Source organism: Gastrolobium bilobum, unplaced genomic scaffold (genome assembly GCF_033153095.1).
Source record: "Gastrolobium bilobum isolate Gb01-03AN ecotype WA unplaced genomic scaffold, APGP_CSIRO_Gbil_v1 utg4031, whole genome shotgun sequence".
NCBI classification, from domain to species: Eukaryota; Viridiplantae; Streptophyta; class Magnoliopsida; order Fabales; family Fabaceae; genus Gastrolobium; species Gastrolobium bilobum.
This window is the reverse complement of record NW_026895841.1, coordinates 28207-172385: the sequence shown is the minus strand read 5'-3', so window position 1 is coordinate 172385 and position 144179 is coordinate 28207. Positions and strand designations below refer to the sequence as shown.

At 33.0% G+C, this 144179-nt stretch overlaps 14 protein-coding genes across 21 annotated transcripts in view; 7 read left to right on the top strand and 7 right to left on the bottom strand.

Moving 5' to 3' along the window:
- Positions 1-3651, top strand: part of LOC133296341 (methyl-CpG-binding domain-containing protein 11-like) — a 3757-nt gene extending 106 nt beyond the window's left edge. The window contains exons 1-2 of one of the 2 annotated variants that reach the window (XM_061495304.1): positions 1-106; positions 2447-3651. The exon at positions 1-106 is cut by the window's left edge and continues 106 nt beyond it. In XM_061495304.1, coding sequence (XP_061351288.1) covers positions 32-106; positions 2447-3385 — 1014 coding nt within the window. In that variant the 5' untranslated portion in view covers positions 1-31 and the 3' untranslated portion in view covers positions 3386-3651. Of the gene's footprint in view, positions 107-2433 lie in introns of both variants that reach the window. The other variant, XM_061495305.1, reaches the window with a different exon arrangement.
- A 7891-nt stretch (positions 3652-11542) lies between these two features.
- LOC133296348 (protein LURP-one-related 5-like) lies at positions 11543-13111 on the bottom strand. The gene is made up of 2 exons (XM_061495314.1): positions 12709-13111; positions 11543-12172 (listed from the first exon to the last, which is right to left on the bottom strand). Exons 1-2 carry the CDS (start codon positions 12976-12978, stop codon positions 11762-11764), a joined length of 681 nt encoding a protein of 226 aa, XP_061351298.1. The 5' UTR covers positions 12979-13111; the 3' UTR covers positions 11543-11761.
- A 6707-nt stretch (positions 13112-19818) lies between these two features.
- Positions 19819-21130, bottom strand: LOC133296351 (pseudo histidine-containing phosphotransfer protein 6-like). Its single transcript, XM_061495318.1, has 5 exons — positions 21044-21130; positions 20798-20928; positions 20459-20602; positions 19968-20040; positions 19819-19875 (listed from the first exon to the last, which is right to left on the bottom strand). Exons 1-5 carry the CDS (start codon positions 21110-21112, stop codon positions 19819-19821), a joined length of 474 nt encoding a protein of 157 aa, XP_061351302.1. The 5' UTR covers positions 21113-21130.
- Positions 21131-43916: 22786 nt separating this feature from the next.
- Positions 43917-47634, top strand: LOC133296347 (protein POST-ILLUMINATION CHLOROPHYLL FLUORESCENCE INCREASE, chloroplastic). Its single transcript, XM_061495313.1, has 8 exons — positions 43917-44162; positions 45287-45407; positions 45670-45754; positions 45844-45922; positions 46202-46315; positions 46504-46616; positions 47198-47308; positions 47403-47634. Exons 1-8 carry the CDS (start codon positions 44066-44068, stop codon positions 47526-47528), a joined length of 846 nt encoding a protein of 281 aa, XP_061351297.1. The 5' UTR covers positions 43917-44065; the 3' UTR covers positions 47529-47634.
- Positions 47635-47782: 148 nt separating this feature from the next.
- Positions 47783-49842, bottom strand: LOC133296350 (SNF1-related protein kinase regulatory subunit gamma-like PV42a). The gene is made up of 3 exons (XM_061495317.1): positions 49397-49842; positions 48436-48790; positions 47783-48133 (listed from the first exon to the last, which is right to left on the bottom strand). The coding sequence occupies exons 1-3, from the start codon at positions 49840-49842 to the stop codon at positions 47783-47785; spliced, it is 1152 nt and encodes a 383-aa protein (XP_061351301.1).
- Positions 49843-54078: 4236 nt separating this feature from the next.
- On the top strand, positions 54079-56794 carry LOC133296338 (protein TOO MANY MOUTHS). Its single transcript, XM_061495301.1, has 3 exons — positions 54079-54098; positions 55107-55160; positions 55348-56794. The coding sequence occupies exons 1-3, from the start codon at positions 54079-54081 to the stop codon at positions 56792-56794; spliced, it is 1521 nt and encodes a 506-aa protein (XP_061351285.1).
- A 5366-nt stretch (positions 56795-62160) lies between these two features.
- On the top strand, positions 62161-65291 carry LOC133296346 (PTI1-like tyrosine-protein kinase At3g15890). The gene is made up of 4 exons (XM_061495312.1): positions 62161-62581; positions 63049-63196; positions 64087-64349; positions 64426-65291. Exons 1-4 carry the CDS (start codon positions 62538-62540, stop codon positions 65069-65071), a joined length of 1101 nt encoding a protein of 366 aa, XP_061351296.1. The 5' UTR covers positions 62161-62537; the 3' UTR covers positions 65072-65291.
- Positions 65292-66647: 1356 nt separating this feature from the next.
- Positions 66648-79120, bottom strand: LOC133296349 (pre-mRNA-processing-splicing factor 8A). Of its 2 annotated transcripts, none has more exons than XM_061495315.1 (26): positions 78699-79120; positions 77998-78121; positions 77777-77869; positions 77232-77622; positions 76480-76966; positions 75559-76349; positions 75359-75444; positions 74865-75047; positions 74438-74752; positions 74049-74353; positions 73519-73973; positions 73288-73414; positions 72657-72898; positions 72458-72581; positions 72182-72371; positions 71951-72058; positions 71561-71814; positions 70183-70799; positions 69997-70103; positions 69492-69746; positions 68938-69411; positions 68655-68816; positions 68313-68510; positions 67951-68229; positions 67461-67703; positions 66648-67034 (listed from the first exon to the last, which is right to left on the bottom strand). In XM_061495315.1, the coding sequence occupies exons 1-26, from the start codon at positions 78968-78970 to the stop codon at positions 66840-66842; spliced, it is 7077 nt and encodes a 2358-aa protein (XP_061351299.1). In that variant the 5' UTR covers positions 78971-79120; the 3' UTR covers positions 66648-66839. The 2 variants fall into 2 exon arrangements, with proteins under 2 accessions (XP_061351299.1, XP_061351300.1); XM_061495316.1 differs by having other exon boundaries at positions 78756-79120.
- Positions 79121-88254: 9134 nt separating this feature from the next.
- LOC133296345 (uncharacterized) lies at positions 88255-90733 on the top strand. Of its 2 annotated transcripts, none has more exons than XM_061495311.1 (5): positions 88255-88631; positions 88707-88839; positions 88981-89222; positions 89548-89721; positions 90363-90733. In XM_061495311.1, the coding sequence occupies exons 1-5, from the start codon at positions 88470-88472 to the stop codon at positions 90447-90449; spliced, it is 798 nt and encodes a 265-aa protein (XP_061351295.1). In that variant the 5' UTR covers positions 88255-88469; the 3' UTR covers positions 90450-90733. The 2 variants fall into 2 exon arrangements, with proteins under 2 accessions (XP_061351295.1, XP_061351294.1); XM_061495310.1 differs by having other exon boundaries at positions 88257-88631; positions 88972-89222; positions 90363-90732.
- A 2971-nt stretch (positions 90734-93704) lies between these two features.
- On the bottom strand, positions 93705-99673 carry LOC133296336 (zinc finger BED domain-containing protein DAYSLEEPER-like). Its single transcript, XM_061495300.1, has 2 exons — positions 99593-99673; positions 93705-95648 (listed from the first exon to the last, which is right to left on the bottom strand). Exons 1-2 carry the CDS (start codon positions 99671-99673, stop codon positions 93705-93707), a joined length of 2025 nt encoding a protein of 674 aa, XP_061351284.1.
- A 15119-nt stretch (positions 99674-114792) lies between these two features.
- LOC133296344 (PX domain-containing protein EREX) lies at positions 114793-120142 on the top strand. Its single transcript, XM_061495309.1, has 10 exons — positions 114793-115085; positions 115171-115281; positions 115424-115522; positions 115621-115707; positions 116174-116282; positions 116431-117128; positions 118556-118720; positions 118804-119046; positions 119305-119520; positions 119859-120142. Exons 1-10 carry the CDS (start codon positions 114870-114872, stop codon positions 120114-120116), a joined length of 2202 nt encoding a protein of 733 aa, XP_061351293.1. The 5' UTR covers positions 114793-114869; the 3' UTR covers positions 120117-120142.
- Positions 120143-121293: 1151 nt separating this feature from the next.
- LOC133296342 (signal recognition particle subunit SRP54 2-like) lies at positions 121294-125786 on the bottom strand. Of its 2 annotated transcripts, XM_061495307.1 has the most exons (10): positions 125441-125786; positions 125244-125343; positions 124735-124888; positions 123474-123624; positions 123243-123391; positions 122577-122677; positions 122293-122450; positions 122002-122116; positions 121795-121888; positions 121655-121661 (listed from the first exon to the last, which is right to left on the bottom strand). In XM_061495307.1, the coding sequence occupies exons 1-10, from the start codon at positions 125669-125671 to the stop codon at positions 121655-121657; spliced, it is 1260 nt and encodes a 419-aa protein (XP_061351291.1). In that variant the 5' UTR covers positions 125672-125786. The 2 variants fall into 2 exon arrangements, with proteins under 2 accessions (XP_061351290.1, XP_061351291.1); XM_061495306.1 differs by having other exon boundaries at positions 121294-121888.
- A 91-nt stretch (positions 125787-125877) lies between these two features.
- Positions 125878-126709, top strand: LOC133296343 (uncharacterized). Its single transcript, XM_061495308.1, has 2 exons — positions 125878-126231; positions 126355-126709. Exons 1-2 carry the CDS (start codon positions 125959-125961, stop codon positions 126538-126540), a joined length of 459 nt encoding a protein of 152 aa, XP_061351292.1. The 5' UTR covers positions 125878-125958; the 3' UTR covers positions 126541-126709.
- Positions 126710-127378: 669 nt separating this feature from the next.
- Positions 127379-134967, bottom strand: LOC133296332 (uncharacterized). 4 transcript variants are annotated; one of them, XM_061495294.1, is made up of 11 exons: positions 134539-134967; positions 134252-134320; positions 133357-133449; positions 133008-133129; positions 132031-132226; positions 130937-131112; positions 129953-130085; positions 129043-129203; positions 128826-128917; positions 128484-128607; positions 127379-127808 (listed from the first exon to the last, which is right to left on the bottom strand). In XM_061495294.1, exons 1-11 carry the CDS (start codon positions 134824-134826, stop codon positions 127763-127765), a joined length of 1500 nt encoding a protein of 499 aa, XP_061351278.1. In that variant the 5' UTR covers positions 134827-134967; the 3' UTR covers positions 127379-127762. The 4 variants fall into 4 exon arrangements, with proteins under 4 accessions (XP_061351278.1, XP_061351280.1, XP_061351279.1 ...); XM_061495296.1 differs by having other exon boundaries at positions 128484-128604; XM_061495295.1 differs by having other exon boundaries at positions 129953-130082.
- Positions 134968-144179: the final 9212 nt, after the last annotated feature.

Here is a 144179-nt window from a genome sequence, read left to right as displayed (position 1 = left end):
CAATCCCCAACGGTTTTGTGTTGAGAGACAAATGGAGAAGCAAAGTGCTTCCGAAGACGAGGTTTTATCGGTCGAGCTTCCAGCGCCTCCTGCTTGGAACAAACTGGTCTCTTTCTTTCTTCAATCTCATTTTCTATTATAAATTATTGTTATATGTTGTTGTCTTTGCTCTAGTTCGTGTTTGTATCAAGTTTATGAGTGTTTATCTACTTCTTAAATTTAACTCCTTTTTTTTTTTTCATAAATACTATAATTATGTCTGTGTAGCTTCATTTCTAACTTACTAACACAAATTGGACATATAGTTCCCTAATATTATTTTTAATGTAGAGTTAGGGTCTGTGCAAGTGTCTGGCGATTTTGGTAGTAACTTTGTTTCTAGGGTTTTTTTTTTTCTTGGAAAATCTTTCCTTGCAAATTCCAATTTTTTTTTCCCACTTCAGTAACATTTTTTTTTTTTTTTTGGATGGTGATAGTGTAATGATATCACAATAATTAAGCTCACTTCCCGGGAAAATTGTCTACTTTATTTTTGATACCTACAAGAAGATTTATTCTTGATTGGTGCTTGTGAAAAAGAGATAAAATGCAGAGAATTTTGTTCTGAAGTTTGTAATTTTAAGTATGTAGTGGTTGGAGTAATCCTGCAGATTTGTTAATGAATTCTTTGTTTTATTGAGGATGGACCATACTAGAAGGAAATTTTGTTTTCATTTGCAGTTGTTAGTTTAAAGAATATGTATGATGTGAAAGACAAAATTGATAATATTTTAGACTAAATTCTGTTTAGTTAGTTATCAGTATGCTTATTCCAAAAGAAGATAATACTGACTTCTTTTTTTTCCTGCAATTTTTTTTTTCGGAAACAGAATTGGGTAGCATGGAAAAAATGCAATGAACTTTTGTGCTTTCATATTCTTCTAACTTGTAAGATTTTGTTTTATTTAGCATTCAAAATGAACCGAAGCAATGGTAAAACTGTTCCTTCATGACTGAAAGGTCATGGGTTCGAATCCAGGAAATAGCCTCTTTGCAATTATGCAAGGATAAGGCTGCGTACAAAGATTTCTTCCACCCCACACTCGCTAGCCGGGTTTAATGGGGAGTAGTTTTTTTTTTTTTTTAGTATTCAAAATGTTGCATTTTAATTCTGGTTATAATATAGATGTTGAAAGCAAGATGAGTGTCATTTTATCTATTATGTCCTAACTTGTTATATTCCCTCTCTTCATGTTGGAAGGGAACTTACTATGGCCTGATTGTTAACTGAGACTGTATCCAGTGAAATTTGAAATAACTGCGGCAAATGATTAGGATTTGAGTAATTTGAGCTATTGATGTGAATTAGGACGTGATGTTATGCCCCAGCTTTGGCATACTTATAGAATGTTGCAGGAGATATATATATTTTTTTTTCTTTTTCTTTTTTCTTTCTGATACATCCCTATCCCTTAAAGTGTATTCTAGAAGGAGGTTTAAGGGCAAAGTTAGCATTCAGAATGAAATAAGCAACAAACTCACAAAGGCTGACTTAGCAGCAAAACAGTTAGGGGGGAATGAGTTGCACAATTCTGTTAGGAATGAGTCACTATCGGCATGATTACAGGGGCACGTTGCATAAATAGAGAGAAAAGAGGTTCAGAAGAGGAGGTTGGAATTTGGGCATTTTGGGCTTATCAATTGGGAGAGAACAGCACCTTTCGAAAGTGCCGATATTATTTTCTTCTTTTGAAGTTGATTCCATTTTCTGTACCTAGAGCTTTTCCTGTTCATATTCTTCAGTGTCTTTTCTTTTACATGAATTCAATATTGTACTTGTCTTTCTTTTTCATATATAATACAGAAAATCCAGAAGTTTTCTGGGCCAATTCCTCTTGTGTGTCATTTCATTAAGTACCTACTGATCCAGTTCCCTGCAAAATGGATGACATAAACTTTGTGGCATTCAATTTGCTGAGGAAAGAAACCATGTTTAACAAGAGTGTTTGTGATAGATATGAACAAGAGGAGTGGCATGGAATAATTTGAATAATTTGTCTTGAGAAACAAGTTTAATTCAGGATAAGATGATATGTGAATCAATACAATATTTTTCACTAAAAATGTTAACTGGTACATTCCAGAGTATAGGACTTTGAAAACTAATCTTTAGTGATTTATTGATGATCAGGTCCTTCGGATTTTGTGTTTAATTATCCATTCACCATTCTACAATAATTTATTTTATGTACTCTGCATTTTCTTTCTCTCTCTCATCCACATATATGTAATATGTGTATGCTTTCCATCTTTCCTGGAAGGATTGGAGAGAGATTGTGTGTATGTGAGTTTTGGATACATGCTTATGTTGTTATTATTCTCTAAACCAATCAGTAACAAACCTTATTGGATTGCTTATATGTTGTATGGATCTGTTTTATGATGTATTTTTAGTTCAATGCTGCAGTTCTTCCCTAAGAAAGTGGGAACACCAAGAAAAAGTGAGATTGTATTCATTGCTCCAACTGGGGAGGAGATCAGTAGCAGAAAACAATTGGAGCAGTACCTAAAGGCACATCCTGGCAATCCTGCGATATCCGAATTTGACTGGGGAACTGGTGAGACCCCTAGACGGTCAGCAAGGATCAGTGAGAAGGTCAAATCAACCCCACCAGCAGATAGTGATTCTCCAAAGAAACGAGCTCGAAAATCATCAGGATCAAAGAAGGATAACAAAGAAACTGAGTGTGATTCAGAGGAAGGCAATGCAAAGTCTGCTACTGAAGAACCCAAGGCTGCAGAGGCACCTGAAGAGGAAGATGTTGAAGCTAATAAAGGAAATGATAACTCTGGAGAAAAGCAACTTGAGAATGGTGATAAAACTCAACAAATTGAACAAACCAAGAAGCCAGATGTAGATATGGAAGAAACTGATCTGAATGGCACTAGTAACAAAATAGAGAGTGATTCAGAGGAAATTAATAATATTCATTTGGGAGGGGAACATGTGATTGCTGAAAAGCCTGAAGGTGAGGAAGCTGAAAAGCAAGAAGTCGCATCAGTCGCGGAATCAGCAGAGAAAGTTACTGGAGAAGATTCCTATGCTGCGGTCACCGAAAAATCACAAGGGGGCGAACCAACTGAATCCGAGGAACAAAATGGTGCAATTGACAAGAAGCAGGATAAATCAGATGCTGTGATTCTAGATGCTAATGAAGGAGCCGAGAAAGAGAATCCTAATGCTTTGCCACATTCATCTGTTGAAGGGACAAATGCTAAGCAAGATACACTTGTAACTGATGGCGAAAACACCATTCAATCTGAGGAGCAAGTGAAGATGAAGGATGGGGAGATAATTGACAATGGAAAAGTAAAACCCTTCAACATTCATCATACCCTCGTGTGAGCTTGTGAAATGTATTGTACTATATTGCCTGGTGCCTGTGACTTTTTTTTAGTAATTTTGTAACCTCATGGATGACTGTAGTGTTTGTTGTTGTATTCTAAGATTCGGTTGTACTTACTACCTAGGAAATTAAACGAATCTCCCTTGTAGATTAGGACTTCTGATTTTCCATAGTGAAGTTATGTCGATTATAGACTTTTGTCTTTTGGCACACATTTGTGTTAGTAGTCATTTAAATTTCACATTCCCCGGATTTCTTACGCTTCTATGAATGCTCTTTCGTAGGTTACAGAAAGTTAAAGGTAAATGTAGGTCACAATTTATCATTTCCTTTCCTTGTTTGGACAAAAGCTGCTGTGTTCTTTAATTTTCCTATATTCATCAATCGTTTATCTAGCCACGTGTATTTGACCAACTTTTGGATTTCTGAAATTTAGCATCAATTTTTCTTTTTCTTTTTCTTTAACATCATCATGCGTTTTCAACTCTACTAATGGCGTTATTGTGAACTTCCTTATTGTCCTCACTATACTACAATTGCATTGCTTTTCCCAGAATTTTTCGCAATTGGAATGACGGGTATATATGATTGTTGGAATGTTTCTTTTATAATAGAATTGGAGGCTTAATACGTATAATTTTTTTATTCTATTGAAGTTTGCTGCTCTTCTTCTTTTAGCATTGTAATTCATCATAAGATAAGGTACATGTGAACTCTCTGATTCTTTGGATCTAGTTACAGTTTTCAGTACTCACAACCATTTCAAGTTGTGGAATTTCCAAAACTTAGATATGATATCTCAATTGTTCCAAAAAAGAAAAAGAAAAAAGAGATATGATATCTCAATGTATTGATGATTAACCTTTCTATTATTTATTAACACTCAACAATGTACCATAGGCTTGATTAGGCATTCAATATTGTCTATTGCTGTTGTCCTGTTATTTTTTCAGCATTTCAGCAGTGTCAAGCATGTTTTGTGCAACTAGAGAATATATGGAATAGAGAAACATCTATTACTCAAGATTTGTAGGCTCTTTGTTCAATGGGTTCTTTTTGAATTATTAATGTAACAATTTGGTATTTGATTCTCAATATTTATCAACGGGGATGTTTAGTGTTCTGGGGGGTACTGAGTGCCGCGACCCCTCCCCTGTGGCACTCACAGGTTTTTCTTTTCTTTTCTTCAGGTGAGTGTCGTGACCCCCCTTCCGGCATAATTTTTGACTCGTTACCGTAAAACTTTGGAATGTCATAATTTTTGACTCGGGTATCCAAATCATATTTTTTTTTTATTTCACAAAACTTTTCGACATTTACGCAATGACATCTTATTTGTCATATTTTATCTCTCGCAAACACAGTTCGAATTTGTAACAATGGTAACTAACACAACCATAGCTTCAGAGGCATCAAGCATGACCAACATGTTATCGTCTATCTCTGCTTTGTTTATTCTTTCCCTATTGCTAGGATTCTCCATTTCTGCTCCAACTTTTTCTTAGCTTTCTTTTCTTCACAAAAACAAATTTTGAAATTAACTATTGTCTCGCACAGGTGCTGCTACAACTCTAACATATAGAAATTCAATTAATTAAAATCTCAATAAAATTAATTTGAAAATCGAGGAAGCTAAACAAATCAAGGATTTCTACCTCTACCAGCCAAAATTTGGATTTAAATGCTCATGATTGTGGAACTATTGTTGCAAATTTGAACTATGTTTATGGAAGATAAAATATGCCAAATAAGGTGTCATTGTGTAGATCTCTAAAAGATATGTGAAATAAAAAAATTATCTGATTTGGATACCTGAATCAAAAGTTACAGCCTTTCGATGTTTTATGCTTACGGACTAACGGGGTTGTGCCATTTGGCACAATTGTGTGAATGTCAGAGGGGGGTCCTGCCACTCACCTGGAAAAATAAATAAATGTGTTAGTGCTGTGGAGGAGGGTTCACGACACTCAGTAGGGGTGTTCCCTAGAGCCATTGTCTACGCTTCAGCCACCAGAAACTGCTCAAGAAGGACTAGTTCTAGGTGGCCCAAACCCTAAACCAGCTATTCTAGTTCAGTCGCCACCACCAGTTCTAGGTGGCCTAAACCGTAAACCAGTTGTACCAGTTCAGCCACCACGACCTCTATGACCTCCACAAGAGACTCGGTAATCTGAAAAGCATTACATTTGTGCTGGTTTCGAATAACAAGTTATTGCAACATTTCAGGCGGCCCCCACCACGTGATAATTGTGTATTGCTACATTTTTTGTTGGTGTTCTGTAAAAGCTTTGTTTTGAATATATCATGTTGATATGACCTCCATAGCAGTTGATATTTTGTGGCTTATATACTTTGATAGAACCACAAAGTATGTATGAATGTGTGTTTGCTCCATTTTGTGATGATATGTCCCTTTAGTATGAAAATTATTTTACTACCTTGTGTTTCGATGTCTGCTGTTATATATGAATTCCAGTTGCGCTAAACAGATTTTGATTGACTTAGTACTGATTATGGTATGTGAATCATTCCATTATAAGGACCTAAGTTGAAACCAAGCTAGAAAAGACAATGTTTAAAGTCTTATCGAATGACTTGGGAGTGTTTGGTAGGAGAGTTTTTTTTAGGGTGCCAAGGAAAGTCGAGATGAGCTTCCTAGTTAACCATGTTTGGTAAGAGGTTTTAAAAAATTTGTCCATCATTCGGATTTGCATAGCAATCTCAGTTTGTGTGTAAAATTGAAAAAGTAGGGAAAAAAAGCAATGGACACAAATATTCCTTCTCAAAAAACATGCCCAAAAGAGCTAGAGAAAAAGTTCTCTTTGTATTTAGTCAAATGTTAGTTTGATAATTTCATCACATTTTTCCATCAATATTTTACCTTCAACCAAACATAGACTCTGAAAATTTAATCCAATTTTTCCTGTAATATTTCGGCTTATCAAACAACTTTTTTTGAACTTTCTTACCGAATTCACTTTGCCACCATATTTCTAGTAATTGTATTTTCCTGGTAAAAAAAAATTTCTCCTCTACGAAATACCCCCTTGGTTCTAACTAAATAGAATTAACTCATTTGAAAATTTAAGCATGTTAACGAGAGTTCATACCTGAGGGGGGTGTTTGGAATAGAATTTTAAAAGACTATATAGAATTGTAGTGAATTTAAAAACTTTTTTTAAATTTTTTTACAATCATGATTTTATAACATTGAATTTTAAAGGATTTTAATAGAATTTATAAGATTTGAAAGGACAATATGAATTTATAAGATTTTAAAAAAATCATATGAATTTTTAACAAACATTAAAAGGTGATTCTTAAGAGGAATAATCAAATAAAAAATTTATATGCGCAAAATTCATTAAAACTTTGTGAAACATTTGCACGCTATTAGTGAGATGGAGCATGTTATTCACATTAAAAAAATTATTTCATTTTCATCAATATTTTTTAAAAATATTTATTAAAATTATTATATGAAATTATTTATAGTAAATAAAATTATTATTATCCCAATTTAAAAGATCATAAAGTGAAAAGCTGGTATATGTACTGTGCAATGAGCATTATTTTTCTGTTCATTGTCTTGTCAAATAGTAACTTGCATTCATTATGGTATTAGAATGCTTAACATTGTTGAGTAGATTCTCTTTTAACTCAGTAACGAAATCAAGTTTGTAATAGCAACAACGGTTTTTTGTCTCTCATTATGTGCCTAATATGGTGCATAAAAAGTCTATATATTGTTTATTAAACATGTTTATCATCAACGTATTACCAGTGCTACGATCATATAAAAAAATGTAAGACATCATTAGAAACGACAAGCACAACCATCTCATGAAGAAGAATAGCATAAGGAGGAATGTCAAAACCAAAGAAAATATATGAAAGTCAAAAAAGAACATACATTGGCTTTGAGAAAAGGCCAGGGTAGATTGTGAGACATCGTAATAAAGAAATCCCAAGGATTAAGGTGAGATTATGAATGAGACATATTATTTATATTTTTAACTAAAAAGTCTCACAAAATTCACACTAATAGAAAATTCATTACAATTGTCAGATTTTTGAATACCACAAGATTGTTTTTCTTTTGTTTAAAATTCTGATTTAATACTGTTAGATAAGTGGCTTCAATACTTAAGATGAAACTGAGTTTTGTAAAATCTTTTCGCACATTGTCTCCTTTGATATTTTAAAGAATATTTCCTCAATTAAATGATTTAACAAGCAAAAATCTAAGTGTAGGAACTAGTTTGTGATCAATAAAATAAGCTAGTGAATAAATAAACACAATCTAAAAATACAATTTCAAGACTAAAGTAAAGAGTTCAAGATTAGAGAAATTGCAAACTAGATGTATCATGGTTCGGTCACCACCACAATGACCTACGTCCAGACTAAAGTCTTTCGATCAATCTTTTTCACTAACTATCACGCTTGAGGATGCTTAACAAACCACTACAATCTTCCAAGATGTCGGGCTCTTGGATGCCTTTACACTTCCCTCCAAATTTCTTTAGGAATTTGGTAACCTCTCAGTTACAAGGGTTCACTCCCCTCTTAATTTCAGAATTCAAATGATGTGTTTAGAAAATGGATAAGTACTCTTAAAGTAAGAATAATACAAGTTGAAGAACTAATGGGTGTATAGGTTGAATCAAGGATGAGCTCAAGTATGAGAGTGATCAATGTATGTAACCAATGAGCTAAAATAAGATAGAAGAAGTAATAATGATTTAACACTAGATATAATTTTGTCCAACTACCATATGAAGAGTAACAAATACTTATGTAGGCCCCTCAAATAAAAGCTAGTCATTTATAGCATTGTGGTCCGTACATATCCGAATATTTCTCGGGCCCATATCCTGATATTGAAAAAAGAATATTAGGATATTTCAAAAAAGCATCCCTTTTTCACGAAATCTTGAATTCTCTTCATACAAAATGACTTTTAAAGCTTTGAACACATGTAATTGAGTATGGATAGTGTTTCTAAGTGTTCAAGTCATGTGAATATCATTCAAAACTCATTTTGACATATTAAACCATTCAAATTATCCTTTTTCAATACTTAGTGTTCAAGATGCATTCTTTCAAGTGCAAATAGGTTTTCAAGAGTGTAAACATGTGTGATTAGGTTGTGTAAAGCTGCTTGTGTGCTTAAATTAAGTTAAGACCTTTCTTTATGTAACTTTGACATCTAATACCAAGGTTTTAAAGCACTTTATGATTATGCAATGATGTGAATGACTTGAGCTCATGCAATGCTATTTACTATACATCTTTACATATTTGTTCTAAGTCCTAAATATATATTCTAATGTGATCTTGAACTTAGCTTCATGCTTTGAGACTTGATACTTTGACTTTGACATTTGATTGCTTGTCTTTGCATAGACTTGAATTCTTTTTTAATGTTGCTTCTTTAAAGCTCTTGAATCTCTTTTTTTAAGCTTGTTTGTTATCATCCAAACTATATTGATGTGGCATCATCACCTTGATTCTACAAATACCATCGGATTTAGAGAGACTCTAAAACAATATTTTAAAATTCTAAACTAATATCACGTGATTTTTTTTTATAATCCTTTAAAATCCTAATTAAATACCAATAGAGTTTTTTTGTCCAAAAACAATCCATTAAAATCTCAATCATATACACCTCCTGAATGTTCAGACTTCAGTCCTTAAGGTTCTAACTTGACTTTGATGTTTCAGTAAATTGGATAACAAGTGCATATTTGATTGCAAAATAAATGAAAATGCAGGTTGTATGTTTACTTTAATGATTTCAGTATACTATCAATTGATATTGGTTACAATTATAGTCCTAAGTCCAGTAGGATAAAAGTAGATTGATCATAACTCGAGTTGTTCGAGTACTAGTTTGACATATGTTGTTAGGTAGAATTGTTTCATTAAGGTCATTAAACTTAACTCACTGATCTATATAGTTGAATATAAAGAAAAAGGCTGCATTGTATTCACCTTAAACTAGTCGAATAAGTCAGTGTGTTACAAGTTGTCTTGATAAATTATATTGTTGGTTTAATAACTTTCCGCAAATTACTATTCTAGGTGAATAGTTTTGTAATCAGTAAGTGAAGCACTTTATCTGAATTATACTTTTCTTTATATAAGGAACTGATTAAATCAATTTAGCTGCAAATTATAAGTCAATTATATTAATTCTCTTATTCATAGTTAGATTGGTTTTGACTCTTTACTGTCATTAGTTACATTGTCATAACTTGAAATTGATTTTCTTAATGTATAATTTTGAAACAAACTATTGAAAGTTAACCTGCCTAAGCAATATGTATAAGTTACTCGAGTATTTTTGTTTAAATAACTATTGATTGTGCTGGAATCAAAATTTCTAACCTTTTTAATAATTGCAGTAAATTTACACTAGCTGAGTGCCTTACAGAGTAGTTTTATATATATACTGGTTGGTTACATCTAGTGATCCACCTTCCTTGTTTTGTTTATCTTTTTATTTTTATTGTAATGAAAATGATTTTAAAATTTCATTTTAAAATAATACATGTAACCCAAGTGTGGTGGCTCAGTTGGTAGCATAGGGACTGAGTGGTGGGAGACGACCTCGGTTCGAATTTCACCAACACCATCTGGGGAGGGGCATAAGTACCGTAATTCTTGGACTCGCACCCGAACTCTGGATTAGTCCCATAAGCGATTCAAAGAGTCAAACCCGCAAGGATACCGAGAATTCTGGAACACATGTTTATATCGATATTTATGAATAACTTACGAATAAAGGATCACTATAAAAATTCAAATCCTTTCTTGATATTTTTCAATTTTATCAATTAAGTCCATTAATCATTTCATTGTCTGAAATTTTTTATTCAAAAGTTCAATTGATAGGGTTGGCTTCGTGTCTCGTCTCATGTTGGTGCTGCTACGGGACGTCGGGGTATCAAAACAAAAGGTATCCACTAATTACTTAATTAATATGGAGAAATAATAGTAATGATTACTCTAAAATATTAAACCAAAATCAGATATTTATTAAAGGTTGCTAAATTAAATATTGCATCTTGATTTTCTTTCTTTTAAGCAGCACGTGGCATATTCTTCACCATCAATATCTTTCAAAAGCTGAGGCATACCTCGAATATTGTCAACAAACTGTTTTTGTAGCTAATTACACTTCCATGAATTAGGTTACACCCATAGCACCCCCAACTCGGTTGTTCAGAATCTTCCATTGGGTATACAAGCATCCCAAATTAGTAGTATAGGCAATTAATACGTGGAAATTGTAATATTGTCGCTCCATTTAAGGGCTGATGTTACGGTGGCTTTCATTTTATCGATACTGATCCGACGGTAGTCATTTTTTCTCAGTATTCAATGTCCAAAGATACCTTAATTCAGTTTATAGTAGTCATTTTCATGACCTCAACTCTCAACGAAAATATCAATTGTTATGGACATTGAGATCACCACTCCAAAAACTAACTCAAAGAATGAGAATACCCAAGACCTTATAAATCTCACATTAATTTTCTATGCAATCAATCAATGTGAAAGTCGTAACACCCCGTCATGTAGCAAAAAGGATTGTTCTGTCCTTGAGACAAAGATGTCTAGCCCAGTCAGGCTAGTACGTTAATATTGGATCTGATGCCCTCTCCAAGGTATCTATGAGGGAGATATCCTTGAGTCAAGGAGATCACTGTGCGCAGAATACTATAGTGGCGTTAGCCAATGGGGTGTGTGTGCACAGCATAACAAAGAGAGAGAATGTGTGTACGTTTAGGGTTTGCCCTGGTATTTATAGAGGTTACTGTAGATAATTTAGATAGTTATGCTGACACATCAAGTGGATAGCTGTGCTGACACACTAAAATTAGTAGGATCTAACTAGCACCAATCCATATCTTGGATTGTCCCTTGTTGGGCTTACTACTTAATGGGCTCATCATATAGGTCCATAACAGATTTGTTTAAATAACTTTTGCTATGATAGTTATAAATCACAGTTCATAAACACTTCAAGAGACAAATTGTGCTCGTATCATGCATATCAATACTTCATATATTAGGCTATTAGACGCCAATTTTTGAGAGATCAATAATGATACCCTCATTTAATTTAAGTCACTCAGCTATTCATAAAAAAGGCCAATTGATTGAAATAGGAAACCTCAACTTATATTATTTTATGAATAAATATAAAAATTTACACGATCACATGGGAAACTGAAAACATTATTCTTTCAAATGCGTGACCCAGAAAAGAAGGGGCAGAGGTTCCCTAACGAGGGACACTCCAAACTCCCCAAGATTAGTAAAGCCTCCGGTACATGATACACAAACGTGAATGTGCGGGTTTAATCCTCTGTAGCAGGGTGCACTGCAGGCTCAGTGGTTGCATCATTATCAACGTAATCATCGCCGTTAATCTGATCGAGAACAAGCACAAATCCCATGGCAAAAGCAGCATCAAAACCGGGCTTAACGCAAAGAGAGAACACTTCCTTCCCAAGCATAACACTGGTGGTGGGATCCACTTTGCGATGAATCTCAGCCACTGATTCCTTCATCGCGTTAAAAATCGTACAACAACGCTGCGAGAAGCACCCTTCGATATGGTACTCCTCACCTGGGTTATCGTACACCTCCACCGTCACGCTCGCACGTGACCGTCCGATGATCGATGCTCTCTTCACGCTGAAGATCGGTTTATCACCGTCCGTTCTCTCCCCTTTAAAGCCTTCCCACCGTTGATGCAGACTCGGCCTCTGCTGAGTCCACTCAAATCAATTAATCACCCATTATAAGATAATGCGCATCAACTATATGAAACAACATAGACTAAATAAATATCCTTAGCACATTCAACAATATCCAACAATATCCGCTTTAGTCCTTAATAAATAAAAAAATTATTTGTAGTTAGTAAAAAATTCAAATTGAATAATTAGTGCTTTTAAAGATTGAATCTTTTTTAAATTTGCGAGAGACTATAATTTCAATTAAATTGATCCATTTTAAATTTTTTATCACGCACAAATAACATTTTTATTTGCTAGGGACTAAAGTGCGAAAACGTGAAAGGAAAAAAAAAAAAAAAAGTATTTACTCAACAATATAAGATTATCTCCTTTTATGCACATCCACATAACACCAATCATCAATCACGAACCTTAATTACAATTAACATGATTTAATCCGATTAGCTAACGAGACTCACTGAGTTGAATCGGATAATTAAGAAAGATAGTATGTAGTATGTACAAGGTACAAGGTATATTGTACTAGGTACTAGGTGGCGTACCTTTCGGCGAACGGTGAGAAGACAACGTCCGATTGGATCCATGAGAACGAGTTCGTCTCTGTCGCGAGTGTCGGATCCATAAGAGTCAACTCGGAAGACGAGTTCACCCTTGCAATCGTACACGGTGAAGCCATCGCCGGCGAAGAAGAGAGAGGTTTTGAGCACAGTGAGATGGGTCTCTTCTTTGAAGACATATCCATCTTGCAAGACCAAATTACCCTCTTTAATATTTTCTGCAGCAGAACCAGAAGAAGCCATGAAAAGGGTCATCGAATTTGAAACAAGAGACTGGAAGCTAAGCTTTTGGGCATTGGAATGTGAATTGTGATGTGGACTGGGTTTCGTATTTGTAATGGAATAGTTTTATGAAAGGTAAAGGAAGGGTGTATCAGATTCATGGTATTAAAAAACTAATAATTAATTTATAATGTGGGGTATAGAAATGGAAGCATGCATGGCTTAGCAATCCCTTTAGCAAATGTCGGGAGAAATAAAAATATCTAGAGAGGTGATGCGACAGGAATTTACATTATAATAAAGATTCTGGACATTATACAACCACACACATATATACAAGAACACGGATCAAAATGTCATTATTTATTAAATTTTTTATTTAAATGTCACGTGAACAATATCATTTTTGAATCTATCATGGAGTCAAGTTCGCTACCTAGTATAGCAAACTCGGTTTGCTGACGTATCACATTTTTAGTGGATAACAAGTACTAAGTTTAAAAAAAAATTGGAGTTTGCTACCCCGTGTAGCGAACTTGATGTCCACTAGAAACGTGACATGTCAGCAAACTGAGTTCGCTACATCGGGTAGCAAACTTGTCCCCGTGTCATAATGAAAAATAATACTGTTCGCGTAGCATTTAAGTAAAAATTTTGATGAACAGGTATAAAGATGTTCCTATGTATAAAGATGAATAGTATAAATATTAAAATGTAAGACAAAAAAAAGATTCGTAAGATTTTTTTTTGGTAGTTATGATTCGTAAGATTTTACTAGATGATACATCAGATGTTTTGGTTGTCACTTTTTCATTCTTTCTTTCTTTCTTTTTTCTAAAAAATAAAAACAGTTATTGGTTGTCACTTGAACGCGTATATATAACTCAGTTGCTTTTACCAGTGGCCGAGTTGATTGACTTGATTCGGAGCCACTTGTTGGAGATTATTTTTTGTAAATTGGGACCACCATTTTTTAGGTGGTCCTTTAGTGTAAATAGCAGGGTAAAATTAGAAAAGAGAGAAAATAACAGGAATAAAAAGGAAAAGAAAAATTAATAATGTGAGAGAGAACACCAAAAGATTCAGTGGTCCTGAACCATATTAAGTATTTCCCACTTGTTGGTTGCGATGGGTGTCGTTACTCGTAGAAGCATAAATGAATTAGATGATTTAATAGAAACTTATGACTCAGCCTACATCAAATTAAATTTGATTTATTATATATAGTCAAATAGAATAAATTTAGAATTTTAAAAAAAATTATTTTAAAAGTATGTCATATGCTTTTTTTTTATATACAAGGCCTATAAGTCTACGGCTGATCTATATTATATTATTTATTTTAAATAAAATAAGTAATATTAACATTTTAATGATTTTAAAAATAAATGATTATTATTTTCATTATTCAATGTCTAATAAACTTAAACAGATTAATAGGTCTAAGCTAAGACTTTTATTTTTTTACATATAAAATAGACCAAGCTTATAATTTAGACATACATAAAACTAATAGATCAGGTCAAACTTAAAATATTTTATACAGACCTAATTTATTTAAGCCAAAGTCTAAGTCAACTAAGCCCAGTTACACCCACAAGTGACTCTAATGCTTGAAGAAATTAAAGCTCAGTACCATCTTTGGAAGGAGTTTAAAGTCTTAATCCTGAACCCGTCCCGAATCGGATTAGTTACGAAGTAATGAACCGATTGGAATATTAACGAAAAAAAGAAAGAGAGAAATTAAAGCTCAGTTTGGAAAACATCCCAACCGACGTTCGCTGGAGTTTCGATTCTCAAGCCAAAATTTGTGATTTCTTTTACAAATGACAAAAAAGAAGTGCTGGGTTTATTTTTAGAATACCAAAAAAGATTAAGCGAAACTTATCAATCATAATCTTTATAAGAGTATTTTTTAATTAAAATTTTAAAGTGAGAAAAAAAAAAGTATTATCATTCTAAGTTAGAATAAATAATTTTAATTTATTTAATTATTTTGGACGAAAATTCGATAGGTGAATCAATCTTGTATTGAAATGCGATTTATCAATTTTAAAAGAAGCCAAAGTACCTACTACCACCCAACTCCCAAGACTAACGCCATGCTCCCCATCAAATCCAACCCAGAATTCAAATGCTACCATAAAAACTAGGTCATCAGGGAATGGCTCAGTGTGTACGACAACCACTAATTAAGTTTGAACAAAGTCAAAAACCACGAAATATATGGGGGGTGGAGTGGACCTCTACCACCACCGTCAAAAATTGCTAAAAAGTCACTCTATCATCCTTTTTATTAGTCAAATCCCCAAGAGTATGATAAACAGCCCTAAAAGGACTTAATAGGGTGAATGAGACTAGTAATGTTATTTTGTATATCAATAATGGATTTTATAAGAGTTATGTTGTAGGAAAAATGATTGTGTTATGTTATAGAGATTCGTTTTGCGTGCCGATTTTTTTTTTTTTTTTTGCTGCGAGCCCCACAAAATGTTGTGTGTAGAAAATTTTTTATGGTCATGTTAAATGATAGATGATAAACCCATCAATAATATATGATTGTTTGACATGCATGGTCTTAGTTTACTTTAACTACTGCTCAATTAAGTTGGTGTTGGGAGAAAGAAATTTGAGCTTTATGTTGACCCACCTTCGACGCCCTCGCTGTCTTTTAGTAATCTTGAGATTCTTGACCAACTTGCTATATAAACCAGATTGCACGTATCAACCTTCGTATTTCAAGCAACAATAATTTTGATGAATACTCACTTGTAATCCAAATTGATAAATTTTAAAAACAAAATCACCAGAGTTTTAATTTGTCGGTGAACATTCATCATCTAGATTTTTAATTATGGACGAAGATTTGCCACACTAAAAGCTATTACTATTTAGACTATCATTAACATTAAGTAAAAAAGTTGATTTTTTCTTATGATTTGGTTTGGTAGGGTGGGGTTAGTCTGGTAAAGAGTCGGAACAAAAAAAAAAGAGAGTTGTCAAGCTAATCCAAAAGCGGGGCTGTTGGTGATGGGCCTACTTGCTGGGCTTCCAAGGACGCTTACATTTCTGTTTCCTAGCGACACCGTCATCATACTTGATGATTTATAATATTTTTCAAATATCCATATAATCCATATATAATACATAATTAAAAAAAAAAGATACTGTATTACTTGATAGCTGATGTCTAATTACCAAATAAAGAGTTCATAATCTACCCCATAAATATGTTGTATAGTGTTTTAGTCATAGTCAATTCCTAATGCTTTTTCCTGAATAATTCCTAAAGGCATATTGAAAGTAAATGAAAGGTTATATATAGATTAATATTTTAAAACTCGAACAGGTCATCGACTCGGTCGAAGTATTGGGTCACTGGTTCAACTGAGTTCAACCGGATATATTGTTCACATATTAAAAAAATAAATATATTACTTATAGTAAAAATTAATTCGATATGCATGTGCAATTTATTGGGTCTTTTCTTGATTGTGACTAAGCTGAGAAGCAATAAATTTTGTCGAGCACTCGCCAATATGTCACTAGGCAGTGGCGAAGCCACGTTGGGGTAAGGAGGGGCTTTGGCCCAGGCTAAATTTTAAAAATTAGCCACGGTTTCAACGTGGCTAAAGAAACGTGGCTAGTTTGCAGGCTTATTTTAAAAACATTAGCCACGTTTTAGCGTGGCTAAATAACCGTGGCCCAGACTAAATTTTGTTGGCTCGGGCTGATTTGCTACGCTGGCTCCGCCACTGTCACTAGTTCTACTCTGTGATAATTGATGCCATGAAGCAATTGCAGATTTTGTTACTGGCAACGTTGTATGTATTCTTCTTGAGTGAGAGTGACGAGAACTGCAAAGCACTTCCATTGTTATTGCTATCATAGCAGTAAGGGAGAACTGAGTTGCAACTTAAACTGGTTGCATATTGAGGAAATTTGGGGCTTTCAAATTGTGTAAGTTGGAGAAGCATTCATGGATTAGGATTAGAGTTTGTAGCATTCACAAATCCTCTAATTTCTGAATTCGCTAGCTTAGGTTAGGCCTTTTAGCATTTTCAAAAATGCGTGAGAGAATCGTGAAGGTAAGTCGAGACTAAACGATGGTTCCACCTAAGGGTATGTATGGTCCCACGAGGAACAAACACGTTAATCTAGTGGTGGACGAAACTTAGACACTTAGTTCCAAATAAATAACACTTTAATATATAGACAACATTATTATATGATCAATGACAGAACGAAAAATTAGAAAATAAACAACCTGCAATCGGATGTTGCAAAACCTTTCCCGAACTTTGGTGAGGCGGAAGCCACGATGACGAATGGAGTTGATTTCGCGCCTCTGAAGCTTCTTCACGTTGTTGATAAAGCCATGAAAGATCGATGCGGTCTCTTCTTGTCCACCACTCTCCTCCTTCCACCTTACATAGCAAAACACTTCCATCGTTTATTCCATAACTCTCATTTTTTCTAATAATCAGTGACTGGTCCAAACTGGATTCCGTATAACTTGACGGGTCACTGAGACCTGGCCAAGTGGACCGATCCAACCCAGGTTGATTGCGTAACCAATCCAAATGGCCGCTAGAACCGGGGAACCCACCAGGTCAACGATACCCGGGTTGACCCGATTTTTAAAACACTGATATAGATCAAATTATATGTTTAACTCTAATTATTTTTTATTTATATTAAATAAGTCACACAACTAATGAAATAGAGTCAATATATAATTGAATCAACAATCAAGATTGAGATATAATTTATATTAGTCTAACATTGTCCCGCCTCAAAATATATATATATATATATATATATATATATATATATATATATATATAGACACACACACACACATACACACAGACAATTGTTTATGGGAGAAAATTTTATTTTCAACTTAACATTAACACACACACGCATGCACACACACACATATATAGATTGCGATATCGGGTTAATCTTTACTTATGTTATATGAGAGAAGATTTTTCTCCTACACACCATCGAAATTGCCACCTCCTATTTTTTTTAAAACTTAGTGGGTTCCACCTTTTAATCCATATGTATCATCAGTTTAAGCATATTACAAAAGCACAAAAATTGATATATATATATATATATATATATATATATATATATATATATAGAAAAATATTTCTGCAGTTACTGCAGATAAGTTATCTGCATTTATTCTCAAAGCGACGTCGTTTTGGGATTGAAAAATTAAAAAATTATAATTATAAAGACTATAATAACCCTGAAATAAATTAAAATTACAAAAACACCATGATTTTTGCCCCAAAACGACGTTATTCTATCTATTTTTTCATACCTACTTTATTACTAGTCTCCTACGTCATTAGATCGAAATCTCAAGAGGAGAGAGAAATTGTAAAGATTATTTGAGATTTTGATCTAATAATATTAGAGAGTGGTAGATATGGTAGACATAAAAAAAAGATAGAATAACATATTCCTATATATATACCTATCTTATTTCATTAGAAATATTTAACAGCAAAAATTTATAAAATTCAAATGTTGTTATTGATGCATTTAGTTAAATTATATTGTACATGTGCTAGGCAAGAGATGCATATCCCGTATCAGAATGAAATTAAAGTGGTCTGCTAAGTTCCGTGATTGTGGTATTTTAATTGTACATTAGATGCGGTAGTTTGGCACTCGCATTATTGTGTGTCCCCTTCCATGAAGATGCAACCTTGCTTTGCATTCTTGACTACGACAGGAGGCTCTGGCTCTAGCTTCAATGGTTGAACATTCCCCAACAATTTGACTAAAAACATCAAAAATCCAAAAATGCTTCAACTAATTAAATTAAAATATATAGTGTTCTGTGCAGCTGTGCACTGAATAATTTGTCTCAGGTTATTACCTATCATCAGAATATAGCATTGAAAACGAGAACATACCCTTCGGCTCAGCTGTGATTAGAATGAATGAATAAGAGAATAGGTAACAGCTACACTTGGTTTCAATTCTGAATAAATGTGCCGTGCGCAGTCAACTTTAACCCTTTTTACCGACCAATAATTACTAAAACGAGTAAAAATTCCACCAATAATTTCCTTTCTTTTTTATACCCAACAACATGTCAGTTTTTAATCACTTGAAATTCTATTCCCGAGTAATAATCCATTTTCATTCCTTTGTTTTTTTAAGAATAATATAATCATTAAAAAAAAATGCTTACCTATCATCCACTAGATTAAGTTTTTAGGTTGAATATTGATTCTTTACATAATATTATAATTTTAGTGATCATAAGATCACGATTTCAATTTTCACCATCTTACATTCAAGTGGAAATAAATAATGACAAGATAAATCAAAATTGAACTTGTACAATATCTACGTTTCAAGTTCAAAGGGCTCCTGTATAATAAGATGTGTTACAAAATAATAATATAAACTATTAAAAAAGTTTAATAATTTAAATTTATGGGTTGATTTGATTCTTTATAATTTTCGCTCTTTCCAACATAGAATAATCTAAATGAACAGTTAAGAAAGAACTAGTAACTGAATTTCACTAAATTCGATCAATTTTCATTCCAAAAGTTAAACGGCTCACAGCAAAGCATGCTGCAAAAGAGCATGATGCCACTATTTACAGGAGAAATCAAAGTACCAAAGGTGGCGATCATCCCTTTTTTTTTTCTTTCTATTCCCTACTCAACCAAGTACAGAACCTCATTGTTTTATATAGCTTGGTTTGTGTCTAAAACTGGAAAGACGCGCGTGCCCTTAGCCTTACAAAGCCTCAAAGAAGTAAAAGGAAAAAAAACAAAAAAAAAAAAAAAAACTAGTCCTCGAGATATTTATTCCACCATTTCATTTGCTTTATTGATTCTGCACGGGATATCTCACTCCTGTTGCCAAAGCACGTTGCTGCTCTATCTGCACATAACCATATAATTATTATAGGATATCGTAAATTCGTATTAATGTCTTAATCATAATAATTAATGATGTAGTGAATGCAACTTTACCTGGAATAGTTCGTGAAATTTGTTCTTTAGATAGCAATATTCATGCTCCAGCATCTCCAAGGCTCGCAAGCATCTGCAATTGGGCACGTACAAGATTATTTTTGTGAGATATGTTAAGGAATATTATAAACCATTAAAAAAACTCTTACTCAACTGCTAAATTTTTTGATTATATGATATCAGAGTTTCAGCGATCATTAATTCACGAGCCTCTTTCATTTAAATAATATAAATCATAATAAAAAAAACTCACCTTAGACTTTTGGGATAAATTTGTATTATTGTAATATTACGAGGTTGAGAATATAATAAGGATTAAGTATAATGAATGAATAAAGTTTATAAATGTTTAGGAAAGAGGGGGAACGGAAAAGGGTGACCGTGGAGGGTTTCAGCTTTTCAGGAGGAAAAAGCAAGTTGTATTTTTTTCAGTTGTTGGGTTGAGAAAAAGAGTGCACGAATTTCGAAGGAGTTAGGGAATAGGAACCCACCCAGCACGGTTGCTCTGTTCAGTAGCGGCACGAAAGGCAATGCAGACGTGTGTGACTCTCTTGGCACCAATGCTTGAGCTGCTACCCATAAACTGATTCAAATGAATTCCCATTTTCCTGTAGTCCGATAACTCCTTCTCCATTCTGCAATCATAACATCAATTATTAACCAAACTCAACCCTTCTTTAACCCCATTAATTATTAACTCACATTCATAATAACATAACATATCATAGTATTATATTACATAGCTCATATGTCATAACTAAAACAACGTAAGTCATAATGCAAACTCAAGAAGGAAAAAAAAAAAAAAAAAGGCAAGAAAGATTAATTACAGTAATCCTCTGAGATTCCTAAGTAGCTTCTCGGACTCATGGAAATAAATGTTGACAACCTCAGAAACGAAGTTGGGGGAGGTTTCATCTTGCAGCTGTTGAAGCTGTAAAAATTGTTCATCCAACACTCCCTGCATGAAATCACCACAAATATATATATGAATTATCCCATACATATATATTTACGTAAAAAGTAAGTTTGTCTGCGATAACAGAATTTAACGATATTAAGGTATACGCACGTACCTGGTGGAATAGGAAGGCGAGGAGGCGGTTCATGTCGGCCCACAAGAGGTCCGCACCCAAACCAAGCATCCACAGAGGGAGACCCGTTTTGGCTTAACTGATGAATCACTCAACAAATGAAGTGTGAATCAAAGCACTATACTCACACACCGACAAGTTTTGTTTCTTTTTACTCTCTTTTATTTGGGTTTTGTGTTCCAGCTTCTATTCCTGTCGCGGGAATGCCGCTAGTATTTAAAGCCTTCGGCAAATTAAGGACCCCATTATTTTTCTTTTCTTTCCATCAAATTTGTACTTAGTGCAAATTATTTAATTCATTTAAAGAAGAGAAAATATATATTTATAAACTTGTTGTTTATAAACTTAATTATTATGTACTCGGCGGCGTAGTATATAAATCAATTCATGTACTATCTTGAGTATACAATTAAGTTTATAAGTGTTAGAGAATAATATAAATCTTTAAAAAGGTTTTGACCTAACACTTTAAGTTTTTAAGTTGAAGTGATTCTTTACATGATATTAGAGCTTCAATAATCATAAGGTCACGAGTTCGATCCTCACTGTCCTTCACTTTCGAGTGAAATTAAAATAAGCACAAAGTAAAACAAAAAATATTGAGCCTGTGCAATATTCACATTTCAAGTTCAAAGGACTCTTGTGTGAGGGATGTGTTAAAGAATAATATAAATCACTAAAAAATCTATTACCCATTATCTTAAAGTTTTGAATTAAAGTAATTTTTTACTGTACGAATTTATAAATATAACCTACCTTTTTAATTAATAGTACTACTTAATTAAAGGTAACATCTCATTTGCATGTATTTCACTTCTCATCGAGGAGGGAAATTAATTAAAGAAAGAAATAGTAAAAATGGTGAATGAGGAGGGAAGGCGTGCTGATTAAGGGGAGGTTATCGAGGTGAATGTGGGGTATCAACCGGACCATTATAGTGTACTACGTGTCCCCAGGCGCGGTGCAGTGTGGGAGCTGTTGACCTTCTGTTCCGGTCCCCAGTCACCTCGCGTGCGCCCGCCTTTTCCACCTTCCTGCGGTCCAGCCGGCCCTCATTCCGACAACTGCCTGCAGCCGGTCACTTGTCAGTCTCCCCCACCTCGCTTCATCCCTTACCCTATATTTTCAAAAATAAGAAATAAAACTCTTAAGTATTTAAATGTTGACAATTAAAACATATTTGGATTATTTTTCAATAACAATTCGTACCAATTTTTATAACTTAATTACTAAATAAATGTTAACTAATTTTCATTAAAAAAAAATCCTTTAAACCTTATATAAAATCTTACTTTCACGCTAGTTATTGTCATTCCTTTCAAAGGTTAATAAAATTTTTCAATTAAATTAATATAATTTAAAAGATATTAATTATGAGCAAGAATAACGCAAAGAAATAATTCAGTGTGTTTAAGTGTTAAAAACTCTAAAAGGATGAAAAAAAAATCTAACCCTAATTTGAATATCTCTGTTTAATTGCGAGACAAATGAACTGCAATATCCAGCGTTGTTAAACTCGACTCGGGCATCGACCCGGTTGGGGTACTGGATCACTGGTTCGACTAGTAGATCACCGGTCGAACCGGTTGACCCGGAAATGTATAGATATATAAAATAATATATATAAATATGAACAAATAAATTTAATTATATTCTTCATATCTAAAATGAATTAAACAAGGTTAACTAAATAAGCTAAAAAACATGAAGCATAAATAAATAAAAGTGCATGCTATTACTATGTCAATTTAAATTGCAAATCAGAATTTTCATAAACATATCTCTTAATGACATTGAACTCATATTCTTTAAATTTAACTACATTAAAATGACATATGTAACATTTTCTAATTTATTATTCCACAAATTGTTTCAGTATTAGAAACTAAGAGGTCATTGTAGAAGAGTATACTAACAAATAAAATTACAAATTTTTTTAAAATGAGTTATATATTTTTTTATAAGATGAAACAATTTTGGTTTTTTTTTTAAATGCATGACTCGACCGGGTCACCGGATCGCCGGGTCACCAGATTTGGCCGGGTTTTGACCGAGTCCAATACTTAACTTGAATCGGTCTGAAAACCGATTTACCGAGTTCCGATTCGGGCTGGGTTTTACAAGAGTTACAATATCAGTCAAACTCAATCCAAATATAAGAATATAATAAATCCTACTCATATGTAAATATCACCCAGATCAACATATAGATTTAGACCCTAGTTATCATTACATAACTGCTCTCCAATTTTCTTCTCTAACGATAGGTTTTGTATTCATCCCGACTTAACTTTAAGCCCAAATTACTAATTCCCAACAAAATAAAAAATACAAAAGAATAATTAAACCTTTTTTTTTTATACATATTAAACCTTTTTAATAGAATCAAACTTTTCAAATTAAACAAAATGAAATACAATTGAACTTTCCAAGATTTTTGCATTAAAAAAAGAAAAGTATTATGTGAGATTTTATCAGATGAATTTTTTTTTCAAATCAAAATTGTATTTTACAAATTAAATTCGAATTCAGAAGAAATTTTTTCCGTTTTCCTTCTTATTTTTTTAAAACCTCGTTCACTCGTTACATAAAAATTAAAATTTTATCATACCTATTCAATATTTACGTTATTTATGATTTTGTGATAATTTTATTATATAATTTCTTCATAATTAATAATATATTAATTCGTACAATAAAATTTTAAAAACTTAAAAAATAATATGAGATGATATGGTGTGTCTTATTACTATAAAATAAACAATGAAAATATTACTCTCTTTTTTATAGAAAATAACTATATTATGTAATAAAGAGAAAATGAATTAATCTCACCGCTAAAAATGCAAAAATCGAAATAAGAAAAAGCAGAAAAGGAGAGTACTAAGAGCCTATTTGGATCCTCTTATTTTTAAGCTAGAAGCTACTTATAAGCTAAAGCTAAAAAAAAGAGCAAAAAAAAAGAAGCTAAAAGCTATTTGGAAATTACATGAAAATTTTAGCTTAAAATTTACTTAAAAGCACATATTTCAAGAAAATTATCTCTCTCTCTATCTTTATCACTCTTCATTAAAAAAAAAACACACAATTCAAGAAAAACAGACAAGAGCTTTTAAAAAAGCTCCTCCTAGGAGCTTTTAATTTTCAGCTTTTTTCTTCATTATAGAAAAAAGAGCTTTTCATTATAAGAACTTTTTCCAAAACCTGTTTGGCCTAACTTATGCTTATAAGTAATTTCTAGCTTAAAAAAAAATCCAAACAGGCACTAAAGCCCATGAACAGTATATATAGTACCCACCAATTTTTCTTTCCTTTATGTGCTTTTTATACTGCATAGCCTAAACGACCTAACCTATTACGCTACTAGCTGCCAAATGCACACTCTCGCTTTATTACTTTTTCCTCTGTCACCTTCTTCACTTTCCCGAGAGAAAAAAAAAATGACTAGGTAAGAAATTAAAACTTTGCTACCTGCACTGAGTGAATTGTGACGCTGCCTTGAAGTCTGGGAATGGCACAGAACAAAGTTAATAATGGCTGTTAAACAAGGTTCTGAGTGACAGGTGATGGTGTAGTGAAAAGTTTATCCAAGTTTGACACGTTGTGTAATATAAGAAGATTGGATTTTTGTTTCTTTGTGCAACTTTTAATGGAAAAATTGCAGAGCGTGAGGGGGTACACTTTTCAATTGATGATGGTGTAAACTGCAAACTGGACTCAATCATCTAAAACTTAGCAGCCACTTCACACGCGGGGGAATCAAGCACAAAATCATAGGTTGTTCTATTATTTTATGAATTAAGACCACACGAACTTGGCCTCTATTTTTGCAAGTGGTTTTTTGCACAATGAAAAATGATTCATACATATCATATGAGAGATAGGTATCTGTAATTTAATTTGGAGATAGGGTATTGTTTTATCAATTAATATTATTATTAAGGGTCGTTCAGTTACTGCAGATAAGTTATGTGCAATAAACTCAATACGACGTCGTTTTGGGCAGAAATTATGGTATTTTTGTAATTTTAATTTATTTCAAGGTTATAATAGTTTTATATTTATAATTTTTCAAGATTTCAATACCAAAACGATGTCGTTTTAGGAATAAATGCAGATAATTTATCTGCATTAACTGCAGAAATATTTTTCCTTATTATTAATGCCATTATCAATTTATTTCACCGTTAGATCGATTACGTTGATCCAACAGTTATATTTATTTCTATATTCATATGGTTATGATTTTGTATATTTAATACTTTATATTTTATTTCCACATTTATATGGTTATGATTCCTTATATTTAATATTTGGGTTCACTTTTTCTACAGTCAATGTAGATAACGTATCTACATTGAGCCCAAAAGGATATCGTTTTGAAGCGAAAAATCAAGGTATTTTTGTAATTATAATTTATTTCAGGATTATCATAGTCTTTTTATTATAATTTTTTAATTTTTTACCCCAAAACAACGTTGTTTTGGGAGTAAATGTAGATAACTTATCTACGTTCACTTTAGAAACATTAAAACCTTAATACTTTCACATTAAATATGGAGAATCATAACTATACAAAGATGTAAATAAATATAATCGTTAGATCAACATAATCAATCTAACGGTAAAACAAACTGATAATAACATTAATTGATAATAATAATATCCTATCCCTTTAATTTGTTCATAAAACTAGTCAAATCTATAATTAATAATGAGAAATAGAGACCGAAAACTGAAAATGAGGTGAGGGTGATTTTGTGTCTAAAATGTGAATCCAGCGTTGAGGGCATTGCGTGCTTTTATGTGTGTGCATATGTTCTCACACGACACACATGGAAGCGCTAAAAGTGCACTTTAAGTTTACCCGAAAAAAAAATTGCGCTTTATCTGTATGAAAGGAACCGAATTTTCGGAATGGGTTTAACGAATCTCATATTGTATATAAAATAAAAATTGAATTAATAAAATTATCTTATTTTTTTTGAATAACAATAAAATTATCTTCTGTAACGTTATTTTAAGGTCTGAGATAAAAAAAATGTAAAGTATTTCAATAAAATTTATAATGCAAAAACAAAATAAAATATTTAAAATACCAATATTTTTTTACTAAACCTCCCAAATAATATTTTGGAATTACAGGGGATAATTTTATCTCAGGTACAGGAGAAATATGTTTTCAAAATAAAAAAGTTTTTAAAATAATTTTAGTTTTTAAAAAGTATAACTATGTTTGATTAAATTATTCTTTTTTTCATTCTATTAATACTTTCTTTAATTGATAAGCTTAGAAAAAAATAATGTCCTTTTTATTTGTAAAATGACAAATACTTTAAAATAAACTAAAACTTTTCAATGGCCATCATTTTAAAATAAAGAGATTACTTGAATTCATCAGAATGGGAAGAATGTTAATTTAATTATAATTATCTTTAATCCTTGCTTGAAAGGCATGCTTTGTACAGAGTCTACTGACGTAAGCAAGCTCCTTAATTGCCTAATAAAGTATTTATTCAATGTAGCTTACCAAAAAAAAAAAAGTATTTATTCAATGTTATTTGTCCTCGGATTATAACTGCTAATTAATAATTAATGTTGGTAATGTTTTTGTGGAATAAATTTTTGGTGTTACTGCTGTACTTAGATTCAGTGCATCCCATCAATGAGAGCATTACACATCAGAGAAAAAAAATTTGATAGAAAAGAAAAAAAAATTATCTGATATATAATATTTTCATTGATAAAATACAACTGAATGTTTGGTAGAGCATAAGATTTCCAATAAAAAAATTTCATCCTTTACCATCATAATGATAGTCAAGGAAAAAGTACATAATAATTTTGGAACATTTTCAAATGGAGTTTGTTTTTCTCATGTTGTATGAGAAAATAAACCTTTCTTACACACACCATAAAAATGTGTGCCGTTCATTTTTTTTTGTTTTGTTTTAAATAGGTGGGTTCCATACTTGATGTATCTATGACATGAGATTAGAATTCTCCAACAGCATAAAATTTATTTTTCCCTTTTTAAATATGTCAATTATTGATAATTTCTATTAAGTCATAAATATTATTTAAAATTGTTTTCTAGGGGGGATCACTGGTTATAATCGATATTTCAAATTAGTTTTATTAGAGTACATGCATAGAAATTATCGTTGTTGGACAAGTAACTGTACTATGTTCTTTATTGTGCGTATATATAAAGGAAAATCATTATCTCCTTTTACATGAGATAAGAACTTTTTCCTACACAAATTCGTTTTCCGTGCCAATTAATTTTTCTTTTCTTTTTTAATTTAAAATATGAGACCCACATTTAACTTATCTCTACTTTTTTTTCTCTCCTACTATCCTACAACATAAGAAAATATGCACCCATATATAAATGGAAGCATGCTCTGTATTGACGTAAGCAAACCGCTTTTAAAAGCAAACTGAAAATTGCTAGTTTAAACGAAGCACTTTTAGAGGTGGACATATACCAATGTTATGGTTAAAACTTTAAAATGATTAAGCATGGTTCACAGACTTCGTAATCGTGCTTTGTGCTCTCCCGTGCTTATTTACAGTGACCATTAATATTCCATTCAAACAAACAATGCCTTTTGTCTTGGAATGATTAATGTTTCATTCCCCTTTTGGCTTCGAAATTTTAAATGAGTTTTTGTCCTATCGGAGCTTAAAGTTTAAATATTGCCATTCTTTTATTCTGCTCATTTTCAAATAATTGATATAACTATGAGGTCATTAGGTTATGGTGATTATGTTACAAAGATAATAATGAAAAACTGGTGGTCTCAATGCTCGAGGCTGTTAGCTTGTAATTTTTAATTATCTGCCGTTATTCTTACTTTTTGTATACCATGTACCCACTGCTTTCTTTTCCCCCCCTTTTTTTTTTTTGGCCTTTCGAAGATTCCGTTTGAATTTGTTGTCTCGTTCAGTCTAATAAACAATACTTAATAATAATATATTATAATTTTGCACTTGAAAAATTAATGCATAGAATACAACAACACAAAATTAAAGGAAAGCCCATTAACTTCGGGTTCCTCAAAGTATGAATTTGAGACCAATGTATAATGAGAAAAGTGTGTGTGTTTTTTATTTTGATGATGAATATCTTATTCGCTATATTTGATTTGTTTTAGAGTCCATTTTGGTGAAATGTTGCGACTAGGTTAAGTCTTGTTCATACAATAGTTATGATATGATACGACACTCTGGTACATTAATTCTAAAAAATGTTAGATTTTGACACGTTAAGACATGTTTTGATATTAAATAATAGTTTTAATTTGTGTAGTGTATATTATATTTAATATTCAATAATTTAAATAAAAAATGAAGCTAAACTTAAAATAGTAATCAATTTTGTAAAGAAACATAAGATATCACAAATATTTATATTAAACTCAATAAAATGGTAATTGTAATCCAACGAATCTAATAGTTAGAACTAAATACGCAATGCAATGCAATCTTTGAAGCTCTTTTTGAGTCTCTGCAACGCATGTTGAAGTATCAGGGAGTGTCAGACACTACAAGCCAGATTTTTTGAGATGTCGGTACATCATAGGTCTCAACTGTTAGTTTGCATAATATATCATGTTCATAAATCATAAAATAAGAACATGATAAAGGATCTTGGGAATACATGATTTTCACATACACATAAGAGATAAAGACATACCCGAAAACAATGATGAAAGATTAACAACAGTCATCATATTGTGAGCAATTGTGTTAAGGTAGTTTCTCTCTCTAAGCCTTCTTTACTTTGATATGTATTCTGATGGAGAGAATGACATTAGGGTTGAAGGGGAGAGAGGACCGTTCCTAATATATATATATATATATATATATATATATATATATATATATATATATAAGTCTCCTGAGGATTCTTTTTCAGATTCTTCATCAGAGGATTGGATTAGAAGATTATTGATTTGTTCTTCAATAGATGGATCAAGGTTTAGGTTATTTAGTTTTTTCTCAAGCCTACAATATTTACTAATATGTCCAGGTTTACCACAGCTGTAGCAAATAGTTGGCTTAATTGGTTTGGATGTATTTTGTGATTTATTTGTTTCAGTATTTGGCTTAGGTTTCTCATTTTTAAACCTTTTATTGTAATTGGGTTTCTTACGAAAATTCCTAAAAGTTTTAACCTGTTTTTGTTCCTGTTTTTTATGTTTTTTAGGTTTTGTAGTACAAGGCAGACCAAATTGTTCACAAAATGATCCTAGATCTTTACGATTTTGAGTCTTTTCTTTTGCAAGTTGACGTTGGATTTTATCATCTTGACAGATTTTTAAAGCCTTATGTTAACATTTTAACATGTGTTAGAAGCATGTATGATTGTAGGATGAGAAATGAAAGTCTTGAGAACTTGTTCAGCTGTTGCAGTAAGTCCCATATGAAGGGCAGTAAGTCAAATTTGCTGATGTTGAACAAGGGATCAAGAAGATCTCTGACAATCTGTTGTTTATTTACGTTAAAGTCTTAATCTAATGCTCAGTTGATAAAAGTTAATTTACATCTATCTCTGTATTACTATGGATCCAAATGATGGTGATGATATCTGGGAAATACATCTGTCTTATTATCATGTTTAAATCTTTCTCTTCTAAGCTCTCTTTCAAATCATCTCAGCCATCTTCTTCTTCCATCCATAAAGATCAAATTAAAAATCAAACAAAAAATATTTTTAAAGAAGAAATCTCCTTTGAAGATATCAATCAAGATCTGGATAACTGGGAAATTCCCAGAATTCCAACTAATGAACTGTACAAACCCGAAGGAAACTTCTTTCGGAAATCTGACTATATCATCAGAACAGTTGAAAGAAATATCCCTTTAAATAATGAATTTGAAGAATTTCAACTCCTGTCAAAATCATCTATACAAACTCATAAACAGAGTTATAACTATTTGCACATTGGATGTGTCCAAGTGGCTATTAAACCTCTTGGAATTGAAGGTCTAAATGCTTCTGTTCTTATATGCCTTCGTGATACAAGGCATAACAAATTTACAGATTCTATACTTGGAACTGTTGAAACAAGCCTAAGCAATGGACCAATCTTTTTCAATTGTTATCCTGATCGTATGGTTAGTCTTCAAGATAAAAATATCTTGGATGTCTTAACATTGAACGTTGAGACAAGTGGCCTGGACATGAAAACTGGATCTATTCCAGCAGCTTTGCTTTTTAGGATTCAATATAAAGTATTGAATTCTTCCATCTCTAGGGTTCTTAAACCCAAGAAAACTGGGGAAACTACTTTGTTCCTTACTGACATGTCTAGAGCAAATGTCACTGTACCCAAAACTATCCGCTGGTCTGACGTAGTCCTACCAGAAAAATGGAGACTTGAGAAGGCAACACCTGCTCAACCTAGAGATACTCCAAATTTCAGAGAAATCAAGCAGTTCCCAAGTGGTGCTGTTGAAATCATCTTCGATAGAAGAAACTCTTTCAGTTCTGCAAGTTCTTCCAAGTCTGTTCAAACTCAAGATTTTCGTTCTGAAGATTTTCAATCAGCTCTTTCAAGGAGATCTTTCTCTACAATCTTTGAACCTAGTAGGTTCAATCTCCAAAGTTTGGACACCTCTTCTTCTATTCCTAAACCTTCATATACCCAAAAAGAAGAAGAAAATGAACAAAATATTATCCAATCTCCAAAATCTATTCAATCTCCAACCTATTCCTCTATGCATAATTCTTATGATGTTATATAAGTTCATTATAGATAAGATTGAAAAATCACTATTGCTACAGTACAAGTTACATGACCGGTACTGTTTGAACAGTGTAGGTTAAGTGAACAGTAACTGACTCGTGATGCTACAGTTTCTGCCGACACTTTGATTACGTCACTGTATGCGTCACCTTCTGCTGACATCATGCTCATGTCATTTTGCCATCAGCGTCACTACAGTGGTTTTCTTCAACAGTCTTCTGCTAAGTTGATTCCAAAACAATCATCCTCATTTTGGTAGAAGTCTTCTGCTGAAGAAGAGATAGATGGAGATGAAGAACCTGTCTTCTGTTTAGAGCTTTCAGCTTCTTCTTGGAGTAATTGAAGAATACCTTGCAAATTCTTTGCAGAATTTTCTTTGCTGGTTGATGCTGCTAATGCTGCTGTGATTTGAGCCTGATGGGTTCCGGAATATATATATATATATATATATATATATATATATATATATATATATCCATAACTCATAATCTGGTAAGTCCATCATATACCAAATCAAATCAATGATTGAGATTAAGTGTATTAGTAATTAATTGGGCCATATAACGTTTAATGGGTGATATCAAGAATCTTAATATTATAATTACAATAAAATCTTTTTAATATTATAATTGATTCTTAATATTTCTAACATTCTTCCACTTGACCCGATTAATCTTAATATACATACATCTCTAATGTTAGTCATCATAAAAGATAAATTGTCAAGTGTGAGTTATGGCGGTAGTGCGCTATGAATTCAGTACATTCCCTTTCATATACTACAACACCAACAATCCATCATATAAAATTCATAATATAGAAAACATAATGGTCCACATAATGTTTTACAAAGACTTTCTTGTCAAAATTCATAATGTGTATACAACCATAAAATAACAAGGAAACATAATGTATGTCAGAAACACATAGGTGAGCTCAGAGTGTCACACATCAATAATCTTTAATACAACCAAGGCTCGTACTTTCAACATGTTCTTTAAATAGCTTTGGTTGTAACCCTTTTGTTAAAGGGTCTGCCATCATGTGTTCAATTTTGATGTGCATAATTGACATTCTCTGTTTCTGAACCTCCTCTTTAATGGAAAAATACTTTAACTCTATATGTTTGGCACCTTTAGAGTATCTTTCGTTCTTAGAGAAGAATACTATTGCAGAATTATCACAGTAAATTTTCAGCGGCCTGCTAATGGTGTTGACAACAGCAAGCCCTGAAATAAAGCTCTGCAGCCATAATGCATGAGTTGTGGCTTCAAAACATGCCACAAATTCTGCCTCCATAGTGGATGAAGCAACGATAGTTTGTTTTGCACTTTTCCCTGATATGTCTCCTTGAGCAAACATAAACAAGTAGCCAAAGATTAACTTTCTACTATCAAGACATCCAACAAAATCTGAATCAGTATATCCAATTACTTCTAATTCATTGGACCTTTTGTACATGAGCATGTGATCCTTCGTGCCTTTTGAAGGTATCTTAAAACTTTCTTTGCAGCTTTCCAATGTTCCATTCCTGGATTACTTTGATATCTGTCCAACATCCCGACCGCAAAACTGATATCAGGCCGAGTACAGGTTTGAGCATACATTAAGCTGCCCGCAACAAAGACATATGGAATTGATTCCATCTCTTTCCGTTCAACATCATTCTTTAAACATTGCATGAGATTAAATTTATCACCTTTCTGTACAGGAACAACCCCAGGTGAACATTTACTCATATTAAATCTCTCTAGAATTTTCTCAATATATCCTTTCTGAGATAGTCCCAACATCCTTGTGATCGATCACAGAATATTTCTATTCCAATCACATAGGACGCATTTCCCATATCTTTCATTTCAAAATTCTTTGAGAGAAAATCTTTAGTCTCACGCAATATACTCAAATCATTTGCAGCAAGTACAGTGTCGTCAACATAAAGAACTAAGAAAACAAACTTACTCCCACTGATCTTCTGGTAAATACACCGATCAACAGTGTTTTCGACAAATCCAAAAGATGTAATAATGGTATTGAACTTGATATACCATTGTCGGAAAGTCCTAACTTTCGTTCATGTGGATTATAAATCTTTGCTTCAGCTGGGCAACCCCAAACATGTAGGTGCCTTAAGCTAGGTTTCCTTCTTGTCCACAATTCAAAGGGAGTCTTTTGAACTGCCTTACTAGGAATCCTATTCAGCAAGTAGGTCTCACTTTTAAGCACATAAGTCCACAAATTTTATTTTTTTTGGTAATGAGGAGTTACTTATCATCTCCGAAGCACAGACTCGTTGATTTTGGGGAAAATCACGTGTCGGACACGTGTCGGACACCGACACGTTCTGACACGCGTCCGACACGCAGTTGACTTTTTGGGACACGTTGACTAGGGGGACACGCGAATTTGACCGAATCGGACACGCGGTCAACGTATGTGGACACGTTTTGACATTTTTTATTAAAAATAAAAAAAATTACAATTTAAAAAAAAAGTAAAATTATTTAATAAAAAGTAAAAAATTTAGAACCTATTATGGAGAAACGGAGATGACGGACATGGCGAACCTATGAATCGCGACCAGGTGGAGCCCCAGCATTGGGGGTGGTTCCATCGGAACCCAACGATGGAAGGGTGCTCCGAAAGGTAGAAGTTAAGGGTCTGGATCACCGTTGAGACCTTACCCAAGGTGGCAGAGAGGGTTCTGCCGGACGGTGATATAGACATGCCGGAGACTCTATAAGGGAGAGAGATTGGTAAAGGAGAAGTTATTTAGAAGAGGTAAAACCTGAAACCCACGAAGAAAGAGACAATAAAAAACGACCCAAGTATCACGCTAAGTGGCCAAAAAAACAGTTCCACCATAACTTAGAGAGAGAGATAAGGGAAGGAAAGAGGGATCTTAAATTTGTGGCGTGCATAGCCTGGTCCATTTCTTTTTTTTTCTTTTGTAATTGTTGGCAATTGGACGGTTTTCTAACTCAATACTGTAGAATTATCTTCAGTTTTATATTAGAGATTAATGTATCTGTAGGATTTTCCAAACACATAAATTCAATTTATTTTTCTCTCTTTTTGAATATTTGATTAATTATGTGACTTATTATGAGTTGTTATATGTATTAAATGTAAACTATATTATATATATTAAAAATATTATTTAATATTAAAACGTGTCACAGCGTGTCGAAATTTAGCATTTTTTAAAATCAATGTGTCGGAGTGTCGTGTCCCGTGTCCCGTGTCCGTGTCCATGCATCATTGCTTATCATGCTCCTGACCATATCCATTAATGTCTGGTTACGCCTTTCCGCCACACCATTTTGTTGTGGTGTGCCTGGCATAGTATACTATGCACATATTCCATGCTCTTCGAGGAATTTTGCAAATGGACCTGGACATTGTCCTAACTCATTATATTTACCATAATATTCACCACATTTATTTGACCTTACGATTTTCACCTTTTTATCTAACTGTCTCTCAACCTCCTTAATGAATGTCTCCAGGACATTTACAGATTGAGGTTTTTCATGAAGCAAATAGATGTAACCATAACGTGAAAAATCATCAATAAAGGTAATGAAATATTTTTCTCCATTAAAAGCTGGAGTGTCCATAGGTCCACAAATATCAGTGTGTATAATCTCTAGAAGCTGGGTGCTTCTTATGGCATCTTTCTTATTATGTTTGGTTTGCTTTCCCTTAATGCAATCCACATATAATTCAAGATCAGTAAAATCTAAATTTGGAAAAATATCATTCTTCACCAATCTTATTATTCTTTCTTTTGATACATGACCCAATCTTTTATGCCACAAGAAAGAAAAATTTCCATTCTCTATGTTACGCTTAAATCCAACATTATAAACAACATTAAATAGTGATTCAAATAAAATCATACAAGCACAAAGTAGCACTCCTTTGGATAGATACTACAATATACTCATCATAAGCATATACCAGAACATTAATAGACATAAATATTTTTCAACTAAATATATCCATTATCTTTGGATAATCAAAATATATTTAATCAAAATATTAATTTGCCACATAATGTCACTAATTATATAATATGATTCACCTTTGGGTAAATCTCTCATTTATAATAATCAGCAACGTCAATTTATCCAATTTATATCAGTAATTGGTATTTCATAAGTACATGGATAAATGACAATTTTATGCATGCGATAACATTCTAGTTTGGCCACTTTGGTGACTAACAAACTATAACCATAATGCAAACAAATAAATATGAATAAATGATAATTTTATGCATGCGATAACATTCTAGTTTGGCAACTTTGGTGACTAACAAACTATAACCATAATGCACACAAATAAATAACTTTTATGTTATCTACGCATTATTAGTTTGGCCACTTTGGTGACTAACAAACTATAACATAATGTGTGAAAATAACTAACAGATCAATTTCATTCCATAATCACAATATGTTGCATCAATAAAAATTAACAATAAGTATATATAAGACCTTACAATCCATACTTCATATATACATATTGTAATTTTTATTTTATTATTTATAAGGGTTTGGTGTTTGTCATTTTAAATGACATAAGTTATGTCATTTTAGGAGAGATAGACACAAGAAAATGGAAATCATGGGAGAGAGAAAGTGGGTGATTTTTTTAATTTAAAATTTAAATAAATTATTTTTCTGTATCTGTCCCTCTCTTAAAAGGACAGAGTGTTATGTCATTTAAAATGACAAACACTTTTCCCTTTTTATAAACATAAATGATCCAAATCTTCATACTAATGCCCATATAAAAAAATAAAAATAAATAAATAAATAAATTCATTCAGCTGCAGCAAAAAATCATACCATTATACATACCGCATTATTCATAACATAAACAATGCATTTATTTATTTAATTATTTATTTATTTTAACAATTATAGGATTAAAATTTAACATTCAATTTTAATCCAATCACTAACACATTTCAAATTCATTACTGTATATATATATAATATATATATATAAATAAATAAAAAATTCATTCAACAGCAGCGGAAATCATGCCCATTTTTCATAAGCTTATCAACGTATTTACATACGCAATCATAATCTATTATGGAATTAATATCCCATCATATATAATTATAAATTTAGACAGTATTTCAAATCCATGAAACCATGACCCAAAAATGATAAGTTGATTATTTAATCAATTTAAATGTCAAATCAATTTGTAATATATATCAAATGAATATATCAAATCAAATCAAAATCTTACCTATTTTGACCTATTTATATATATCTATATATGTATACAAACCACCGTACGTAACAGTATTTACATCATTTATGTTGACGACATCTAAATTGAATTCAACATATAACCATTTCGTTATATACAGCGGCACATTATCGAGAGAAAGAAAAACTAATAAATCATAATTCTAAGCAAAACTAATGGACACAAAATTGTATACATTGTTTTCCTAAAGTATAATAGGCACAATTTTTTCCTTTTGTGAATTGCAAAGATAAGATTTGGATTCGGAAACAGTAATTTGCAAAAATATGACATGTATTCATAAACATGAAATCATGGAATCATATTAAAAATCATTAGCGAAAAACATAAATTTTAGAAACCCCAACCTTTAAAAAAAATCAAGAATCCGATCATAATCATCTATGGAAAAACATGAATTCCTAAACCTTGCTCTGATACCACATGTTAATTTGCATAATATATCATGTTCATAAATCATAAAATAAGAACATGATAAAGGATCTTGGGAATACATGATTTTCACATACACATAAGAGATAAAGACATACCCAGAAACAATGATGAAGGATTAACAACAGTCATCATCTTGTGAGCAATTGTGTTAGGGTAGTTTCTTTCTCTAAGCCTTCTTTACTTTGATATGTATTCTGATGGAGAGAATGTCATTAGGGTTGAAAGGGAGAGAGGACCATTCCTAATATATATATATATATATATATATATATATATATATATATATATATATATATTCCATAACTCATAATCTGGTAAGTCCATCATATACCAAATCAAATCAACGATTGAGATTAAGTGTATCAGTAATTAATTGGGCCATATAACGTTTAATGGGTAATATCAAGAATCTTAATATTTTAATTATAATAAAAAAATTTAATATTATAATTGATTCTTAATATTTCTAACATCAACCCCTTCTATCTCCTCTAAGAACCTTATAATTAATTCTTCTATCACTAATTTCTCCATTTTTGTTCTTTGTATGTTTCATCTTCGAACAATGTGATGAAGGTTGTGGTGTGTGTTTTCTCAATTTGCTTGCAATTTCTAGATTTCGATTTGGATCTTGCATGCTCTTCAATCTTATCCTGATTTTCATTTTGATGGTGGTCTATTGACTTGTTTGCATTGGCGGTGTATTAATTGCGGTTAGATTTGGCTTTTCAAAACTGGGAATCTATATAGTTCGTATTGTTGTATCACTTTCAGTTTTGAACATTGAGCTCAAGGTATTATCACCATTCATTCATTTTTATGTTTCTTTGGTTTTTAACTTTATACTTCCAAAGTTTTGATAGTTTACTCTACTGCTACGTTTTTTGGAGCTGTCATTGACGATGCTTGGGTACAGTAACTTGGTTGTTGAAGAACTCAATACTTTTTTTTTGGTGAGGATAAGGGTGAAAACACCCCAACCAAAAGAAAGAAAGACAAAAAAAAAAACAAATCAAGAAACACGGCTTCGAAAGAAGCCCACAGCAGCCATATCAGCTAAAACTAATATGTAAAGATCAGGAGGAGGTGACTGGATAAAACTGATAGAGTCATCTTGCTGGCGATCAAAAGATAAATTAGCCAACCAATCTGCGCATTGGTTTCTCTATCTGTAGACATGATTAAGATGAACTATCCAATCTTTACGTAACCATGCATGTATCCGAGTCACCAAATGTGACTCACGAGCAGCATCACCATCTTTGGTGAGCACTGAAATAGCATTACTTGAATCACTTTCCACAATCACCCTTCGCCAGCCCTTAGACCAAGCCAATTCAAGTCCTTTACAATTCAATACTTTTTTCATTGAACCAATGGCATTTGATACCTTTTTATGTTTCGAATTTGCATTGCAGGTACTAATTTGTCTACTACAATACCAATTTGATACTCGATTTTGTAAGTTGTTTCAACTTGGAGTTTAATCGATTGTATTAGGACCTGATTTTGTCGCATTTTATTATACTTAAGTTATTTTATTACACTCAATTCCTAGGTATACTTGCCCCATTTTCTGGTTTTGCAATTAAATTATTCACTAGCTCATGATTGTATTTGCTCACCTGCTTCAAGTTCTCATTTCACTACTAAAAAACTGATATTAGGGACGGACAAATTCCGTCTCTAAAAGTCATAAATCCGTCCCTAAATTATTTAGGGACGGAATTTGACACGGAACGAATTTTGTCCCTGAATCGCTCCTAGCTAATGTTTTGGGACGACACTTTAGTTCCGTCCCTAATAGGGACGGAATAAAATCCGTCTCTGACTTGTGTTTTCCGTCCCTAATGTTGTCGACAATTAAGAGTTGTAAAAGGTAAGAATCCGTCCCTAATAGGGACGGAATTAGGAAAGGATTTTGAAAATTAATTTACTTATTAATTATTAATTTCTTATTATATCATATAATAAGTATTTTACTTATTAAAAGGTAAGACTTGTATTTTACTTATTAATTTCTTATTATATCATATAATAAGTATTGAAAATTATTGTCTTATGCATAATGCCAAAGCACAAGGCACCCTGATTATAAACGCTACACTTTCAAAAATTTAAACAGTATTCAATTTCACGAGAGTCCTAGAACCAAAAGCGCACAAGAGGCATATACAGAACATTAATCAAGACAGTGAAGCGCAAATAATAATAAGAGACTAAGAAACCAAGCACAGTGCGGCGGCCCGTAGAGGACACGACAACACGTCATTTTCAATTCCGTCAAAGCAAATAAATAGTTACATACCTCTCACTGAGTCATGGTCGAAAGTTCGAAACACTGGTCCTTTGTTCGTTCTTTCGTTCGGAGAAGCCAGAATCGGTGGCCGTCATTTTTTTGAGTTGAGGAAGGGTCTTGGTGTTATTGTCTTCGCTCTAATTGGAATGGGTTATTGAAGGGAGAGAAAATTAGGGTTCATAATTCGGCTTGAACTCTTAAACCAGAGAGAGGGGGAGAGGGACGGTGATTGACAGAAAAAAGAAATTGCGGGAAGCGAAAGTAGCGCGAGGGAAATAGTGGCAAAAGAGTATAACAATAGCTGAAAATAAAAAATAAAAAATATTCATTTTTTGATACATAGGTTGGTTAGAGGGAAAGAGGAATTATGGGGCGGGAATTGAAATATTTCTCTTATACTTAATTGATCCTTTAGGTTGATTATTTTAATAAATATTTCTTATATTTCAAAATTCGATTTAATATATAATTTAATTATGAAGTTGTCTATCTTATATTTATAATTAATCCACCAAGATATAAATTAATAATAAAAGGGTTCAAAAGTAAGGATTTTGAAGGAGTGTGGTGACGAAGTTAACATTGGTAACTTAATTAAAAAACATTAACCTTATCTAAAAAAAATTAACCTAATTAAAAAATGTTAACCTAATATTTGGTGACAAAGTAGAGATTTTGAACTTCGATGAAGAATTTTAATTTAAAAAACATTAAAAAATAGTCAAAATTCAATTATTTAATCCATTAACCTAATTAAAATCATAATTGATGTTTATCCTAGTCCAGACTAAGATCCCAAATATTTCTAATTACAACTCAACTCTCTTTATTCTTATATGGTTGGTGAAGTCATACAAGAAAATGAACATTAAATTCAAGATAAACACGTAACAATTAGAGATAGATTTTATTGAAAAACAAATTCAATCACACAAGAGTTCACTTTGGTTATATTTAGATCAATTCATTGCTCAATTTGACTCTTAATGCATAACAAGTTGGAAGCTCATCACGCCCACACACCCAGACACATACGCACACTATTGTTTCCTAACCAGATAACTCAAAGGTTTCATGCTTAAGGCTTCATTAGAGAGTTAATTATTGTAATTTTAGTCTTATAAAACATGATAAATTATGAGTTTATCAATCTTTCTTATTGGCCAGTGATTGATATTTCAGCTCTGAATCCATCCTTATTAGAATTTTTTTTTTCTGTCTCTAACTCATACTTTCTACTAGTCACTAGCAGGTTGGATGAACCACCTTTCAAATACTTCTCACCGCATAAATCATGTAATGTTATTTCTTTTAACACAAATAGCCAATCTACATAATCTACAAAAAGTGTGTTTTTGCAATTTCATAAACAATAACACTTAAATACAAAATTTAATCCCTAAATTCATCGCAATTAGGGATAGATTATTTTCCATCCCTACTAGGGACGGATAATTTCTGTCCCTAATAGGGATGAATTATTTTCCGTCCCTATTAAGGACGAATTTAGGGACGAATTTTAGAAAGATGTCCTGATTTTATCCCAAGTTGGGACGAACAATATTCCGTCCCTACCAGGGACGAAATTAGGGACGGATTGCAGAAATTGAAAATGTTTCGTCCCTAAATCCGTCCCAAATGGAGAGGAAATATTTTTTCATCTCAAAATCCGTCCCTATTAGAGACAGAACTTATTTCATCGTTAATTCCGTCCCAAATAGGACAAATTGTTTTTTCCATCTCTAAATTTGTCCCAATTAGAGACGCAATATTTTCTGTCTCTAAAATCCGTCCCTAATACCAGTTTTTTTAGTAGTGTTTGAAGCACAATTGCTGACGTGGTGATGGTGGGGAATGCCATTAATTGAGTTAACGAAAAATATAATAACCTTAAACAATGTAACATGAATTTAAGCTTTGATTAATGATTTAATCATAGTAATTATGGTATAATTAGGTTGAAAATCTAATTAAGTAAAAATAAGATATTTTTGAAAAAATTGCAAATAGAGTGAGTTTTGAGATATAATTGCTAGTAGGCAAAAATTACCTAAAACTTAAAAATAATTGAATGAAACATTATGAAATAATTTTAGTGAAATTTACAATCAAGTTAGAAGAGTTAAATTGATGAGAGGACGTAATTGGAATTATGCATTAAGTTGTTTGACTTTAAGTGACACATGAGATATTGTAAATATCTTAAATTTAAGATAAAAACCCATCAATTTCTTCTTTCTTCTTCGTGCGAAACCGAGAGGCCATTGGATAGGAGCTTGATTTCTAACTTCTTGGTTAGTTAACCAATCAAGGAAGTGCGAACTAGAAAAGTGTGTAGAATCACAATACAAAGATAACCTCTAATTCACAATTTGTTGAAAGTGTGTATGTGAAGAGAAAAAGAGAGGGGAAAATGGCAGTTTGGTGGAGTTTTTGAGAAAATGAGGTGGGCTTGATCTCCTTCAAGCATTGGAGAATACTCCTAGGGTCTTTGTGGAGCCATTTGAGGTAAGGAAATCTCATTTTCACAAAGTTTTAATAATGGGTCATTTTAGGTTAACATAATGGCATATTTTCATGGATGAAGATGTTGGGATGGTATTGAGCCTTAGTTCATGTATGAATATATGATAAGGAGATTAAATAATTGGTAAAAATATAATCAAATCGTCATTTAGGAAATGTTTGGGATTTTTGAAAATCTCATGTGCATATAGCTTAATTTCTTGTAATGCAAGTAATTGGCTATTGTGATTGATTTGGTTTATTGTTCCTTTGAATCCTAGGAGTTGATTAGGTAAACAATTGGTTGTAGATCAAGCATTGGATGTGTCAATGAATCTTGGTTGAATCTTGAATGGAATCAAGTGTTGGTAAGTTTTCTATCCTTGTAATATGAATATATTCATACGATGGGATTAATATTCTAGTATGGAATGTTTGTTGATCACACTTGTGCCTTTAATAGGTAAATCTAGTGTAATCTAGTGGTGTTGATCTTTTGGCTAGTTTATGGATACCTTTTGTGCAAAGGGAATCTTTGGAAGGAAAGTTACTGCATGTAAGCTTTCAGACCTTGAGATTTATCTTGTGCTTGTTCCACCATTCTATGAAGGGTTAGTGGTTTATATGGTATATGTAATTGCATAGATTTGATATGATGCATTGAGTATATGTATGTATATGCTATGTGTTTACACTTGATATGTATCAAGGATGTTTCCTTGTATAATTCATAGAGTGTAGGTTCTCTAGCCAGTAAGATTTATTATTATTGCAGCATAAGCATTCTAGAGGAATGTTTGAATAAGCATTATTTGCATAGCATGGATATGTATATGTTGTATCATATGGTTTATTGTTTTTATGCTGAAGTGAACCAAGGGTGGAGAAATCTCCAAGGACCCTTGGTTTACTGAGATATGTATGTATATCTCACCCCACGTTATAGGAATTTCAGGTGCAGGTACTGACGGTGCAGGAGCATCACAGAGTGCGAGCCCAGACTAGATTGTCATGATATTGCATGCTTGTGGGATTTATTTTGATGTGTATATTTATATCTCACATGTCATATATGTATTTTGGAGAGTATATGGAATGTCTTTACCTCTTTTGATTATGCCTATGTATATATTTTAGAAACATATGTATAGGTTGTTAACTTATGTATTTATTTTGCCAAAAGATATATGATGTATATGTATTCATTTTGGAGACTTAAATATGTATATTCGTTATGTCTATGTTGGACTTTGATGTGTTACATTGTAATGTATATAGAAAATGTATGTTGATATTCAAGGAGAATGACATGGATGGACCATGTGATTAAGCCTAGCATTGGCTTTATATACGTGTATATACTTGAATATCATGTTTATCAGGTTATATGAAAGTTTGGGAGGGATTCCCATGGCTTATAATACAGCAAAATGCTGTCAAAATGGTTTTACCCAGTAGATAATCGATTACCTGAAACAGGGGAGGCAAAAATCAGTCACTATCTTAGCTAGTAATCGATTACCTTGAGTGTGGTAACCGATTACCTAGTTGTATAATTGATTACCCCAACTTTGGTAATCGATTACCAAAAACAAGGGATGAAGTTTTGAGATACTGCCTCTACAGTAACGAGGCTGGTAATCGATTACCTAGTGCAGTACATTGGTTTTGAGAAAATGCTAGGGTAGATAGTGACGCTCTGTAATAAAGAAATCTCAGAGATTATAGTGAGATTGTGAGAGAGACATACTATTCATACTTTTCACTAAAATATCTCACAAAATCTACACTGATAGATAGTCCATTAAAATCATCAGATTTTTGAATACCACAAGATTGTTTTTCCTTTGTTTAAAATCCTGATTGTATACCATTGAATTTGGACGGATTCTAAAATAATCTTTTAAAATCCTGATCTAATAAGATGTGTCTTTTTTACGGACTTTCAAAATCCTAATTGAATACCAATGTATTATTTTGTCCAAATAAATCCTTTAAAATCTTAATTCACTACACACAATAGTTAATAACATATTGTAATTTAGCTCATGAAAAATTAATGCATAGAATACAACAACACAAAAGGAAAGCCCATTAACTTCGTGAAACCAATGTTCAATGAGAAAAGTGTGTTTGCGCGTGTTGTGTTTTTGGTTTTAATGATGAATATATATCTTATTTACTTTGTTTAGAGGTCCTTGATGGTGAAATGTTGCAGCTAGTTTAAGTCTTGTTCACACAGCGATATATCTGATCTTGAAGATTAGCTATTGGGGAAGATAATTAATCCCTTAGGTTGTGGTCCTAGCCGAAAGCCGATGTGGGGTTTTTAAAAAATCAAATGTGGGCTAATAAGGTGGAATGAGTAGAAGGGATAAGGGGATTAACCCCATGAATAGACATAGGCGAAAATGAGGTTCAGATATTTTTGATTCTAAGACAAATTTTTATTTTTGCCTTTTTGTCTGTATTACTAGTGATGTCAGAATTTGCTTGTCTCCTTTTTTTGATATTTTATCTTCACTCTGAGGTTATTGCTCTATCTAGCAACTTTTCTCTCCCACACTCAAAACTGAAAATATCTAGATTTCTTTATATCTATAATCATAGATTAATACACATGCCCAGTTTGTGGATTGAGTTACCAAGTTAAAAACTCTTGTCTCTTCAAGTCTTCCCTAGTATTCTCTTCTCCCAACGTAGTGTTATACATGGCTGCTTGTGCTACCAATGGATCGATCTTTGCGTCTAGCTCACAAACATGTTTGCCCAAGCGGTCTGTCTATTGTGGCATTTCAAACACGCATGGTCAGTCTATCTAATCTGCTTTGCTATGTTTCCCTTTTATTTGATTTTATTCCATCCTTGTGTGCAATAATATTCTTGTTGCTAGAAAGATGGACGCATCAGCTTCTTAACCTTTATGAAATTAATTTCAATAGGACCATGTGAATTCTGATTAATTTTGTGTTGTGATGACTGTGGTTATGACAATAGTGGAAGAAAATTTCTCTACCGAAGTGAGTTCTGCAGAACAAAATTCTGATTTACAAACTGAGGATGAGAGCACTCGAAAAAAATTATAAATAATCAATTCAACCCAAAAGTTCTATTAGGTAAGGGCTCATCAATTATTTATATATTTCACTAATATGTCCCTCACACAAGAGTTCATTGGATATGAAGGGTGGATAAAACACAGGTCCACCTACCTGTGCTAAGAAATTCTACAAAAGAAAGTTTGGGCGGTGAGGATCGAACCTGTGATACCAAGACTCTAATACCATATAAAGAACCAATTCAACCAAAAAACTTAAGCTATTAAGTGAGGACGAATTAATGGTTTATATAGTTATGTAACAAGAGCTATTTAATATTTACACATCAATGTTCTGATCTCCATGCTGTCACGTGCTCTCATAACAATTTTTAATAAACACTTGAACAATAAGTAACCAATTATCTAACAGAGGCTGGGGAGATGGCTGAACTTGCGTACATGCGGGTGTAAGAGAATTCTATCTGTGATGGAATCAGAATAAATTAATTAACATGGAGTGCAAACTTTAATAAAGAAAAGCATAAACTACTATGAATGGCTAGTGGAAAAGCTTATGAACTACCTTGCAGTCTTGTACAATATTATGCTTGTGCCTGATACATAAACAGCTGAAATGCAATTAAATTTAGTTTCAGTAAGAAAAGCATATTCTTTTTACCAAATATTTCAGAAGAACTAAATGATGCAAAGAACCAATTCAACCCAAAAGTTTAAGCTTTATGCACAGGATCACAGAGGCTCTGACACCATAGAACCAATTCAACTCAAAAACTTAAGTTATTGGGTAATATTACATTAATAGTTTTTATATTTCTCTACTAATTGAGTGTAGGATTTTTTGTATGTAACAATTCCGTCATTTTTTATGCAGCCAGTAATTTTCTCAATGTTTCATTAACAAGATGTTACCCAATGAAGAAAAGTCATGTGAAAGTTAGTAAAAAGATCAGTGCTGCTGCTGTTGCAACAACTCCAACTGAGGAAATTAAAGAGTAAGAACACTATTTTCTATTTTTGTTTGCTATGTAGTTTGCAATTGCAGCATTTCCAGAAACGGGATAATAAGAAAATAAAAATAAAAAATAAAAAAGTGAATTTTATAAACGTGTTTTCTCGTCCCTATGGAAAGGAATTATGTATAAAATGAAGAATTGAATAAAGAATCTGCGTGATATATGAGGTCAACTTTTAGTTTCTCAAAATTCAGATTTTTCTTTTTCTCAACCTTACACTTTTTAATATCAATGTCTATAGGTACACGCTTCCTTCATGGGCTACGTTTGAACTTGGAAGGTCCCCTGTCTACTGGAAAACCATGAATGGTCTTCCTCCAACTTCAGTAAGTGTGATAGTGAAGTCTACATTAGGTTTAACTCATTGAAAGTTACTTCCTAGCATTTTAGTAAATATCCTTACTAATTTTGTCAGGGAGAGAAGTTAAAACTTTTCTATAATCCAGCAGCAAATAAACTTGCCCCCAATGAAGAATTTGGAATTGCTTTTAATGGTACCTTTCTTGTTTATGTCACTTAGTTTTTCTAGGGGAAGGATTCGTTACAAATTTTTTTTACAAATTACATTAAATCTGATCGATCATACATTCTTGATTGAAGTTTGAAGTATGACCGATCAGATATAGTATAATTTGTAAAAGTTTATAAACAAAAATTTTGTAAGTATAACATTTTCCAGTTTTCCTATTTTGTCAATTGTCGTTACCTTGTGCCTACTTCATTTTGCTTGTCATGTTTTTTTCACATTGACTTCTAAAATTCCATCCTTTCAGGAGGTTTTAACCAGCCAATTATGTGTGGCGGTGAGCCAAGGGGTATGCTCAGAAAAGATAGAGGCAAAGCTGATTCCCCAATATATACCATCCAAATAAGCATTCCTAAGCATGGTACACTTATTTCTCAATATGTTTTTCCGACACCGATAATACTCTACTCAAGAGTGTATTATCGGTCAGACATAGTATATTTGATAAAAGTTTGTAAATAAAAAATTTGTAAATATAACATTCTCCTATTTTTCTGACAAAAAATCATTCAATTTCTTCTTGTTAACTTCTTATTTATTTTTATGCAGCTATGAACTTGATCTTCTCATTTACAAATGGAGAAGACTGGGATGGTCCCTATAGACTGCAGTTTCAAATACCCAAGGCTTTCCAGAACAAGCCAATTGACTTTTTCAATGAGGTAAACGGGCATTCCATTTCTCTTTAAATAAACTGCCTCTTGCTTAATATACCCATAATTCTAAGTATTGTAGCTTAATATTCAAAAGTACTTTCTTGCTTTTCAAGAAACCAGAAAAAATGAAGGATTGAGACTCTAGCAGATCTTTTTTTTTTGTATGAATCCTTGAAACAAATTGATAGAAAAGGTAACCATATAACCATGGATTTTCCATTCAAACCAGAAGTTGCTGACAAAACTTCACTAATGCAGTATATAATAGACACTCCAAAATGGTTGCTGACCAAATTTCACTAATGTAGTATTTACATACTCCAGTTCAGATTTTTCAATTATCTTTTACATTTTCATTTTTTATGTAATTACATCAATAATACTTCTAGTTGGGATTTTTCAAATACTTTTTTGAATATTTATACAAAGACTTAAACGAACTCCTGAACCATTAGAGATTGGTTGAAACTATTTTTTTTATTTTAGCTTAGCAGAATTTATTACTGCAAACTAAATATGATAAAAATGGAATCTATCATAGCTTTAGTTGGGATAAATCTAAATGGTTGTTTCTATTCATATGGTAGGGCTTGGCAGAGGAACTGAGTAAAGAAGGTGCATGCGAGAAAGCAATATTTCCAGATTCAAATATGATTATAACCAAATGTGCTATGATTGGGAATTTGTCAAAAGAAGGGGTGAGTACATTCTTCAATTCTTAATGTCTTTTAGTTCATTACTTCACCGTTAAATACTATCAGTTTCTAAATATTGAATAAAACATCATTGTAGGGTGATCGTTGCAATCTGGATCTCGTTCCAGGATGTACAGACCCTAGCTCACCCTTTTACAACCCACTAGCCAATGTAGACGATGGAACATGCCCAATTGACCTCGATTCTGAGTCTGAACTCTGAAGAGTAGCATTATACTGTATATAAGGGATATGTAGTCCCTGCAGAACATTAAGTTACATTCTTGAATATATAATGTAATTTGCAAAAAAAGTTTGTAAACGAATCATTCGCCGTATATAAATTATATTCATTACTGTATACTAGCATTATACCTCACATTCAATACAAAATAAGTTTGCTAGCATTCCAAAAATTCTCTGTTCTCAGAACACTAAAGACTATATTGATTGAGCAAGGCATCAAAACTGTGCTTGTCACTGATCATCTGAATCTGATAGCAGAGAACGCCTTATAACTCTAATAACATCTGTGAGAGACACAATCCCAACGAGCAAACCCTCGTGATCCACCACCCAAACTCGATGAACATGCTTAGTGACTGCCTTGTCAATTACCTCAGACAAAGGTGATTCAGCATAGCAGGTCACAAGTTCCCTATTAGAGGTAGTACCTAGATTCTGTGTGTCTGCTGTGTACAAAGGACTAGCTGCAATTTCTTCAGTGAATGACAGTGCACTTATTCCCAACCATGATTTCAGTGTGGCTAAGTAACATCCTCTTGAATCAGTTGCTGAAAATGTACCTACAAGCTTCCTGCATCTTCCCTGTAAGAAAAATGTGGCACAAAATTTTTCCATTAAACCAAAGCAACATTCCTATGTTTTTATTATATATAAAAAAAGATTTGAAGTTTCTCTGATATAAGTTATGTCATTTTAAAGAGAGATCGACACCATAAATAAAAATTATGGGAAAAAAGTGAATGGTTTTTTCTTAATTTAAATTTTAAATAAAAAAATATTATGTTGTGTCTATCTCTCTTAGAATGAAAGAATTTTATGTCATTTTTCCTATAAAAAAAATAACAATAATGCAAAAAAAAGGGTACTAAGGGAGAAAAACTTGCGTTTATAAGCTGCTTGTGATCATCTTCACTGATATCAGAGGCTAAAACAATAGGAACAGCATTTAACATAGCAGACTTTAAGCACTTAATGGCATCTACAAGTCTTGTGCGTTCAGTGATGGCATAAATTTTTTCAGTGTCAGCCCCTAAATCTTGAACTGAGCATGCCACGATGCTTTGTAGTTCAGCAGCATGTTCTTTCAAGAACCTTAGCACATCCATTTGAGTGAGCATTTGGTAGCTTGAAGCAGACTCTACAAGTTCCACCCCAGCTGACACGTTCTCTATCTGGCTGTCAACTGGAACCATAGCACGATGCACCCCTTTGCTAAACACTTCCATACAATCTAACAGGCTAATTAACACATGACAGAGAGATATAAGAATAACTAAAAAAAAAAAAACCCAAAAAACAAATGCAGTAACAAGAATAAATGTTTTTGTAGTTTTAAGGTAAATAATGTTTGGTAATTTTATACATGGGTATGTCCTGTAACACGACATCTTTCAACCATAACTATGTATTTTCATAAATACATAATTGTTTTTTTTTCTATTCCCCAGAAGTAGATAATTAGTGTGTATTAGGTTGCAAGTTCGATTCCTGTAATATTCAAAAAAGATAATTAAAATAGATAATTGCATAACCAAAAATTGACTACACATAATACTTATTATTTCCCTTTATATATTTCTGTTATCTATGGTTAGATTGGTTAGAAATAAAACAAGGGAAATAGTTTTATTATATTCTATTACATAAAAATTTCTCAATTTTTATGTAATAGAAACAAAATGATAAGTGAAACTCACAGATAAGAGAGAGAAAAAAAATAAAGATGAAACCACCTCTCTCTTGTGTGGATAGAAAATTGTGGGTAGAAAATTGGCTTCTCTTGTGTAAGATGAGATAAATATAACCCATAAAACAAATGTTCACAAGTTAAAAATATAAATGAACCTGGTATTGGGATTGAGAGTCCACAAGCTAAGGCCTTCAAAGGAGTGACCAATGATGGAAGAGACAGAGACAGACATCCTTTGATCAAGATCTTTGGTCACATCTTCATCACCACCGTTCATGTGGTCATCACCAGCTATGTGGGCCACGATGTCAAGCATTGTCACCATCCCTATGTAATGCTTCCGTACGGCCCCGGTTTGTTTATCTGACTCCACGATCATGGACCCACCAGCTCCGATCCATTGCCCTGGCGGCGCAGCCACCGGCACCGCCACCACCTTGTTCGCCACCAGTGTATTCATGGTGTGAGCCAGAGACGCCGTGTACGGCACCTCCACCAGCCTTCTCTTATCCACCATCAAATCCCTCACCTTCCTCTCCTTCAGCTGCATGCTTTCACTGCGTTGCATGGTGGCTCCGCCACCGGACTTCGTCTGCTGCATATTTTCAATTTTCCTTGGCTTACATATAACTAAGAAATGCTTCTTAATGAAAAGATCGATGGGTACTGGTAGCAAAATATAGAGCTAGCATCAATGATAAGCATGCAAAGCAGTTCTTGATTTTCCTTTAATTTTTCTGGGCCATATTATACGTGTAGTCTTGTGAGATTTGGAGTATTGTGCATGCATGTTCTGCTCTTGCCAGCTGTAATTGCGCACTAGATTACTCATCAAAGGCCTTTGCTAGGGCGACACCTTTGAAATTTTTATATACCAGCATTATAATAATGTATAAAAGTTTAAATTTAAATTGTTTAGACATGATTATATGGCAAATTGACCATACTACCAATTTTTGTGGAAAGATTTTCCTATTCAAAATTGATTTGAAATATTTTTAAGAGCAGTATGCTGACGGCATAGTCTCACGGTCCCACCAACATAGTTGACAAGACTCCCCTACACATTGGCATGATAGCATTGAGTCCAAGACTAGTCCTGTCAGGTTTTTTGACACGTTTAGTTCCGTCAACTTTTGTGACATATCTCGGCTCCATAATTAAATTATCATAATTAATGACAATAACCAAAACAATACCCTAAATTATCATTATTATTTTATTATTTATTTATTAATATATAATAAATTATTATTATAAAAATAGTACCCTAAATTATAATAATGTCTTAGGTAATGTGTTTTATTTTTTTTATTTACTTTAGTTATGTTTTATATTTTGTTATTTAATTTAAGTTAGTTATTGTTTTTAGGTATAAAGAGCCTAGGACGAAAAACCTTATTATAGAATTTAATAAAACCAAGAATTAGTAGAATAACAAAACTATTTTACTTAAAAACTATCCGGATATACATATCCAGATATGAGACCGATAAATATCTGGATATGTACGGATCACAACGGCTATAAACGACTATTTTTTTTAATGAAGTGTCAATATAAATACCCACATCAACAGTAATGAACAGTGGACGACCATAAATCAATTATTGAACCTTCATTACTCATTCTAACCAATTATTGCTCATTGATTACTTACTTTGATCATTGCATACACTTGAGCTCATCTTTCTTTTAAAGCTATACACCTATTAGTTCTTCAATTTGTGTAATCTATACTTTGAGAGTACTTAACTATTCTTAATCACTTCATTCTGATTTCTTGAATTGAGAGGGGAGTGAACCCTTGTGTAAGTGAAGGAAAAGTGTTGATCTCCAAGTGACCGAAGTCTTGGAAAATATTGTAGTGGTTTGTTGAGTACCCTTGAAGCTCAACCGAGTAGTGAAAGTTGACAGAGCAGCTTTAGTCTGGACGTAGGTCACAGTGGTGGTGACTGAATCAGGATACATCTCGTTTGCAATATCTCTAACCCTTATCTTTGCATAAGCATTGTTAGATCATTTGAGCATATTTAATTTCATATCTTGTCAATTATTTACTTGAGTTATTTACTATTATTTAGTCTCTACGTGTAGTAAATTATTTGAGCTCAAGAAACTCGTTTTCAAAAAGGAAAGTGAAGCATTTGGCGAAAATATTTTTAAAACTCAATTCACCCCCTCTTAAGTTTGAGGCCACTTGTCCAACAGCCGAGACGTATCACAAAAGTTGACGGAAAAAAATATGACTGGACTAGTCTTGTCAACAAAGCTGACGGACTCAATGCTATCTCGCCACATGAACGGAGACCGGTTGCTCTAGCTGATGTGGGGAGGAGTCCAGTCAACTATGTTGATAGAATTATACCAATCAGCATAGCTGACGGGTTTGACTGCTCTACCATAGAAAAACATTCCAAATTTGCTTTGAACAGGAAAATCTTTCCACAAAAATTGGTATGACGGTCAATTTGCCCGTGATTATATGCATGCATATCAGAATTTAAGGGAAAAATTTAAGGTGCGCCGAACTCCTGCGACAGTAGTATAGTTTTACTATGATACCTAGACGGATTTTGACATCCTAAAAATTTGCACATAATTCGTTTATGTATCCTAATAAAAATATACTACCATCGCATGAATCGAAAATTTATTCGAATTTAAGCTAGTTTTACAAATTCGAACTACCTAACGAAGTACAAATATATATATATCTATATATATATATATATAGGGTTTGTTTTTTCTAAAGTTACTTTAGATAACTTTATCTAATGTTCATCGAAACGACGTCGTTTTGGGGCGAAAATCATGGTATTTTTGTAATTTTAATTTATTTCAGGGTTATAATAGTCTTTATCATTCTAATTTTTTAATTTTTCAACCCCAAAACGACGTCGTTTTGATGAACATTAGACAAAGTTATCTAAAGTAACATTTGATACTTTTTTCCTATATATATATATACATATATATATATATATATATATTTAGTTAGATCATATATCCTGTATAGCTTTTTGTTTTTCTTCTAAGTATGTTATTAACATAGTCTGGTAGTTCCCTCACTCTACTATGATTAAATTTGATTTAACTTATTATCTAAGTTATATATATTTGTTTTCTACTATGATATAATTGATTTTAAGTTAAAAAACTTAGTTAAGTTAAAATTTATATTAGATTAATTCCTATATAATTTATTTATTTTTAAATTTTTTAACCTTAATATATGCTTGTTGATCATTAGATGATTAAGTGGTCTCTACAATTACATCTTACCCAATAATCATCCTTAAATCTAGTTGGAGGAAATAAAGGGGGAGAATGAATAAGAGAATAAAACATCTGAAAAAGTTGGACAATAAAAAAATAAAACTAAAAACAAAAACAAATTTTTAAATTATTTTCTTAAGAATAGTTTTATTCCCAAAAAAGGGAACATACCTCCTAGTTATAAAGCACGGACACTCAAATTTTTTTGAAAGATACGTGTCGGACACCGACACGCTCCGACATGTTCCGACATGCTTTTTCGATAAATGATTAACTTTTTTCGACATGTGGTCAACGCTATGAACCTTTTTATTAATATCTAAATTTTATTTTATTTACTAAACATGAAAAAATAATTTATAAATCAATTTTTTTTGTAATGAAATTTGACATGAAAAATTAATAAGGCACGAAAATTTATTTTTATTTATATTTATGTTATGAAATTTGAATATTTTATTGGTTATATGACTTATTATGGGGTGTTATATATATTAAATATAAATTAATGTGTCGTGTCGTGTTCCATGTTCCGTGTCAGTATCGGTGCAACATAGCACCCTAGTCCTTTACCCTTGCTCTTCCATACTCTTGAATTTCTTTCTTTCTCCTTTTCGCGATCCTAAACCCCGTTGATCTTGACTGAGGTGGACGGTTCTGATCAACTGAATTAGTATTCAGCTTTGGAGAGTTCGCTATACCACTCCAGTTTTGTTGCGATTGTTGTTGTTCTCAACCAGTGTGTAGTGTCGGGCTTGTCAATCGGATCTGCACTCGTAACCTTCATGATCCGAGATCTGAAATGCGACGAATAACGATTCTTTAGGGCACGTTTGGTACGCGTTATATTTCTGAATCACAGGAAAATATGATAAGGAAATATATTTTCCAATGTTTGGTAGCTCAAATCGCAAGACTTCTCGATCCAAATTTGTTTCCGATAAAATGCTTTTATGTGAAAATTTTAGTACGGACCGACAAATGATATATCCAAAAAATATGTGGAATTGTTGACTTCCCAGGAAGCCAAAATTGAAGTGCAAAAATCTGGACAAAATTGTCCTTCAATTCGTATGATGTTTAAAGAAGTGTGTCAGAGCAAAAGGTAAAGGTACCATTCATCCTCCGTGTAGTTGAATCAAAAAGGTAAAGGTGGAGTTATTTTGGTAAAATAACCTTACATTTCCACTAATATTTCATAACCAACCAAACACAAACTCAGTAAAATTAACTTAATTTTTTCGAAAAAATATGGGTCTATCAAACAGTTTTTTAGTAACATTTCATTAAAATATATTTCCCAATACATTCCGGTAATAATTATTTTCCGAATAAAAAAAAATTTATCATGTAACAAACGCCTCCTTAAAGTATTTAGATTCAAACTCTTGTTTCAATTATGTTTTTTTATCTTTATTTTCTTAATCAAACAAAGTGGTAAGATTTGTATAAAAATTAATGCGCAAATAAAAAAGTTTATTAATTATTATTATTATTGTAGGGAAACACTGTATGACTATTTATTAGAACAGGGGGGGCATGTTTGTCATTTTGCTGAATGTATATTTTCTTTGTATTATAATTGAAAAAGAAAGTAGCTTAATAATGGTGTGCAGGAAAACCGATTGAACTAATAAATGCTTGTCAGTGCAAAGACGAGTACTAACGGAACAATATAGTTATAGAGTGAGTTAACATAAAAAATATGCATGCAAATTGCAAAACGAAGCAGTGTTTTTTTTTTTTTTTTTTTTGGAGTTACCCAACTCTAATTATCTTTTTGAGACGAGTTGGCTCCCTTCGGTATCCCCACGAGCTTCGACTCTTTGCCCTTTCTTTTCTTTGTTGGTAATTTTAAAATGAAGTTGAACACAAAGGAGATTAAGCCCAAATAAAAAAACCTGATGCTCCCGAGGTTTGTCTGAGTTGGGATTCAAACTTTCCCTCAAGTAAATTTTTGAAAAATCTTTGGGAGTCAGAAGATGTGTTTTTTTTTTCGAACAAGGGATTAGTTTCATTCTTCCTCCGATAGCGAAGTTTAATACACCAACTATTTCAATAAAAGATTAGCTTTCAAGGCCGTACTCTTAGGGGTCGTTTGGTAGAAGGACTTTGTTAGGATTCCTGGGAAATTGAAAGTGGTAATCTTATTTATCTACGTTTGGTACAAATTTTTTAAAATTTTCCTGGGAATCTGATTTTCCCGGGATTTTATTTTGTGTGTAAATTTTTTTGAAAAAACCATCCAGGAATACCATTCAAAAGGTGGTATTCTAAGATTTCTATGGAAAAAGAAAATTTAATACAACTAAACACAGTATCAAGCAAATTAACCCAATATTTCTAGGGATATGTTAGTCTACCAAACAACTTTTTGATAACATTTTCAGAAAACTCATTTTCTCATCATATTCCTGAAAATCATGATTTTTTGATAAAAAAAAATTTCTTCTCCACCCAACACCTCGTTATAATAAAATGATCGGAGAGGTTGAATGGCTATTAAAAAAAAACCTGATGCAAAAGTTAACTGCATGAATGACTATGTTGTGTGCGAAACTGAAGGGTGGGAATCCCGTGAAACACATTAATGCTCATATTCTCCCCCATTTATAACAATTCCACCCTTTCTCGTGAACACACTTAAATTAACTTTACTCCTATCCCTGCACACCACCAACTTCACATTTAATTACTAACGTAACTTCACTCACTCTCCCTTACCCCATTCATTAATGGATCTACCTCAGCCTCTATAAAAAGACAAGAAATAAAAAACAAAAACAATGTGAATATATCATATGATCATCATATACTAAAAAATGAGGTTGTCTCTTCATCTATTGCTATGTTTTATGTTCTTTTTGCCACGTGCTGTGTTACCTTTCACCGTGATTATGTCCGATTCCGGCGCGCCATCCACCCTAGTAGACGGCCCACAAACGGGGTTTTCCATGAAACAAGACGGAGCAAGAACCGACACACACGAACAAGAAGCGGTTTACGACATCATGAAAGCCACCGGAAATGATTGGGCCACCGACATCCCCGACGTGTGTCGTGGTCGTTGGCATGGCATCGAGTGCATGCCCGACAAGGACAACGTTTACCACGTCGTGTCCCTCTCCTTCGGTGCTCTCTCCGATGACACCGCTTTTCCGACATGCGACCCGACCCGGTCTTTCATCTCACCCTCAATCACCAAGCTCCCACATCTCAAGACATTGTTCTTTTACCGTTGTTTCAGTTACAACCCTCAGCGAATCCCAGCCTTCTTGGGCCAGCTGGGCCCATCGTTGCAAACGTTGGTACTCAGAGAAAACGGTCACGTGGGTCCCATCCCTAATGAATTGGGCAACCTCACCCGTTTGAGGGTCCTTGATCTTCACAAAAACAACCTCAACGGTTCTATACCTGTCTCACTGGGCCGGATCACCGGTCTAAGTTCGTTGGATTTGAGTGTCAACAAATTAACCGGTTCCGTACCCGGTTTATCCTTCCCCGGTTTGAACATATTAGACATGAGCCAGAACCTTCTAATGGGTCCAATCCCTTCTACCCTTTGGGACTCTCAGTCTCTGATCAAAATGGATTTCAGTCGCAACAGGCTTGTGGGTCCCATGCCGGAGAAATTCAAGGGCCTAAAAGAACTCATGCTTATGGATTTAAGCTACAATCGTATCCAAGGCCCATTTCCAATGTCTCTCAAAAGCCTGAATTCTCTTCAGGCCTTGATCCTCAAAGGAAACCCAATGGGCTCAACGACAATACCTTCTGATGGGTTTGATTGTATGAAGGGCCTAATGTTCTTAATTTTGTCAAACATGAATTTAAATGGGCCGGTCCCAGAATCACTAGGTAGATTACCAAACCTTCGTGTGCTTCATCTTGATGGGAACCACCTCAATGGGTCAATACCAAAAAGCTTCAGAGATTTGAGAAATCTCAGTGAATTGAAGTTGAATGATAATAGGCTAAGTGGGTCGGTCCCATTTGAAAGAGAAATGGTTTGGAGGATGAAAAGGAAGCTAAGGCTGTATAACAATTCAGGGCTTTGTTATGACTCAAGAAGTGGTTTTGGTGATAGTGTAGATGATTTTGGTATTAGTTTGTGTGAGAGTTCAAGTCCAGGTTCGGTTAGGACAGTGCAACATCTTTCAGTTTCGGAAAAAACCATGCCAATGCCAACAACAATGAATGTCTCATCGGATGCTGTTACGAGGTCACTTGGACTAGCTACTTTTGTACTGTTTACTTTATCTTTGTTGTTGTAAGTAAATATATTCATAGGGAAAAAAAAAACTAAGAAAGACCTTGTCGGCACTGAGGAAGGGAAAAAGTTGTTATTAATTACATACATTTAATCCCTCATAAAAAGAATTCAGTGTTTTTAATCTGTCGGTTATCTTCCAATTACACATGAAACAAAGTGTTGATGAGAGATTGTATACTTGAAGGGAGATTTAGAATAGTCGTTATAGTTATAGACAGGAGTGTAAATAGGTTAGGCTAGGTCTTGGCTTAAATAGTCTAAGCTTATATAAAATATTTTAAGTCTAACATGACCTGTTAATCTTATATAAATCTAAATTATAAGTCTAGTCTGACTTATATTTAATAAATAAATGTCTTGACCTAGGTCCTTGTAAGTTGTCCTAACTCATTTACATCGCTAGGTATAGGAGTACTATACTATAATGTATGATAATCAATGAAAATTAAGCAAAGCGGGGCAGAAATATTGATGTATTTGCTTTAAATAATACCTGGTACACATATTGTGGATGCAACTGTTTCAGATTCTAAATATACATAGAACAATGTTAGACTAGCTTTACTCATTTGTTTTAGTCCTCTCTGATGTAAATGAATGCTAAAGGAAATGAGTGTAAGTAACTAGAAGAGTAGCAGACCCTACCATACCATTTTCTGCTATGAAAAAAGAGAGGGTGAGTTTAGTTATTTTCACTTTAGGTTGCAATATGCCTATACCAAAACATTGTGCATCACATTTATGTGTCAAATGAATAAGTACTATAATTATCATTTAGGGGTCCATATGTTTAAAAAGAGGTGTCGGCACAGTATTTTGAATTTTCAAATTGCATTGTGATTAGAAAAACGCTAGTAAAAATTCATGCTGAACAAGATTTAATCCCCTCAATGTATGCAATGTGAATAATCCATGTTCTTTTTTCTTCTTTAGGAACTCCAGGTATTGATTTTCTCGAATTATACTACAAATCATTTTTATATATACACCACCTTTAAAAATGACGGTACTCCAAATTTCTATAGTTTGACTCAGTTATCCCCTATGCCATGTGCTAAAAGAAGTGTAGTCAGCACTCATTTCTCATACTAAGTAGAAATTTGCACTTAAACTAATAATTGGAAACACCTAGCTCTGATAGGTTTTGAGAGGCTTATTTAACTAGAAGGGTTTTGATCCATTTTGGGTTACAATGATATCCGGAACATTATACACAGCAACTTATTATTTACAGTATTAATTATAAATGGTATAAGCAAAGCAAGACTTGCGCAAGTCTGCTACCAACCAGGGTAACCAGTTTAAAGAATTCTAAAACAGCTCATTTTAGAGGACCAACCACTTGCAACCCTGACACCAATCATTGAATCATCATAGCTATGCCTAATAAGAAAAATTATATTATATAGTAATATACCAGTATGCATGTACCTATTATACCACCATCATGGATTTTTTTTATTATGGTTCAGGATCATGTTACTATATTTAGAAAAGAAGCACTTGCTCCGGGACCATAATAAACAACCTCCACCATCACCTGCCATTAACTGAGACCACAAAACTAAGTCAAATTATTTTCCCAATCTCAATTAACCAAACAAAAATTCTATACATTATAACTTTTTTCTTGCAGATTTATAGCAATTGAATTAGCAAAAAACAAAAAAATACAGAAGCATCCTTCAACAGCAGTGTGGGAACAATAACAAATACTATACCTTCTTTCTTTTTCTCTTAAATTTATTTTTTTATTCAGACACAAAGGCAAATAGGAATTCCGTTTCCATACTTTGTTGCATATGGGTGTTTTTTTTTTCTTTCATTTAATTAAGGAATACTTTAAACAATTTTATTTAATTTTCACCGCAACGCTAGAATGCACCGACACGTGATTTCATAAAAAAATTGTGTGTTGAACATCGACACGCGTCCGACACGCGGTCACATTTTGGGACACATGATCAATGCTCCGACACGTTCCGATATATTTTTTTGACACGCGGTCAACTTTTTTCGACACGTGGTCAACGCTCCGACACGCATTCGACACTTTTTTTTTTTAAAGTCTAATTTTTTTTTATTAATTAAAAATGAAAAATTAATTTATAATTCAACTTTTTTCTGTTATGGAATTTGACATAAAAAATTACCAAAGTGTGAAAAATTACTTTTGCTTTATATTTATATTATGAAATTTGAATATTTGATTGATTATATGACTTATTGTGGACTGTTTTATGTATTAAATATAAATTATATTATATATATTAAAAATATTACTTAATATCAAAATATGTCTTAACGTATCGAAATATGACATTTTTTTAGAATTAACGTGTCGGTGTGTCGTATCGTGTCGTGTCCCATTTCGATGTTGGTGCATCATAGCCGAAACGACGTTGCTTTGAGGTTGAAAAATTCAAAAATTAGAATGATAAGGACTATTATAACCCTGAAATAAATTAAAATTACAAATACAACATAATTTTCGCTCCAAAATGACATCGTTTCGGTGAATATTAGACAAAATTATCTAAAATAACTTTAGAAAAAATGAACATTTAATTAAAGGAACACTTTCCTAACATTGAGCACACAAGTTTTTTATTTTGGAGAATTATTTACAATATGTATGCTCTCTTTTTTTCTCATTACCTAGTCTGCTAGTCATTGCCTTCCTGAAAGAAGAGCTAAGCACCCGTACAAAACAATTTAATTTTTTTATTTTAAGAAGTTGATGTCCTTGTAGCATGTGAAGGAAAAAGTTCATCAGGGTTCTTTGACCCTTATCTGTATGTCCAAAACATATATTAATTGGTCTTTTTATTCGCTAACAAATAGTTGTGGCAAGGTATAGATGCCAAAACTTTCCGTCTCTTTATGCTTACGCATCTAAACGAAAGTGCAGAACAAAGACAATTACATATCCCTTGACTTTACCTGTCAATAGTCACTGTTAACATGACAAGTATTGTTGAACCAGTGATTATTATTATCTAACTAATCATCAATATGAAATGACTGTGACAACATTATCTTATGAAATTATTCAGTTTACAAGCTAATAATTGGGCCAAGAACATATACACAAAATTGCATAAAATAGAAGGAAAAGACAAAAGCAATAAAAGATATACAGGTAGGAACCAAGCCATACAATGCATGTCCAACTTTCTGCAATCTGTACTACTAGCCCTCAATCAATTTCTAGTTGGGTTGAACTACCCTCTACCTCAATATAACTCAATATTAAGTGAGCATTTATACAAATTAGCAAAACATTGCATATCAGAAAGTAAAATATGCATGGTGGAGTGAATTCAGAGGAATAGTGACTAAAGTGTCACCGTTGGCAAAAAAAATTATCAGACTGCCACGTCAACAGTAAATTTTGCCAAAATGTCACGTGGTATATTTCGTTACATTATGTAGCGAAATATGTGTGCAAATAATTGGGCCAACGTTATCTTATGAAATTATTCAGGGAAAAATTTATCGATTACAAGCTAATAATTGGGTTAAGAATATATACACAAAATTGCATAAAATAGAAGGAAAAGACAAAAGCAATAAAAGATATACAGGTAGGAACCAAGCCATACAATGCATGTCCAACTTTCTGCAATCTGTACTAGCCCTCAATAGTGAAATATATCACGTGACATTTTAGCAAAATTTACTGTTGGCGTGGCAGTCTGATAATTTTTTTGCCAACAGTAACAAGATGGTCACTGTTCTGAATTCAGAGGGGGAAAAGCACAATATATTGCGATATTAATTTCTTATTCGAAGGTTATTTTCTACAAACCATTAACAAAATTACATTTAAAACTAATGATTATATTAAATATTCCATCATTATCTAAGGTGATAAAAATTACATATTCCTCGAGTAACATCTTAATGGAAAGACGATGATAATAATAATAATAATAACCTACTATATTTTTGTTTGTAGGGTAATACTTTTGTTACTTAAAAGTCTTTTGGGTTTTAAGTACATGAGAAGGATCTAAGGTGGTCCAGGATTATGTTTGATCCCTAATCCCTATACATGTGCTCACCCATCTCTCTTTTCCCTATTTGACCATCTCAAAGCCGCTACTTGTAAGAAGATTCAACCCCAAACAAAGATATTCTGTATGCTTAGCACTATAAGAAGTATGTATACCTTTGTGTTGATCAGTTATGATAATCACACACTTCTGTGAATCCAATTATTCTTTCATGGCTGACAAAGGAAAAGTGTAAGGAATACAATAAAACGAGTTTAAAAGACATTTAAGGTAGATTTTATTGTGTTTTCTGATCATGACTTTCTCCTTCAGCCTAATTTAAGACACTCTACCTAGCACTAAATCCATTAATCATGTCTCTCATCTTCACGAAGAAACTGTTACTACAATTTTAATTTTTTTTATATATATACTATGAGGCAAGATATTTTGACATGTTAAACTTTGAAATTTGACACCAAATTGTAATCGTTGATTTCCGTCAATTAACGGTTATAATTTATTATAATAGTTGATTGACGAAAATCAACGGTTATAATTTGATATCAAATTTTAAAATTTGACACCGGTGTCAAAGAATCGTATCTCATATACTATTAGTTTTCTTACGTAATATAGTAATTATCATAAGTATTTAATATATCAAATAGTATTGTTCAAAGTCATTTTATAATGATAAGTATATTTCTTTCCTTTGAATCGATGTCATTTTAAATTTGGCGTGCATAAACATTACAATCGTACCACAAACTGCCACGTTTGCTGATTGATTAATTTATGGGAAAAGTGTGTATAATTTTAAATGATGTAAAGTTGTGTCATTTCAAGTGAGAGAAAGAGATAGATTGTGAAGGAGAGAGAGTAGACAATAAAAAAATAAAGATGTGAATCTCATCTCTTTTATGAGAGTAAAATAATATAGATTGAGTAAGGTTATAGTTACAACCTTTTTTTTTCTTACAATCATATCTTATCACCGTTGCTTTTCGCCAATCAACGGTTATCATTTTAGCAAATTAAACTTATTAATTAATTATTAATTCACAACAAATGAAAACCGTTGATTGACGGAAATCAAAGATAATAAGATATAATTGTAAGAGGTTGTAAAAAAAAATTGTAAGTATAATTTTCCTCGTATAAATTATATCATTTAAAAATACAAACATTTTTTTCTTAATTTATTTCCCCCGAAACAACCAGTTACCACTATAAGAGTTTTATATTGAATTATGTATAAATAAATAAAAAATTACCCATTTTCTTATTAACGAATCAGACAAATGGACCCCACGTGTGTGTATACGTTTTTTTTCCTTTTTGAAATCTGCAAACAGCTGGAGTTGAGTTGAAGATGAAGAAAAGAGAAGACTTAGCTTATACACCATCTCATCTGCATAATCAAAAGATTCAAAACAATAATAACTGATTCCCTTACCCCTTTTTCTTTTTGTTTTTTTATTTCTTTTGGGTTTTCAGTTTCGCAAAGTACAACGTTTGCAATAACATCCCACGAAAGCATGTCTTCAGTTTCTCTCGAAGGTTTTTTTTGTCGCTGAAACGAACTAGGCAGACAATATCGCATAGTAACAGCTTTTGGAGTGGAACGCCTGATTTGGTTTGGTGGGTCAATTTCAAGTTTGGATTTTTTTTTTTCTCTGATCGATTGAGAAGTTAAGAGTGTGCAGAGAGAAGAGACAGTGGGGGTTGATTGGTGGGAAGGTTATGGCTTTTTGCCCAATCTTTTGTTGTGGAAATGCTTCGGATCGGTACGACAATGCTTCATTAGTCTCTAGTTTGAAATTACTGTTCCTTGTTATTTGTTTATTTTTCTTTATTATCATTAGTTTTTTTGGATCAGATATGAGATGTTTGTGTCATATCACTTCCAAAAAAAAAATCTTTCTTTTTTGAGCAAAATGAATACTAAAGAGGGTTTTAGATTCTGGGTTTAGCTCAGATTCCAGGTATTAGTCATACTGCTCTGTGCAACAAGACTGTTAAAAGGTTTGTTTGCTAGGTAAATCTCTAGGTAAAATAAGGAGGGAAGATTGAGTTTCTTCTTAATGACTTAATTAACATAATATGCATGGTTAATCGTTTTGTATATACCAAGGTGCCTGTTTCATTGATCCTACACCTGGAGAGTTTTTAATACAGTTTTAGACTCAAAACTCTTGTCTCAATTATGCTTTTTTTTAATGGATAGTTGATGTTTGAGTCTCTATCAATGCAGCAAAGGACGAGGGAAGAAACAACCTCCATGGAGGGTGTTTTCTTTGAAGGAGTTACACTCGGCTACAAATAATTTCAACTATGATAACAAGCTTGGTGAAGGGGGATTCGGTAGTGTGTACTGGGGCCAGCTTTGGGATGGATCGCAAGTACGACTATGCTTTCTTTTTCATTCTTTGTTGAATCTTTTCAAATCAGCTTCGGATAATGATTATTCTTTATCATTCTAGTTATTATGCACTTTGACTCTCCCAAGTTGTTTGTGATGGTTAATTTATGTACTTTAACACTATAGGGTGTCTACTGATAAAACTTATCAGACATATTGCTTTTAGCCATGGTTGATTTGCCAAACTTTATGGTCGTTTGATATCTTAGTGGCATTTTGGGGCTGCTTTGACAGATTGAAACACCTAACAAAAAATTTCCTATAGATTTCTCAATCTTAAATGAGACTTAATAATGATGATTTTATCTTGTAATGAAAAGCATCAGATTATGAGGGGTCTATGTCTAAGTTTTTTTTTTTTTTAAAAAAGAGAGTCAAATTAGGGGTAGAAGGGGAACATGACCTGCATCTGGCTTCTCTATTCTGTTGCAGCAAATCCTTCAATGTAGTACGAAAGTTTTATAATGGTTTGTGAGTGAACATAAAACAATTTGATGCCTTTGGCTGCCTTCTTACCAAAATTGATTATTTGTTCTTCTAGTGGACTAGGATGACTATTGTTTGATTCTTATAAAAGAGAGTGTGATTTCTGTTCCTCAGTCTCAGTGGATATTTCTTTTTCTTTTTTTTGGTTAAAAATGAATATTTCTTTAGACTTGTAAGTTTTGATTTGACCTTATAATGTGATTTCTAGAACACATGATCATAAATTTCAGGCGCCAATGCTGCTAAAACCTCTGATATAAAATTTTAGCTGGTGCCTGTCAAAATGTGCCGATGGCTGACACAGTAGCATAGTTGTGGAACCTTTTTTCTTTTTTCCGAGACCTCTTCAAGCTTGCTTGTATTTTGATCTGTGCACACATGCAGATTGCAGTGAAAAGATTGAAGGTCTGGAGCAGCAAAGCAGACATGGAATTTGCTGTTGAAGTTGAGATATTGGCAAGAGTACGACACAAGAATCTTCTTAGTCTACGTGGTTATTGTGCTGAAGGTCAGGAACGGTTAATCGTGTATGACTATATGCCGAATTTGAGCCTACTCTCTCATCTTCATGGACAGCACTCAACAGAATGCCTTCTTGATTGGAATCGGCGGATGAATATTGCAATCGGTTCTGCTGAGGGAATCGCGTGAGTAATGATATGCCTTTCCTTCTGAGATTCTGCATCTGTCATTATAGTAATACTAAACTTTAATTACTTTCAGATATCTTCACCACCAAGCAACGCCACATATCATCCACAGAGATGTTAAAGCAAGCAATGTATTGTTGGATTCAGATTTCCAGGCACAGGTTGCTGATTTTGGTTTTGCCAAGTTGATCCCTGATGGGGCAACACATGTGACTACAAGAGTTAAGGGCACCCTTGGCTACCTTGCACCAGAATATGCTATGTTAGGTAAAGCAAATGAGAGTTGTGATGTCTACAGTTTTGGAATTCTCCTTCTAGAACTTGCTAGTGGCAAAAAACCACTTGAAAAACTTAGTAATGCAGCGAAACGATCAATAAATGATTGGGCACTGCCATTGGCATGTGAGAAGAAATTTAGTGAACTTGCTGATCCAAGACTTAATGGCAACTATGTGGAGCAAGAGCTTAAAATAGTTATTTTAGTTGCTCTCATGTGTGCTCAGAGTCAGCCTGAGAAGAGACCAACCATGCTTGAGGTGTTAGAGCTACTTAAGGGAGAATCCAAAGATAAGCTTTCTCAGTTGGAGAATTATGAACTCTTTAGAAACCCTCCAGCTGTAGGACATGATGATGGGACATCAGCTGCTGAAGGAAATTCAGATTTCATCTCAGAAGAAAAGGAACCAAAACATGAGTTGGAAGAGAATACAAGGCCATGAACTGTGCAAAAAAAGATGGAACTACGGATTTGATAAGTTAAATACAGATTGTGAAGTTTTCAGGATTGCTTTTTATTATTACTATTATTTTATGAAGGAAACACTGAGCGCCTATTTATTAGAGCAGCGGGTGCATGTTTTGCTACACTATCAATATGGCTATGAACCATGCAATATTGCTGAAAGCCTGTGACTTGGGGTTTGAAATGTTAAATACAGATTGTGAAGTTTTCAGAAATTATAATTTTTTATTTAATGTTAGCCTATGTAGCACTGATATCGATACAGAATACGAGACACGACACTTCGACACATTAATTCTAAAAAATGTTATATTTCAACATGTTAGGACATATTTTAATATTAAATAATATTTTTAATTTATATAGTGTATATTATATTTAATATACAATAATTTAACAAAAAAATGAACTTAAAGTTATAATACCATCAATTTTGCAAAGAAATATAAAATATCTTAAATATTTATATTAAACTCAATAAAATGATAATAGTAATCTAACGAATCTAATAATTGGAACTAAAAACACAATGCAATGCAACCTTTGAATGTTTTTTTTTTAGTCTCTACAATGCGTGTTGGAGTGTCGGGGAGTGTCGAACATGACACGTTAGGATTTTTGAAGTGTCGGTGCTTCATAAATGCTAACAAACACCTGGTGTGTTCAGCAGAGGCAATTTTGCCGCACTGTCTGTGTAAAGTGTAAACCCGGTTCATGCTAACAACTTTATTCTCAGTATGCCTCTCAAGAATTTTAGGTGGAATAATTTCTGAAACCCTGATACTGTGCAGGACCACTGTCTAGGCAGTAAGGTCCTAAATAGTGTCCCATCCTCAAAATTGATGTCACAGCTCACAAGGCACTATCCTCTTGCGAGGATTCTAGTAAAAATTATAATGGAAACAGTTGATATTATATAGAGATCCCATAAATTTCCAATAAACTCAAATGTCTTATTTTGATTATATATTTAGCTTCGTATGACAGAAATTTAATCGTTTTTATCACTTCCTTTTGAATTTTGAATTGAACTAATCATACCCGTAAGCTGACTTTAGTGCAATTCTTTATCATGAAAAGTCCAGTTACCTACTTATATTAAGATTTGAAAATGACATGAACGACTTTTGTGACGACTAAAATACATGCTCTTATTAAATTAAGTTCTTAATCTTTTAATTTATATTACTTATATAACCAATTTTAATTTAATAATATAATGCCGGACAGTTTTAACAGCTAATTTGATTAACTGATTATTTTATAAGAAGCTATTTCTAAATAGCACTTTTTCATACAAAGTTTTTTTCCAGATTTCTTATGTCTAATATTATCAGTTTACGACTTGAACCGCAACTAACCGAAAAACCAAACCTTATGACAAGTGAACTTCCGGTCCAGGGTTATACAAATTACAATCACGGGAGTACTAGCAAACCAAGTAGAATATGTAAGCTCGTGTAAAACCCCTTGAAAAGGATGACTAACGCTGTAGTGTAAAACGGCTTATAATTGGACCAAATTTCAACGTAGAAGGAAATCCAAAACCTCAATCAATCTAATTGCTGAAAAGATAAGGGTAAATTACAATTGTTGATTGGAAATTATTTACAGATCTAAGATGCCGTTGTTACAAGATTCCTAGTAGGACGTGCAACAATAGATAATACAACATATTATAACAAGTTTCAAAAATTAAAGGACCTGCCACTTGCATATCTCAAAATAAACTAAACATTTGTATCTCAAGAGAATGTGTCCTCTCGATCTCCCTCGGCAATTGTCTCACCTTCCTCCATACTGCTGAACTCTAAGAAATGGGTTGGCCTATGCTCGTTCTGGTAATACGCACAAGGTTTATCAAGCTTCACTCCATACTTCATCCCTGATGCGTGTCTCACCCCCATGAAGTTGTAATTCCATGGACCATTATCAGGAACCTAGAAAATTGTAGCCAGAAAACCATTAAATCAATCAGTAAAACAATGCAAAAATAATAATAATAATAAATAAGGGTTCAATTTTTCTACAGTTACTGCATATAAGTTATCTGCAGTAAGCCCAATACGACATCGTTTTGGAGCGAAAATCATGGTGTTTTTGTAATTTTAATTTATTTCAGAGTTATTATAGTCTTTATAATTATAATTTTTTAATCTTTCAATCCCAAAACGGGGTCGTTTTAAAAATAAATGCAAATAACTTATCTGCAATAACTGCAAAAATATTTTTCTGAATAAATAAAAACATAATTTTATAAGACATACAATCATATTTTGATAGAATATACTAATATAACCATCCAATCATATACAACAGGGAGAAAAAAAAAGAGAGGATACTTTGGGCAGGCAGGAAAGCCTTACCATGTAGAAGCCATAGAAACGGTCACTAAGGAGCATTTGAACCTTCTCATAATGAGTGGGAAGGTAACCATGAGGATTGCTTCCCGTATCCTTGTTGACACGTCCCCATTCATAACCGGATGGAGTGAGCTTGTATGCAGTCAAAGAGCAGGAACCAGGAGTAAAACTGCAGGTCAAGATAATACATTTCTCCCCATCCCATTGCTTATTGTTCTCTAGGATCTTAGCATGTGAAGTGAGATCCTGCAATGATCATTTCTCGGGTGAGATCATGTACCATGAATCATAAAATATACCCCCCAAAACAAACAATCTAAATTTTATTATTTTTTTTAGGTCGGGGGAGGGGCAATTGTTACAAAAACTTTATTATATTCCTTATTTTTAAACTTGCTCTTACACTCCCAAGGAGAATTAGAAAACCTTACTATGTAATGAGATTGAATTAAACACCTAAAAAAATTGAAAATTTAACTAAAGCAAGCAAAACCTGAGGCGACAACTGAGGAAGTTCATTTGGTTGAGTATGCATCCATCCCAAAGGCTCCAAATCATTCAAGAAATCATTTTCTGGAAGAGCTGATGGCAGATGAACTTGTTGATGAGTCCCCCATTGTGGTGGCATCACAATGCAGCGAATTTCTTTAACCTGAGGATTGTCTGGAGGACTTATGCCATACAAGTACCCAGCAATTTGCGTTCGAAGATCTGCTATGCATATAAAATATTTCAAAATGTTCTTTGGCATAATATAGGTGTACCCAGTTTCCTGCACCATAAAATCTGATGTTAGCATATGACAGGATTTGTCATGTAACATAAATTAGTAAAAATGAAGAAAAAAGCATAAACCTTTATATCCTCGGAGTTCACATATATATGATTTACACGAAGGTATAAATTTGTGGCTGATATTGCTCTGACACGCCAGTCAGTCTTCGAACCAAAAGCAGCTTGTTCATAGGGACTAGTGGTTGTTACTATAAGTTCTTCACCATGAACATTTGTGGTCTTTGTTGTTACAGCTGTCACTTGATTTGCTTCATGCGCCTGCAAAATAATAAATACAGAATAACTCCATAAATTACTCAATTATATGACAGAAAGAAATCAAGTCCTAAGACAAAAAAGGATAAAAAGATGGGGAGAGAAAAAGTGTTGTTATGTCAAGGAAGCAGTAAAAAGTAAAATAACCTGTTTCTCAATCTCTGCAATCTGTTGCCGTTGTTGAGAAGGAGGAGTTATCTCAGCTCCAAGTATAATATCACGAATCTCAGACTGAGTCAAAGCTGAAGTATTCACATTATTTTTCTTGGCATAATCCGAAAGTATAAGATCTCTTAGTGCAACCTCCACCTGTCAATGTATAGAGGAATCAGAAAGCTGAAGAATCAGGACTATAAACAAGCCTACTAAGAAATAAAACCAACTCAAAGGTGTAAAATATTAAAAAACTTAAAATGGAAGTTAAAATTACCTTCATCCACTGGTCATCACTTAGAGAAGGCCAGATGTGATGAGGTTCAGTGATGATAGTTTTGTCAGGCTTCAGTAACATTTTTGCCTTTTCATTATTAACATGAAGTGCACGCAAAATCAGAATCAGCCTGGAGAATGCAGTGTACGATGAAATACTTTTCAGCCAGTCATCATAAATGTTGAACAAAACCATTTGTGGTTCGGTGGCCTTCAAAATAAGATCCCCAAATTTCTCGATTTTCAGACATGCCTGGAAAGGAAGCTGCAGCTCACTTCCTTTAATAACAATGTTGGGGAAGTCCAGTAAGTGAACCTCCAATGGATCCAACATTCCTTTCCGAGTGACAATAATTTGTTTAGGCTGTTCTTCTACAGGCAAAGACCTTACAAGAGCAGCAACTTCTTCTGCTGTTTTCCACTTTGCCAATTGGCCAAGACGCTTCTGACCAGCCCACACACTAGTATGAATAACCTGCAAGATATGATATGACAGATCAATATCCAAACAAACATTAGAAACACCCCAATAAGGATGAGAGCACATAAACAAACCTTAAGAAACAACTGTCCAGTCCTTGGATTAAAAATAAATATGGCACCATTGATGGGTTTTGTTGTAAGATTTCCTTCAAAGGTCTTGTGGATTGTAACGCGATACACATTAGTGTCATCAACAAACCATATTATTTGGTTGCTGAATATCTCTCCATAGTTTTGGGAAGACAAATATGGTTCGGTGGGCTCAGAAGAGTACAACTGCAAACCTTTCCTTATCCGCTCCCTCAACACATACAATGCAGGATTTGACTGCATAAACACAACATTTATAGTAAAATAACTCAGAATAAATAATCAAAAAAATACATAGATTTTACATTACAGCCACCAGAGCTTTAGTGCAGATGGGGTAAATATAGATTAGAACAAGTCATAGGAAAAAATTTATCCCAAAAACAAAATAATCATAGTAACAGCTTTGTGATGTACACAAATGATTTATAATTTACACAAATGATTTATAATTTTGCAAGATTTTTTTTATGTGGTGGTTATTTACCTTCATTATCTTATTCATGGCCTGCTGAAGTAGTGGCTTTGACCCAGGGAACCAGTTCCCAAATGCAGAATGCAAGTTATATGCCAAATCAAGGCCAATCATTACCCCTGCATGAACATCAATGATCAACTGAACACTACATATAAAAAGCATATAAAGTAGCATAGGAAACTGATAGAGATGTACCGGTAGGAGATGGATATATAGACATATTATCTGTTGTGTAATCCATAAATTTGGCCCTAGTGTATCGCTCAATATCGTGGGAGTCATAATCACCCCATCGAAGCTGCACATCAATCCAGTATTTATTGCTTGCCTTCTGATCAAAAACATCCTTAGATTCAGCTACGAGACTAGGCTTTGACATTGGCCATCTATGTGCAGCAAATAGAAGAATGTCTGCACAAGAACTGTTCATTTTGTAGCTTTTCCTGGGATGGATTGTTTCCTTCTGGACAGTTTCAATCTCCAAAGCATCCAACTCTTGATCCAAAACCTGACAAAGATCCATGACAACACTCTCATGGATCTTCTGCCACAAGTGAGCTCTGAATATCTGAATAAGAGATATCTTCAGAGTTGGTATTTTCCCATGCATAAAAATACCAGTCAGATCTAGCTGCACTTGGAAACCAACATAAACATTGGCTCGATTAATGGTTGGTGACCACCAAAGTGTAAATCTACGGTTGGGTATCTGGTTGAGACCAGATCTCTGAGCATTGGTAAGTTTCTTATACTTCATAGATTCCTCAAAGCCAGATGCCTTTTCCCAGAAGAGACCTTCCCAAGTTGGAAAACTAGAAGAGAAAAATAGCAGTAGGTCAATTGTAACTTCTTACATAGTAGACACAAAATAGCAAGAGCTAAATACTGAACACTATGCTTCCTAAACCTTCTACCAGTTTGATGTCTGGAAAAAACCTGGCCTACAAGCTCAAGACAAAAATCACTATAAAGCATGGACACACCATTTTCATGCTGTGTCCACATGTTGGAAATGTGTCTAACATAACACACTAACGTGTTCTGGTACACCACACATTAACAACACACACATTTCCATCCGCTATGACATGGCTACGGTATGGTGGTACACAACGTAGACAAAGCCATTCGAAACTTAAGGAAAAAATACAGAGGTTCAGTCTGTTTTAAACTTTTAAACAATTATTAATAAGAAAAAAATAAGGCAGTTGAGCTTTTTATCAAATGCCAATTTCATTTTCCCCAACTTTTTCATTTCAATTTTGCACATGACATAATAAAGGAATTTTAAATTATATGATATATGAATCTTTTTCCTTAAAAACTTGTGTGTGTGTGTGTGTGTGTGTCCTACAATTTTTAGAATTTGATGTATCCCAATGTCCATATCACGTCACATATCCATATTAGTGCTTCATAGGATAAAATGATCACATGAGTAGTCAAATAAAAAGATTGTATAAATAAATGGATTAACTCAGAACATTTTTCTGCTTGGTACAATTGTTTAGCAAGGTAAAATCACACCCCCAACTCAAACAGCAAAGCAAGTTCAAAGGAAAATAACACTTACTATGTTCCTTTGAATAAAGTATGTTCAAGAATTCCTTCAACTCCTCCAAGGGCTTGAATAACATCAGTTCGGTAATTGTTCAAGTTCCACAACTTCCCATCATGTCTCTGGTGTGTCCACCAGAAGGGATTTTGTTTCAGAACTTGGTACTGCTTGAAGTCTGTACGCACCCTCCATCCTTTATCATAAGCCAAAGTGTGTCTATCCTTCTGAAACAAAGTGTTTATACGTGGTATTCCTCTATCCCATGAATCCTGTCAAATAGATTAAGGAAAAGTCAATAAGTAGATTCACCTTAAAGGGAAAACACAAGCACATAGCCACTACACTATCTAGATTAACACCAAAACCCCAATATTCAGATCATTAAAAAGGCATCAGAACACTCACTTCCAGATCTTCAAGGGTCAAACGCCTGTTTTGGGCTTGTGCTTCCTGCCTTTTCAATGCATATTCAGCCCAGACACGCTGTGAATCAATGAACTCACTCTCCCAAGGCTGCATAATCAAAAAGAACATAAAATAACGAACTATATAGAAATATATGAATCTACACACACCATGTGAGTGCAAAACACATAGTTTATTACGTAACATAATGGTGAAAATTTTAAGGTTCACCTGTATGTAACGATAAAGGTTGGGAATCAACTGGTCCTCCTCGTGACTCATCCCACTCCTAAAGTGGGTTACACCAACATCAGTCTGCTGACTGTATCGGAGATCACTTTGTGGAATCAAAATGTGACCCATGGACAACATTCCAAGACCTCCAATTTCTTTCGGGGTGTAGAAAATGACAGGGGGAAACCTGATAAAAGAAACAGCAGCATAAATTTAAACAGTTAAACCCAAAAGCTCCAACTAAAATACTCCAAACAATATCTGATTATTTACCTGCTAGGCATCTTTGAGTTGAGCCCAATCTTAATACGAGTCTGAATTTTGTTTTCACATTTAACTAGCAAATCTAACAGCTCTTGAGTATGCACAGTTGCCTCCCGGAAGTAAGTCATGAGTCCTAATAAGAACCAAAGTCAATGACAAAATCGATGATAACCTCTGCAAAGAGCTCCTACAATTCAACTTCACTTACCTATTAAAGCTGTATTCCACTTATTGACAATTTTTGTGAATGTGGTGGAACCCGAAGACATAAGAATCTGCCTCACACGATTCTCAAACACTTTCATGTGTTCGTCATCAACCCTTAAGAAAGCAACAGCTGTCCTTTCTTTTGTCTGTTCATTCTGAAGATTCCAGACACCATCTTTTGTGTTACTGAATGCTTCCTGAGTCATTCTAATTTTAGGAAGTATCCTTACTTCAAACCCACACCTACAAGTCATTGAGAGTTGTCAGCAAAGAGAGCTTCATTCATCATATACATAGGTTAACAGCACATTCAGAACCTCAAAAAACAAAGGACCAACAAAATGACAATTTGGTAAAAATGGCAACAACCAAGGAATTAAACAAATAGAAAAGGCAGAGTTTCCTGTGGAGGAGGGTGTGGATATATACTAAAAGAAATTGACAGAGCCGAACATTTAGAAATACATTTACAATCACTACCATGTCAGCTAAGACATCCAAGGCCAGTTTAAAACTATAAAAGACTTCAACGCAAATTGAAAAATAGTTGACAAAAGTGACGTTTCATATCACAGCCAAAAAGGAGGATAAAAAGAACACAAGAACCGTTGTTTAAAATAATCAATACTTACATGCTAAAAAGCAAGTTTGGATTATCCTTGCTGTAAACAGAAACAAAGCTGTTCTCCCACTCCAAAGTTGTGATGCTTCGAGGAAGACGATTCTTCATGTCCCAAAAGACACTCCTCCCAAGATTGACTGAAATTGCAACAAAGTAAAATATAAAAAAATATTAAGAACCAAGGGTCAAAATAACAACTTAAAAGTTAAAACAAACACAAAGTAAAAGGATAAACAAATACCATCATGTTTCATGAGCCTCATTCTGGCATCCCTTGGCCAGCACTTCTTATTATTGTACCCCACCATGTTCTCATTGTTAGGATCAGGGTGCTCAGTGAGATATCGTTGAATGAGGTCCCGCGCCTCCTCATGGGTGAAGCGAAATAATATATGAACCCGATCTATATACCGAGAATACAACCTAATCGGATGCCTAGTCTCAACTTTTGTGTCCCAATAAGTAATGAATTCGTTCGGCATCTGAGGAGGGCCAGCAATCTCACTGGCTCGAGTCAGTCCAAGAAGTAAAAGATCTAATACCAGTCCATAATATTGAACAACAAAGGAAGCGAACTGTAGACCACGTATAAGACCATATGAATTTGTGTGGCTCATATCCTTGTATGACAAAACAACATTGTTCTTTGCAGTGACATAATCAGCAATATTATGATCTAGAACCAGCCGGAGAAGCCTGAAACATCAGAAATAGATTTAGGAGTGAAGATAGACCTGATTAGATTCACAAAGACATCCATGAAATGCATACCTGTTGAGCATTGTTAAATCAATCTTCTCAAAAAACTTCTCGAACTTGGTCTGCAGCATCACAACGCACTGACCCTCACTGGTGTCCCATATACCTTGCAAATTGTTTATACCCTGACACCATTTATAAACCAAAAGAGGAGGTGGCTCTGAATCAGCTGGCTTGATCCAGTTGGGAAAGAGATGACGCTTGTCACCTTCGTACCACAGATATTGATCAAGATATGCATCTGTAATCTTCTCAAGAGGCTCTATCTCGTAAACCGGAATCAAGTAGCTATATAAATCCATAAACTCTATTCCAACCTGCCAAAACAAAACACAATTATACTTGTCCTATGCTAGGAATGAACATCCTAAAGCAAACTAATTTTAATTATATTAATATACTTCTTTGAAGGCACGCTGGGTGAGGAGGTGTCGCTTGATTCGTGATAATGCCTCATGGGGATTGTCATAAGCTTGCTCAATCAGCCCCAACTCTTCTCTTTGCAGTTGATTTAATCTAACTGCAACACTATAGGATTCTTTCAACCTCTCGAGTGCAAGGATAAGCAACTTAGTATCATGCTTGTATGATAAAGGTGGAAATGGAATAGGCGAGAACTTCCTAGATTCCAACCAATGTACTGTTGTTGTATAGATAGCAACAGCTTCTTCAGGAGTAACATATGGACCATCTTTCAAATAATTGTGTTGACGTTCCTGCGACAGAAATAAAAGATCAGGAAGAAACTTTATAGATAATAAACAAAAATTTCTACAAAACAATGTTAAGCAATAAAAACTCATTAATCATAGAGAACACTAAATGCACCTGCTCTGCCTTCAGCCAGAGGCGTGTCAATCTTCCAAGATTCTTACGACAAACAGTCTTATCCACAGTTGCACCTCTTCTTATACGCTCACGATTATAATGAGCAACATTTGTCCACCAGTCTGCTTTTGATTTCACATATCGAAGGATCATGTTCTCAATGGGAACAGGTAGACCAGGAACCTACGCATTGCCAAAGTAAGTAAATCAACAATAAGACCAGGAACCTACATATTGCCAGAGTGAATCAACAACTAGACCATGAAGACGTCAACCAAAACCTCTGTTGGCTGCAACAACTGAATCAGATTTTAGAAAAAATTTAGAAATAATTTGTATTGCTAACTGCACCTGACTACGTTCAGAAACTATAATAGTAAAAACAATCTAGACATCTTAGAACTGCTCTCCAAACCCAACCATGTTAGTCAAGAAATTACTAATTCACCTGCAATACATTCTAATCAAGAAATTACAACCAAATAGTCATTTACCTTCCAAGGAATATTAGCTTTCCAGCAGCGCCAAGCTTCACTCAAGTGCTGCAATATAGTTCTTGCCTTATTCTGCTTTATACCCTCTGCAGTCAAAGGGGGGAACACAACTTCAGTAAATCTCAAAAAAATTTGAAGGCACTTGGAGAAAGAAATCCAAAATCAGACAGCATAAACATTGTTAAATCAATAATGATTACCTGGCATGGCATCCAGCACATCGTGCATAACTGCTGCTCGAAGCTCCAAGTCAAAGTGGCTCTCAACACGTTGCTTAGTGACAGTCTTTGCCACTCCTTTGGAGTGGCGCCCCTCAAACTGCCGTGCAAGTAAATTGCCTAACCATCGTTCAAGAAGGGGCACAATACCACGAAGAAAGAATAACCAAACCCTCCACATTGGTGCCCAAAACCCACAACCAGGTCCCTTCCCAACAGGGCCAGTGTTAAAGCGGTAGTAAATCAAGTGCTTCAAATCCTTGCACATTCTTATTTGCCGCATAAGCCTGTACTTGTACCGATACATACCAGTCAGTTGACCAACATGTGAAAAAGTATATTGGAGGCCATCTGCCAGCTGGAAAGCATCAACATTACCCAAACGGAATTGAACATTGGCATCCACCACAAGTTTCGTCAAACGAAGGATCTCACGACAAAGATGAAAAGCATTACCAAATCGTGATTTCTTTCGCTCTTTTGTAGTCAAGGTTTTGACAGGCTTTAAATTGAAATTATAATCAAGGTGAAGGTAGTTCAAATTCTTCCTGTGTATCAACAGATTCAACATGTTATACCCCTGCCTACAAACTTGAAGACCTGCTTCGACCCAATCAAGTTCTGTGGTTTGGAAAAACTTTGTTGCTTGGAGAGATCGGAATAAATGTTTCTTTTTCTGAGCCTTGGGAGGTCTATGATGCAGCTCATTCAACACAAAACACTTCAGCAACTTTTGATAACTAACCCGAACTTTAACTGGATATGATGGAGGACTGTTGGACAATTTAAAAGAAAAGCTTAATCTTTTTGTCAGACTATAAGAGAAAAATGCAATGGCATATGTATGATTAACCAACAAAAGACACACAACGAAGCATTCAGGGGAGGGAGAGTACAACTTACCAATGCTCCTTATACCATTCTGACACAAGAGGAATATCTTCTGCCCGCCTCATGCGACCAGATCTCATGTTAAAAGGACGAGGAGCAAACAGCAAGGAGATTCCAGCAGCTGTGGTGTCTGTATAAAGTTGTGTATCTTTAAGCAAAGGTTCCACACCATCTGGCAATATCCAATCATCATCATCCTCCTCATCGTAGATTCTCTTCTCACGCCGCTCCTTGTTAGCACTGGTTATTGGGTGTATCAAGGGATCATAATAAAATGCAGGTAGATCGGGATCTTCGGTTTTTATGTACATCACCATGGGAGTATGGTACACACAAAGCTTTACTTTGCGAGGCCTGTTGTTATAAAGATGAGGAAAAGCAATTCTATACTCTGTCCGAAGTGGAGACCTTATAATAAGTTTATTGATGTCATTAAACTCATTCCAGTCCTCATCTCCCTTTTCCATGTCACGGTAGAGAGGCTCAAATTTAGGGCCACCTGGAGGGCATGGATAACAGAAAAATCAATGCATGATTTGGAATTTCAACATTACTCTAATATAGATAATGCTATATGCAACATAACTTTTTTATTCCTTATGAAGTTCATTACAATCTGCATTGCTACCTAGTTTCATAATTATCAATATCTAGCTTGATGGGGCCTTAAACTGAATCAATATCAAATGCAGAAAATAACAAATAAGTTTAAAAAATATATATATAAATAGCAATAAATATACGCAAGAAAGAAATCCAATTACCGGGTATGCACATGTTCAAAGCCTTTGCTGTAAAAAACGACTCCATGTCAAACAAGTAGAAATAATTGCGGTCAATTAAATCAGACAGGAGCTGCCCAGCTAGCCGATGCAAAGTCGCCATTATAGGAAGGGAAAGATGCCATTTCCGGTAACTAGGACCATTTATGAGCTTTGTTTTCACAAGAGGCCTATGGTCATAAAACCAAGTATACACAGCAGAATCTTCCTCTTCATCGAGCTCCAGCTGAATGGGCTCTAGAGGATCAACATCTAAAAGATTATCTGCATAGTCTAGCGGAGGCTCCTCATCATCAAATGGAGGAAATCGCATCCTCTTAAAATGACGACGATCCCTTTTCTCCCTTCTCATCATGATCCACATTGTACCCCACTGCACAATAGTTTGTTTAATTAAGCATATGAATCATTGAGTAAAAATAAAAAAAAAAAGCTGAATCATGATCAAACTCAATATAGCAGACTTTATAACTATAACTTCTATGAGCTGCTACATCGTGCATTAAGTGTAAAAGTGAACAACAAACCTGAGCCAGATAAATAGGTTCAACAACCCATGGTATTTCATTGACAAATGTGATAGCCCCAGAAATATGGTACAAGACCTTCACATCTCGGACCTACATTCACAAAAGTTGATTTATAGATGATATTAGCAAGGGACCACTGTACAGTGAACCAGATGAAGAGAAGGAAAACTAGACTGCAAAGATTGCCCAAATAATAGGAATTGGAAATTGCAGAGAACCTGCTCCCACGGCATAGGCATATTTTCCAGGAGCTTGTAAACTGCATGTGGTATGAATTTGAGTGCTCCAAGATAAACACGTTTGTCATGACGATATTTCTTTGAGGACATATCACCATGATCCCTGAAATAAAGAACAGCATAGAGAATTACAACTTGAAACAATGGTTATAATGCCATAATTATATAGAAATAAAATTGTATTATTAAGAAAACGGTCACCAAGATAGCTATTGATACAGTAACAAGTCGGAATCTCGATATTTTCTATTTAGTACCAAAAAAGAATTATTCAGGGCTACATCCACAGCATCAACCGACTTAAATATAATAACAGCGAAGGTTTTCCATCAGTGTGTTCTCCAACACCTAACCTTGAACGTCATTCGAACTTTGCTAGCATACAACCCGCAAAAATAATGTCCATGTTACTTGAAAATATTTCATCATGATTAAAAAAAAGGAAAAATCAATTAAGCATATCACGCTACAGATAACGAATTATCATTTTCACAGCTCGCAACACGGAATAACATAGCTTCTTATCAGCTAATCCTAACAAGTGTGATATCCTCTCACCAACAAAATCAAACAATTTCACCCTCAGCCATAACTTCAAAAAAGCTAAAATAAACAGGTTCAACAAACAACGGTGTTTCATTTTCAGAATGGAACAATTACGACAGAAAAATTCAACTTGCCTGATGATTTTCCTGACATGTTCAGGAGGCATATCCTCTTTCTGCGTCTCAACGAACCCGAATTTCCTCTTATCACTGTAACGCTTCGAGTTCAGCTGCTGCCATTTCCTAGCCTTCTCCTCGAGCCGCGCCTCTGCATCGGCCTCGGTTTCCACCGGTGCCGGCTGCGGAGGCGGAGGTGGAAGCACCGTGTACGATGGTTGTGCGGCCGGAGGCGGAGGAATCGAAGGGACAGTAGTTCCAGGTGGCGCAATCTGACCGTTGTTCCACATCTTGATATGAATCTACTCTATCTGAACATGAAACTAATATAGTACCGAATGATTTGGGAGTAGTTTCAGCGTATTATTATATGTTCTTTGTGGATTGAACGAAGCAGGTTCTAGGGTTTATGAGTGAAAGATGAAGGAACAGAAACTCAGAGTCTTCTGAGACTGAGTGAAATTACGCTACTGGGTCTGTGACTGTAAAATGGTTTTAGTTTTATCCATGGCTACGACGGTAGCACGTGCCGCCATTCGGGTACCGCCTTTACAATTAATTGGGTTACATTGTTTGGGCCCAACTATTAGGTAAATGCCCACATTATGTGAGACAACAAAAATGCAGGTGTCGTCTGGACTTGAGTATTATATTAGACCCGAACTTTGTCCGGATATTAGACCCGATCCCCACATATTATTTACAGGAGAAGTGTAAATATTTCATACGATGACTTATCCCATATTCTTGATCAGTCCACAACGGGGCGTTTGGTTCGAGGATTTTGATGAAAAAAATAGACAAATGTGAAGCGGGATTATAAGGTTACTATGTTTGGTTGAAGGATTTTCGAAATTTGGCTATGTAAATCATTATGCTATGAAACTGATTTGCATATCTATTTCTATGGAAATAGCCGGAGAAAGTTGTGGTATTGATGAAAAGCTTGTTATTTGCTCACACTACATACTAACCAAAAGACAAGCATACCCTCAGTTTAAGCGCGCGAAAGGAAAAGAAAAAAGCAGCCGCCATTTATGTTGTTTTGTCTTGTGCCTTGTTCGGTTCTAACTATGAAGACGCTGCTGAATTATTCCACAAATCTGCAAATTCCTTCAAACTCGAAAAATCATGTATGTTTCATCTCACACTCCTTCACTTAAATTGTTTTTTTTTTAATTTATCTTTTGCTTCATGCATCATGATCCTCGCGGTGTTTTGTAGCTGCGCGAATTTTGAGGTTTTGAAAATCCCAAACTATCAGTTTTGAATATTAAACATAGATTTCCCACCGTCAAAATTTTTTACAAACAAGGTTATTTTCGTAATATCAACTTATTTTTCTATCTATATTTTACCTACAACCAAACGTAGATTTCATAAAAGTTACCTAATTTCTCCGGTAAAATTTTTCTCAATCAAACAACTTTTTTTTACATTTTTCTACCTATCTCACTTTCCAACCATTTTTCTATGTATAACATTTCCCTATTATTCATAAAATTTCTTCTCAACCAAACGCCCCCTAATGGATTGTCAAAGATGCAATTAGTGTTTGATAATTTCAAAAAAAAAGAAAGTCACATCATTTTATACCAGCTTAATTATATTTTTTTATTTTGATAATTAATCTATTTATATTTAGCAACTCTGATTTATCAGATATATTAACTAAAATTTAGCTAACATTTAGTCAATGCCAATTACCCACTGAATATGAGACAATTAATACTAAAAAGCATTAATTAACTAATATGTATAAAATGGAGAAGGATCTGTTTATAATTTTTTTTTATAAATTTTTGCAAATTACACTATCTACTCCCGAAAGTACATAGTATAACCGAGTGTACTTCCGAGAATACATAGTATAATTTATAAGAGTTTGTTAACAAAAAGTTTGTAAATATAATTATTCTCATATAAAATATACGATTTCTTTTTTTCTGAGTCAGTGTAAATAAGTTATCTAAAAATAATGTCATTTTGGGTGAGAATTAAGGTATTTTTGTAATTATAATTTATTTCATGATTGTAATAGTCTCTTTTAATATAATTTTTTAATCTTTCAACCCAAAATGACTTTATTTTGATAAAAAAAAAATTATCTACATTCAAAGTTCAAAGATTAAAATCATAAAATATAATAACAAAAAAGCTATCGAGGTAGAGTTGTGAAGCACAAGCGCAATCGAGCTTATGTATAGTAATCATGATCTTTGAATAATTTCATTTTTTTTGTACTGGAAAAATAAGTATCAGTAAAAAGTTACCTTCAAAAAATTAAGGGAAAAATATTTGTCATTTTAAATGACACAATTTGTGTCATTTTACTCTCATAAAGAGATAAAATTTACACCTTTATTTTTTTTGGTCCACTCTCTTTTCTCATTTATATATCCATTTCTCTCACTTAAAATGACACAATTTTACATCTTTTAAAATGATATACATTTTTTCCAAAAACTAATTATACGATTTTTTCTCAAACCAGAATAAGTAAAATAAAAATATGCAATGGATATATATATAATGAAATTCAAAACAGTGCAAAAGCATAATTAAGCTCACTGTTTTATTTATACTATTATATAATGGCTTTTTGACCCTTTTGCCCCTCATTAATTAATAACCAATTTGCCCATGATCCATAACTATCCACCAATCTGTCCCTGTTTAATCGACTACATTGAAGGTTTAGTCGACTAAATAATCAAAATTCAGAAATTGCTTTGACACGAAATGTAGTCGATTAAAACTCCCTCTTGATCGATTAAATTTCGGGACTTTTAATCGACTACATTGCAACATTTAGTCGATTAAATGCAGAAACCTTACATTTTGCAAGTTCTCGGTCTCATTTCAAATATTAACGTTATGTAAACCAATATGTATGTTTTTTGTCATGTGTAATCCTTGCAATCACAATCTATTTCATCCCACCATCCCTAAAGCCTTAATATTGTGAAATTATTGTCATTGCGCAACTCCAAACCCCCAAAATCCGAACGCAAATCCCCAATTTCAGAACCCTACTCCCAAATTCGTGTGAAAGATGAGCACAAGTCCAAACATGTATGTAACACTGATTTACTATTATGGAAAGCATTATGAAGGCTCCAATGGTGTTCAATTTGAAGGAAAAACGAAGATGTTGAAAATCAAACGGGGCACTACATACAATGAGCTAAAAGGGAGAATTCACCAAAAATTGGGTCTGCAAGGCAGCCAATGCGTTCAACGGATGATTGTCAGGGTAGAGTCTACAGTCGGTAAGGATGCTATATACTACATTGGTAACGATATATGTGATTATGAAGATGTGGAATGTGTCATTGATGCAATTGTTGACCGAAAATTTCAAAATTTTATTGAGATATATGTTGAAGTAGATTGTGGTCAATCTTCATCTGCACCTATGCATAAAAGAAGTCAGAGTCAAGAAGACAGAGTCGTCGGTTTATCTGCACCTATCTTAAGTCAGATAACACTGAGGGAAATAGACGAGGATGAGCATGAGGAGGATATGGACAGTGATGAGGACGGTGAACCTGAGAGTTTTATTTCGCTAGGTGACATGTCAGATACTGGTGTAGAGGGTGATTTCGATGCTGACACAAGCTCAGGAAACCTGAGTTCCCAAGTTACGCGACCACTTCGTGTTGACCCTGTTAGCAGTGGTAAGATTATGAATTAAAGATTTAATTTAACATTTCTTCTTTGTGTTATCATTAGTATTGATGGTGGCTTTATAAATTTTGACGTAGGTTCTGAGATCGAGCCATTTTGGAACGAAAGCCCACATTATTCCTTCATTAATTGGGCCCACCCTAATGATGAAACGGAGATGTTGTTTGGTGACGATGACTTGCACGGCGGCTGGAAATTAGGGGATCCATTATATTTGTATCAGGAGTTTCATAGCAAATCTGAAATGCAACATGCAGTGAAATTATATTATATGAAGGCTCACCGTACTGCCGATGTGGCAAAAAGTGATGAGCATAGATTTGTGATGAAATGTCGACACCATAATGATGGTTGTCCTTGGTATGTGAGGGCATTGTTGCCGAAGAATGGAAATACTTGGGTGGTCAGTAAGTGGGGCAAAGAACACACCTGCCTAAACCAAGGTCTTACCTGGGATCATAGACAGTTGGATTCTGATATGATATGTGCAGCCATTATGAGTATGTATTATTCGATGTATCTAATTTTCTAAGGTATTTTTATGTTTATCAGTTTGTATTTTTACAATGTTGACTTAGATTTTTTTTTTTTAATAGGTATGTTAAAAGAAGATCCATCTTTAAAGCTAGTTCTTATTCAAGAAAGGGTACAACGTTGGTATGGATACAACATAAGTTACAGGAAGGCTTGGAAGGCTAAAATGAAGGCCATTGTGAAGTTATTTGGTGACTGGGATAAATCATATACATTCTTGCCTTGTTGGCTGACATACATGACGCAGGTTAATCCGGGTTCTGTGTTCAAGATTGATACTGACCAATGTGTTGATGAACGTCGAGTTTACACCGATAAGACTGTCTTTCACAGGGTATTTTGGACCTTTCACCAGTTTATTGAGGCCTTCAAATATTGTAAACCCATAATCCAAATTGATGACACGCATTTATACGGTAAATACAAAGGAACCCTTTTGATTGCTACGTCACAAGATGAAGACGGATACATTCTGCCTATTGTTTTTGCTATTGTTCCTCCGGGTGAGAGATTGGATGATTGGTCGTGGTTTCTTAGCCTCATGTGTTTTCATGTCACGCATAGGCATGGCATTTGTCTAATATCTGATCGTCATCCCAGCATCATAAGGGCTGTAAGAGATCATGCCGGTTGGCAGCCACCATTTGCGTATCACGTGTTTTGTCTACGTCACATCGGAAGCAATTTTAACACTAAGTTTAGGGATGTAGAATTGAAGAAAACACTGATGAAACTAGGTACACAATTTCTTGGCTATGTACTTGTTGTATGTTATGCAAATTGGTATCTAACTTATGCAATATTCCTATTTTCAGGGTACCTGAGTTCGAATATTCATTTTGACATCAGATTTAAGGATTTTGTCGATAGTAACCCACAAGTGGAATCATGGATAGACCAGATTCCCAAAGAGAGATGGTGCAGGTCTTACAATGAGGAGGGCCGGAGGTTTGGTCACATGACCACTAACCTATCCGAGTGTGTCAATAAGGTCCTGAGGGGTGCACGGAATTTCCCTATAACAACATTGGTGAAGATGACCCAAAGTAGACTTGTTGAGTATTTCGTCAAGAGATGTGAAAAGATCCAAAAAGCATTGGCAAAAGGTTGGAGAATTGCAAAAAAGGTTGAGGAGATCATGCAAAAAAATGATCAGTTAACAGTGAGTCTCCGTGTGCGGGTATTTGATAGGGACCTGCAGCTATTTGAAGTTGAAGATGCCTACAATCAATCAACTCATGATGCCGGTGACATAATGAGGGTGGACTTGCTCAATCGCAAATGTCAATGTGGACGGTTCACAGCTAGAAGATTTCCTTGCAGTCACGTCTTAGCGGTGTGCAAGGTTGAAAAGTTGAATCACTATGATTATGTTGATCATGTGTTCTCAATTGCACAAATTGACAAGGTATATGCTGCACATTGGTATCCAATGGGCAATGAGTTGTTGATTCCAGAAATTGATGGCCCAACCATCATCCTAAATACATCTTTGGTACGTGCACAAGGAAGACCAAAGTCTTCAAGGATACATAATGAGATGGATTGGGTTGAGTCTTAACCCACAAGTAGTCAGAGTAGATGTAGCCTGTGCAAACAAATTGGTCACAACAAATGTACATGTCCTATGAGGATTAGACAGACTTGAAATGCGGAGGAAGCAGGGGAGGGGCTTAATTTGTTTATGGTTTAACTTTCATGTATTTGATGTAATGATGTTACTGAACTCCACTGTGAACCATTTTGTTGTTTTAATTTGCATTTGAATGTAATGATCATTCTATGTTTGGATCCAAGTTCTAAAACCTAAACCCATAATTCACAAACGTCGGTAATGGAACTTTTGTACTGAAATGATACGAAGGGACCAAATAATAACAACCATGTATCTACTTCGTCCAAAACAACTGAGAATAATAAGTTATAGGTGTTTAAAATGCTTAAGTCATGAAATGGTACGCTTACACCAACGTTTTGAAACAATACATAAATCATTTAGGAATTTAACGTGCATGTTTAATTTTTGTGTCACAAAGTATATTCCCCAAGTCAAAATACATTAGCTAATTAGTGTTGAGTCTCAAACATGTGAAAAAAAACGTGAAAAACAGATTTGGAGGTCAAAAGCAATGATTTAGTCGATTAACCTGTAATGGTTTAGTCGATTAAAAATTGTAGTCGATTAAACCAGTACAGGTTAATAGACTACATCATTGCTTTTGACCTCTAAATCTGTTTTTCTCGTTTTTTTTCACAATCTTGACGCTCTACACTGATGAACTAAGGTAGTGTGACTTAGGGAACATAATTTCTGAAGCAAAAAAGAAAAGTGGACATTAAAATCCTAAAACGACGGTGTATGCTATCAAAAGGTTTGTTTAGGGTTACTAACTCATGATTTAGCCATTTTAAACACCTATTCTTCAGTGCTGTGAGTTGTTATGTATGATTGTAACCTGTTCAATCTTAATTTGGGCCGTGATGATAATTTTAGTATTAAAGATCCATTCATAACATGAAAAAAATATGAAAAAGACATGAAAAAAATTCTTCATTCATTTCAAAAGTTGCATTCATTACAAAACATAACTCTATAAACATCACAGTCACTTGATTACATCAAAAACTTAAAGGAAATTCATGAAAAAAACCATAACCACAAGAATTAAAAACTAAACCCTAAATCTAAGCTCATCCCCGTCTGACTCCGTCTGTGAGTCCTCCTCATCTGACACATGGTCCCCATCCTTGCTGCCTCCGCTACCTCCTCACCTTGTGCAAGCTCCAGACGAGTAAGCCTATCTTCCACACCCTTGAACTTCCCTGTATGTGTCTAAACCTTTCATTCCCTTTTTCTATGTGACTCTTTCTCCATTTTTTATGTTTCAGCGCCATCTTTCCTATCTTCTTCAGTGTGGTATTTATGCCCTTCATGACATCACACAAAGAAAATCCACCTTCAGGTTCAGCTATCTCCTCAACCTCAACCTCACCATGTGTGGATCTGGGGCAACATAAGGAACCTTAACCTCCACCGTACCAGAGAATTGCCACACACCTGCCCTGTTCTTTGCGATCTTGCACTGCTCCAGTAGACGCTTTCCAAACTTGCAATTATAGCATGTGGTCTTCTTCAACTGCTCAGTGTCCATAGGAACACCGAAGTGAACCAATATCCTCTGTACCAGACAGACGAATGGAAGATGACCCTTATGTTTGACCTTATACATCATCCAACAGATATAGTGCCTCCAGTTCACCATAACACCATGTCGAATAGCCCACATGATAGGAATGTCATGTTCCAGCACCCTGGAATGATTGAAAGCTCGCGGAAACAGTATGTGGGTGATGACATAGTGTAATATACGGGCCTCTACACTAAGCAACCCCACCGTGTAGTGTATGTTCCGCCTACGTGCGATATCAGGCCTCCTGGCCTCCTCCACAGCATCACCTCGAGCATATCCAGGAAGTGATACACCGCTATCAGCGTCATACTCCACAATATGCGAAGAGTCAAAATCATAGCCCAGTAACTCCAACCATACCGGAGCCGTCATGATGATGTCCACACCGCAGACCTCGACCTCAACTCACCCTGTACGTAGCTGAGGTTATGGTAGAAGGCTCGCACCATCATCTCTGAATACGGACACAGCGTCTCAGCCAACACCCTCAGATGTGCCGCCTCCAACACCTCCACAATCTGAAATCCCTCCGTCGTAAAAAATGTTGTATCCAATGATTTTGGAGGACATAAGGGCCGATTCAAATGGTCACGTACAAATGCAGCGTGAACTGAGGGGTCATCCTCAAATAGGTATCCAAATGGGAGGTCGACAGTATCAGGCTCTTCGTCTTGTGGCCTTGACGAAGAAGGTCGGTCTTGTCGAAGCTTCGTGCGTCTCTCATGTTCGTCATTGCTTGGTCTTCTGCGGCCCGCCATTTTTACGAAATACCTACAATGAACATTTAAAGTGAGATTTACATAAGATACAAAAAGCATGCACAACTAATTTATTTTATAAGTACCATTTCTTTGATGTTTCTGTATTCAACTACAGCCACAGACAAGTATACTTTTTAATTTTCCATTGGTGTTGTCGTGACCATTATAGACAAGTTGGTAATTTTCTCAAAATCATGCATGACAATAACATAATAACTTGATGTAGATAACAAAAAGCTTTCCCATTGCAGTATACTGACCAGCATTCTACCATAAATCAGAGACAAAACACCCAATTGTATGACTAACATGTGTACAGAAAAAAAAAAATACAAAACGTAAAACATAATGCTTACCTATTCACGAATTAGAGCGTTTTTTAGGTGCAATCCACACGCCTCGCGCAGGTTTCGGTTGTTCTTATGGAGGAGATCGATTTGGGGTTTGGGAGAAGGGTGTTAATCGACTAGGGTTTGAATAAACCCCCCTCTGCCAAATGGGGGGTTTTTAAAAAACATTTATGCCGACATTTAGTCGACTACATAATTATTGTAGTCGATTAAAAGTCTTGAAATTTAATCGATCAAGAGGGATTTTTAATCGACTACATTTCGTGTCAAAGCAATTTCTGAATTTTGATTATTTAGTCGACTAAACCTTCAACGTAGTCGATTAGACAGGGGCATGTTGGTGGATAGTTATGGATCAAGGGCAAATTGGTTATTAATTAATTAATGAGGGACAAAAGAGTCAAAAACCATTATATAATCCTTACCTTGATGTCAATTTTTTTATTTTCCAAAATTATCACTAAAGACCTAAAAGAAAATGAATTAAAATTAAAATATTTGTGATCATTTAAAAATTCAAAGATGGATATCGAAACAAATAAAGTCATTTAAATATTTATATGTTAGGATTTTTAACATCACAGATTTAGAAATTCAAAATGTGTTTGAAGCATTAAAATAAGCTTAATTACAAACTAAAATGTTAAATATTTTTAGGTTTTTTTTTTTGGATACATATAATTTTTAGGATCATATAACATCAAGTGTTTGAATTTTTTCAATTAAACATCTTTTTAATAAATTTTGTTAAAAAATATTAAACACGGTATAAAAGATGAGGGTAGAATTCATTTACAATTTTTCTTTTACAAATTACACTAAATATAACTGATCATATATTTTTAATTAAAATATAACCGATAGGCTATAACTAGCTTGTAAACAAAAAATTTGTAAATATCACCTCTCTTAAAAACGTTCATGAAACTTCCCATATAGGGGCATAATGATAAAACACAACCGTGGATTTCATTGTCCCATCTCAAGAGCCCCAAACTTGATGTTCGGAACTTGACCAATCCAAGAGACGAATATATACTGATTCATTTCCTGAATCGCATACGAAAACTACTCCCCTATCCCTTTTCCCTTTTCCCCTTTCCTCCTCCATTTCTTTGTTAGCGCAACCCTAACCAAACCCTATTTTTTTCATTTTGGGAAAATCGGATTGAATTGGAATTTTGGGGAAGAACAGAGAACAAGAAAGAAAGGAGAAAGAAGATAATAGAAGAAGAAAGAAAGAAGACGACGCACTATTGAACGATGTCTGCTGCGGTGTGCAGAAGCAAGAGACCTTTCTGCGAAGACCTTCCTCCTTCACCACCTGTATCCAAGAGGCTGCGTTGTTCCTCCTCCCCAATTCGCATTTTGCTTCCCACCCTCATCGATCATCTTCGCCCTCTCTTTCCTCATATGGAAGACGAGGTTCTTAATTTTTCTCTGTTTCATTCTTTAATTGAAGGAAATACGTAGTTAATTGTTGATGCTTTTCCTTTTCAGATCCTTGAGAAAGCACTCCAAGAATGTGGCAATGATCTAGATGCTGCCATCAAGAGCCTGCACGGGCTTTGCCTTGGATCTGCAGATGAAAATTCTGGAACTGCTCAACAACCACAGGCTAACGTCGAGACAGGTACAATTTTATGGTGAATAAATATCACATCACATGTTTTCAAAGATGAATCGGATGTTTTTTGTGCTTTCTTATTATCAGCTGCAATTTCTTGAATATTGTTTTGGGTCTTTGTTAATGAGAAATTGACAGATTTTTTAGAAAAACTTGCTGGTACGTTGGAAGATAATAATAATAGGGATGATGCTTCTGCTTCTGGGAACAAGCCGGCTTCCAACAATCTTCCTGCAGATGGAGCAGAATGGATTGAATTGTTCGTTAGAGAAATGACGTGTGCTACTAGTGTTGATGATGCCAGAGCCCGTGCTGCTAGACTGCTGGAGGTTCTAGAGAAATCAATCAGTGCACATGCAAGTTCTGAGGCAGCATCAGCTCTTCAAAGGGTATATATGTTCATACTGTAATTGCTTTGCTTATCATATATCTGTGCACCCCATTAGAATTTGGGAAAGAAATTATGGAGTAGAATAGTTTGTTGTGGACACAACCATGTTAGCAGATATCCTCTTTTAAGGTTTGTGTTAAATCATCTTGCCTCTGATGTCTTGGCATATTGCTTGTAGCTAAGTAAATGTCATTTGTGAGGGGCAACATAAATGCATGATATATGCTATGGGCAAAGGGGATTATTGAAGTAGCAGCTGGATGAAATTAATAACTGAAATGTTGAGCTTGAGTAATAGTTTCATCAGAGGTTTTTATTTTCAGGAAAATTTGATCCTCAAGGAGCAAATTGAAGCCTTGACTAAGGAGAAAAATTGTTTTAAAAGCGCTTTTAGGATCCAGCTTGAACGTCTTTCTGATTATGAGGACAAAAACCAAGAGGTGCAGCAGTTGAAGCAGTTGGTGTCTCAATACCAGGAGCAGATCAGAACACTTGAGGTTAGATCAGCTTTATTCCTGTTCTGTTCTCACAGTTCACCCTTTGACCCAAACATTTCAATAATTCTTATCATTTGGTTTTAAAATTTTGGAAACTTAACTAATATCTGCATACATTTTAAATACCATTTTCTTGTAAAATGGAAGAAAAAAGGATGAATTGATGTGAACGCTTAAATTGTAGAAAATAGAAATGACTTAGTGATGACCATCATGGAGATTATTGCTCAATTCCTGGAACATAATTTTACTATGAGACTGATACATGGAAATGCTTCCAAGTGCCTTGTACTAGCTACCATGTAGTCTTCCTCATGGGATTGAGGCTTGGTAGTTAATCCACTATCTACAATAAATCACGGCACGGGTCTTTCAAGTGAGTGTGGGAACGTATCAAATCCCAATTTCCTCCCTTCTGCCCAACTGTTCTGTTGAAAAGAGGGCGGGGGCAAAAGTTGGATTTTACTGCATCTTAACGTAAGATAATAATTTATACTGAAATTGCTCCATTGTTTCAGACAAAGGGATGAGTAAGGAAATCTGGTGGATAAAAATATAAGATTAACAATCTTCTCAAAAATATTATTTTGAATTTAAAAACCTTTTTATGGATGCTGATTATTTTATGACTTTGTTGACAGGTGAATAACTATGCTTTGCGAATGCATTTGAATCAGGCTCAACAGTATAATCCATTTCCTGGGCGTTTCCCTCCTGATGCCTTCTAATGCAATCGATCTGTAGAATCTCATAATAGATGCATTAAAACAGCTACATCTGTTTAATTAATTATGTTTGATGCTTTTTATCTCAAAAAAAAGTGTGTTGTTATTTGTTACAGTTTGTGTAGTTCCTGTATGTCAAGGAATGGTAGCTGTTCCTAGTTCACAGGAGTGATTCTATCTTGTCAACCTGGAATAGAATTTGACATTATAAGTAAGATTATTCTTCCCGGTAATTCAATTATTTATTCCCCATGAGATGGTTTTTTTGGCAGTAAGTGTACTGTAATTACTGAAATTGTTCAACATGAGTTTGGTATCATCACAATAGATTACTACCAAATGCCAGGTATGTTTTGTTGCTCGAGTCTTCAACTTTTTTCATTACGACTATCTGTCACACAAAAGCTATTTTTGATTTCTGTTGTAGATTTCCTCTGGAAGGCGTTTGGTTGAGGAGAAATTTTTTGAATACTAGAAAAATGTAATTAATAGGAAAATGGTTGGAAAGTGAGTTTGGTAGGAAAGTTAAAAAAAAGTTGTTTGGTTGGGCAAAATTTTACTAGAAAAATTGGATTAAATTTTGTGAGTCTTTGTTTGGTTGAAAGTAAAATAATGATGGGAAAATGGATGGAAATGACTAAACTAACCCTTGTACTTAAATGGGTGGAAATGACTAAACTAATCACAAGAGGGTAAATATGTAAGATTTTTTGTTCACCTCTTTTCATTTCCCTAGTTTTCTTGAAATAATACCTCTCAAATGGTAAACTTCAACGTAGAAACATCTCCCTTTTGCATGTAATTCACAATGGATGGGGAAAACATTTTGATGGGCAAGTTTTTGTTTTCCTTCTACCAAACATTGGCAACATGGAATGCTAATATAAGATGGATGGGGATCTAAAAATAAAATCTCAACCAAACACTACCTGGTGACAATCTCTCTATTAGGAGGCGTTTGGTTGAAGAGATATTTTTTGAATACTAGGGAAATGTAATTGATAGGGAAATGGTTGGAAAGTGAGTTTGATAGGAAAGTTTAAAAATATCTGTTTGGTTGACCAAAAAATTACTGGGAAAATTAAGTAAGATTATATGAGTTCATGTTTGGTTGAAAGTAAAATATTGATGGGAAAGTTGATATTAATGACTAAAATAACCTTTATTTTAAATTTTGCTGTTGTTACAAAACGCTTTTCGTTCTTCAACAATTTCAACATCTCCATAACACTCACCGTAGACTCTCTCTCTCATTTGAATGCTTTAATCTGGGAGGGGCAGTCCCTTTTGGAACAATGTTTGCTCTAGTTTTCTTATAGTTTGGTATATCAGTACCCCTGGTCTTTGATGGGAACTATTGGCTTCTATGCTTGCTTCTGGTTTGTACCTGAGAGGCTGTAGGAATGTGAGGACTGGAAGCAACTACTGCTAGGAGGTTTCCTTCCCCCCTCCCTGAAAACCCTTTTTGTTTATTGTTAGAATAGCAGTTGGACTGTTAATTTGTTACAATATTACATAACAAGCTTACAACAGTACAATGGAATACAGATCTTTCATCAGTTGAAGATGAACTTAAACGTGTAGAGGAAGAGAAGGTTGCTGCAGTGGAGAACCTCAATGGGAGTAGTTGTGTGTGTACTTTGCTAACGGGGTAGTTTTGTCACAAAATTACACCACTCTTTGCTATTTCGCTATGCATCTTCAAATACCACGTTAAGATTGGACATATCACACAGTAACTTTGCTTCCTTTTTGCACGCGAAAGAGATGGCTAGGCAACCTTGAAAAGTGGGTTTATTTTTGGTTCTCCTCAACCAAACGAAGCAAACACTTATTCCCACTTATGGTTTACTGGGCATCTTCACAGATCTCTTGAACCAAACACAACCTTATAGCCTTTGTCGTGAGTGCAAGCACCGCCTGTAACTACTACATACTTGAATTAGCTTATTTTATACTTTGCTTTTTAGTCAAAAAGATTTAAGTAGAAAGTTTTTTAAACTTGAAATAAGCTAATAAAAAATGCATGATAACAAACTTTTTTTTAGTACTAGCAATAAGGTTTTGTATGTTTAAAAAATTCAAAGTGTGTGTCTAGTTTAATTTTCTTTAAGTATTTTTTTCAGCTTCCAGATATAATTTCAGTACTAGTCCTTGTTTGAATTATTTTATTTTGTATTTAAAAAAAGCTTTTAACCAAAATTTTCTGAGAACGTTTTTGAAATAAATGATTTTTTTCAAAGAAAAAAATTCCCTCTAATTATACATTAAATTGGGCTTTAACGTATTTACCAAAATAAAAAAATCTTGAAGCCTATATTAAAAAAACCCACTTAAAAATAGATTTTGTATAGTAATTTGATTGAAATTGAGATTACTCTTATAATGAGTACTTTTTTGTTTTAAATATGACATTATTATGGCTAAACTAAAACGTTAGTTCTTATGTATCAAAAAAAAAAAAAAAGGTTACTTCCTGACGTTCAATGGATTGTTTCCTCTCTTTTTTTTTTTCAAAATTTATTTTTTGTCCTTGACTATTTAATTTAATTCATTTCATCCATAAATCTTGTTACTACTGTGTTACATGACACATTTTGCTAGTTATTCCACCATTATGTTCCGGTTTGTAAAATCAAACAATTAAGCAGTAAGGGTAAGATAAACGATGAGGCAACCGCAAAAAATATATATATATATATATATGGAAATCATTGTCTTATGTTGCTGAGAATACAAATCTCTCCTGCAAAAAAATAATAATTATGTATTATGGATAGTATATAGTTATAATATTAAAATTGTTTTTTTCTCTCTTTAGACATTGTTGGCTGATGTGCCGGAGAGAGAAAAAATAACTTTACCATTATAATTATGTACTATTCGTATTCGTAGTGCATAAATTTTTTTTTTTTTTTTGTATGAGATAATGATTTTCGTATATTGGTTTGCAAATAAGAAATTTTTTTTTGTAGTAAGCACACCACCTCTGTAATATGATGGGTCAATGTTTATACGGCAATAAAAACCTGGGAAGGTTTTTTTATTGAATCTATGAATACAATTGATGTTTTGAATACAAAACAGCTTTGACAAAAGGATTAGAATAGACTGTTAATCACAGAAATTAATTGACCTGAATTTAAAAACAACTAATCAAAAAACTAACTGTTAATCACAGAAATTAATTGACCTGAATTATAGTTCCAAAATTTCAATACCAAAAAATACTTGATAATCTATCCTAAAAGAAGAAATCTATATCCTAAAAGAAGCATCGATGGGTAATGATTTATCCTGGAACCATTCCTTGGTACAAATAAGGGCCTCAAGAGTAAGGGAGTCTAATGAACTCCTGTAGCTATCCATTTTTCTAATTTCTGTATCAAAAACAAAATTTGCAGAGAGAGTAGATGCTGATATAGACAAAATATCAGAAGCCATTCTAGACAATATTGGGTACTTCAATCCGTTTACTCTCCACCAGTTCAGAATATCAAATTTCTGTACAATGGGCTCTAGAGGCTCTTCTAGATACTCAGTCAATTCCGTCTTCCATTGCTGGTTACCTATTAAGTCAGATATATCAATGTCAAAATCAAAATATGCAGCTTCAATTGACCCTTCTTCAAATGACTCAGTCTTTATCATAGCCTCATTCCCTTCATCACCATTTGTCGCTGTATAAGGAAGCACTGACTTGACATAATCATCGAATAGTCCATGAAGACCATCCCCAACAATTCTTATCCATGACTCAGCCTTGTCACCAAATAAGTGAACAAAGGTGGATTCCACAAGTTTCATTTTACACCTCGGATCCATGGCTACAGCAACTGCCAACATGAACCAGCTTTCCATCCAATATTGCTCAAACTTCTCTTTCAAAGGCATAATCAAACTACTGCAGAAAGGATCCTGGCTGAAGGCTGCATGAGTCAACTCCACCAAAAGTTTTGACACTTGAGGGAAAAATAAGTTTGCAGTTGCGTATGGTTGGACAGTTAAAATGTTAGCCGCATCATACAAATACTTCAAATATACACATAAAGTTTCTACCTGCTGCCAGTCATCCATTGTCAGAGTCATTCTGTAATCAGGATCAGAGGCATCAAAACAATCAAAGACTTGCTTTAACTCACAGGCAGCAACAAGCATACGGTAGACTGTGTCCCATTTGTTTTGGTCATCAATTGAAAGCTCCACCATACTAGGGATTTGAAGTTGTTGCCTCAGCTCAAAGAACTTCTTCTCATGAGATTTCATGTACTTCACACGCTCACGAACTTTACCAATAGTTTCTCTCATTGCCCCCAAAGCATCTAATGCAAGGCGACTAAGCACACGAGCATAACAGTTTTGGCTTAATAATTGGCCACCGAGGATCGAAGGGCTCTTAAGAGAGAGGAGATCCCTCAGTTTTCTCATCAAAGCCTCATTGCCATTGGAGTAGAATTTATCGAGTGCAAGAGTAAATACCCGACCCTCCAAATGCCAGTCACTGAGGTAGGTTACTATGGTTTGATCTAAGGAACCATCAGAATCAGGAAATGGCACCATCACAACATTAAGAATGGGATGATGCAACTTCCAATCACCATCAATGAAGTGTCCCCGAAGAAAAACATAGACCGATGTCTGGTTTGAAGTCCATATGTCCAAGGTGAGGTTGACTCGCCCAGGAATCCCATCGATAAGATTCAACAACCTTTGCTTCCCTGTAAGATACATATCAACACAATCCTCTTTGATAGCATTAAAGCTCAGTGGATTGAAATTGGGTTGAAGTGCTCGCAACAAATCAATGAAACCTTGGTCTTCCACCATATGAAGTGAATAATCATGCAAAATAATCATTTTAGCAATCATATTCTTGCACTGATCAAATGAGATAGCAGAAGAGTGAGGTTTTGTTCTTGCCCGTTTCTTTGGTAGATTAGCACCAGTTTTAGGACATGCGGTTTGTCGATTATTCTGACAGAGGGAGACGTGTCTCTTGAGATGGCTGGTGCCAGATAACTTTGAATCTTTCATATAAGCAAATGATTTATTGCACTTATTACAATAAGCCCGGCCAAATCCAGGTTCATCCATTTTCACAGTGAAGTGTTCCCACACATTAGATTTCTTTCTCCCACGCTTTTTTTGTTTTGTTTCTGGTTCAGGTATACTCAACTCCATCACAGAACAACAGATATAATCCTATAAAACAAAAAAGACTCAAACAATTAGAAGAGCCTAATTAAACACTGATTCAACCTGAACATACATTACCAATATATTAATTTTAAGAACAAATTCAAGAACTCATCAGTCTTCTTGATTCTTGACTCAGCCTGCAGTAACAGTAGCATTGCATTTGATTATTTTGAACAATAACAAAAATAGAAAACATTGAGAAATAAACATGTGTACGTGTGTAAATACATATATAAAGAAACGTCGGGTAAAGCAAGAACGAGGGCAGCGCTGGAATAGAGAGATGATACGTAAAGGGGAGTCTCAGCTGGTGGCGGCGGCGGAGACGGTGGTGACAGCGGCGGTAGATGCTCTGACTTAAACTTTGGAAGTTTTTTTTTTGTAAATAAACGTTGGAAGTTTAGTGATATATATATTGGTATCTAATGACAATTTTAATGACAACGGCGCTAATTCTGTAACAAGTCCCGCTGAAGAAAACCAAAATCTAAATTTAAAATTTCAAATTTCATAAATAATTTAATGGTATCTAATGACAATTTTAATGCCTGCTTTTAAAAAGTAACAAAATCAAAATTTGTTTATCATAATTATTTTGAAAAATAACCATTAAAAACTTTCCGTGATAATATTTTGATTTATCAATTATTGTTATCGTGATTGTGATATATTATTAAAACTATTTGATATTTTTATATAATTATGTCTATGAGGATGTTTTGGTGATTAATATTAGGAATTAATTAGATGTATAAATAAAGGCTTTTATTCTAAAAGATTTGAAGAGGGAATTGATTCAATATTGACCTTTATTTATATATTCTAAATAAGGGAAAATAAAAGTAATAAAAAAAATTGAAATTAATCAAGTATCTTAAATATAAAATTTGATATTTAAACTAATTCAAATCGAGAAATGTTATACTTATTTTTTTTTTACAATCAAATCTTAATCGTTGATTTCCGTCAATCGAATATTATAATTTATTGAAAATAAATAAATAATTAATAAGTGTGGCCTAATATATTATAATTGTTAGACTAACAGGAATTAATGATTAAAATTTGATAGTAAGAGATAATGAAGAAAAAAAAAGATAATAAATATAATCTCTCCCATTCAAATCTTGATTTTTAATCACGAATTCTAAGCATGATGATCGATTTTTACATTAAATCAAATAAAAAGTCGATTTGAAACGCAACTAATTATAGTTAAGTTTTTTTCAGTGACATGATAATATACAATTAATATGAAATTAATCTCTTAAAATAATAATAATTGCGTTCCGGTGCATTATTTTGTTAATATAGATTAGTTTTTGTTTCGTAAGAGCTGATTATTTTTAATTATCTAAAAACATCTCTATCAATCAATATTATTATACAGTTAATTATTCTAATTTGGTCACATTTTAATTGTTCAGGAAATGTATATATATATTTTTTGGTAATCAGAAAATATTGATTTAACCATCAAGTGTCACGGGTTGTTTCAATTTTATCAACAATTTCAAATTCGAATCCTAGATATATAGTTGAGTTAAAAATTTAATAAGAAGATTTTTATCGATTGTGTGATTATATCCACTTCATTTGTCGCTCATGGGATCATATCCACCTCAATGAGATTGGTCGTTTAATTGATAAACTGGAGGTGAATAAGGGAATTGATTTGAAGAGGGAATTGATTCAATATTGACCTTTATTTATATATTCTAAATAAGGGAAAATAAAAGTAATAAAACAAATTGAAATTAATCAGGTATCTTAAATATAAAATTTGATATTTAAAGTAATTCAAATCGTGAAATGTTATACTTATTTTTTTTTAGTATCAAATCTTAATAGTTGATTTCTGTCAATTGAATGTTATAGTTTATTGAAAATTAATAATTAATTAATAAGTGTGGCCTGATATATTATAATTGTTATATTAACAGAAAATAATGGTTAAAATTTGATAGTAAGAGATAATAAGAAAAAAAAAGATAATAAATATAAGAGTAAATACTATTTTTGGTCCCTTACAAAAAACACGGTCCCCTCTTTAGTCCCTTACAAAAATAAATTAGTTAGTTAGTCCCTAACAAATTCAAAGTGGACCCATTTAGTTAAAATCGTGGTCTCTCACAAATTCAAAAAAGACCCATATTAGTCCCTCAAAAGGACTAAAATGGGTCCACTTTGAATTTGTTAGGGACTAACTGACTAATTTATTTTTATAAGGGACTAAATTGGAACCGTGTTTTTTTGTTAGGGACCAAAAAAGTTATTTACTCTAAATATAATCTCTCCCGTTCAAATCTTGATTTTTAATCACGAATTCTAAGCATGATGATCGATTTTTACATCAAATCAAATAAAAAGTCGATTCGAAACGCAACTAATTATAGTTAAGTTTTTTTCAGTGACATGATAATATACAATTAATATGAAATTAATCTCTTAAAATAATAATAATTGCGTTCAGGTGCATTATTTTGTTACTATAGATTAGGTTTTGTTTCGTAAGAGCTGATTATTTTTAATTATCTAAAAACATCTCTATCAATCAATATTATTATACAGTTAATTATTCTAATTTGGTCACATTTTAATTGTTCAGGAAATGTATATATATATATTTTTTGGTAATCAGGAAATATTGATATAACCATCAAGTGCCACGGGTTGTTTCAATTTTATCAACAATTTCAAATTCGAATCCCAGATATATAGTTGAGTTAAAAATTTAATAAGAAGATTTTTATTGATTATGTGATTATATCCACTTCATTTGTCGCTCATGTGATCATATCCACCTCAATGAGATTGGTCATTTAATTGATAAACTGGAGGTGAAATTTAAAAAATAAAAAAGTTGTTGATGTCATTTATCAAAAGCAAATAAAAACAAAACCCCAAACAGTAAATCAACCAACATTATCACTATTTTCAAATTAGTAACTCCACGAATAACCGTAAATAACTCTTTAAATAATTAAATAAAGTTTAAGAATTAAGCACTATAACATGTATTTTCTTTTCTTATAAAGACAAAAAAAATAATTATTCACCAAAAAAAAAGACAACAAAAATTGCAGATTAACAAGCCTGTCAATATGCTAATTAACTATAAAACTAATCTTTTAAGGGGAGAAAAATATCTAATGTTACTTTAAACAAAATTATCTAATATTTATCAAAACGACGTCGTTTTGAGGTTAAAAAATTAGAATGATAAAGATTATTATAACCCTGAAATAAATTAAAATTATAAATACACAATAATTTTTATCCCAAAATAACATCATTTTAATGAATATTAAACAAAATTATCTAAAGTAACTTAAAAAAAACGAAGCTATATTTTATTATAAGCCGACAAAAAATAAGTTATGTTAGCTTAGGGTGTGCATGGCAACTTCCCGGAATCAATTCTTTTTTAAATTCTGTTCCCTGGAACAAAAATGAATAGGAAACTCGTTTGGTAAAACCGATTTATTTTTTTGTTCCCGGGATGAACCGATTTAATTTTTGTGTTGAAAAACAGAAAAAGAATCAAAAAATTTCTGCCCTTTTGTTCCCGGGCACAAAATGAGAAACACTTATCTCTCTCAATCACTCTCCACCTCTACCATTATCACCACCATCATCCCGACACGACTGCCGCCACCATCGTCGCAGCCACCATCGTACCACTAGTGTCGTCGTCACCACCCCTCACCACCACAATGTCACCGCCACCATTACCACCTCCTCCACTCATCACTACCCCCATGCCACCGTCACAACCACCATATGACTGTCACCATCACCGTCACCACCGCCATCAACCACCACCATCATCATCGCAACCACTGTCGTCACCGCCACCACCGCCATCACACACCACTGCCATCACTACCACCACCACCATGACGTCACCACTATCATCACCATCACTGTCACCAACCACCACCAACATTGCCGCAACCACTACCGTCACCACCATCGTCGTCGTCACCGCCACCGTCGCCAACCACCACCACCATCATCACAGCCATTACCGTCACCAGCACCACCATCGCCACCATTACACCACCCCCGCCACTACCATCACCACGCCACTGCCACCACTACCGCCGCCACCACTGTCACCTACCACCGCCGCCGCAGCCACTGCTACAATCACCACCACGATACCTTCACAACCACCATCACCATGCCACTGCTACCATTGTTGCCGCCACCAACCACCATACCCACCACCATTGTCGCAGCCACTGCCGTCACCTCCACTACCACCATCCCCACCACTACCGCTGCCACCATTACCACCGCCATCGTGGTAGCCACTGCCATCACAACCACCACCACTATCTTCACCACATCACTGCCACTGCCACTATCGTACTGCTGCCGCCACCACCACCACAATCACACTATATGGAAAGGAAAGTGATGATCCGAATTTTTTTATATTTAATAGGAATTATTTTTTATTATATTATTTGTTGTATTATCAAACACAATTCTCATTCTCGGAATAAAAATAGAACATGTTATCAAACACTTTTTATTTTCTCACAAACTGTTCCAAGGCACAGAAATAGAAAAAAATTGTTTATTTTCAGAAACAGTGTTAGGGAATAGAATGATTGTCATGCACACCCTTAGAGAGGTTAAGTTGCTACAGAAGCAATTCTTTGTCATTTTGCTCAGCCAAACTATTGAGTCTTGAGTTTCCTATATTGCATTGCTATATTTTAATAAGTCAAGCTATTTTATGAGAAGGCTCAGGATGGTTTCGTAAAAATAAAAGTTTGTTATCAATAGCTCAACACAAAGAAATGTAGAGATAGACCGAAACTTATTTAGGAGAAAGTAGTAAAACAAGACTTAATGAAGTGAGATATAGATTGGTATACGGTGTGCCTTAGAATGGAATGGAGAAAAGCTATAAGCATGGTGGAGGGTTAGACATGTTATTATTCCTATATTCCAGATGGTCATTTTTAGTCCTTTTCCTCTTCATTTCTCCTCTTCTTCTTTCCCCCCTTCTTTTATTACTTATATATATATATATATATATATATATATATATATATATATATATATATATATAAGGTAGAATCATTTGACACCTCATATGAGAGCCATTAGATCAGAAAAGATCAATGGTGTCACATGCTTACAAATCAGAGTCGTTGATCTTTTTTTATCTAATGACTCTCAGGTGAGGTGTCAAATTTCAAAGTTGACACTAGTGTCAGGGGCGGACCCACACTATTGCAAGTGTGGGCACTTGCAGACACAAGTTTTTGGGAGAACATTTTTTTTGCTAAAAATTAAGGGTTGATTTGAATAACTCATAATGTAAAATATGCCAAGGTTAAAATTAGTGTTAAGGACACATGGAAAAGTAAGGAGTAAACATTTGGTTGTTGGCTAGTGTGCTGTAGAAAATGTCTAGCCATGCACCTTTTAGGTATAAAGTTGGCTTTGCAACCAAAAATATTGAAACTTATAAGAGTTTCTATGAATTGTTGTCCAACTCAAAATGTAAAAAAATTTGCCCTCACTTGTGATATATAATTATATTTAATATTAATATAATAATAAAAATAGGGCAAGATTATTCTGCATCGCTATACAAATAAAAATCTTAACAAATAATCATTGCTTGAAATTATGATAGCTTAGTTGACTTTTGATTATTATTATTTTTATGTTAAGTTGAAGTTTTTTTTTTGTTTTTTCTTTGTTTTTTAATGTATTTAAAAAAAATTAAAAAAAATTCAACGCCACTAAATGTGCAGACATAAATAAAATTTCCTGGGTTCGCCACTCACTAGTGTCAAAGGATCCTATCTCTCTCTCTCTCTCTCTATATATATATATATAATCTTATCTTTTTTCAACCTTTTCGTATCTTTTATTTGGGCTCATCTACCATCAACCTCAATTAATTTGGGATAAAGGTATAATTGATGTTGATGTTGACGTTGAAGCTATTTTCTGATTGATTGTGTCATTTCTTTCCATTTGGGGTTCACTTGCTAATCAATGAATCGCAACCAAAGTGACCAATAAACACTAATCATACCATGCTGCCATTTACCACCAAAAGGAAAAATAAATTTCTTCCGCTTCTTAATTTTTTAGGATTTCCGGAAAACTGAATTTTTCTAAATTTTTAATTTTCGGATATTATCGTAAACTGAATGTTTTCATCATATTTCTGAAAATCAAGATTCCCGGATAATTTTTTTTTTCTCCTCTACCAAACGCCCCCTAAAAGTTAAAATTCCCCACGAATATAGACTAGACATAGATACCTGTACGACTGTACCATAAGACGCTAATATATAAATTTGATAAATTTTAAAAAATTATAATATAAGATACGACCAACAAATAACATATGATATTTGCATAAAAATACCAATCTTAAATTAAAATTAAGATAATAATATTTTTTAGTAACTTTATTAATTATAAATATAATAAAATTATTATTTATGTAATCATTTTTGTTCTTTACTCATATTCAGTGGCATAGCCAGTGTAGCAATCCAGCCCGGGTCCAGGCCATGGTTATTTAGCCATATGTTTTGAAAATAAACCTACAAACTAGCCACGTAGAAACCATCGCTAATTTTTGAAATTTAGCTTGGGCCAAGGCCCCACTACCCCATCGTGGCTCCGACACTGCTTGTATTAGTATAAAATTTAAAAAATATAAGTTCAACAACCATTTTGAATATCATAATTTGATAGCTGAGTGGCTACATATGAAATTCGTGATTTTTTTTTTTAATATCTATACTACTTAGTCATCTAATTTTAATTTTAAAAAAACCTCATTTGCTTAATTAAATATGTAATAGCAAAAAAAAAATGGTGAACAGTGCGGCACAAAAAGTTCCAATATGTATTTAGAAGGGTGCTCGTAGCGCCAGAGACAGAGGAAGAAGAAAAAGAAAAAAAGATAACAGTGACGCCTAAAGCGCCACTTTGTCTCTAAGGTGGCGTCAAAAACTACATCATATAAATTGACAGTGATGCAAAATGTGCCATGTTGTTGTTGGACAAGTGGCTTCAACACTCAAGAGGGGAGGTGAATTGAGTTTTACAAAATCTTTTCGCAAAGTGCCTCCTTTGATATTTTAAAGACTATTTCTTCAATAAAGTGACTTAATAAGGAAAAATCTAAGTGTGAGAGCAAGTGTAGAGATTAACAAAGTAAGCAAGCGAATGGATAAAGACAATCTAAAGATGCAATTTCAATAATAAAGTAAGGAGGTAAAGGTTAGAGAAATTGCAAATTAGATGTATCCTGGTTCGGTCACCACTACCGTGACCTACGTCAAAACTGAAGCCGCTCGATCAATTCTTTTCACTAACTATCAAGCTTGAGGGTGCTTGACAAACCTCTACAAACTTTCAAGACTTCGGGCTCTTGATGCCTCACAATTTTTCACTCCAAATTTACTTAGGAATTTGGTGACCTCTCAAGTATAGGGTTCACTCCCCTCTCAAATCAAGAAGTAAGATTGAGGTGATTAAAAGTGGCTAAGTACTCTCAAAGTACAGATTGCACAAATTGAAGAACTAAGAGATGTATAACTTCAAAGGAAAGATGAGCTCAAGTGTATGCAATGATCAAAGTAAGTGATTAATGAGCAATAATAGGCTAGAAAGAGTAACAAAGCTTCAATAATTGATCTATGGTCGTGTACTGTTCATTATGACTGATGTGGGTATTTATATTGGCACCTCCTTTGAAAACTAGCCGTTTATAGCCGTTGTAATCCGTACATATCCGGATATTTATCAGGCTCATATCCGGATATGGATATCCGAATATTGTATCCGGATATTCTCAGTGCAATATCCGAATATTTCATGACAGCATCCTTTTTGTTCATATTCTGAGTTTCTTTTCTTTTAAAAAGGTTTTTATGACTTGTGATTCATGAAGTTGGTTATGGAAACTGTCTTGAAGCGTTTAAATCATGTAGGTACCTTTTTCAAATCAATTTTGGATGAGTCAAACCTTTTGTTTTGATATTTCTTTAAGGATGCATGCTTTTGAAATATATGAGTGATGAATGAACTTGAGCTCATGCATTGCTAGAATTTATACACCTTTACACATTTTTCCTAAGTCCTAAATGAATATACCATTTGAGATTTTGGACTTGGATTGATGCTTGAGACTTGGTGCTTGCATGCTTTCACTTTTGAGTTTCTTTTGGATGTTGCTTTGTCCTTGAGCATTCCTCTTTGTTATCATCAAAACTATGTTGACGTGGAATCATCAAGTGTACGTTGCATCCACATCATCACTTTGATTCATCAGTTGTGTCACAAGTGGGCGCTTAAAGCGCCGTACTAATTGATGTTGCGTAATTAGCTGGCGCATTTAGTGTTGTAAGCGTGTATAAAAAAAATCAGTAAGACATGTAGGCACCCTAAGAAGACTCAAAAATTTTATCTAATGATGATACTTAGTAAGATTTTATCCGAAAAGTAATGATTATATATAGTCAGGTATTTTTTAAACATGTTTATATATATATATATATATATATATATATATATATATATATATATATATATATATATATATATATATATATATATATACAACATCCTGATGAAGGAGATGGAAAAAAGTAGAAAGAAAAGAAGGAAACCGAGAGAAGAAAGAAGAAGCCAAGGGAAAGAAATAGAAAGAGAAAGTGAAAACGCAAGACAGTGAGGGAAAAAGAAAAGAAAGGAAAAAAAATAGAAGAAGGAGAAAGGAGAAAGAGTGACATATAGAAAGAAGAAAGTGAGAAAAATAAAGATGGAGGTAATATTGGGAGAGAACCTCATTCTTTTGCTTTCATCTATTTTATATTTAAGGTTAATATTTTTAAAAGTTATGAATGTGCCATTATTTTATTCAGATATTTTTTTATGAATCACTTCTACTCTTTTGATTTATCTGCTATCTTTGATTTTATGGATTTCATTAATTTATTTATATTAGTTATGAGAATGATTTAGAATCAAGACCATAGAACTAAGAAATTGCTTTGGTACCAAGTGGATATTAACTAAATATGTAATCTTTTACTAAATGATTTTATGAACCAGAAGTTAACCCAGTAACTGATGCATTTACTCGAGTGGCAGAACCTCTTAGAGAACAGACTGTAACAAATCAGCAAATTATTCAGGAGATGAGGGAGGCTCGTGTAACCAGAAACCATACCCATAACTCTAAAAGTGAAAGTGGATCTAGATTTACAAATGCTCAGGGAGGACCTAATCATGATTACAAAGGATTAACTGAATTCTGTAAGCATAAACCTTCCACTTTTCGTAGAGACTATAACCCTAAGGCAACTATGGAATAGGTAAAAGAACTTGAGAAAATATTTATGGTAATGGATTGTCTTATTATTCATCGGGTAAATTTTGCCTTATATATGTTCATTGGAGAAGCAGAATAATGGTGAACAAATACCATAAGGTATTTTCAAAGTCAAGGAACATAGATTACTTGGACAACATTTAAAGATGTCTTTTTGGAAAAATATTTTCCACAAAGCGTACAAAACAAGAAAGAGATAGAATTCCTTAAATTAAAACAAGGAAATATGATTGTTGGTTAATATGTGGCAAAATTTGAGGAACTATCCATATATTCCAATTATATACAGAATCAACCTAATAAATAATGGTTGACAATTAAGTTTGAATTTGGATTAAAACATGAACTTAAAAGTATGATAATAGGACATGAAATAAGAAACTTTTCATCACTAATAAACAGGTGCAGAGACATTGAAGCAAGCATGAAGGAAGCTGAGGAGGCAAGGGAGAAAGCCAGAGGTAAAAGTCGGAGAACGAAGAATGATGACAACGACGAAGAGAGCTTTCCACAAGCACAGGACTCAGGAAACAACTTTGCTGGCAATGAAGGAAGAGGAAATGAAAGACGGATGAATTCTCAGATTCAGGAATGTCCTAAGTGCAAGAAAAATCATGTTGTAGAATGCCTAGCAATAAAAGATGTATGTTTAAGTGCAAAAAGTCAAGACACCGGATGAGGCAATGCCCTCAAAATCAAGGTCAAAATTCATCTAATCAATATGTAACAAAAGGAAGACTTTTTACTCTCAGTGGATAGGAAGCAATTTAAACTTGGTGTAAGTTATCAATTTCCATTCTGCCTTCTCATCTTGAAGTTTTCAGTCCTGCTAGAAAAAAGATAACTATATTTCAAGTTTGTAGGAATTATTCTCTTTAAATCAAAGGTAAGTTATTTGAGATAAATTTAGTTTATTTGTCTATAATAGATATAATCTTAGTATAAAATAGTTAGTAGCCCATTTTGTGGATTACATATAATTGAATAAGTTATTTAAAATTTTTCTAGAAGATATGTCGAAATGGAAGCGTGGTGAATTTTAAATAATTGAACAAAGTTATTAAGAAATATTTTTGTAGAAGATATATCGATATTTTGGAAACAAAATTTTATTTAAGAGAGGAAAAAATGTAATAGAGAAAAAAAATAAAAAAAGGTGAAGAGTGCGGCAAAAAGGCGCTGCGATGAGGTTGGCACAAAAAAATGCCAATATGTATATAGAAGGGCGCGGGCAACGCGTGAGAGAGGAAGAAAAAAGAAGAGAAAAAAGAAGAAGATAACAGTGGCGCCTAAAGCGCCACTTTGTCTCTAAGGGTGGGGCAAAAAACACCATCATATAAATTGATAGTGGTGCAAAATGTGCCATGTTGGGTCACAAGTGGACGCTTAAAGCACCATACTAATTGATGTTATGTAATTAGCTGGTGCATTTAGCATTGTATGCATGTATAAAAAAAATATCAATAACACATGCAGGCACCCAAAGAGACTCCGAAATTTTATCTGATGATGATACTTAGTAAGATTTTATCTGAAAAGTAATGATTATACGTAGGTATTTTATATAACCTCCTAACGACGAAAATGGAAAAATAGTAGAAAGAAAAGAAGGAAACCGAGAGAATAAAGAAGAAGCCAGGGGAAAGAAATATAGAGAGAAAGTGAAAAGCGAGACAGTGAGGGAGAAAAAAAAAGGAAAGGAAAAAAAGAGAGAAAGGGTGACAGACAGAAAGAAGAAAGTGAGAAAAATAAAAAAAGAAGAAGGTAATATTGGGAGAGAATCTCATTTTTACTTTCATCTATTTTTTATTTAAGGTTGATAATTTTAGGGAAAAATGTTTGTCCTTTTAAAGGATATAATTTTGAGTCATTTTAAATAAATGACGCCATTTTGATGTAAATTGGTGACTTTTTTATATTCTCTCTCACTTTCTCTCTTTTCCTAATTTTATAGGGGAGAGAGGATGTAAAAATTACCAATTAAGCATCAAAACGATGTCGTTCCATTTAAAATGAAACAAAGATATATCCTTTAAAAGGACAAACATGTTTTCCTAGTTTTGTTAGTTATGAAGATGTCGTCATTCTGTCCAAATATTTTTTTATGAATCTCTTCTACTCTTTTGGTTTATCTGCTATCTATGATTTTGTATATTTCATTAATTTATTTATATTAGTTATGAAAATGATTTAGAATCAATAGAATTATAGAACTAAGAAATTCCTTTGGTATCAAGTGAATTTTAATGAATATGTAATCTTTTACTGAATGATTCTGATGTGAGCACAAGAGGATTTGTAGGGTAAGAGATGTCTTATCATGACTTGAGTTTTGTCATACAGAACTTTTCACATATAGAACCTACAAAGGTTTGGGCGCTCAGAAAGGTTTGAGCATTAGTCATTTCAGTTAAATAATACATATTCCTTTATATGTTTGTATATATAAATCCACAAAGGTTTGGGTAGAACCCGTAAGCCGTAAAGATTTGAGTATGTCTTAATGAAGAACCATAAAGGTCTGAACTTATATTTATTATTCATGATATTACTTTCTTATTATAAAAATATTTTGAGAGAATGATATTTTTCACTAAAGTGGCTGGATTGATTATAGTTTGTATATTTATTTTCATGCTAATCTTTTCAGAAAGTAAGCAATGCCATTATGTGTATCATTAGAGTAGAATGAGGTATCATCTTATATTCTAAGACAAACCCATTCTTGGGAAACTTCTGCCACGTGTCTGTTTCTCCTTTACTTTCAGGTTTGCTTTCACACTACACAAATTCAAAAAGTTTCCTTTTTTGGTAATTCATGGAATAAAAAAATTATAAAACAAATTATAATCTGGACTCAAAATCGATGGACACGATTTGCTATCTCAATTCAATGGTGCAGATTTGTTCTCATTTGTATTGGCACACAACTCATCTCACTTTCAAATTTTAAATTTGGAGTTCAAAATTTAAATTTAATTTTAAAAAACTGACAACTCAATTAATGTTCACCTCCTTTCTCCATTGAAATTGTTAAACGTTTAACAAAACCTACACGCCTTCTCATTTTTTGTAGTCGTTTCACTTATTTTCACATATTCTTCTTTCTCCTGTTCTTCGTGTTATTTTTTTTCTAGCTTCCATATCAGTGCAAAAACACATCCTTTTTCTTTCTCCTGTTCTTCGTCGTTCTCTTTTCGTGCAGATTTAATCAATTTTTTCTCATTTTTTGTTGTTCTTTTTGCATCTTATAGTGTTCCTTTGCGTTTTGCAAATTAAATCGAGTTTGAGTGGATATGCTTAGAAGCATTAGAATCTCTGATTTCTTTGAAGATATTCTTCGCGCCATTTTTTTGAGTGTATATGGTTATCTCCTCTTTCTTCCATTTTTTATTATTATTTTTCAATAATTTCTTCACGCCATTTCCACTTCCTTTTGAAGCTTCAATTAAAGTTGTAATGTGCAATTGCTCTTTCTCTGTTTTTTTTTTGGATTTTGCTGACTGAGTACAAAATATGGATTCATATCCTGTTGCTACTTTCCAGGTTCATGAATATTTAAGACGGAAGGTGACTAATTTTTTAGAAGTTTGGATGAATACGAATGCATCTGAAGCATTTATGGTACCATGTCATGAAATGTCCAAGCTTTTTTTTTAAAACCTTTGTCAGCTCTGTGATTTATATGAAAATGATTCCATCTTCGATAAATTTGAGTGTTGTCTTTATATATGTTTAACTGCTGAATTCTTTATACCTAATTACGAACCTTAGATGCATGTTTTAATCTGGAAAATTGTATTCCTTTCTATTAATTTTTGGAATGGTAAATTGATCTTTTTCCAATGCTATCTCATTGCCAGAGAGCTTGGAATAAACCTGTGTTGGACCGTGTGGGGCTACTAAACCAAATAAATGGTTTATTTCCTAATTTTTTGGTATTACCATTTTTTAATTGGAAGGTGATTATTCTTAAGTGATCCATTTTTCAGAGGTATTCTTAAGCTACTAAACTAAATATAGTTTCCTTTTATACATTTATTATTTTCAGAGGTGGTGGTTTTTGCAAATTGTGTAGCCTGTCTCCACAACTTCAGGAATTCGTTGGAGCACCAGGAATGGCTAGGACACTGGTATACTTTCTTTCTTCTTCTTAATTTTTTGGTAAAAATAAATGGTAGTAAAGGTAGTTACCCCATTGCTATCAGTCAAGAATACATAGAATTTCTATAAGAGTGAGTATATAATGTAATTCTGTTTCTGGCCTTATAGCATCTATTTATAATGTTGGCCTTAGGTTGTTAAGCAATTATGGGCCTATATTAGGGAGAAAAATTTGCAAGACACAAATAATAGGCGAAATATCATTTGCGATGAACCTTTGCGTGCCTTTTTGGTGTCCATTCAATCAACATGTTCCAAATGAATAAAGCATTGTCAAAGCATATCTGGCCATTGGATTCAAATGATGGTATGCTTCTGCAACCCTACCCTCCTTCTTACTAATTTTTATGTTATTTTCAACTCAGATGTTGGATCTCCTTTTAGATTATCATTTTTCATTTTATTTTTTAGACAAGGTACCTAATCCTTTTTTAATTTTCGCTGTATTATTTTCTTCGTGCACCAGATCCCTTTACATATTGTTACATTATGAAAGAACTACCACTGATTTATAATATATTTTTCCACTCTACTGAATTACTGATTGTTAACTTTTATTTCATGACACTGCAGACCTGAGCTTCCCTGTTTTATTCCTTTAGTCAATTTTTTGTAGACAATTCAAAAATATTGTTTAAACTGCATCTCTTGATATAGTTGTCCAGGTGAAGTCAGCACCAAAGGAAAAGTAGAAGAAGCAGGAAAGAGAAGATGGTATGGTTAATGATCTATGTTATTTGTCTACCTGGTATCACAGCCCCTTCCTTGTCAATTATAAATAAGGAAGCTTGACATAATGGTAAAAATGTTTTATCAGTCATGAAGTCGAGTACCTACTACTGAACAATGTATCAGTCACAGAGTCAAAAGAATCAAGTGCTCACACTTGAGTATTGGCCCCTGCTACCAGCCCCATTTTTTTGCATTTGCTATCAAGTTTTTAGAGAAATTGTTCACACTAATGGTTGGTTATACCTTTTAACAATGCCACCAAAAAATTAATCGTTTGATACCCACCATTCTATTTTTTTGTTTTCCTTTCTCTTATTGATTTATATTTGGTTGCTATGTATAGGTATTAAGTTTGAAAAGCTCGAGATACACGGAAGGCTCGAATTGGTTAGCCATGTAATTCACCATAAGAATATCAGCAGGAGTTCTACAAGCAACCCCTCAATATGAAATGATTGAGTATGTTTTACTCTTGGTACTACTTTTGTCTTTTGTGGTAATTTCGTTGAAGAGAGGTGCTTTTATTTGCTTGTCATTTGATGATGTCTTCAACTTCTTGAGCATTAACTTGAGAGCTCTGATGTCAAAAAATAAAGTTTTATTTTAATTTTTAGTGTAATAATAATAAACATTTTTCCATGTGAATTTTTACATCGGTAAGCAATATGTTTTAGATGAGTATATAGAAATTTAAATATCTTTATGTATACATTTATTGGCATGTGAATGTTATTATATATAGCAGATAATATTTATTATCATAATTTTTTTTTAGAATTAAGGTAATTTATTTAATAAATTTTAGAACTTTTTCTCATTTTGAATATAAAATTATCATAAATATTTTAAATCATTTTTAAATAATAAATACAGCAAATTGTTTTTGCAGATTTTCGTTGAGGTTTAATCATAAATATAACGCTTCGCGTTTTAGTTTATTCGTGATTTCATCATCAGAAGAAGTTAAAAGTTTTCAAGCTTTTTAGATTTTTGTTGAAACTCAAAACAGAAATGATTTTTATTAAAATACAATTATAATGAATCTTGGATTAGTTAACTGCCATTTTTGTCTAGTATATAACGCTCTGCGTTTCAGTTTATTCTCTGTAAATGTCATAAAGCATACCGTGAAAGAAATTTTAAAAGACTGATTAAAGAATTAGACATAACAACACACCATTAACTGCCATTTATTAATAAATCAATTTCTCACCAAAACACAATTAAAATTTAAAAGAGAAAATTATAAATGAAACAAAAAAAATGTTTAAAATTATAAAAATTTAAATATATTTGATACAATATAATTTAAATTAGGAAATTAAATGAAAAAAATAAACTTTAAAAGAAAATAAATTAAAATTTTAACTTAAAAAATAATTTAAAAAAAGAAAAAATTTCGTATGAGTATTTTTTAAAAAAAAATTAATATAAACGTTTTTAATTGATATGTATAACCAATTTAAAAAATATAAAATTTTAAATTAAAAGAGAAAAACTTACTTTTTTTTTTAAAAACATGTATAATTAATATAAAGAATTTAAAATGTAACTTTTAAATTTAAAAGTTATTAGGAGATTTTTAATGCACATATTTCGATTTTTTTCTCATTCCTCACTCTTTGGAAATTCAAATTCTAAATTGATTTCAAATTTTGGATTTCAATTTTAAATTTCAAATTGTAATTGTGGGAAAGGATTTGGAAATAAAAAATTAAATAAATAATAATTTCTTTTAAAAATCAAAATAAAAAATCAATGGAAAATTAAGTTAATCATTTATGGTGGCAGACAACTCATTCAATGTCCCACTGATTTGTACATTGGAATTACTCAGCTCTTTTAAATGCTTTCTGCATTGGAATTGCTCACTCTTTTGAAATTCGAATTCTGAATTGATTTCAAATTTTGGATTTCAATTTTAAATTTCAAATTGTAATGGTGGGAAAGGATTTGGAAATAAAAAAAATTAAATAAATAATAATTTATTTTAAAAATCGAAATAAAAAATCAACGGAAAATTAAGTTAATCATTTATGGTGGCAGGCAACTCATTCAATGTCCCACTGATTTGTACATTGGAATTATTCAGCTCTTTTAAATGTTTTCTGCATAGGAATTGCTCATTCTTCTGAAATTCGAATTCTGAATTGAATTCAAATTTTGGATTTCAATTTTAAATTTCAAATTGTAATGGTGGGAAAAGATTTGGAAATAAAAAATTAAATAAATAATAACTTGTTTCAAAAATCAAAATAAAAATCAATGGAAAATTAAGTTAATCATTTATGGTGACAGACAACTCATTCAATGTCCCACTGATTTGTACATTGGAATTACTCAGCTCTCCAATTACTCAGCTCTTTTAAATGTTTTGTGTATTGGAATTGTTCATTCTTCTGAAATTCGAATTCTGAATTGATTTCAAATTTTGGATTTCAATTTTAAATTTTAAATTGTAATGGTGGGAAAGGATTTGTAAATAAAAAATTAAATAAATAATAATTTCTTTTAAAAATCGAAATAAAAAATCAATGGAAAATTAAGTTAATCATTTATGGTGACAGACAACTCATTCAATGTCCCACTGATTTGTACATTTGAATTACTCAGCTCTTTTAAATGCTTTCTGCATTGGAATTGCTCACTCTTCTGAAATTCGAATTCTGAATTGATTTCAAATTTTGGATTTCAATTTTAAATTTCAAATTGTAATGGTGGGAAAGAATTTGGAAATAAAAAATTAAATAAATAGTAATTTCTTTTAAAATTCGAAATAAAAAATTAATGGAAGAATAAGTTAATCATTTATGGTGGCAGACAACTCATGTAATGTTCCACTACTTTTCTTTTGTTGAATATTATGAGTAAAAAGACCTCTACTTTTCTTTTGTTGTATATCCCACTATTTTTTGCATGGATATTTTTTAGCTCTATTAATGTTGCATAGAAAACAAAAACATTAAAAAAATTGTAAAATAACAAAATTATTTATATTGTAAAATAAATTCAAAATTTGGAAATGAATTAAATGAAAAATTATATGAACTTGATATGTGGAAAAAGAGTTAAGCATTATATAAAAATTATAAAAATCATAAATTAAAATAGAAAAAATATATAAAAATATGTATAATTAATATAAAAAGTTTTAAATTTTAAATTTAAATAAAAAATGACAGTTAGAGGTGAAAAAACTAGGCTCGGCCCGGAGGGCTGGCCCTCCAATATATTTTTATAATTCAATTGAAATTTTATTCTTCTTCTTTTATAATTAAATTATTAAATCTAATTTTAATTTTTTTAAATATAAATTTTTGAAATTCCAAAGATTAACGACACTAATCCTTGCAAAAAAAAGTTATTTATATAAAATACTGACAATTAGAGATGGAAAACTGGGCTCGACCCGGAGGGCCGGCCCGCTAATATATTTTTATAATTCAACTGAAATTTTATCCTTCTTCTTTTATAATTAAATTACTAAATCTGATTTCAATTTTTGTAAATACAAATTTGTAAAATTTCAAATACAAAGGACATAAATTCTTGCAAAAAATAATATTTATTATTATTTTTTAAATCTGATTGTAATAAATGAAAGACCATCTCTGAGATAAAATATAAAAACCTAAATGTGACTATAAGAACATTTTTTGTGTGTGGATAAATATAAAAATATTTTGTATGCTCATAGTTAGAGGTGACAAACTGGGCTCGGCCCGAAGGGCTGGCCCACCAACACTTTTTTATAATTAAATTAAAATTTCATCCTTCTTCTTTTATAATTAAATTCCTAAATCTGATTTTAATTTTTGTAAATACAAATTTATAAAATTCAAAATGCTAATGACACAAATCTTTGCAAAAAAATAATTATTTACATAAAATATTGATAGTTAAAGGTTGCAATCTTTGTTGCTTACCCAAAAAAAGAAGGTTGCAATCTGGGTTTGCCCGGTGGGCCTTTCTGCCCCTCCTGCCAACACGTTTTAATAATTAAATTAAAATTCCACTATTCTTCTTTTATAATTAAATTCCTAATTCAGATTTTAATTTTTGTAAATACTAATTCATAAAATTCCAAATACTAACGGCACAAATCCTTGCAAAAAAATAAGATAGCAATACAGGTTTTTATAAGTATAAAGTTTGCAGTGCGATTAACCAACTACGGCGGACGACAAATATTTTGATCTTTTCCCCCGTACATCGCAGGGGTAATACACTAGTGACTAAAGATGATAAGAACAGTACGGAGTTCATGAAAAGATTAGTTAAAGTTCCTACTTGATGTAAATAGTTTAGAAACAAGAAATAATGTATTTGACTTAGCCTTATGTATAATTAAATTTTAACTTTTTTTATCATATGCTTTATTTTTTATTTTCTAAAGCTGCGTGAGAATCTTATACTTTTTAATTTAAAGTAAGATTGCATGCTAAGCAATTATAAAAGATGTTACAAAAAAGTTTTTGTAATTCTTTTAAGGAAAAAGTGTTTTGTTATTTTAAATGAAATAAAGTTATGTTATTTTAAGAGAGATAAACATAAAATAATATTTTTTATTTAAAATTTAAATTAAAAAGAAATCACACACTTTGTCCTCGTAATTTTCATTTCTTGTGTCTATCTCTATTCTAAAATAACATAACTTGTATAATTTAAAATGACAAACATTAAATATTTATTTTTAAGGATTAGAGTTTGTAAATTATTTGAGTTGTAAATATAACCTTTTTTTTTTTAAATATTAAAATATGTTTTTTATATTTATTATGACAGTATTAAATATTAAATATTTAGACCTATATGAATGAAATTACACTGGTATTGAAATGATGAAGGAGCTAAGAGAAGAGAAATTGAGGTGAATCTGGTGAATACTGTGAAGTCGTAACAAAGGAAAGAAGAAGAAGAAGAAAGGAGAAGGAAGGATGCATCCCTACGCACACGATTTGTCATTAATTGACATAAATTTCAGTTACGGTTACTCATATTCAGATCCCATTATCAACCCCTTCGCACATCATCTTCACTCTTTTCAAAACGATGATAATGATCGCCCAGACGACACCGTTTTGTTCCATCGCCACGACGGAACCTCCCCTCTTCCTTTCGGCATGGATTGGAGCCCTCCTCCTCGCAAATGGGTTCTCTCTCTCTCTCTCTCTCTATTCATGTTTTGTTCTTTTTTCTATTGTAATCAAATCAAATTATAATTAATTATGATTATAGGATGGACGCAACACTGTTTGGCCGATTCATCCTCCTAATGGTTGGAGTTTCTGTGTTACGGTTCCTTCATGGGTTGCTGTTCCCCAATCCATAAATTCTGATCCTATCGTGGTATTTTCATTCATCGATTTTTTTTTGTTAATTACTTATAAGTTATAAATGTACCCAATTATTATCTTTTCTTTTTCTTTTTCTTTTTACAACTCTTGCAATTGCGTTCTGTTTTTAACTTTTTAACTTTCTTAGGTTATAGTTTTTCAGGGTTCAAGTTGGTATACAATCCCCGGAAGCAATCACCACTACTCGAATAGTATTACGCAGATTTAATGATTTCTTGAACTTGTTTTCTGAAGTAAGTGTGTTTTCTATCTATAGGTGTACTTTTATGTGGGGGGAAAAATAATATTGCTTTTCAGTATTAAGTTATGAGCAACTTATTTTTGCTTCCAGCTGAAAAAAGAATTTCCCATGAAAAATCTGCCTCCAGCTCCACCAAAAAAGATATTGAGAATCAAAAGCCAGACTCTTTTGGAAGAGGTTCATAACTTATCCATCTTTTGTTGCTTGTCACTACGTATTATTTACTGCAATAATTGTTTTGCTCTTAATTTTACGAGTAAAGTATCTTTTGGGTCCTCAACAAAAATTACAGAGCCTATTTTAATCCTTTAGAAAAAGAAAGTCGACTTGTGGTACCTCTGAAATTCAAAATAGATCTAATTAGTCAAAATCGTGGTCTCTCTGAAATTCAAATTCAAATAAGACCCACCTTAGTTTCTCAAAAGGACTAACGTGGATCTATTTTAAATTTTAAAGGGATCACAAGTCAATTTTTTTTTTAAGGGATTAAATTGGGACTTGTGATATTTGTTGAGGACCCAAAAGATATTTTACTCTAATTTTATTTAGCTTGAGAATTTTTTTTTTTTTAACATTTGATTATTTGCTCTATTTGCCAAATGACTTCTATGCAGTTTGATACTGACAAATTGGTCACTTACAGAGACGGCGCTTATTAGCGGATTGGATGGAAAAATTGTTATCGGACATTGATATATCAAGAAGTGCCCCAGCAGCAATATTTCTTGAGCTAGAAGCTGCTGCTAGATCTTGTATGTTTTCCTTATAAACCTAAATATAACATTTTATCATTTTATGTTAGATTTTGAAGTAGTTCTTCGTTAGTTGAAAGAGTATGAAAACAGTCCATCGTGATGTTCTACAAACTTTTAACTCCTCTCTGTTGTTGATATTTTTCAGCATTCCATGATGTGAATCAGCATATTTCAGATGAAACATCTGCTAGTGGTACTCCACGATCATATATGTTCCAAGATAACGCACATGGTTCTGTAAAGGCTCATAGTTCAACTGCTGCATCCAATTCTGGTAATGATACCCCTTATGAGGTCTCTGATCTAGGAACACCAAGGCATGGAAAAGATAAATGTTCTTATCAAGGCAGGGATAATTCAACATTAGAACATGACTTAATTAATCCAACTGAAACAACTGTTGATCATGCCACATCCAGCAAAGACTCTATTTATGCGGATAATAGTACAGACAAAGTCACTGAGATTCCTGCTGATGCTATTGCTCTTCGCCTTGATGGAACTGAGTTTACACCTGCAGTACAAAATGATAAGTTGAAAGCTGATGTCAAGAGACTGTCAACAGAAAGCATTGGAAGTGATATAAGCTCTTCTAGGAATACTGAAACATCAAATTCAACTGTGACCACTTTGCTTCAGGATGCTTCCCATAACCTTCCTGGGATCCATGAACCTTCCAGAAACTCAGATTTATTGGTGACTTTTCATTTGGATGAACGAAACAAGTTGAACAGAATTCTTAATACACAGAAGCAGAGACTGGCCACTGCAAAAACAGATGTGGAGGATCTTATAGCAAGACTGAATCAAGAAATGGCTGCAAGACAGTATCTCATAACTAAGGTATTCAATATATGTTTAAGATTTTCATTTATTACTGAATTTTGAAATAGACATTTTCATTTGTCACTTGCTTTATTGATTCCAGTAAATGTAGTTAGGATAAATCTTCAGCAGCTGCATGATGTTTATCCTTGGCAGCACATGGTTTCTCAGTTCTTTAAACCTAAAATCAATGCCATACATAAAGTTATGTGCTTGTTGTTCATATTAAGCACAATGCGATTAGGAATTCAGAATTTAAACTGTTTCAATACTCTGTATCATGCTCATACTCATTTGTGGCAGCACTGTGCATAAAATTATCAAACTGCAGAACTGCCATCTACTGGCCAAATTATCTTTCACGCTGTTGATTCATTGCGGATTAACTTCTGAATCTGTACTCCATTAGTAGTAAGCAAATGAATAATGTGAAGTTCTTTGGTTGCTCTTTTGGTTTTATATTTGAAGTCCGTTGAACAAGTTTATTGTTTACAGAACTAGATCAGGCTTTTGGAGGAGTACGTATGCTATGAGTAGATCTGCAGAAAATTTTGTTGTTTGAGTATGCGGATTGAGCAGTCAAAAGTATTTACCATAGGAGATTAGGGGGTTCAAAATGGATGTTATTAGCAGTTTTTCAATACAAGAAGTATCATGTTCAGCTATAATTTCCAATTTCCTGGTTCCAATGTGTCAAATTTAATGACCAAGTAAGCAAATACTGTTCTAGAGATCCCAAGTAAGTTTATGATCAATAGCATTGTTACAAAGTTCCTTTTTTTTTTACCCCAGATCTAGTATTGGACAATGGCTTGCAATTTGAATGATGTCAAAACTAGAATTTAAGGAATCATATTCTGTTTTCTCTGCATTTGACAAAATTAAAAACTTTTAGTTCTGAAAAATTAAGCATTGAATTTGTAATGTTTGAAAAGATTTTCTTTTTCAGTGTTAAATATGTATTAAAGAAAAATATTTGCATTTAATAAAATAAATGAGGTTATACAAAAGGAAAATATTATCATTTGATAACTTAGATTGGGAAAGGGTTGCTGGTGAATGTAGTCAATGATGGTCCCCACACTGAATGTTTTCAACATTTTTTCCAGACTAAATTGATTTTTGGCAATTGTTAGTTGTTAGATAATTACCACCAAGTCCTTTTGAATGCTGAAATTATTCATTTTTAGCACTGAATTAGTTTCTGTATAGATCCTTCTAATAGATTGAGTCTCATTATGCAAAAGTGGAGAGTGTTGATTATGAAAATGTAGTTACTTATTTATTGGCTACCTTTAATTTTTAATAAATGTGACTAGTAACTGAACAGAGATATGCTAATTTCGTTGAAACAAGTTGAATCTCAATGATGGAAAAGTGAAAAGAAGTGATGATATCTTATTGGACTTTTATACTCTTGTTCAAATATTTAAATTTACTTGTAGGTCAAAGATTTGGAGGTTGAACTTGAAACAACTCGACTGAATTGCAGAGAAAACATGCAGCAAGCTGTTTTAAATGAAAAGGAAAGGCTTACACAAATGCAGTGGGACATGGAGGAACTTCGAAGGAAATGCCTGGAGACGGAAATGAAATTAAAATTCGAAGAGGTCTGGTTGTGATTATTAACTTTAATCAATATTGCATGCCATTCCATTTTTGTGGCCTATGGTGAAATGTTATAATGATTTAGGATGAAAGGCTGCTAGCAGAATCAACAAACGCATCCATCATTCAGGAGAAGCAAATGTTGCAGCAAGAATTAGGTGTGGCTAGAGAACAATTTGAGCACTTGCGGAAACATCATGATGAATTTGAGATGAAATCAAAGACAGATGTGAAGTTGCTAATAAAGGAAGTCAAGTCCCTTAGAAGTTCTCAGTTCGAACTGAAGCAGCAGCTCAGTGAATTGATGAAGGAAAAAGTAGACGTGGAGGTATGGTCCTTTCTGGTCTTGTATGTTGCAACTAGCACTGAATAATTTTATCATTCCTCTAGACTTGGAAACTATCAATTTGACTGATTCAATGAGTTTAAAAGAGGAAGAGGTAGAGCAGATGCAATTATCTATTCTGACTAGTTCCTCCGATAATCTTATTTACATGTATTTTTCACACATTTGGAAATATCTTTTGCCCTAGAAGTTTGGAAATTTAGTTAATCTCACGTTATTATTTTGCTGTATCTTATTCAGAAAATTCTCCAGAAGGAAAAGCAAAGAATGGAACTTTCTCATAATGCTAATGCAAAATTGCTGCATGAATGTGCAATCCTTCAGAAGAGGCTTCAGGAGTGTAGTGTAAACTTCCTTGCTGAAGAGGAAGATAAACTAAATGTTGACACTTCGCCATCTGATGCTTTGGATTTATTAGCAACATCAGATAATCGGATAGGTCTCTTGCTTGCAGAGGTATGATATTGTAGCTCCAACGTTGGACATTACCCTGCATTCTTTACCCATCGTTATTTTCATTGGCATCTTTTTTCTCGAATGCCATTCAAAGGGATGTATCTTATAGAGTTATTCAATGGCTATATGGCTTAGATTTGATCTGCTTTTGTTGTCAGTGTAAATCTATGATAGTGTGTGTTTGAAGAGTTGTCAAATTTTTAATTGAGTTATCTGAAAGTACACGTAGCCATCATCGTATGGGTTATACCCTGTTTACTGCATGTTGCCCTGTAGTTTCCTATTTGCAATTTTCTATACTAACTTTGTTTACATGCTGTCTGCAAATATGGGAACAGGCACAGCTCTTAGCACAAGATGTAGAAAATGCTGTTGCTGTGGATGAGACCCGCAATATAACTACAGATGATACAGGGATAACGTATGATGAATTGAGGAAGATGCTGGCAGATATGTTTGTAGACAATGCCAGTTTAAGGAAACAAATCAATTCTGTTATTCGTTGTGCTCTAAATTCAAGTATCAAATCTGAGGGGGATGAAGAAGAGGAAATCCATTTACAAAAAACTGTTCTAAGCAAGTTCTTAGAAAGATGACATGTTTTATACTTCATGCATACCCTATGTATATTACTGAGTTAGTTAATATTATCTATAATTTTGCAACTGCATGGTTTTCCTGCTTAAAGAACATTGTTTGCGAACAGTAACGCCTTAATCATAAAAGCCAATCATCACGTTTAGTGAACAAACCATGCCCTTTATTGTTCCACCAGAATTAATGTGGTGTTGTGGTTAATGTGATTACCAATTTTTACCTAATCAATTGTAGTCAGCACAAATTTAATACCAGAATTAATACTTGCGCCTCTCCCTTCAATCAATATAAAAAAGCAACATATCATTTTTCTAATGTTACTCGAGTAAGAAAATTCTGAATTCTTTTTTTTTCTTTTTCTTTTTTAATACTAACGGAAAATAAACACAAAGCAGAAAAGCTAGCTACAAGCTCTGGGCAACTCAATGCCCACTAAGTCACTCTGCACCAAAGTTAGGCCGTCCTCTGAAGAAAGGAAGATATGAGTTCCCCGGCCATGGTTTTGCATAGTAAGGGTGTTCGCGGTCTGAATTGGATCAGTTTTGAAAGTAAAAATCATCCGATCCAATTCCTTCGGTTTGATCATGTAATCATCTATTCGGTTTGAATTTTTATTAAATCTGATCCGATCCAATTCAATTTTTTTTGATTTGAATTGGATCGATTTTTAATTTTTTGACTTTGTTTCATGGTTATTGTGCAATTAACATCTTTTTTATATATTGACTTTGTAAATTTTATTTTTTTAAATACAAAAGCATCAATAAACGATAATATAATTTTTTTTTGACAATGAGATATGAAGCTCTATACAAATGAAATTTTGTTAATGAAACGTGACTAGGTTTTTTCTTGAGTTTAGTTAATGGATTAATGGATCTTGGATTTAGAAATTTTTGGGTTATGATTAGAAAAAGACCCAAGTAGGTAGAGAAAAATTAATATATTGGATTGGTTTGGATTAGATCGATTTTCATCAATCAATCCGAAAACCAATCAAATCCAATTAAAATTTGTGGTTTTTTTCGGTTTTCGATTTTTCGGTTTTCGGTTCAGTTACTGCGGTTTGAATCGGTTGATGAACACCTCTATATGCAAGCCCAGTCATCAACCTTGTTTCCAACCTAGAACGTGTGTGAATCCTGAACTTGAAAGGCCCACCTGAACTTGCCACTGTCATCCTAAAAGGCCCTGAGTACGATTGATCAAGGGGAAGAGGGGGTGCAATGTTTGGCATTCTGAATCTTAAGAATGAGATTACTCTGGTTGCCACCTGAAGACTAGATAAGAAAATGTACACAAGAGGGAAATATAATTTTAATCTTGCATTTAGGCTTTTGCAGACAGCGCATCCAACATCAGTCGAACTGCATCACCTGCTCAACTGAGTCTCTAGCCCTGCGATAAGCAACTATCCTCAGCTCATAACCCTGCTCAATCAACTACTCACCACCACCACCAAACATTCCCATCATGTCTTTAGCAGATCCCATCTGCTTCATTAAGTTTTGTAAACCGCCCATGCCACCAATTTGCTTCAGCATCTGTGGAGGGAGGACTTTGCTCATGTGCTGGGCATTCATATTTCGGGATTGGGCACTCATTTCACTCTTTTTCGGTATTTTAAGCCCTTTCATTTTGCTCCATATCTTTGCAAGACGTTTGTACTCTTCTAACATCTCCATCACATCCCTACCTAGACGACCAGAACCTCGAGCTATTCGCATCATACGTGACTCATTCATGAGCTTTGGGTTTGAACTATCCAACTCTGAAACATATTAGCGGTCAAAGGTGAGCATGTGGAGGAATGCTATTTCAATGTAAATCTGAACCTTGTATACGTAAAGTTGATCTTTGAAACAATCAATTCATAATGCTTGCCTTCGTTTGTCATTGAATCCATCATTGTCATGTAACGCTTAATTTTTGACTGGCTTTCTTTCTCATGGCCTTTTGGCATTAGTTCAGCACTAAATCCTGGAAGCATGGAAAACACCTACATAAATCACCGAAGAAATTAGTCAAAAGAAAATAGAAGCGATTATTAATGTATTATACTGGAATAACAGAACAAATGTGGTTGAATCCGTCATTGTCTGTATGGCACATCAAATGTAAATGTATCAAGAAAAAAAAAAAAAAAATCCAATTAAACATAATAAGGTAATTTACCTGGCTGATAGGACCCATTTTAAGTAAGTTCTGAAACTGCTCATACATAATCCTCAAGGTGAAGTTTCCTTCTGACAGCTTTTGAAGCAGTTCAGGCTGTTGATCCATAGGAACAACTTCATGAATTTTGTCCATAAACCCAGACCAATCACCCATGCCTAGTTCAAAAGCCATTTGACAAGACTAAAGATTCAATATTTTTAGGAACTTGGACATTATAGCATGTCCTTGATGAGTAATAATGTATTGGGTAAGAAGAAAAAAGAAAACCCAAAAGTACGCACCTAATAGGCGACTGACAAATGGCTTAACATCAAAAACTTCAAACTCATCCATATGTTCTCCAGTTCCAATGAATATGACAGGGCTCTTTGTTGCTGCAACACTGCACATATAAAATGAATAAGACTTAAGGTATCCAAACCACATAATATGTATACAGACATTATACATGCATAAAAATATATACAAGCACATTCATTTCAAAGGAATATAACACTAATTTTCCAAATGCTTCAATCATGTAAAATTAATTTCCGTATAATGTAGAATTTAAACCATGAAGGCGGTTCAAATTTAGGTAAAAAAATTTGCTATACGCTTGCATGTATGATTGTTAGGCTAGTGCATTATCAGCTTCTAAATTGATTTGTTTATAGTTGCAAAAAAAAAAACCAAAAAATCACTCCCCGTTAAACCCGACTAGCGAATATGGGGTGAAGGAAATCTTTGTACGCAACCTTACCCTTGCATAATAACAAAGAGGTTGTTTCCTGGATTCGAACCCATGACCTTTCAGTCACGAAGAAACAGTTTTACCACTGCTCCGGTTCGTCCCTTTTAAAAAACCACTCCTCGTTAAACCCGACTAGCGAGTGTGGGGTGGAGGAAATCCTTGTAGTTGCAAAAGTTGATAGTAAATATAATACAATTATCCTGGTAACACTTACGCACTAAGAGCACCGCCACCCTTTGCATGGCCATCCATTTTGGTAACAATTACAGCTCCAACTGCAACAGTCTGTTTAAATGCTTGGGCCTGATCAAAAGCAGCCTGTCCAATACTGCTATCCATAACAAATATAACAAGATCTGGTTTCTGTACAATGCAAGGAAAAGATATTAGAATTTACTGGCTTGGAAAATTGATATCAAATGCATATAGCATAAACTGGAAATACCGTTGCTTCTGAAACTTGACGCATTTCTTCAAAAAGAGCAGCTTCTTGTTTGTGCCGCCCACTGGTATCAACAATTATAAGATCACAGTTTTCTTTTTTGAATCTATCCACACCTTCAACAGCAATTTTCACAGGATCTGATTCCGTATAGCTGTTGAGGAATGAGGACACAGCAATGCAATAATTACTTGAGCATTGAAATCATAGACAACGAAATGCAACTGATATAAAGGTGCCATAAACCAATGATATCAAGCACAGCATATCATAACTCATCTGCAAGGAGCTAAAGTTATAACAAGAACAAAATGTGGTTGAATATGAATGCCCACTCCCAAAAATAAAGAAAGAAAAAAAAAAAAAAAAAAGATGTGAAATCATCAGACAAGACTAAACAGATATCCTTTGTTAAAAGAAAAAAAAGGATAATGCATTTTGTTATTGGCTTCGTATTTGCTCTGTTGGTTGTATGATACCTTCCAAATTACCCATGTACTTTTAATGTGCCAACAACTTCCTTTTTCCTTACATCCCCCCTTTTTCCCTCTCTCTTTTCCCCGTCTTATTATCTTTCTCTAACAAGAAACAACATGAAAGAAGGTAAAATATGAGAAAATGGTATTACTTTTGCAGAAATTGGAACCGAAATAAGGAAATTTGGTAGTGGGATTCAAAAAGTGTAGAAGATAGAATATAATTTCTAGGTGATAAACAGCCAAAGCCAATTATATGCCCTGGAATTGGAATTGGTAAAGGTTATTTTGTTCTTCAATCATCACCAATCTAACCTTGTCCTCACTTAACATTTACTTAACGCTAGTAGGCAAGCTTGGGATGCCATTACCCAATATAAAGCAAAATTCATCCTTAAGAAGTAATTACTAAATTCCGAGACAGCAAAACAATGTACACTATACGACCTTTAAAAAACCGACTCCAATCTCCCCTAACAACTAAAGACCATTTTTCTATAATTAAATCTTCAGATTGCATTTCCCCGAAAGAAACAGCCAGACCTCTTGAAGGATTATTCATCTCATAGTTTCAGAATTGACATAAAAGTTATAAGCAGTAAATATAACTGTGGTCGCACTCCATCAACACGGGCTATGTATGCTGCATAACTAACCGCAAACCATTAATCTACAATTTAGTTCAACTATCTCCACTACCATCATCGCATTCCTCCTCAAAAAGGAAACAGTACTATATTCTAGGCTTGCATACAATATTAAACCCATAACAAATACCAACTAAGTACCTTCCATAAAAAGGGATCTTAGCTTTAGTGGCATTTTGCTTCAATTGATCAAATGCACCAGCTCTGAAAGTATCTGCACACACTAGAGCTGGCTTCCAGCCTTTCTTCTGATAATAATATGCATATTTTGTACAAGTGGTGGTTTTCCCAGAACCTGAATTCATTTCAAAAACATATAAGTATCTATCTATCAATAATTGTAAGGGGCAGGATATACTTACCACAAAAAATGTTTACCACCTTTACAAACAATCTAATCACCGTTGTTTACCACCACCTTTACAACCAATCTAATCACCGTTGGTTTCCGTCAATCTAAAGTTATAATTTATTGAAAATTAATAATTAATTAATAAGTACAATTCAATAATTTTCAAAAAGTATAACCGTTGGATTGACTATAATGGAAATCAGTGATTAAGTTGATTGTAAGGGTGATAAACATTTTTTGTGGTAAATATATAATTTCCCTAATTGTAAACATGTAAATTAACAAACAGTCAACATACCTTGTAAACCAACAAACATAACGACACTTGTTTTTCCTTTTTTGGGAGTGAAAGAGGGCTTCCCAGGATCCAGCATTTTGCAGAGTTCGTTAAACACAGCCTAGAAATAAAATCCACAAAAAGCAATAATATATTATTTCCAATAAAAATAAAATAAATAAAAGAAGAAGAAGAAGAAGAAGAAGATAATGGTGTACTTGTTGGATGATCTTGCGCTTGTTGTGACCAGCAGCGAGATCGTCGAGGTTGACAATCTTCTTGATATTTGTCTGCATGTCACGTACGAGCTTGAATTGAACATCGGATTGAAGGAGAGCTCGAGTGATCTCGTTCAGGCAATCGTTGAGAACCTTCTCGTCGATCACCGTCGCATTGCTCATCTGCTGGAGAGCACGCGAAATGCTCCCCCCTAACTGCGCCAGAACCATCTTGTTTTGCTTTCTTCAACAAATTATTTGCAGAATTAGGGTTTGGGATGAAGACGATGATTCCTTTCTTGCTTTAACAAAGATGAAGATGAAGATTGTTATCAAAAAAAAAAAAAAAAAAAGATGAAGATGAAGATGACGATGAAGCTTTCAGATGTAAAAGAAGCGGGGCATTAACGAGAAAAGAAAAGAAAAAACTGTAACCCGTAATGGGCCTGGTATTGGGCCCGGATTGAGCAACCCATGTGTCTAGTTTCGTAATTATAATATCTGGGATCTATGTAAGTATGTTAACAGATTCCGTTGGCGTTTCTGTTTGTGGTTGTCAAATAGATATGGCAGTTTCAGTTTCAGTGTTTGTTGGAGGAGGTTGGAGGTTTATGTGTCGTCCCATGTTTCAGAGGGTTAACCAACCAAACACACCCTTGTTCCTTCAAAACCAAATGTCAATTCGCTTAAACACTACAAGTACAACGAGGTGGTGGTCTTGTGTTGTTCCTCGAGCTCAGGATCCCAAAACACAAGATCAAAACTCCAACACCTCTTATACCTCTTCTCAAGTAATATCAAACCCCTTTCGTTTTCTTGTTTATTATGTCAATTTTCTGCTCAATTTATCATATTGCATGGCTAATACTCTCTCTTTTTTTCTTTTCTTTTTTGTTTTTGTATGATGTAAATAGGAGGATTTAGCGTATGTGGCAAAACTAGTTGTGGGTTCTTTTGCGGGTGCGGCAGCAATCAAGTATGGCAGCGCTATTTTCCCTGAGATAACCACACCCAACCTTGTGCTGGCTCTCGTTTTCATCTTAACTCCTGTGCTTGTTGCTGTTTTACTTTTGATCAAGGAAAGTAGCCAAAAGCCATAGACACACATTATTTATTTATAAATCAAAATACTATATAATACCCTTTGTTTGTTATACTGCATCTGCATTATTTCTGAGAGCCTATAGTAGATATCACCATATTTTCAAAAAATAAATAAAAAAAATCAAGTATCAGCACCTTTATTATCGATCTCTGTCAATTGTAATATCAGACCGCACTTTTTCAATGGCACTAAACTTTTCATTTACTGATAACTAACTTGAGACTTGCAACATTTCATGAGTCCATAGATTAAAGCATTGATTTGATCTCAGGTCTCAGGAGTTTATGTAAAGAAGCATTGATTTGGTTAATTTATCTTTGATCAGACAAATGTTAGTGTCAATTGTGATAGAAACCAACTCGAGTATATTATACACCAGCCTTAGACAACTATACTAAATGAAAGCAAACCATAAGGTCTGACTTGAATGATAAACTGAACACTATGTGAGTAAACATATTGCTGCACGGGAAACATCTCCTGGCAAAGGTCAACCCGTGATCTTAACAATAACAAAAAATTAAATTAAAAAAAGAAAGCAGGTATGCAACGAACGGATACGGTGATTTTGTAGATTTGGTATTTCGAAAAAGGACATATGAAACAAAAATTTCACCTAAACTAAACATTAGGATTCACTTAATAACAACTAAATTTTAGGTAATTCAGTCAGAGCTTAGACTTCCTAACATATATAGACTAGCAGACTAGCTTTCTCTAGTGCAACCTGCTCATGGAGTGCAATGCAAAGATCATTGAACCAGTTATTCCGTATAAAATGAAAAATTGTAAGAGGGGGCGAAAGAAGCAAAATTCAGTCTAGCTTAGGCCAGATAGTGTATTAGTATATAGTAGTAAGGTTGTAGAACTCTCCAAATTTTTACGTACATAAAGAATAATATGGGCAAAAGCTTGAAGAGACAAAGACTAAGCTTGAGGGTGGTGAACTTATACTACACTATCTTTTAGTCTAAAACAAAGATTTGCATGAATTTGAAGGGGAGCAATCTCCCCTCCTAGCCCCTCTCTGGGATATAAATTGTCTGGTGCCAAAATTTACACGTGAAACAAATAAAAGAATATGCATGACTTGTTTGATTTTGCTGCGTAGCTAACAATTTTCAGTTAAAGCATTTGAATAAAATGTCCGCATAGTCCCTTCCCTTCCAGCTGCTGTTGGAATCTACATCCTGGAGATTTCTAATAATCCCATGGGACTAGAGATTATCTTTCAGCCACTTAAGCGCTCCATTTGCCACAGACCTGCAAGTTTCAGTAATGGCAAGTTTTAGTCAACACATGCAGAAAGCAATGACCAAATATTGATCAACGAGGAAACTTCCACCCTAATAGTAGGACTAGCACAAACAAACAAAATTGCAACTTACCATCTGATAAAATGACGATAAAATGACCATAAACGAATTGCACATCTAAAACAATCTATCAATTTGTATAGATAAACCAGTCCAGTTCAACATTTCTTTTCCAGTCAAACCATTGAGGACTCAGAACAATAATAAAAAGCACCAGCACAGTTTCCACAATCTCAGTTCTGATGTATCACCTCAATGAGAAAGAGACTCTTGTGGGAAGAATAAGTTTTCACTTCGAAAAATAGCATTAAGAGTACATAAATAAATTGATATAGATGGAAGAACAAGACCTATGCTCAAACTTATTTAAGGGCAGAATTATGAGTCCTTTCAAGAGCTTAGAGCTCATAGTATTCTACGTATTCTTTCATTCTATGCTACTAAAACTGAAATGATTTATTTAGTTTTTTTTTTTAAATAAAGAAAAGAAAGAAAACAGTGATGCTCTGCATAATTAGTAATTAAAATCTGTATGGAAGTTTTTAATTTATGAAAACCGAAGGCCCTCTCAACAAAATAATGAAAAACAAATAAATAGAAAACAATAAGAGAAAATTATTACCCAGCAAAGTCCTTTAATCTATTCCATATATCGTTTTGGTCTTCCGATTGTTCCGTTTTTTCTGCAACTTTTGCTGCTGTTGGACTTTCAGCCCTTTGAGTTGCAGGACCTTCTGTACTTCCTGCTGCAGAAGATAAAAACATGAATCACAACTCCAATATCTAGAGTCTACTCATTACATTGTAAGATTTCCCTATGGCAACTTGCAACCATGTTGAAAAGTCCTAACCAAATGTCATGTTATATGACAGATTCAAGATGTCAAATGACAACTGTTCCCATAGATTGTTAAATAGGGAGGGGGAAAGGAACAATAATGCAAATAATAAAGAAGCCACCTACGGGAAGAGTGAGTCCTAGGACGAGATTTTGAACGACTGCTCGTTGTGTCACCTAGAGAAGCAAGTTCTTCAAGTACGTCACGCTCCTGTTTACTGAAAATGCGTAGCAGAGGCAATTTATCAAACTGCTGATATAGATTCACAAGATACAGGAAAGAAAACAATACATCGAAACACAGAGACAAAATCAAAATCAAAATTATAAAATGACTCGTTACCTAATACGTTTTGGTATTGTAACTTTAACCGTAAATAAGTGGTCGCCACGTATTGATGGTTTGTTTAATTTTGGTACACCTTTCCTTGCAAGGACAAGGACATCTCCAGGTTGGGTACCGGGAGGTATTTGTAGTTCAGAAATGCCTTCAACTGTCTTAACCTGTTTAAGTCCCAAAAATTTGATCCATTGATTGTAATGACACGAGGTAACAGGTGACATCAGCCGTGACACACCAAAAAGATAAGAGGAAAATAATTAAATATCCAAGAGTGACCCACGACACACAACTCTAATCCAATTCTAGGTGCATTATCTTAACATTCAACAAAACAAAAGCACAAAATCTCCTAAAATATAAAAAAGGCTCAGAAGTACCAAAAGCACAAGAGGTACATTTACTTGATTTATTAAAAAATAAAAGGCAAACTATATTCAATAATATAAAATCTCATTAGCCAGACATGTTTGCACAAGTATCGATTGGGACATCAGTTCTGACTGTTTTTTCATGAGACACTAAGGCAATAAAAATGCTTACTGGTGGAACAACAAAGCATTGTCCAACTAGTTACGTTCAAGGGCCAATGTAAGAAAGTAATACCATAATTTCCATCCAAAGGAAGGCACGAGTATAATTATCATTATATGGACAGACATCGAACTATTATTGCGTAAAATATTTTTACTTCAGGCCATGGCCTGAATGGAATATCAGGGAAAATCATGCCAGTTTCATGTTTTACACAAGGTTAACAAAGAAAACTACAGGGATAACGTTATTGCAATGGAAAATTGACCAAAATAAAACTTAAATCAAATTAAGAGGACCACATGAGCAATTCAGCCTATAAAAATAAATCCAAAAAATACTCAAGCTCGAAGCATCAATGCTGACTAAATTAATTTACCTTCACGACAGCCCCAAGTATAGCATCTAGATAACTGATTGATATTGTTGAGCGGAGATTAATGTCATCCCTTTGAATTCCTGGTATCTCTTCCACATCAAGATATACATAAAGATCTCCTGGAGGGCCCCTACTATGACAAGAAGATCAATAGCTGCTTGTAAATCATGCAATTAAGCAATCATATATTTTGAATTCACATACAAATAAACCATTTTTATAAAGAGAAACAAATACTACGCCCTCTGTAGGGCAGGAATTGAAAAGATGCAATTTGATTGTTTCCTAGCATAGATAAAATAATTAACAGAGTTCCTATGAAAAAATTTAATATCTCCATGTCTTTGACATTCAGAATTTTCAAGATTGATAAATACTTGTATCCAACTCCTTTTCCCCATAATTTCAAAGACGACAAAGAGAAAGATCAACAATAATATCATAACAAAGAAAATTAAATCCCATTTCACTTCATTGAATACATTAGTAGCATAATTTGTCTGATGTGTGACTCTCTGTACATTTATTTTCACATTTCCAATTAGCTATTTATATTTGGAGTAGGCTTTGACAGCATTGTTCTTTGTATGCTACCCATTGGTGCCTTTTGTTGCAGCTGAATGCCCGAGTTTCGATGGAACAGCTGTGCTTGATCCAGCTCAGGATTTTTCATGGCTTATGAGGAAGTCTCCTTTGTAAAGATGTTGAGGGATCAAGATGCTCTTTTGAAGGATGTCTTTTGCTTTGCTTTTGTTTAGTTTAAGGAGGATGGATACTTATCCTCTTTCTGCTTTGTCATATCCATCTTTCCTTCTAGAAATATTTCCTCTTTCATCAAAGGGCAGAAAAAACTTATGGAAATGTATATCATGTTGTACATAAAATAAAAGCTATACAAGAAAAATTCTAATATAGCTTCTATCAAATAATTCACCAAAGACATTCACAATGAGAAGACAAAACATAAATATAAATACAGCATACCCTCGGGGTCCAGCATCACCCTCCCCAGCAACTCTCAGAATACTGCCCGAGCTTACCCCAGGAGGAACTCTAACTTTAATATTTTTCTTAACCCGTATTCGTCCTTCGCCACTACATTTACGACAATATTCAGATATGACTTCACCATCCCCTCCACAGTTTGGACATACTGAAACCTAACATTGAAAAGGAGATCAGAATAAGTAAAGAAAAAGTACAAACCTTATGTAAGAAAATTGTGTACAAAAAGAAAATGAACTGAAGAAGTAATATAAGCAATTGATGAAAAGATAAATCAATTATTCCCAAAAGTAAAACATAAGGGCGTCAACAATTCATGGGGAAAAAAAGGGGAAATTATAAAGGGGCATACAGAATGTCTGCAATGTAGAAACTTATTGGACATAGATCAGAAAATCAATTTTCTTACTACAACAAACCATTTTAGTTTTTGTCCTGCACTGAATGCACAACATCTCATAAAGAATCAAAGTGATCAGTACAAATCAATTTTTCAACATAAGTTTTCAAATTGATTAGTACAAACTTCTCAAGAAAGGTATTCATTCATCTTACAAGTTAAAACCTCTGTTTTGTAATTACTAGTCAAGCAGTTTTTATCAAAAAAATTACTCATCAAGCATTTCTCATGGGACTGAACTCAAATTTCAAAGAATTTTATTTAAAACAAATCTATATATCAATATTAAAGATTGTATCTGGCTAAAATACATTATTGGCAAATTGACTTCTTCTTTTTTTCATTTTCTTTGTTTTCTTTTTTATTTTATTTTATTGGAGGGGGGTTTGGGGGACCAGGGGAACAGGTTAGAGGTCTGTGGTTTACTTGTATCTTCCACAGTCATTTCATGCAGCAGATGGATTTCTTTTGCAGAAAGTACCAGAGTGGCAATCAATTACATCGCATAAATACACCCAAGAGCAAGATCTTCACATCAGCAGGAAAATCTCAAATCTCCAGTACGGATACCAATTATGAAGAGTTTTCCTTTCTTTTTCTTCACATCAGCAAAGCATACAAACTCAAGAGAGAAAAAATGATATCCAGACCCATCAGGCAAAGAACACATTACCTGGGAGAACAACCCAAAAGGTGTTTGTTCAGTCCTCATCACCTGACCCCTCCCACCACAAGTGGAACATACTCTCAACTTGGAGCCTATCTTTGCTCCAGTACCAGTACAGACTTCACATGTTTCCAGATGGGAAAGCTCAAATTCTTTCTCCGTTCCAAAAATTGCCTCAGAAAAGTCCAAGGAAAAATCATACCTGTTGACATTTGAATCAAAAGTCTTCTAAATTTACAGCAAACTCTCATTAAAAGTTCGTAAGCAGTAATGATTTCGTATGTAGAACAGTCAAGTCACATTCTGATTAGACAATTGATACGATAAGATATAATACCAAAATACTAAAACATTAGAATGTCAGACTGTAAGATAATATTTGGATTTTGGAGAAAGTTATTGCTTATATTTTTCCCGTGTAAAATTTTTATGCAAAATGTTAACTTATTGTCTCACATTGTATCATTTCCCCTAATTCCTCTGCCTGCCCCAACTCAAGCATTAGAGCCATTGGAAGCTTAAGGAGGAGCAATAGAGAGTACTATTATGCTAATACGTTATGAGGGTTATTGGGCTAGGCTTATACTAGTTGTGCTACATTTGTATTTGACCTAGATTAAAAATATAAATAAGGGTCTAAATCAGTTGTTACATTTATCAAAACCATTCTGACTAATTTGTAAAATATTTTATTTTTTCTCTGTCTCACATCTCCGTTGTCCCTTTCTACTGGAAACCCTCCTGTTTTTCAACACTACAAGTTACAACAAATCAACAATCAAGCCTTATCTCACTTGGTGGTATGGGCTACATGGTGATAACAATGCCCATTGGATTCTACCAAAACTAGATTTTCAAAAAAACTAGAATAAGGTCTCGTTTAAACACTAGCAATTTTCATGTTACGTGACTATATATTGTAATCATTCACCTGACTAACATGGCCAAAAGAAACATACCAAACAAACCACATTATAACTCACCGGATGTCTTCACCCTTAGTTACAGTACTACGGCGTTGTGTTCCAAATCCAGCTGGATCCATGCCAGCAAAGCCACCCATACTTGGCCCAAAAAATGTCTCAAATAAATCAAATGGATTTGTCTGCAAGAAAAAGATTCGTAAGTGTAAATCTACCTTAAAGGAGCAGCAAAACGAGGGTAGATAGAGTAAAAGAAAACTTCAACCAGCATGCTTTTCAATTTTTACCCAAAAAGAAGGCAACATATGTGCGTTGGAGCTATTTAACCAGTAATTCTCCCGACAAGCCAGTTTTTATCATCCTTTGGAATATGTATCAAACAAGTAAACAAAAAATTCATATTGAATACCGTATAGGCACTTGATGCTCCTCCAACTGTACTCTTAACTCCTGCCTCTCCATATTGATCATACAAAGCCCTCTTTTTATCATCTGATAACACCTGACAGTGTTGTAATTCAGAATTCAAAAGGTAATACATAAATATAATTTAAAAGAATTATATATTCAGTGATATAACTACAAAACAGGCTCGCAGCATAGAGCAGGAGTTTTAGACATTTCCACAAACCCAATCGAGAATAACAAGTAACAACTACCATACAACTTTATATGTTGAGTCCTTTAAAAACACAGCACTTAAAAAAATAAAAATAAAAGAAGTTTAAAATACACATTACGCACTTATGATTTGTTGGTTATAATCATTTTTGCTTATCTATGCTTTGAAACTTCACAACCGCTGTGATTTGATCTGTCATCTTTGTTAAAACTGAAGTATTTTGAAGTAGTATACTGTTATTTTGCCCATTTTTTCATAGCCTAAAACTGTTTCCATTGACTTTCATATATTCTACTACAAAATGTGACAAAATGGATAAAAATATTTTAAAAGCAAGCCTCCTTTCCAATAAGAAAACCTTGGAATTAAACAGAAATTTTTTTTATCGGATCAAGCTACAGGCAGCTGAAGCACAACTGATTACATATAAACTAAAAATTTGTAAAGTCAATTAAGGACCAATGCCTATATGCCTCTAATGAAAGTTTTGCACAAAACTAAAAAAGAAAATAAAAATGGCACAAATTTCGGGACCCTAAACCCAACATCCATACATTTACTACAATAAAAAAAATTCAGTCGATTGCTTTTGAAAGTGTTGTTGAACTTGAACATGCATACTGGTCCGTTAAAGAAGGCTGAACATAACAGTCAGCTGTGTACTTTCCATTTCCATACATACCTCATACGCAGCACTAATCTCTTTGAACTTTTCAGTTGCTCCAGGTTCCTTGTTAACATCAGGATGGTACTGGAGAGAAATCAACAAAAAACAAAATCAAATCAAGCAGGAATGGTTTTAGGTGCATAGTTAAAGTTGAAACAACTAGCCACGAAATTGCAACAAATTTAAATATATAAAAAAAAAAAACTGAAAGTTCAATCTCCACAATTTATTCTTTAAAATTTGACGCCAGAGGCTCAGAATCAACTTCGAAAATCAAGAATTCGTGATTGAAAAGTGGATACCTGACGAGCTAACCTTCGATAAGCCGCTTTGATTTCCTTGCCGGTGGCGGATTTGGGGATTCCGAGAGTAGAATAATAGTCGGCGGAAGCAGCAAGGACGGTGGTGGTGGTGCGAGAGCGCTGCTTGCCACTGCCAGAGAGCTTTGAATTTGAGGTAAAAGACGAAAAAGGAGAAGGAGAGTGGATTGAAATGAAGCTCTTGTGGGAACGGAGATGGATCCCGCCATTGAAGCAAGAACAAGTGGAAGAAGGTGTGACTGTGAGCACAGAGAGGGATACAACGGCCATTGAATGTGAAACGAAAAAAGAAGCCGCACGCACAGCTAAGACAATAACAATAGGAGAAGAAAACGCTTGTTTTTGTTCATGATTATGATGATGATACCCACTTTACTTTGTGCGTGTGTGTCTCTTTGTGAGAGCAGAGAAAAACTATGGCAAAGAAAAAAGGTTAGGTTTTATGGTATTGGCAGAATGGAAAAAGGAAGAGCATTGGTGGGACCCAGAAGATAAGTTGCGTGGTACCTTGGGATGGGAGGCATGCACGTAGTCTAGGAGCGAAGTTACTTACCAAAAAAAATTAAGTGGGAATGAGTTGAGAGAAAGAGAGAAAAAATTGAAGAAACAGAATAAAAAATTTAATTTAAATGTCAATTTTTTAATAGAAGAATCACGTGTCAATTTTTTAATAGAAGAATCACGGTGGTCCATCTGGAGCATATTAAAAAATTTCTAGTTTAGGGATGGGTATATGTCTATTTGAACTAGATTTTTTAAGTAACCGAATTGAACTGGTTTAAACAGTTTAGATTCTTTGAACTGAATTTTTTTATTTTTAATTGATCCGGTTTAGTTTGGGTTGAAACTGATTCAAATCGGTTTAATCTGAACTGATTATGAATTGATTTCAAATAAATTCATAATTAGAATCAATAGCGTATTTAGAAAAAAAATTAATATCTGCACACTTAGAATAAAAGAATGAAGGAAAAAAAATTTAAAGAAAATTTTAAATATATTAAAATATAAAAGAATATAAACAAAAAAAAACTTTAACTGAATATAAAAAAAGTAATCAAGAATCAACTAAACTGTTACAATAGAACATTTTGGGTTCTCAATAAAGATTACAGGCCTCAATTTAATTTCTTAGGAAAAAAAAATCTACTCGTAATCCCTCAGAATTCAAAAATAGACCCGGATAACCAAAATCATGGTCCTCTAAAATTCAAAAAGACTCACATTAATCCCTCAAAAGGACTAAGGGCTTGTTTGTATTGCCTTTTCAAGAAAGTCTTTTTTATCACTTCCTTATTTTAAAAGTATTTTCTATAAAAGTTACAGCTATTTAAATTTTTTCAAAAATATTTGATTTTTGAAAAAAATATTTGGCTTTTAACTTCTGTTTTTTTTTTAAAAGCTAAAATTTTTAGCTTTCGAAAAAATAGGTTTTTGGCTTTTTTATGACTTCTGCTTTTTTTAGAAGCAGGCATCCAAACAGATTTTTTTGAGAAGTGCTTTTTTTCTTATAAAAAGCAGTTTTTGAAGAAAAAAAGCTCATCCAAACGGGCTCTAACATGGGTCTATTTTGGAATTTAAAGGGATCACGAGACGAATTTTTTTTTAAGAGATTAAATGGGGTAATGTAATTTTTGTTGATGACCCAAAATATATATTTTTTTGAAAAAAAAATTTGTGTGTGCAATTGCACACACAAGTCCGCCACTGATTAGAACCATTTTCAAATCGGTTTCCGAATCATTTACGAACTAGAGCCATTTCTAAATTGATTTCGAACCATTTCCGAACTGGTTTGAATTACATAATTCTCATATTTTTTATTTGAAACAAAGACATATAAGACTCACATTCATAACTTCTTTCAATCATGTTCCATGAAATATATAATATGATTGTAATCATTTATTCAAATTCATTGTTTTCTCAAAGTATTGTAACTACTATAAAACATACAAGTCTTGTTTATCATACAAATATGTTTAATACAACACTTAGAGAGATTTACTAACTTATTATAAAAGAAAAAGAATAATACACTATTTACATGTACTTACAACACACATATTTGCTTGGATATTTTATGCAATACAATGTTCCATGAAATATATAATATGATTGTAATCATTTATTCAAATTCATTGTTTTCTCAAAGTATTGTAACTACTATAAAACATACAAGTCTTGTTTATCATACAAATATGTTTAATACAACACTTAGAGAGATTTACTAACTTATTATAAAAGAAAAGAAAAAGAATAATACACTATTTACATGTACTTACAACACACATATTTGCTTGGATATTTTATGCAATACATACAACTTTACACATCTAATATGTGCATGCACCAAAATACGGTTCTCATCTTTCCTTGCTTTCCACAATATTTAACTACTAATATTATCAAAACGCAAAAGTATCTTCTCATGTAGTGTTGTCTAAGTTGTTTTGCTCTGAACTCTGATGACGGATGACCAGGGGACAAATCACCTTTTGAAGCTCCTGGGGTTGTTGAAGCCTTTGCCTTGGCATTCTCATCTACTTCAGGCAGCTTCAGTGGGATCAACGTGACATAACGTGACATGAGCTGTCGAACTCGTGCAAATTAATTAAATCAGGTTTGTAGTAAAAGAAAAGACCTGAGTCGTCTCTCAAGGAAATTTTTAAGAGTTGAAATCACTAATTAAAAACGTTATAATAAATTCTTCAATTCGAATAAAAAAACAAAATATAAAAATGAGATTTCTTTAAATTAGAAGAAACCAACCTAGAATTGGATTTCCATGGATATCTATCATTGGATGAATAATTATCAATTTTGTGAATGACTCTAAGCAAATCGGAATACCTGCATTTGCTTAGGAACTCCTCTCTAAACGATCTCCTAGCATTTGGTCAAATACAATGTTTCTACTCATGCGATCGCAGAGTTTTAGCTTGAATGACCTAAGGTCGTTGGGTAAACCAATCTAATCATTAAATCAAATGATTAATCTCTTCCCAAGGACGTAATCACATGTCTCATATTGTAGATCCACAATCGTGCGATGTCAACATGAGTTGGAAAGCGAAACAAAATCAGTCCAAAGGAAACACAGATCCTCAAGATTCAACCATGGAATCTCCAACCCTTGAGTTGATTAAAAAGAGCTTAGCCCAACATGACTAAGATAAACATAATTAAAAGAAGAAGATGAAGAAGAAAAATAATAAGATGAACAGAAAAAATGTAGATTGATCCTTCAGAGAAAAGTCGTCAAATGTACAAACTCCAAAACAAAGAATGCTGAAAAGTTTCCTAAACGATCCCTTTTAACCTTAAGCCAAGACGGGTTAGGGTTACACTAATTTCGGCCCACAATAATAAAATAAACAGAATTAAAACTAAAACAATGGCCTTGGGCCTCAGAAGAATTGAGTTCTAATTTATAATTACAAGTCCAAATAATAAAATAAAACTACAGTAATCAACATTTGACTTGGGCTTTAATTTCGACATCTTCTAGTTCGAACTGGGCTTTCATGTCTCCATAACATTTGTAGCCCTCTGAATTATCTGTAAAACGCAATAAGAATGAGGTCAATTGGACATTGTGGAATGAGTTATGGTCAAAATAATAAAGTAACAAAAAGTTGAAAATTAATGACGAAAATAAATTAAACCAAATAAAAAGTCAAAAATCTAATTTAACCCAAAAGACTATTATTTATTCCATATAATCCTAAAACACTAATCAAGAATGGCAAATAAGTGCAATAAAATATCCATCATCAAATTTTCTCACACTTATCTTTTTGCACTCCCGAGCAAAATCAAAACTCAAAACAAACAAAAGAAATGACAAAATAAAAGTAAAGACTAAAAGATTAATCTATCCTTTCTAACAATTGTCAAGAATACACAGCTCGAATATAAATCTCAAAACTTTAGCAGATCAATAAGTTAAAACAGAAATCTCATTATCTCAAATTACATAACCTAGTAATCTCAAATGACAACGTTGATTGTGTAGAATGGTCTCTCAATGGATGCTCTTAATCAATCTCTCAAGTGTATGAGTTAAATAAGTGTATCACTCTAATTCTACTTAAGAAAATTATCCTACCACAGGCTTGCTCAAGTTCTACTTCTCCACTACAAAAACAAATGCATGCATAAATCAAGAGAACTTTATTCAAAGTTGAAATGGGACTGGGGTGAAGGTATGAATGAGTATGGAATTGAGAGGTTAGGCACCCAAGAAATTTAAAAGAGCATTAGTTAAATAAAATATAAATTAACGAAATATAACTGAAATAAAAACAAAATAAAAATAAAGCAAAGAAAACACTACACAAAGATGAGAACTGAATTTTATTATCTTTTTATTTTTTTATTTCTTTTCTTTTCTAATTTTCTTTTTCAGTATTATTTTTTTTGTTGAATAACTAAGTTACAAATGACACTTAAATTGTTGCACGACTTAGGCAACCCCTACACTTAAACATAACACTAAGTTAAAACCAATGCTCAATAAATTTCTAAGGTGCAGGATCAATTGGTTTTACACTTATGCTTATAATGTTTTCGACCAGTTATTTCTTTTTTATCTTAAAATTTTTAAAACAAGTCATCTTTTTTTTATTGGTAAAAACAAGTATTTTTTAAGGATGACAAAGTATACTCCCAAATAAATAATTAATATTAAGATTAAATGAGATATTGATACATGGAATAATAAAAAATAGTATCATCTAAAAATGTATTAAGTCATATTTATTTTGTTTTCTAAAAAAATGTCTTTAATTTGCTTTCTCAGGCTTTGAAAGAATTTTAACAATTATTTTTCTTTGATTAGTGAGAATAGCAGTATTTTTAAATATAGGTATAATATACATGACAAAAAATAAAAACTATATATATAAAACTAGAATAAAGTTATATATAATAAACCTAAATTTAATATAAAATTATACATTAAACAAAAAAATTAAAATTAAAAAATATGTATAGTTGATTAAAAAACAATTTAAATTCAAAATTTAAAAAAAAGAAAAAAGAAATGACATATCTTCTATATCTATACTAACGGAAAATCATTCTTTGATAAATTTGCTGACGTGTCGCTCTCTCATTCAATATCTACTTTGTGTTCACACTACAAACCACTTCAATTTTTTTCACTTTTAGAAACATTTCAAATTTGAATTTTTTATTTGATAGGTGGAAAAAAAGTTTAGCATTCGTTACAAAATATTTCGCTTTTTAAATTTAAATTTTGAAATTTGAACTTGATGTGAGAGAAAATAGTTCATCATTCATTACAAATTACAAATTACAAATATAAAATTACAATACTTTCTGCATTGGAAAGTGTTGAGTCTATTAATTTCGCTACATTCAATAAAAACTATAATAACAATGAAACCACTTTAAAATGTTTCCTATATAATAAGTTTCTAAATTCGAAATTTGAATTCAAATTTTTAATTTTACCACTTCTTGATGCATTGAAATTGGTTAAGTCTATTAATGATATTTATTATTATACCTAAAAAAAATTTCAGTATAGGTAATTGTTAACCCTATTAATATCCCACTATTGGGTTTAATTACTAAAAAATAAATTTATTTTGTGCATAAATATGATATGTATTACTGGGTCTGTTCATTTGGTAATTAGCTTTTGTGCCTATGTTTATTCTCTTCTCAAGTTGTTCTTCTATTAGATGAACATGTAATAACTAATATAAAAATATAAAATTATAAATTAAAAGAGAATTTTTTTAAAAAAATCTAAAAATTAATATAAAATATTTTAAAATTTAAATTTAAATAAAAAAAATGGCATCTATCATTTTGAAAAAAAAAACAAATTATAAAAATTTAATCATTGTAAAAATGAATGACCATTCAGTAACGAGTAACCATCCAATTTGGTAAACTAATTTGCGTTACTTACAAGAAACATGCATGACATCATTATTCTTATAGGCAAACATAGATAGAGGTTATCCTTAATAAATTATTCCAGACCATATCAAGAAATCATTCATGCTCCTTAAAAATTCCGTACAAGTATTTTTTATTAAATTTTTTAACATAAACATTTTAAATATATATGTATAACTAATATAAAAATTATAAATTAAAAGTTAAAAAAAAATTCAAAAAATATGTATAATTAGTACAAAAGAATTATGAATAAAAAAACAAAAGAATTTAAATTTTTATTTGAAATAAAAAATGACATCTATCATTTTGTAAAAAAATGTTATAGAAAATTAATCACTATAAAACTAAATGATTATTCAGTGACCATCTAACTCTTGCATCGTAAAAAGATGTTAGCCATTAAAAAATTTTCAAACTATTTTAATGTTTCCCACTACTTTCTGCATGAAAAATTATTAAGCATATTAATAGTGTTTATTATTATGTCTATTGGTGGAAAAATATTTAATATTTAAAATTCAAACTATTTGAATTTGAATTTTGAACTTGATTGGTAGAAAAATAGTTCAGTATTTAATGTTTATGAAATTCGAAAATATATATATATATATATATATCATAATTTTAAATTTACTATAAAATTATAGATCAAATGAAAAAATATTTAAAATTATAAAAATATATGTAAAGCTGATAAAAAAATTAAATTTGAAATTTAACTGCAAAAAATAGCAGCAATTAATATACCTATTACGAATAAGTCTAATTTCTGATGTTGATAATGAGTTGCCAATTTCATTAATAAAAATGGAAAATATTTAATCCTAAGATCAATGATATATGAATGGAATCCTTACAAAAATGGTAGTTGCCAATGTTCATAATGATAAGATGGAAATTGAAAAATAATTGTACGAGATATAGAATTTAAAAAGACAAATGAATAAAAAATATTTTATTTTAATTCAAAATTTAAAATATTTAAACTAAATAGTTAGTGCGAAAATAGTTTAACATCTTTTAATGGGAGACAGCTGTATTAAATTTTCATTATTTTCTACATGAGAATTATTAACCCTCATTTTAAAAACAGAAAAATGCTTCTGCAGTTACTGCAGATAAGTTATCTGCATTTACTCTCAAAACGACGTTGTTTTTGTGTTGAAATATAAAAAAATTATAATTGTAAATACTATTGTAACCCTGAAATAAATTAAAATTACAAAAATATGTTATTTTTGCCTCAAATCGACGTCATTTTGGGCTCTATGCAGATAACTTATCTGCATTCACTGCAGAAAAAATGAACCATTTTAAAAAACATTGAATTCTTTTTTCCATAATTATCAAAAAATCAAAAGTCCCAAAAATTTCTGAAGTTACGTATATATCGGGAAACCAAAATCATAATTATCAGAAAACCAACAATGTTTAAAAAACATGCAAGTCAAAGATGTGTGTAATCTTTACGTATAGTTTGTAGTTTTAAATTTTGAATTTTTTTTTTAAAAAAATAAACAAACATATTGAATGAAATTTGAAACGGCAAAGAAGGTCATTAGTCATGTCATTAAAGTAATTGCATTAAAAAATCGAGATGATTAAAAAATAATGATAACCAAAAACGTTTGAAATTTTAATGCTATTAATGATGGCATTCAATATCATTTGTAATTTTAATTTTTGTTTTTGTTTTTTAAAAAAAACCCTAAACAAACAGATTGAATTTAATTTGAAAACTATTAATGTAGGCCATTACTTCGTGTCATTCGAGTAATTAAATGCATTGAAAAAATGAGAAGATTAAAAAACAAAGATAGCCAAAAAGGTTTGGAATTTTTATGCTATTAATGATTACCTTCTTTATCATTTGGAATTTTAATTTTGACTTTTTAAACCCTAAAAATTATTTATAGTAAAGTGCGATTTACTATGACTTAGAGACATACATATTCTTTATAACACATTTACAAAATAATAATATTTATTTTATTATAAAATGTGATTTCTGAAATGAACTAATTTTGAAAACCACAATAAGGTAAAAATCTATGAGCACCAAATATATAACAGAAAAATATTTCTGCAATTAATGCAAATAAGTTATCTGCATTTACATCCAAAACTACGTCATTTTGGAATTGAAAGATTAAAAAATTATAATTATAAAAATTTAACCCTGAAATAAATTAAAATTACAAAAACACAATGAGTTCCGCCCCAAAACGACTTCGTATTGGGCTTAGTGGCTTACTATAGATAACTTATCTACAGTAACTGCAGAAAAAGCAAACCCAATATATAATCGCTTGAAATATGGTGCTATGTTTACCTCCATAATCACAGTACTCGAAGAGACAACTTTAAACTTGGATAATGTATATACAGCTCTAAACTTGGGTAATGTATTACTTTTTAGCTTGATAGGATTGTGAATTGTGGTGAAAAAATATATAAGAAATTGAAAGTGGGTTAATAGAAGGATTTAGATCATAATGTAGTAACTTGAGGGTTTGAATTTGACTTGCATTATTCTATTTTATTTTATTTTTGGTAAACTCAATAGCATTTTTTACTAGAAAAATATTAGGCACGCATGGCATCATTATTCTTATAGGCAAAAGTAGATAGAGGTTATCCTTAATAAATTATTCCAGTCCATACAAGGAAATCGGTCATGCTCCTTAAAAATTTCCTTAAAAGTATTTTTTCTTAAGTTTTTTTAACATAAACATTTTAAATATATCTGTATAACCAATATAAAAATTATAAAATAAAAGATAATTTTTTTTTTTCAAAAAATAAGTATAATTAATACAAAAGAATTATGTATAAAAAAATACAAAGAATTTAAAATTTTAATTTAAATAAAAAATTACATCTATCATTCTGTAAAAAATAAATTATAAAAATTTAATCGCTATAAAATTGAATGGTTATTTGGTGACCATCGTACTCTTGCATCGTAAAAAGATGTAAGCCATTAAGTATTTTACGGACCATTTTAATGTTTTTCACTAATTTCTGCATGGAAAATTGTTAAAACTATTAATAGTATTTATTATTATATCTATTGAGTGCGAAAATGTTTAATATTTAAAATTAAAACTATTTAAATTTAAATTTTGAACTTGATGGGTGTTGGAAGACTTCAACATTTAATATTTCTGCAACGGAAAATATATATATATATAATAATTTTAAAAATAATATAAAATTTAGATTAAATGAAAAAATATTTAAAATTATAAAAAATATGTAGAGTTGAAAAAAATAATTTAAATTTGAAATTTAACTGCTAAAAAAAATAATGACTTATTTATCTTTAAATGAAAATAAATCAAAAATTTAACTTAAGAAAATAATATAAAAAGGAAATAAAATTCGTACAAGTATTTTTTTTAACATAACCGTTTTAAATATATATATATGTATAACCAACATAAAAATTATAAATTAAAAGATAAAAATTAATTTTTCAAAATATATTTATAATTAATACAAAAAAATTGGATACCAAAAAAATACAAATTAATTCAAATTTTTTATTTAAATAAAAATGACATCTATCATTATGTAAAAATCTAATTATAAAAATTTAGGGAAAACTTTATTTTCACCCACAGTGGTTTTATGATTTATCATTTGATCCCCTGAGGTTTTAAACTTATCAGTTAGACCCA

Bases quoted from the DNA above. Each gene is read 5' to 3' on its own strand.
- LOC133296344 (XM_061495309.1), top strand. From the start codon at position 114,870: ATGCATCCCTACGCACACGATTTGTCATTAATTGACATAAATTTCAGT. The intron at 115,523-115,620 runs GTAAGTGTGTTT...TTTTGCTTCCAG, and splicing joins TCTTGAACTTGTTTTCTGAA to CTGAAAAAAGAATTTCCCAT. The intron at 116,283-116,430 runs GTATGTTTTCCT...GATATTTTTCAG, and splicing joins AGAAGCTGCTGCTAGATCTT to CATTCCATGATGTGAATCAG.
- LOC133296351 (XM_061495318.1), bottom strand. From the start codon at position 21,112: ATGCTTGGTTTGGGTGCGGACCTCTTGTGGGCCGACATGAACCGCCTC. The intron at 20,603-20,797 runs GTAATTAATCTT...TTATGATTGCAG, and splicing joins AGGAATCTCAGAGGATTACT to AATGGAGAAGGAGTTATCGG. The intron at 19,876-19,967 runs GTAAAGTTGCAT...GGTTATGTGCAG, and splicing joins AATTTCACGAACTATTCCAG to ATAGAGCAGCAACGTGCTTT.
- LOC133296338 (XM_061495301.1), top strand. From the start codon at position 54,079: ATGTATATTTTCTTTGTATT. The intron at 54,099-55,106 runs ATAATTGAAAAA...CCCGTGAAACAC, and splicing joins ATGTATATTTTCTTTGTATT to ATTAATGCTCATATTCTCCC. The intron at 55,161-55,347 runs CACTTAAATTAA...CTAAAAAATGAG, and splicing joins TCCACCCTTTCTCGTGAACA to GTTGTCTCTTCATCTATTGC.
- LOC133296346 (XM_061495312.1), top strand. From the start codon at position 62,538: ATGGCTTTTTGCCCAATCTTTTGTTGTGGAAATGCTTCGGATCG. The intron at 62,582-63,048 runs GTACGACAATGC...CTATCAATGCAG, and splicing joins TGTGGAAATGCTTCGGATCG to CAAAGGACGAGGGAAGAAAC. The intron at 64,350-64,425 runs GTGAGTAATGAT...AATTACTTTCAG, and splicing joins GGTTCTGCTGAGGGAATCGC to ATATCTTCACCACCAAGCAA.
- LOC133296350 (XM_061495317.1), bottom strand. From the start codon at position 49,842: ATGCAGCAGACGAAGTCCGGTGGCGGAGCCACCATGCAACGCAGTGAA. The intron at 48,791-49,396 runs GTTCATTTATAT...TGTGTTAATTAG, and splicing joins ACTCTCAATCCCAATACCAG to CCTGTTAGATTGTATGGAAG. The intron at 48,134-48,435 runs GCAAGTTTTTCT...TTTTTCTTACAG, and splicing joins ATCACAAGCAGCTTATAAAC to GGAAGATGCAGGAAGCTTGT.
- LOC133296342 (XM_061495306.1), bottom strand. From the start codon at position 125,671: ATGGTTCTGGCGCAGTTAGGGGGGAGCATTTCGCGTGCTCTCCAGCAG. The intron at 124,889-125,243 runs GTATGTTGACTG...AAATGAATTCAG, and splicing joins TATGTTTGTTGGTTTACAAG to GTTCTGGGAAAACCACCACT. The intron at 122,678-123,242 runs GTAAGTGTTACC...TTATATGTGCAG, and splicing joins GGTGGCGGTGCTCTTAGTGC to TGTTGCAGCAACAAAGAGCC.
- LOC133296336 (XM_061495300.1), bottom strand. From the start codon at position 99,673: ATGGCTGTGATGATGGTGGTGGTGGTTGGCGACGGTGGCGGTGACGAC. The intron at 95,649-99,592 runs GTTGGTGGTGGT...TTTGTTTTATAG, and splicing joins ACGGTAGTGGTTGCGGCAAT to GATTATATCTGTTGTTCTGT.
- LOC133296345 (XM_061495310.1), top strand. From the start codon at position 88,470: ATGTCTGCTGCGGTGTGCAGAAGCAAGAGACCTTTCTGCGAAGACCTT. The intron at 88,632-88,706 runs GTTCTTAATTTT...TTTCCTTTTCAG, and splicing joins TTCCTCATATGGAAGACGAG to ATCCTTGAGAAAGCACTCCA. The intron at 88,840-88,971 runs GTACAATTTTAT...AGAAATTGACAG, and splicing joins ACAGGCTAACGTCGAGACAG to ATTTTTTAGAAAAACTTGCT.
- LOC133296347 (XM_061495313.1), top strand. From the start codon at position 44,066: ATGGCTGCTTGTGCTACCAATGGATCGATCTTTGCGTCTAGCTCACAA. The intron at 44,163-45,286 runs GTCAGTCTATCT...TTTTTTATGCAG, and splicing joins TGGCATTTCAAACACGCATG to CCAGTAATTTTCTCAATGTT. The intron at 46,316-46,503 runs GTACACTTATTT...ATTTTTATGCAG, and splicing joins AATAAGCATTCCTAAGCATG to CTATGAACTTGATCTTCTCA.
- LOC133296343 (XM_061495308.1), top strand. From the start codon at position 125,959: ATGTTAACAGATTCCGTTGGCGTTTCTGTTTGTGGTTGTCAAATAGAT. The intron at 126,232-126,354 runs GTAATATCAAAC...TGATGTAAATAG, and splicing joins CCTCTTATACCTCTTCTCAA to GAGGATTTAGCGTATGTGGC.
- LOC133296348 (XM_061495314.1), bottom strand. From the start codon at position 12,978: ATGACCCTTTTCATGGCTTCTTCTGGTTCTGCTGCAGAAAATATTAAA. The intron at 12,173-12,708 runs GTACGCCACCTA...TGGACTCAGCAG, and splicing joins TTCTCACCGTTCGCCGAAAG to AGGCCGAGTCTGCATCAACG.
- LOC133296349 (XM_061495315.1), bottom strand. From the start codon at position 78,970: ATGTGGAACAACGGTCAGATTGCGCCACCTGGAACTACTGTCCCTTCG. The intron at 77,870-77,997 runs GTTCTCTGCAAT...TTGTGAATGTAG, and splicing joins TGCCTATGCCGTGGGAGCAG to GTCCGAGATGTGAAGGTCTT. The intron at 77,623-77,776 runs GTTTGTTGTTCA...ACTATTGTGCAG, and splicing joins AACCTATTTATCTGGCTCAG to TGGGGTACAATGTGGATCAT.
- LOC133296332 (XM_061495294.1), bottom strand. From the start codon at position 134,826: ATGGCCGTTGTATCCCTCTCTGTGCTCACAGTCACACCTTCTTCCACT. The intron at 133,130-133,356 runs GTATTCAATATG...TTTTTCTTGCAG, and splicing joins GAGCATCAAGTGCCTATACG to ACAAATCCATTTGATTTATT. The intron at 127,809-128,483 runs GTAATAATTTTC...TGAAACTTGCAG, and splicing joins AGATTAAAGGACTTTGCTGG to GTCTGTGGCAAATGGAGCGC.